The sequence below is a fragment of the Leptidea sinapis genome, chromosome 30 (assembly GCF_905404315.1).
Source record: "Leptidea sinapis chromosome 30, ilLepSina1.1, whole genome shotgun sequence".
NCBI lineage: Eukaryota > Metazoa > Arthropoda > Insecta > Lepidoptera > Pieridae > Leptidea > Leptidea sinapis.
The window spans coordinates 11,901,418-12,045,596 of NC_066294.1; positions in this window are offsets into that span (position 1 = coordinate 11,901,418).

The window sequence follows — 144,179 nt, forward strand, 5'->3', positions numbered from 1 at the left end:
CAATATGGATATCGTGTCTGAGGTTCTCGAGGGTGCAGAAAATAATTTTGGGATCATTTTTAAATCCGAGATGGCCGCCGTGCAATATTATGATCACAAAAATATGGGTATCCTATCCGAGGTTCTCGAGGGTGCAGAGAACGATTTTGTGATCATTTTTCAAATCGAAGATAGCCGCCGCTTAAAAGTATGATAACTACATTATGGGTATCGTATCCGAGGTTCTCGAGGGTGCAGAGAACGATTTTGTGATCAGTTTTCAAATCCAAGATGGCCGCCGCTCAAAAGTATGATAAGTACATTATGGATATCGTATCCTAGTTTCTCGAGGGTGCTGAGAACGATTTTGTGATCATTTTTGAAATCCAAGAGGGCTGCCGCAAACAATTATGTTTTCAGCAATATGGATATCGTTTCCGAGGTTCTCGAGTGTGCAGAAAACAATTTTGGGATCATTTTTAAATCTGAGATGGCTCCGCTCAAAATTATGAAAACGACATTATGGGTATCGCATCAGTGGTTCTCGAGGGTGCAGAGAACGATTTTGTGATCATTTTTCAAATCCAAGATGGCCGCCGCACAAAAGTATGATAACTACATTATGGGTATCTTATCCGAGGTTCTCGAGGGTGCTGAGAACGATTTTGTGATCATTTTTCCAATACAAGATGGCCGCCGTGCAAGATTATGATCATAAAAATATGGGTATCGTATCTGAGGTTCTCGAGAGTGCACAGAACGATTTTGTGAACATTTTTGAAATCCAAGAATGCCGCCGCTCAAAATTATGATAAGTAAATTATGGGTATCGTATCCGAGGTTCTCGAGGGTGCTGAGAACGATTTTGTGATCATTTTTCTAATCCAAGATGATCGCCGCACAAAATTATGTTGATGGCCGCCGCTCAAAATTATGATAACTAGATTATGGGTATCGTATCCGAGGTTCTCGAGGGTGCAGAGAACGATTTTGTGATCAGTTTTCAAATCCAAGATGGCCACCGTGCAAGATTATGATCACAAAAATATGGGTATCGTACCCGAGGTTCTCGAGGGTGCAGAGAACGATTTGGTGATCATTTTTCAAATCCAAGATGGCCGCCGCACAAAATTATGATTTCAGCAATATGGATATCGTACCCGAGGTTCTCGAGGGTGCAGAGAACGATTTGGTGATCATTTTTCAAATCCAAGAGGGCTGGCGCAAACAATTATGTTTTCAGCAATATGGATATCGTGTCCGAGGTTCTCGAGGGTGCAGAAAACAATTTTGGGATCATTTTTAAATCTGAGATGGCCGCCGCTCAAAATTATGATAACTACATAATGGGTATCGTATCCGAGGTTCTCGAAGGTGCTGAGAACGATTTTGTGATCATTTTCCTAATCCAAGATGATCGCTGCACGAAATTATGTTGAAGGCCGCCACTCAAAATTATGATAACTAGATTGTGGGTATCGTATCCGAGGTTCTCGAAGGTGCAGAGAACGATTTTGTGATCAGTTTTCAAATCCAAGATGGCCGTCGCTCAAAAGTATGATAACTACATTAAGGGTATCGTATCTGAGAATCTCGAGGTTGCTGAGAACGATTTTGTGATCATTTTTCAAATCCAAGAGGGCCGCCGTGCAAGATTATGATCACAAAAATATGAATATCTTATTCGAGGTTCTCGAGGGTGCTGAGAACGATTTTGTGATCATTTTTCTAATCCAAGATGGCCGCCGCACAAAATTATGATTTCAGCAATATGGATATCGTGTCCCAGGTTCTCGAGGGTGCAGAAAACAATTTTGGGATCATTTTTAAATCCGAGATGGCCGCCGCTCAAAAGTATGATAACTAGATTATGGGTATCGTATCTTAGGTTCTCAAGGGTGCAGAGAGCGATTTTGTGATAAGTTTTCAAATCCGAGAAGGCCGCCGCTCAAAAGAATGATAACTAGATTATGGGTATCGTATCCGAGGTTCTCGAGGGTGCAGAGAACGATTTTGTGATCAGTTTTCAAATCCAAGATGGCCGCCGCTCAAAAGTATGATAAGTACATTATGGATATCGTATCCTAGTTTCTCGAGGGTGCTGAGAACGATTTTGTGATCATTTTTGAAATCCAAGAGGGCTGCCGCAAACAATTATGTTTTCAGCAATATGGATATCGTTTCCGAGGTTCTCGAGTGTGCAGAAAACAATTTTGGGGTCATTTTTAAATCTGAGATGGCTCCGCTCAAAATTATGAAAACGACATTATGGGTATCGTATCAGTGGTTCTCGAGGGTGCAGAGAACGATTTTGTGATCATTTTTCAAATCCAAGAAGGCCGCCGCACAAAATTATGATAACTACATTATGGGTATCTTATCCGAGGTTCTCGAGGGTGCTGAGAACGATTTTTTGATCATTTTTCCAATACAAGATGGCCGCCGTGCAAGATTATGATCATAAAAATATGGGTATCGTATCTGAGGTTCTCGAGAGTGCACAGAACGATTTTGTGAACATTTTTGAAATCCAAGGTGGCCGCCGCTCAAAATTATGATAACTACATTATGGGTATCGTATCCGAGGTTCTCGAGGGTGCAGAGAACGATTTTGTGATCATTTTTCAAATCGAAGATAGCCGCCGCTTAAAAGAACATTATGGGTATCGTATCCGAGGTTCTCGAGGGTGTTGAGAACGATTTTATGATAATTTTTCAAATCGAAGGCCGCCGCACAAAATTTTGATTTCAACAATATGGATATCGTATCCGAGGTTCTCGAGGGTGCAGAGAACGATTTTGTGATCATTTTTCAAATCCAAGAGGGCTGCCGCAAACAACTATGTTTTCAGCAATATGGATATCGTGTCCGAGGTTCTCGAGGGTGCAGTAAACAATTTTGGGATCATTTTTAAATCTGAGATGGCCGCCGCTCAAAATTATGATAACGACATTATGGGTATCGTATCAGTAGTTCTCGAGGGTGCAGAGAACGATTTTGTGATCATTTTTCAAATCCAAGATGGCTGCCGCTCAAAAGTATGATAACTACATTATGGATATCGTATCCTTGTTTCTCGAGGGTGCTGAGAACGATTTTGTGATCATTTTTCAAATCCAAAATGATCGCCGCACGAAATTATGTTGATGGCCGCCGCTCAAAATTATGATAACTAGATTGTGGGTATCGTTTCCGAGGTTCTCGAAGGTGCAGAGAACGATTTTGTGATCAGTTTTCAAATCCAAGATGGCCGTCGCTCAAAAGTATGATAACTACATTATGGGTATCGTATCTGAGAATCTCGAGGTTGCTGAGAACGATTTTGTGATCATTTTTCAAATCCAAGAGGGCCGCCGTGCAAGATTATGATCACAAAAATATGGGTATCGTACCCGAGGTTCTCGAGGGTGCAGAGAACAATTTGGTGATCATTTTTCAAATCCAAGATGGCCGCCGCACAAAATTATGATTTTAGCATTATGGATATAGTGTCCCAGGTTCTCGAGGTTGCAGAGAACAATTCTGTGATCATTTTTGAAATCCAAGATGGCCGCTGCTCAAAATTATGATAACTACATTATGGGTATCGTATCCGTGGTTCTCGAAGGTGCTGAGAACGATTTTGTGATCATTTTCCTAATCCAAGATGATCGCCGCACGAAATTATGTTGATGGCCGCCGCTCAAAATTATGATAACTAGATTGTGGGTATCGTATCCGAGGTTCTCGAAGGTGCAGAGAACGATTTTGTGATCAGTTTTCAAATCCAAGATGGCCGTCGCTCAAAAGTATGATAACTACATTATGGGTATCGTATCTGAGAATCTCGAGGTTGCTGAGAACGATTTTGTGATCATTTTTCAAATCCAAGAGGGCCGCCGTGCAAGATTATGATCACAAAAATATGAATATCTTATTCGAGGTTCTCGAGGGTGCTGAGAACGATTTTGTGATCATTTTTCTAATCCAAGATGGCCGCCGCACAAAATTATGATTTCAGCAATATGGATATCGTGTCCCAGGTTCTCGAGGGTGCAGAAAACAATTTTGGGATCATTTTTAAATCTGAGATGGCCGCCGCTCAAAATTATGAAAACGACATTATGGGTATCGCATCAGTGGTTCTCGAGGGTGCAGAGAACGATTTTGTGATCATTTTTCAAATCCAAGATGGCCGCCGCACAAAAGTATGATAACTACATTATGGGTATCTTATCCGAGGTTCTCGAGGGTGCTGAGAACGATTTTGTGATCATTTTTCCAATACAAGATGGCCGCCGTGCAAGATTATGATCATAAAAATATGGGTATCGTATCTGAGGTTCTCGAGAGTGCACAGAACGATTTTGTGAACATTTTTGAAATCCAAGAATGCCGCCGCTCAAAATTATGATAAGTAAATTATGGGTATCGTATCCGAGGTTCTCGAGGGTGCTGAGAACGATTTTGTGATCATTTTTCTAATCCAAGATGATCGCCGCACAAAATTATGTTGATGGCCGCCGCTCAAAATTATGATAACTAGATTATGGGTATCGTATCCGAGGTTCTCGAGGGTGCAGAGAACGATTTTGTGATCAGTTTTCAAATCCAAGATGGCCACCGTGCAAGATTATGATCACAAAAATATGGGTATCGTACCCGAGGTTCTCGAGGGTGCAGAGAACGATTTGGTGATCATTTTTCAAATCCAAGATGGCCGCCGCACAAAATTATGATTTCAGCAATATGGATATCGAACCCGAGGTTCTCGAGGGTGCAGAGAACGATTTGGTGATCATTTTTCAAATCCAAGAGGGCTGGCGCAAACAATTATGTTTTCAGCAATATGGATATCGTGTCCGAGGTTCTCGAGGGTGCAGAAAACAATTTTGGGATCATTTTTAAATCTGAGATGGCCGCCGCTCAAAATTATGATAACTACATAATGGGTATCGTATCCGAGGTTCTCGAAGGTGCTGAGAACGATTTTGTGATCATTTTCCTAATCCAAGATGATCGCTGCACGAAATTATGTTGAAGGCCGCCACTCAAAATTATGATAACTAGATTGTGGGTATCGTATCCGAGGTTCTCGAAGGTGCAGAGAACGATTTTGTGATCAGTTTTCAAATCCAAGATGGCCGTCGCTCAAAAGTATGATAACTACATTAAGGGTATCGTATCTGAGAATCTCGAGGTTGCTGAGAACGATTTTGTGATCATTTTTCAAATCCAAGAGGGCCGCCGTGCAAGATTATGATCACAAAAATATGAATATCTTATTCGAGGTTCTCGAGGGTGCTGAGAACGATTTTGTGATCATTTTTCTAATCCAAGATGGCCGCCGCACAAAATTATGATTTCAGCAATATGGATATCGTGTCCCAGGTTCTCGAGGGTGCAGAAAACAATTTTGGGATCATTTTTAAATCCGAGATGGCCGCCGCTCAAAAGTATGATAACTAGATTATGGGTATCGTATCTTAGGTTCTCAAGGGTGCAGAGAGCGATTTTGTGATAAGTTTTCAAATCCGAGAAGGCCGCCGCTCAAAAGAATGATAACTAGATTATGGGTATCGTATCCGAGGTTCTCGAGGGTGCAGAGAACGATTTTGTGATCAGTTTTCAAATCCAAGATGGCCGCCGCTCAAAAGTATGATAAGTACATTATGGATATCGTATCCTAGTTTCTCGAGGGTGCTGAGAACGATTTTGTGATCATTTTTGAAATCCAAGAGGGCTGCCGCAAACAATTATGTTTTCAGCAATATGGATATCGTTTCCGAGGTTCTCGAGTGTGCAGAAAACAATTTTGGGGTCATTTTTAAATCTGAGATGGCTCCGCTCAAAATTATGAAAACGACATTATGGGTATCGTATCAGTGGTTCTCGAGGGTGCAGAGAACGATTTTGTGATCATTTTTCAAATCCAAGAAGGCCGCCGCACAAAATTATGATAACTACATTATGGGTATCTTATCCGAGGTTCTCGAGGGTGCTGAGAACGATTTTTTGATCATTTTTCCAATACAAGATGGCCGCCGTGCAAGATTATGATCATAAAAATATGGGTATCGTATCTGAGGTTCTCGAGAGTGCACAGAACGATTTTGTGAACATTTTTGAAATCCAAGGTGGCCGCCGCTCAAAATTATGATAACTACATTATGGGTATCGTATCCGAGGTTCTCGAGGGTGCAGAGAACGATTTTGTGATCATTTTTCAAATCGAAGATAGCCGCCGCTTAAAAGAACATTATGGGTATCGTATCCGAGGTTCTCGAGGGTGTTGAGAACGATTTTATGATAATTTTTCAAATCGAAGGCCGCCGCACAAAATTTTGATTTCAACAATATGGATATCGTACCCGAGGTTCTCGAGGGTGCAGAGAACGATTTGGTGATCATTTTTCAAATCCAAGAGGGCTGCCGCAAACAACTATGTTTTCAGCAATATGGATATCGTGTCCGAGGTTCTCGAGGGTGCAGTAAACAATTTTGGGATCATTTTTAAATCTGAGATGGCCGCCGCTCAAAATTATGATAACGACATTATGGGTATCGTATCAGTAGTTCTCGAGGGTGCAGAGAACGATTTTGTGATCATTTTTCAAATCCAAGATGGCTGCCGCTCAAAAGTATGATAACTACATTATGGATATCGTATCCTTGTTTCTCGAGGGTGCTGAGAACGATTTTGTGATCATTTTTCAAATCCAAAATGATCGCCGCACGAAATTATGTTGATGGCCGCCGCTCAAAATTATGATAACTAGATTGTGGGTATCGTATCCGAGGTTCTCGAAGGTGCAGAGAACGATTTTGTGATCAGTTTTCAAATCCAAGATGGCCGTCGCTCAAAAGTATGATAACTACATTATGGGTATCGTATCTGAGAATCTCGAGGTTGCTGAGAACGATTTTGTGATCATTTTTCAAATCCAAGAGGGCCGCCGTGCAAGATTATGATCACAAAAATATGGGTATCGTACCCGAGGTTCTCGAGGGTGCAGAGAACAATTTGGTGATCATTTTTCAAATCCAAGATGGCCGCCGCACAAAATTATGATTTTAGCATTATGGATATAGTGTCCCAGGTTCTCGAGGTTGCAGAGAACAATTCTGTGATCATTTTTGAAATCCAAGATGGCCGCTGCTCAAAATTATGATAACTACATTATGGGTATCGTATCCGTGGTTCTCGAAGGTGCTGAGAACGATTTTGTGATCATTTTCCTAATCCAAGATGATCGCCGCACGAAATTATGTTGATGGCCGCCGCTCAAAATTATGATAACTAGATTGTGGGTATCGTATCCGAGGTTCTCGAAGGTGCAGAGAACGATTTTGTGATCAGTTTTCAAATCCAAGATGGCCGTCGCTCAAAAGTATGATAACTACATTATGGGTATCGTATCTGAGAATCTCGAGGTTGCTGAGAACGATTTTGTGATCATTTTTCAAATCCAAGAGGGCCGCCGTGCAAGATTATGATCACAAAAATATGAATATCTTATTCGAGGTTCTCGAGGGTGCTGAGAACGATTTTGTGATCATTTTTCTAATCCAAGATGGCCGCCGCACAAAATTATGATTTCAGCAATATGGATATCGTGTCCCAGGTTCTCGAGGGTGCAGAAAACAATTTTGGGATCATTTTTAAATCTGAGATGGCCGCCGCTCAAAAGTATGATAACTAGATTATGGGTATCGTATCCTAGGTTCTCAAGGGTGCAGAGAGCGATTTTGTGATAAGTTTTCAAATCCGAGAAGGCCGCCGCTCAAAAGAATGATAACTACATTATGGGTATCGTATCCGAGGTTTTCGAGGGTGCAGAGAACGATTTGGTGATCCTTTTTTTAAATCCAAGGGGGCTGCCGCAAACAATTATGTTTTCAGCAATATGGATATCGTGTCCGATGTTCTCAAGGGTGCAGAAAACAATTTTGGGATCATTTTTAAATCCGAGATGGCCGCCGCTCAAAAGTATGATAACTAGAATATCAAAATCAAATAAATCAAATATTTCAAATATTTATTTATTATTACAACAAAATACAAAATACAATCAGTGTTGGGGTCTCCTTTTAAGCAAAGAGTTGCCTGTAGTAGGAGGCCCCGCTCTTCCATAGCAAAAACATAATAATGAGGTGTAATAATAGATAAGTTGACCTTAACATATACATAATTAATTAACTAAGGGAAAAAAAAATCTACTAACAATAATATACTAAAAATCTATTTATTTGTAATCAAAACTTAATGTGCTGTGTGTGTGTGGGTGTGTGTATGTATGTATGTGATTGTATGTATTGGTGAGTGTGTGTGTGTGTGGGTGTGTGTGTTACTTTGAAAGAAAACTTAAAGATTTAGTACGTAACTATAAGTAGGTTTTCTGTGTCTTCATAATTAAATGACCTTATCCACTCAATTATTATTTTCTTGCATTCATAGTATGATTTTTCATATATATTGTTTAGTTTATTTATTTTATTATACAGTAAGGCCGCACGTTTTTCATACTGTATACTTGCAAACGATGTTTTGGTGTGAGGTACATGAGCAACAGTGTGTTTAATTCTCTTATTTAGTAATGTACTATTATAAGGAATAGTTTTATGTATTTTTAGTACCGTATGTACTATATACAACTTTCTAACTGTTAATAAGTTACTGTCAGAATAGATGCTGTGCGTGGGATGACGCCGTTTTTTAAAATACATAATTTTAATTAAAGCACGTTGCGCCCTTTCAAGTTCTAAAAATTTGGATTTTGCTGCGCCTCCCCAGATAGGTATACAATATATGAGGATAGACTGGACTAACGCTACATATATTTTATTCAGAAGATGCTTAGGCGTGTTTGCAGAATTTGAAGAATTTTCAGGAACAACGTGTCTTAAACTTCTGAAAATCCAGGTAAGTTTCCGAATTCTCTTAGTAAGTTGCTCAAGATGTGGGTACCAAGATAATCGCTGATCAATCACGATTCCTAAATATTTGGTGCTGGCAACTTTCCTTATAGTGGGGCATTCACAAGTTTTACCATATATTATGTTATCACACTTATGAACTCTAATATCAAAGTTATTTGGCTGAGAGGGATTACATATGCTGAAACAGATATAATTAGTCTTAACTGTATTCAGTGTTAATAAATTCATTTGTAACCAATTAGCTACATGTATTATTCCTGATTCAGCTTTTTCTCGAACCTCATTCCAAGAACTTCCGCTAAAGACAATAGCAGTATCATCAGCGTAAGATAGTATACGAGCACCTTCTATATTCATGTTGCAGAGGTCATTTATATAAATTAAAAAAAGGGTAGGACCTAGAACACTGCCTTGAGGAACCCCAAAGGATATTATCGCATCATCGCTTAGATTCTCACCAACCCTTACTCTTTGTGTTCTGTGAGTGAGATAACTTCTAAATAATTTAAGCTGTGGTCCTCTTATTCCGATCTTCTCTAGTTTGTCTATAAGGTTTGGTATTGAGACGGTATCAAAGGCTTTTTTAAGGTCTAAGAATACAGAAATACATTTGTTACCTTTGTCTAATTGATCTGTCACTAAAGTTGATAAAGAAGCTACTGCATCCTCTGTCGATTTACCTCGTCTAAACCCAAACTGGAATGGAGATAATATATTAAATTTATTTAAAAATTGTACCAACCTATTATTCAGTAGCTTTTCTATTATCTTTGAGATACACGGTAAAACAGATATAGGTCTATAGTTATTAATATCATCCTTATCCCCCCCTTTATGAATCGGTGTAATTATAGATCGCTTGAGGAGGTCAGGAAAAACACCTTTTTCAAAACATAAGTTAGCTAGATGAGTGATAACATGTACAACTTCATGACGTATGTGTTTCAAATAGCTCGTAGGTATGTTATCCCAACCCGCTGCACTAGACGACTTAAGACCAATTATAATTCTGTTTATCTCCTCTACGTCTGCCTCCAGTAAGATCATAGAATGTGGTATTGATTGATTATTGTCATTCTTTAAGGATTGCACAGAAGGTGGAATTTGTTGAGCCAGTTGTGTACCAATGTTAACAAAATAATCGTTTATGAAATTCACCGACTCTGATGCAGTATTTTTTATGTTGAATAATTCTGAGTTTGAATTATTAGTTTTATTAGAATATGTAATTAATTTAATATTTTTCCACAATAGTTTATTATTGCTTATGGAGTTAGCTAAAAGATCCCTTTCGTATTTCCTTTTAAGTTTTTTTATTAAATTATTACAATAATTTCGGTATCTAGTATAAGTTATTTTAAGTATTACGTTGTGCGGTTCCTGACGACATTTTTTTTGTAATTTATTTCTATTTTTTATGCAGCGTAATATACCCGAAGTTATCCATGGTTTTAAAGTACGTTTATTGTTTGGGATTCTTGTATTGGTGGTGTTAGTTAAAATTGATTCTGTTAACATATTAATCAGTTTATCAGTCAGTAGGTTTGGATCATGACAGAATAGTAATTGAGGTAAATTTTGATCTATTAGATATTTAAGGGCCTTATCATAATCTATGATTGTTTTGATTTTATGAGCATTATATTTTAATTTAAGTTTAGATAAACGTAAGAAGGTCGTAAAGTGGTCAGTAATAGAAGTATGGAGAATCGCTATATCTGCCGAAACATTCTTTTTATTAATTTTTAACATAAAATGATCTAAGCATGTTTTATCTCTGGTGGGTATTGTGTGTCCTGGGATAAGCCCATGCGTTGCCAGCATATTAAGGTAGTTCAATCTATTCCTATGCTGTTGGGAAGATTCTGTGTCTTTATAAATAATATTAATATTTATATCGCCAGCTAGTACAATGTTTTTATGAGTTGTTAATGTACCAAGATGGGTACTTAGTGATTCTATAAAGGTATCAGTGTTAGTGTACGATGGGGAGCGATATATACATAAGATTGTATTATTCAATATGTCTACTTGCATACATGATGCTTGAGATAGCATGACTTCCTTGACTTTATGTCTGAGTTCTTCTTTAACATATATCGCTACTCCATCGTTTTGGTTATTCTGCCATGTGGTATGATATGCACAGTAATTAGATATTTGCGGTATTGGTTTATTACTTTTAAGCCTGCATTCTGTCAAAATGATAACGTCAGTTTGAAATTTAAAATCTGCCAAAGTTAGTAGAAAGTCGTCAAAGTTGCAATATATACTACGGATATTCTGTGATATAATAGTCAAATCATTTTTATTAACATTTAAAATTTTATTTAAATTTGAACTATCACATTCAAAAGTACGCGCGATTTTAATTTTGTCTATTTCCTGTAAAGCTTCAATTATATCAGCCATTTGTAATAAGAAGAAAATAATAAATTTTGTAAATAAAATAAAATGGGTTGTATGTTAATGAATGATGAGGATGTACTAGTATACCAAAGTGATATTTGTACAATCTAAGTGTGCAATATTTATAAGTTTGAGTGCAAGATGTGTGTATGCAATAAATATGATTATAAATAAGAGTGAAAGGTGTATTTATTGTTGTGTTGGGTGTAAGTTTTTTGCGAGTGTTTCCGATACTAAGGTTGGACTCTTGTATATCCTTGAGAGCCGCTGTAACCCGCTTAAGCTCCTGTTCATTTGTATGCGAGCTGCGTGAGATCATTTGACGCATATCATCTCTGAGTTCGTCCAATTGCTTAGTGATTGCGTCATTAAATTCATCTCTAGATCGCTTTAAGCGTGGAAACATATATCTTTGCGGAGTATTAGTAACAATTCCCGTCAGCTGAATATCAGGATCTGACGCGGATTTAGTCATATCCGAATCAATAGTGTTGCTTGTAAGTACGCTTCTCGCGACGACGACGTCTTCTTGTCTTATGCGCTCCTGGTAACTCGCGTAATTGATTTAAGAATTTTGAACGATATATTCGTTTATTTTAAACACAAATATAATAAATTTTAACACGTCTGCACCGTGCAACTGGCGTAATTGATTTAATGATTTTGTACGAAATATAATTTAAACAGAAATGTAATAAATGATCTTGTTACACGTCTGCACCGCGCAGTGGTCCGGGGGGAAGAGATATAAGAGAATATGGGTATCGTATCCGAGGTTCTCGAGGGTGCAGAGAACGATTATGTGATCATTTTTGAAATCCAAGAGGGCTCCCGCATACAATAATGTTGTCAGCAATATGGATATCGTGTCTGAGGTTCTCGAGGGTGCAGAAAATAATTTTGGGATCATTTTTAAATCCGAGATGGCCGCCGTGCAATATTATGATCACAAAAATATGGGTATCGTATCCGAGGTTCTCGAGAGTGCACAGAATGATTTTGTGATCATTTTTGAAATCCAAGGTGGGCAGCCACCTTTATGCTCAGCAGCTCAAAATTATGATAACTACATTATGGGTATCCTATCCGAGGTTCTCGAGGGTGCAGAGAACGATTTTGTGATCATTTTTCAAATCGAAGATAGCCGCCGCTTAAAAGTATGATAACTACATTATGGGTATCGTATCCGAGGTTCTCGAGGGTGCAGAGAACGATTTTGTGATCAGTTTTCAAATCCAAGATGGCCGCCGCTCAAAAGTATGATAAGTACATTATGGATATCGTATCCGAGGTTTTCGAGGGTGCAGAGAACGATTTGGTGATCATTTTTGAAATCCAAGAGGGCTGCCGCAAACAATTATGTTTTCAGCAATATGGATATCGTTTCCGAGGTTCTCGAGTGTGCAGAAAACAATTTTGGGATCATTTTTAAATCTGAGATGGCTCCGCTCAAAATTATGAAAACGACATTATGGGTATCGTATCAGTGGTTCTCGAGGGTGCAGAGAACGATTTTGTGATCATTTTTCAAATCCAAGATGGCCGCCGCACAAAAGTATGATAACTACATTATGGGTATCTTATCCGAGGTTCTCGAGGGTGCTGAGAACGATTTTGTGATCATTTTTCCAATACAAGATGGCCGCCGTGCAAGATTATGATCATAAAAATATGGGTATCGTATCTGAGGTTCTCGAGAGTGCACAGAACGATTTTGTGAACATTTTTGAAATCCAAGAATGCCGCCGCTCAAAATTATGATAAGTAAATTATGGGTATCGTATCCGAGGTTCTCGAGGGTGCAGAGAACGATTTTGTGATCATTTTTGAAATCCAAGATGGCCGCCGCTCAAAATTATGATAACTACATTATGGGTATCGTATCCGAGGTTCTCGAGGGTGCTGAGAACGATTTTGTGATCATTTTTTTAATCCAAGATGATCGCCGCATAAAATTATGTTGATGGCCGCCGCTCAAAATTATGATTACTAGATTATGGGTATCGTATCCGAGGTTCTCGAGGGTGCAGAGAACGATTTTGTGATCAGTTTTCAAATCCAAGATGGCCGCCGCTCAAAAGTATGATAACTACATTATGGAAATCGTATCCTTGTTTCTCGAGGGTGCTGAGAACGATTTTGTGATCATTTTTCAAATCCAAGATCGCCGCCGTGCAAGATTATGATCACAAAAATATGGGTATCGTACCCGAGGTTCTCGGGGGTGCAGAGAACGATTTGGTGATCATTTTTCAAATCCAAGATGGCCGCCGCACAAAATTATGGTTTTAGCAATATGGATATCGTACCCGAGGTTCTCGAGGGTGCAGAGAACAATTCTGGTATCATTTTTGAAATCCAAGAGGGCTGCCGCAAACAATTATGTTTTCAGCAATATGGATATCGTGTCCGAAGTTCTCGAGGGTGCAGAAAACAATTTTGGGATCATTTTTAAATCTGAGATGGCCGCCGCTCAAAATTATGATAACGACATTATGGGTATCGTATCAGTGGTTCTCGAGGGTGCAGAGAACGATTCTGTGATCATTTTTCAAATCCAAGATGGCCACCGCTCAAAAGTATGATAACTAGATTATGGCTATCGTATCCGAGGTTCTCGAAGGTGCAGAGAACGATTCTGTGATCATTTTTGAAATCCAAGAGGGCTGCCGCAAACAATAATGTTGTCAGCAATATGGATATCGTGTCTGAGGTTCTCGAGGGTGCAGAAAATAATTTTGGGATCATTTTTAAATCCGAGATGGCTGCCGTGTAAGATTATGATCACAAAAATATGGGTATCGTATCCGAGGTTCTCGAGAGTGCACAGAACGATTTTGTGATCATTTTTGAAATCCAAGGTGGCCGCCGCTCAAAATTATGATAACTACATTATGGGTATCGTATCCGAGGTTCTCGAGGGTGTTGAGAACGATTTTATGATAATTTTTCAAATCGAAGGCCGCCGAACAAAATTATGTTTTCAGCAATATGGATATCGTGTCCGAGGTTCTCGAAGGTGCAGAAAACAATTTTGGAATCATTTTTAAATCTGAGATGGCCGCCGCTCAAAATTACGATAACGACATTATGGGTATCGTATCAGTGGTTCTCCAGGGTGCAGAGAACGATTTTGTGATAATTTTTCAAATCCAAGATGGCTGCCGCTCAAAATTATGATAACTACATTATGGGTATCGTATCCGAGGTTCTCAAGGGTGTAGAGAACGATTTTGTGATCATTTTTCAAATCGAAGATAGCCGCCGCTTAAAAGTATGATAACTACATTATGGGTATCGTATCCGAGGTTCTCGAGGGTGTTGAGAACGGTTTTATGATAATTTTTCAAATCGAAGGCCGCCGATCAAAATTATGATTTCAGCAATATGGATATCGTACCCGAGGTTCTCGAGGCTGCAGAGAACGATTTGGTGATCATTTTTCAAATCCAAGAGGGCTGCCGCAAACAATAATGTTGTCAGCAATATGGATATCGTGTCCGAGGTTCTCGAAGGTGCAGAAAACAATTTTGGAATCATTTTTAAATCTGAGATGGCCGCCGCTCAAAATTATGATAACGACATTATGGGTATCGTATCAGTGGTTCTCCAGGGTGCAGAGAACGATTTTGTGATAATTTTTCAAATCCAAGATGGCTGCCGCTCAAAATTATGATAACTACATTATGGGTATCTTATCCGAGGTTCTCGAGGGTGCTGAGAACGATTTTGTGATCATTTTTCAAATACAAGATGGCCGCCGTGCAAGATTATGATCATAAAAATATGGGTATCGTATCTGAGGTTCTCGAAAGTGCACAGAACGATTTTGTGATCATTTTTGAAATCCAAGGTGGCCGCCGCTCAAAATTATGATAACTACATTATGGGTATCCTATCGGAGGTTCTCGAGGGTGCAGAGAACGATTTTGTGATCATTTTTCAAATCGAAGATAGCCGCCGCTTAAAAGTATGATAACTACATTATGGGTATCGTATCCGAGGTTCTCGAGGGTGTTGAGAACGATTTTATGATAATTTTTCAAATCGAAGGCCGCCGAACAAAATTATGTTTTCAGCAATATGGATATCGTGTCCGAGGTTCTCGAGGGTGCAGAAAACAATTTTGGGATCATTTTTAAATCTGAGATGGCCGCCGCTCAAAATTATGATAACGACATTATGGGTATCGTATCAGTGGTTCTCCAGGGTGCAGAGAACGATTTTATGAACATTTTTGAAATCCAAGATGGCCGCCGCTCAAAATTATGATAAGTAAATTATGGGTATCGTAACCGAGGTTCTCGAGGGTGCAGAGAACGAATTTGTGATCATTTTTGAAATCCAAGATGGCCGCCGCTCAAAATTATGATAACTACATTATTGGTATCGTATCTGAGGTTCAGGAGGGTGCTGAGAACGATTTTGTGATCATTTTTCTAATCCAAGATGATCGCCGCACGAAATTATGTTGATGGCCGCCGCTCAAAATTATGATAACTAGATTGTGGGTATCGTATCCGAGGTTCTCGAAGGTGCAGAGAACGATTTTGTGATCAGTTTTCAAATCCAAGATTGGCGCCGCTCAAAAGTATAATAACTACATTATGGATATCGTATCCTAGTTTCTCGAGGGTGCTGAGAACGATTTTGTGATCATTTTTCAAATCCAAGATGGCCGCCGTGCAAGATTATGATCACAAAAATATGGGTATCGTATCCGATGTTCTCGAGAGTGCACAGAACGATTTTGTGATCATTTTTGAAATCCAAGATGGCCGCCGCACAATATTTTGATTTAAGCAATATGGATATCGTGTCCGAGGTTCTCGAGGGTGCAGAGAACAATTCTGTGATCATTTTTGAAATCCATGAGGGCTGCCGCAAAAATTATGTTTTCAGCAATATGGATATCGTGTCTGAGGTTCTAGAGGGTGCAGTAAACAATTTTGGGATCATTTTTAAATCCGAGATGGCCGCCGCTCAAAAGCATGATTACTACATTATGGGTATCGTATCCAAAACTCGAGGGTGCTGAGAACGATTTTGTGATCAGTTTTCTAATCCAAGATGGATGCCGCACAAAATTATTATTTCAGCAATATAGATATCGTACTCGAGGTTCTCGAGGATGCAGAGAACGATTTGGTGATCATTTTTCAAATCCAAGATGGCCGCCGCACAAAATTATGATTTTAGCAATATGGATATCGTGTCCGAGGTTCTCGAGAGTGCACAGAACGATTTTGTGATCATTTTTGAAATCCAAGGTGGCCGCCGCTCAAAATTATGATAATTACATTATGGATATCGTATCCTAGTTTCTCGAGGGTGCTGAGAACGATTTTGTGATCATTTTTGAAATCCAAGAGGGCTGCCGCAAACAATTATGTTTTTAGCAATATGGATATCGTGTCCGAGGTTCTCCAGGGTGCAGAAAACAATTTTGGGATCATTTTTAAATCTGAGATGGCCGCTGCTCAAAATTATGATAACGACATTATGGGTATCGTATCAGTGGTTCTCGAGGGTGCAGAGAACGATTCTGTGATCATTTTTCAAATCCAAGATGGCCGCCGCTCAAAAGTATGATAACTAGATTATGGGTATCGTACCCGAGGTTCTCGAGGTTGCAGAGAACGATTCTGTGATCATTTTTGAAATCCAAGAGAGCTGCCGCAAACAATAATGTTGTCAGCAATATGAATATCGTGTCTGAGGTTCTCGAGGGTGCAGAAAATAATTTTGGAATCATTTTTAAATTCAAGATGGCCAACGTGCAAGATTATGATCACAAAAATATGGGTATCGTATCCGAGGTTCTCGAGAGTGCACAGAACGATTTTGTGATCATTTTTGAAATCCAAGGTGGCCGCCGCTCAAAATTATGTTAACTACATTATGGGTATCCTATCCGAGGTTCTCGAGGGTGCAGAAAACAATTTTGGGATCATTTTTAAATCCGAGATGGCCGCCGCTCAAAAGTATGATAACTAGATTATGGCTTATCGTATCCTAGGTTCTCGAGGGTGCATAGAGCGATTTTTTTGATCAGTTTTCAAATCCAAGAAGGCCGCCGCTCAAAAGATTGATAACTACATTATGGGTATCATATTCGAGGTTCTCGAGGGTGCAGAGAACGATTTTGTGATCATTTTTCAAATACAAGATGGCCGCCGTGCAAGATTATGATCATAAAAATATGGGTATCGTATCTGAGGTTCTCGAGAGTGCACAGAACGATTTTGTGAACATTTTTGAAATCCAAGATGGCCGCCGCACAAAATTATGTTTTAAGTAATATGGATATCGTGTCCGAGGTTCTCGAGGGTGCAGAGAACAATTCTGTGGTCATTTTTGAAATCCAAGAGGGCTGCCACAAACAATTATGTTTTCAGCAATATGGATATCGTGTCCGAGGTTCTCGAGGGTGCAGAGAACAATTCTGTGGTCATTTTTGAAATCCAAAAGGGCTGCCACAAACAATTATGTTTTCAGCAATATGGATATCGTGTCCGAGGTTCTCGAGGGTGCAGAAAACAATTTTGGGATCATTTTTAAATCTGAGATTGCAGCGGCTCCAAATTATGATAACGACATTATGGGTATCGTATCAGTAGTTCTCGAGGGTGCAGAGAACGATTTTGTGATCGTTTTTCAAATCCAAGATGGCCGCCGCTCAAAAGTATGATAACTACATTATGGATATCGTATCCTAGTTTCTCGAGGGTGCTGAGAACGATTTTGTGATCATTTTTCAAATCGAAAATGGCCGCCGTGCAAGATTATGATCACAAAAATATGGGTATCGTACCCAAGGTTCTCGAGGGTGCAGAGAACAATTTGGTGATCATTTTTCAAATCCAAGATGGCCGCGGCTCAAAATTATGATAACGACATTATGGGTATCGTATCTGAGGTTCTCGAGGGTGTTGAGAACGATTTTATGATAATTTTTCAAATCGAAGGCCGCCGCACAAAATTATGATTTCAGCAATATGGATATCGTACCCGAGGTTCTCAAGGGTGCAGAGAACGATTTGGTGATCATTTTTCAAATCCAAGAGGGCTGCCGCAAACAATTATGTTTTCAGCAATATGGATATCGCGTTCGAGGTTCTCGAGGATGCAGAAAACAATTTTGGGATCATTTTTAAAGCTGAGATGGCCGCCGCTCAAATTATGATAACGACATTATGGGTATCGTAGCAGTGGTTCTCCAGGGTGCAGAAAACGATTTTGTGATCATTTTTCAAATCCAAGATGGCCGCCGCTCAAAATTATGATAACTACATTATGGGTATCTTATCCGAGGTTCTCGAGGGTGATGAGAACGATTTTGTGATCATTTTTCAAATACAAGATGGCCGCCGTGCAAGATTATGATCATAAAAATATGGGTATCGTATCTGAGGTTCTCGAGAGTGCACAGAACGATTTTGTGAACATTTTTGAAATCCAAGATGGCCGCCGCACAAAATTATGTTTTAAGTAATATGGATATCGTGTCCGAGGTTCTCGAGGGTGCAGAGAACAATTCTGTGGTCATTTTTGAAATCCAAGAGGGCTGCCACAAACAATTATGTTTTCAGCAATATGGATATCGTGTCCGAGGTTCTCGAGGGTGCAGAGGACAATTCTGTGGTCATTTTTGAAATCCAAGAGGGCTGCCACAAACAATTATGTTTTCAGCAATATGGATATCGTGTCCGAGGTTCTCGAGGGTGCAGAAAACAATTTTGGGATCATTTTTAAATCTGAGATGGCCGCGGCTCAAAATTATGATAACGACATTATGGGTATCGTATCAGTAGTTCTCGAGGGTGCAGAGAACGATTTTGTAATCATTTTTCAAATCCAAGATGGCCGCCGCTCAAAAGTATGATAACTACATTATGGATATCGTATCCTAGTTTCTCGAGGGTGCAGAGAACAATTTGGTGATCATTTTTCAAATCCAAGATGGCCGCCGCACAAAATTATGATTTTAGCATTATGGATATAGTGTCATAGGTTCTCGAGGTTGCAGAGAACAATTCTGTGACCATTTTTGAAATCCAAGAGGGCTGCCGCAAACAATTATGTTTTCAGCAATATGGATATCGCGTTCGAGGTTCTCGAGGATGCAGAAAACAATTTTGGGATCATTTTTAAAGCTGAGATGGCCGCCGCTCAAAATTATGATAACGACATTATGGGTATCGTAGCAGTGGTTCTCCAGGGTGCAGAAAACAATTTTGGGATCATTTTCAAATCCAAGATGGCCGCCGCTCAAAATTATGATAACTACATTATGGGTCTCTTATCCGAGGTTCTCGAGGGTGCTGAGAACGATTTTGTGATCATTTTTCAAATAGAAGATGGCCGCCCTGCGATATTATGATCATAAAAATATGGGTATCATATCTGAGGTTCTCGAGAGTGCACAGAACGATTGTGATCATTTTTGAAATCCAAGGTGGCCGCCGCTCAAAATTATGATAAGTAAATTATGGGTATCGTATCCAAAGTTCTCGAGGGTGCAAAGAACGATTTTGTGATCATTTTTGAAATCCAAGATAGCCGCTGCTCAAAATTATGATAACTATATTATGGGTATCGTATCCGAGGTTCTCGAGGGTGCATAGAGCGATTTTTTGATAAGTTTTCAATTTCAAGAAGGCCGCCGCTCAAAAGAATGATAACTACATTATGGGTATCGTATTCGAGGTTCTCGATACCATATTGCTGAAAACATAAAAGCTCGAGGGTGCAGAAAACAATTTTGGGATCATTTTTAAATCTGAGATGGCCGCCGCTCAAAATTATGATAACGACATTATGGGTATCGTATCAGTGGTTCTCGAGTGTGCAGAGAATGATTCTGTGATCATTTTTCAAATCCAAGATGGCCGCCGCTCAAAAGTATGATAACTAGATTATGGCTATCGTATCCGAGAATCTCGAGGGTGCAGAGAACGATTCTGTGATCATTTTTGAAATCCAAGACGGCTGCCGCAAACAATAATGTTGTCAGCAATATGGATATCGTGTCTGAGGTTCTCGAGGGTGCAGAAAATAATTTTGGGATCATTTTTAAATTCGAGATGGCCGCCGTGCAAGATTATGATCACAAAAATATGGGTATCGTATCCGAGGTTCTCGAGAGTGCACAGAACGATTGTGATCATTTTTGAAATCCAAGGTGGCCGCCGCTTAAAATTATGATAACTACATTATGGTTATCCTATCCGAGGTTCTCGAGGGTGCAGAGAACGATTTTGTGATCATTTTTCAAATCGAAGATAGCCGCCGCTTAAAAGTATGATAACTACATTATGGGTATCGTATCCGAGGTTCTCGAGGGTGTTGAGAACGATTTTATGATCATTTTTCAAATCGAAGGCCGCCGCACAAAATTATGATTTCAGCAATATGGATATCGTACCTGAGGTTCTCGAGGGTGCAGAGAACGATTCTGTGATCAGTTTTGAAATCCAAGAGGGCTGCCGCAAACAATAACGTTGCCAGCAATATGGATATCGTGTCTGAGGTTCTCGAGGGTGCAGAAAATAATTTTGGGATCATTTTTAAATCCGAGATGGCCGCCGTGCAAGATTATGATCACAAAAATATGGGTATCGTATCCGAGGTTCTCGAGAGTGCACAGAACGATTGTGATCATTTTTCAAATCGAAGATAGCCGCCGCTTAAAAGTATGATAACTACATTATGGGTATCTTATCCGAGGTTCTCGAGGGTGCAGAGAACGATTTTGTGATCATTTTTCAAATCGAAGATAGCCGCCGCTTAAAAGTATGATAACTACATTATGGGTATCGTATCCGAGGTTCTCGAGGGTGTTGAGAACGATTTTATGATCATTTTTCAAATCGAAGGCCGCCGCACAAAATTATGATTTCAGCAATATGGATATCGTACCTGAGGTTCTCGAGGGTGCAGAGAACGATTTGGTGATCATTTTTCAAATCCAAGAGGGCTGCCGCATACAATCATGTTTTCAGCAATATGGATATCGCGTCCGAGGTTCTCGAGTGATCGATCTCGTATGATAACTACATTATGGGTATCGTATCCGAAGTTCTCGAGGGTGCTGAGAACCATTTTGTGATCATTTTTCTAATCCAAGATAAACGCCGCACAAAATTATGATTTCAGCAATATAGATATCGTACTCGAGGTTCTCGAGGGTGCAGAGAACAATTCTGTGATCATTTTTGAAATTCAAGAGTGCTGCCGCAAACAATTATGTTTTCAGCAATATGGATATCGTGTCCGAGGTTCTCGAGGGTGCAGAAAACAATTTTGGGATCTTTTTTAAATCTGAGATGGCCGCCGCTCAAAATTATGATAACGACATTATGGGTATCGTATCAGTGGTTCTCGAGTGTGCAGAGAATGATTCTGTGATCATTTTTCAAATCCAAGATGGCCGCCGCTCAAAAGTATGATAACTAGATTATGCCTATCGTATCCGAGGTTCTCGAGAGTGCACAGAACGATTCTGTGATTATTTTTCAAATCCAAGATGGCCGCCGCTCAAAAGTATGATAACTAGATTATGGCTATCGTATCCGAGGTTCTCGAGGGTGCAGAGAACGATTCTGTGATCATTTTTAAATACAAGATGGCCGCCGTGCAAGATTATGATCATAAAAATATAGGTATCGTATCTGAGGTTCTCGAGAGTGCACAGAACGATTCTGTGATTATTTTTCAAATCCAAGATGGCCGCCGCTCAAAAGTATGATAACTAGATTATGGCTATCGTATCCGAGGTTCTCGAGGGTGCAGAGAACGTTTCTGTGATCATTTTTCAAATCCAAGATGGCCGCCGCTCAAAATTATGATTTTAGCAATATGGATATCGTGTCCGAGTTTCTCGAGGGTGCAGAGAACATTTCTGTGATCATTTTTGAAATCCAAGAGGGCTGCCGCAAACAATTATGTTTTCAGCAATATGGATATCGTGTCCGAGGTTCTCGAGGGTGCAGAAAACAATTTTGGGATCATTTTTAAATCTGAGATGGCCGCCGCTCAAAATTATGATAACGACATTATGGGTATCGTATCAGTGGTTCTCGAGGGTGCAGAGAACGATTCTGTGATCATTTTTCAAATCCAAGATGGCCGCCGCTCAAAAGTATGATAACAAGATTATGGCTATCGTATCCGAGGTTCTCGAGGGTGCAGAGAACGATTCTGTGATCATTTTTGAAATCCAAGAGGGCTGCCGCAAACAATAATGTTGTCAGCAATATGGTTATCGTGTCTGAGGTTCTCGAGGGTGCAGAAAATAATTTTGGGATCATTTTTAAATCCGAGATGGCCGCCGTGCAAGATTATGATCACAAAAATATGGGTATCGTATCCAAGGTTCTCGAGAGTGCACAGAACGATTTTTTGATCATTTTTGAAATCGAAGGTGGCTGCCGCTCAAAATTATGATAACTACATTATGGGTATCCTATCCGAGGTTCTCGAGGGTGCAGAGAACGATTTTGTGATCATTTTTCAAATCGAAGATAGCCGCAGCTTAAAAGTATGATAACTACATTATGGGTATCGTATCCGAGGTTCTCGAGGGTGTTGAGAACGATTTTATGATCATTTTTCAAATCGAAGGCCGCCGCACAAAATTATGATTTCAGCAATATGGATATCGTACCCGAGGTGCTCGAGGGTGCAGAGAACGATTTTGTGATCATTTTCAAATCCATGATGGCCGCCGCACAAAATTATGATTTTAGCAATATGGATATCGTGTCCGAGGTTCTCGAGGGTGCAGAAAATAATTTTGGGATCATTTTTAAATCCGAGATGGCCGCCGTGCAAGATTATGATCATAAAAATATGGGTATCGTATCTGAGGTTCTCGAGAGTGCACTGAACGATTTTGTGAACATTTTTGAAATCCAAGATGGCCGCCGCTCAAAATTATGATAACGACATTATGGGTATCGTATCAGTAGTTCTCGAGGGTGCAGAGAACGATTTTGTGATCATTTTTCAAATCCAAGATGGCCGCTGCTCAAAAGTATGATAACTACATTATGGGTATCTTATCCGAGGTTCTCGAGGGTGATGAGAACGATTTTGTGATCATTTTTCAAATACAAGATGGCCGCCATGCAAGATTATGATCATAAAAATATAGGTATCGTATCTGAGGTTCTCGAGAGTGCACATAACGATTTTGTGAACATTTTTGAAATCCAAGATGGCCGCCGCTCAAAATTATGATAAGTAAATTATGGTTATCGTATCCGAGGTTCTCGAGGGTGCAGAGAACGATTTTGTGATCATTTTTGAAATCCAAGATGGCGGCCGCTCAACATTATGATAACTACATTATGGGTATCGTATCCGAGGTTCTCAAGGGTGCTGAGGGTGCTGAGAACGATTTTGTGATCATTTTTCTAATCCAAGATGATCGCCGCACAAAATTATGTTGATGGCCGCCGCTCAAAATTATGATAACTAGATTATGGGTATCGTATCCGAGGTTCTCGAGGGTTGCAGAGAACGAATTTGTGATCAGTTTTCAAATCCAAGATGGCCGCCGCTCAAAAGTGTGATAACTACATTATGGATATCGTATCCTAGTCTCTCGAGGGTGCAGAGAATGATTTGGTGGTCATTATTCAAATCCAAGATGGCCGCCACACAAAATTATGATTTTAGCAATATGGATATCGTGTCCGAGGTTCTCGAGGCTGCAGAGAACAATTCTGTGATCATTTTTGAAATCCAAGAGGGCTGCCGCAAACAATAATGTTTTCAGCAATATGGATATCGTGTCCGAGGTTCTCGAGGGTGCAGAAAATAATTTTGGGATCATTTTTAAATCTGAGATGGCCGCCGCTCAAAATTATGATAACGACATTATGGGTATCGTATCAGTAGTTCTCGAGGGTGCAGAGAACGATTTTGTGATCATTTTTCAAATACAAGATGGCCGCCGTGCAAGATTATGATCATAAAAATATAGGTATCGTATCTGAGGTTCTCGAGAGTGCACAGAACGATTCTGTGATTATTTTTCAAATCCAAGATGGCCGCCGCTCAAAAGTATGATAACTAGATTATGGCTATCGTATCCGAGGTTCTCGAGGGTGCAGAGAACGATTCTGTGATCATTTTTAAATACAAGATGGCCGCCGTGCAAGATTATGATCATAAAAATATAGGTATCGTATCTGAGGTTCTCGAGAGTGCACAGAACGATTCTGTGATTATTTTTCAAATCCAAGATGGCCGCCGCTCAAAAGTATGATAACTAGATTATGGCTATCGTATCCGAGGTTCTCGAGGGTGCAGAGAACGATTCTGTGATCATTTTTAAATATGAGAAGGCCGCCGCTCAAAATTATGATAACGACATTATGGGTATCGTATCAGTGGTTCTCCAGGGGACAGAGACCGATTTTGTGATCATTTTTCAAATCCAAGATGGCCGCCGCTCAAAAGTATGATAACTACATTATGGATATCGTATCCTAGTTTCTCGAGGGTGCTGAGAACGATTTTGTGATCATTTTTCAAATCCAAGATGGCCGCCGTGCAAGATTATGATCACAAAAATATGGGTATCGTGTCCGAGGTTCTCGAGGGTGCAGAAAACAATTTTTGGATCATTTTTCAAATTCAAGATGGCCGCCGCTCAAAATTATGATAACGACATTATGGGTATCGTATCAGTAGTTCTCGAGGGTGCGGAGAACGATTTTGTAGTCATTTTTCAAATACAAGATGGCCGCCATGCAAGATTATGATCACAAAAATATAGGTATCGTATCTGAGGTTCTCGAGAGTGCACAGAACGATTCTGTGATTATTTTTCAAATCCAAGATTGCCGCCGCTCAAAAGTATGATTACTAGACTATGGCTATCGTATCCGAGGTTCTCGAGGGTGTTGAGAACGATTTTATGATCATTTTTCAAATCGAAGGCCGCCGCACAAAATTATGATTTCAGCAATATGGATATCGTACCCGAGGTTCTCGAGGGTGCAGAGAACTATTTTGTGATCATTTTCAAATCCATGATGGCCGCCGCACAAAATTATGATTTCAGCAATATGGATATCGTACCTGAGGTTCTCGAGGGTGCAGAGAACGATTTGGTGATCATTTTTCAAATTCAAGATGGCCACCGCATAAAATTATGATTTTAGCAATATGGATATCATGTCCGTGGTTCTCGAGGGTGCACAGAACGATTCTGTGATCAGTTTTGAAATACAAGAGAGCTGCCGCAAACAATTATGTTTTCAGTAATATGGATATCGTGTCCGAGGTTGTCGAGGGTGCAGAAAACAATTTTGGGATCATTTTTAAATCTGAGATGGCCGCCGCTCAAAAGTATGATCCGCAATATGGATATCGTATCCGAAGTTCTCGAGGGTGCAGAGAACGATTTTGTGATCATTTTTCAAATACAAGATGGCCGCCGTGCAAGATTATGATCATAAAAATATGGGTATCATATCTGAGGTTCTCGAGAGTGCACAGAACGATGCTGTGATCATTTTTCAAATCCAAGATGGCCGCCGCTCAAAAGTATGATAACTAGATTATGGCTATCGTATCCGAGGTTCTCGAGGGTGCAGAGAACGATTCTGTGATCATTTTTGAAATCCAAGAGGGCTGCCGCAAACAATAATGTTATCAGCGATATGGATATCGTGTCTGAGGTTCTCGAGGGCGCAGAAAATAATTTTGGGATCATTTTTAAATCCGAGATGGCCGCTGTGCAAGATTATGATCACGAAAATATGGGTATCGTATCCGAGGTTCTCGGGAGTGCACAGAACGATTTTGTGATAATTTTTGAAATCCAAGGTGGCCGCCGCTCAAAATTATGATAACTACATTATGGGTATCCTATCCGAGGTTCTCGAGGGTGCAGAGAACGATTTTGTGATCATTTTTCAAATCGATGATAGCCGCCGCTTAAAAGTATGATAAATACATTATGGGTATCGTATCCGAGGTTCTCGAGGGTGTTGAGAACGATTTTATGATAATTTTTCAAATTGAAGGCCGCCGCTTAAAATTATGATTTCAGCAATATGGATATCGTACCCGAGGTTCTCGAGGGTGCAGAGAACGATTTTGTGATCATTTTTCAAATCCAAGAGGGCTGCCGCAATTAATTATGTTTTCAGCAATATGATTATCGTGTCTGAGGTTCTCGAGGGTGCAGTAAATAATTTTGGGATCATTTTTAAATCCGAGATGGCCGCCGTGCAAGATTATGATCATTAAAATATGGGTATCGTATCTGAGGTTCTCGAGAGTGCACAGAACGATTTTGTGAACATTTTTGAAATCCAAGATGGCCGCCGCTCAAAATTATGATAAGTAAATTATGGTTATCGTATCCGAGGTTCTCGAGGGTGCAGAGAACGATTTTGTGATCATTTTTGAAATCCAAGATGGCCGCCGCTCAACATTATGATAACTACATTATGGGTATCGTATCCGAGGTTCTCGAGGGTGCAGAGAACGATTCTGTGATCATTTTTGAAATCCAAGAGGGCTGCCGCAAACAATAATGTTGTCAGCAATATGGATATCGTGTCTGAGGTTCTCGAGGGTGCAGAAAATAATTTTGGGAACATTTTTAATTCCGAGATGGCCGCCGTGCAAGATTATGATCACAAAAATATGGGTATCGTATCCGAGGTTCTCGGGAGTGCACAGAACGATTTTGTGATAATTTTTGAAATCCAAGGTGGCCGCCGCTCAAAATTATGATAACTACATTATGGGTATCCTATCCGAGGTTCTCGAGGGTGCAGAGAACGATTTTGTGATCATTTTTCAAATCGATGATAGCCGCCGCTTAAAAGTATGATAACTAGATTATGGCTATCGTATCCGAGGTTCTCGAGGGTGCAGAGAACGATTCTGTGATCATTTTTAAATATGAGAAGGCCGCCGCTCAAAATTATGATAACGACATTATGGGTATCGTATCAGTGGTTCTCCAGGGGACAGAGACCGATTTTGTGATCATTTTTCAAATCCAAGATGGCCGCCGCTCAAAAGTATGATAACTACATTATGGATATCGTATCCTAGTTTCTCGAGGGTGCTGAGAACGATTTTGTGATCATTTTTCAAATCCAAGATGGCCGCCGTGCAAGATTATGATCACAAAAATATGGGTATCGTGTCCGAGGTTCTCGAGGGTGCAGAAAACAATTTTTGGATCATTTTTCAAATTCAAGATGGCCGCCGCTCAAAATTATGATAACGACATTATGGGTATCGTATCAGTAGTTCTCGAGGGTGCGGAGAACGATTTTGTAGTCATTTTTCAAATACAAGATGGCCGCCATGCAAGATTATGATCACAAAAATATAGGTATCGTATCTGAGGTTCTCGAGAGTGCACAGAACGATTCTGTGATTATTTTTCAAATCCAAGATTGCCGCCGCTCAAAAGTATGATTACTAGACTATGGCTATCGTATCCGAGGTTCTCGAGGGTGTTGAGAACGATTTTATGATCATTTTTCAAATCGAAGGCCGCCGCACAAAATTATGATTTCAGCAATATGGATATCGTACCCGAGGTTCTCGAGGGTGCAGAGAACTATTTTGTGATCATTTTCAAATCCATGATGGCCGCCGCACAAAATTATGATTTCAGCAATATGGATATCGTACCTGAGGTTCTCGAGGGTGCAGAGAACGATTTGGTGATCATTTTTCAAATTCAAGATGGCCACCGCATAAAATTATGATTTTAGCAATATGGATATCATGTCCGTGGTTCTCGAGGGTGCACAGAACGATTCTGTGATCAGTTTTGAAATACAAGAGAGCTGCCGCAAACAATTATGTTTTCAGTAATATGGATATCGTGTCCGAGGTTGTCGAGGGTGCAGAAAACAATTTTGGGATCATTTTTAAATCTGAGATGGCCGCCGCTCAAAAGTATGATCCGCAATATGGATATCGTATCCGAAGTTCTCGAGGGTGCAGAGAACGATTTTGTGATCATTTTTCAAATACAAGATGGCCGCCGTGCAAGATTATGATCATAAAAATATGGGTATCATATCTGAGGTTCTCGAGAGTGCACAGAACGATGCTGTGATCATTTTTCAAATCCAAGATGGCCGCCGCTCAAAAGTATGATAACTAGATTATGGCTATCGTATCCGAGGTTCTCGAGGGTGCAGAGAACGATTCTGTGATCATTTTTGAAATCCAAGAGGGCTGCCGCAAACAATAATGTTATCAGCGATATGGATATCGTGTCTGAGGTTCTCGAGGGCGCAGAAAATAATTTTGGGATCATTTTTAAATCCGAGATGGCCGCTGTGCAAGATTATGATCACGAAAATATGGGTATCGTATCCGAGGTTCTCGGGAGTGCACAGAACGATTTTGTGATAATTTTTGAAATCCAAGGTGGCCGCCGCTCAAAATTATGATAACTACATTATGGGTATCCTATCCGAGGTTCTCGAGGGTGCAGAGAACGATTTTGTGATCATTTTTCAAATCGATGATAGCCGCCGCTTAAAAGTATGATAAATACATTATGGGTATCGTATCCGAGGTTCTCGAGGGTGTTGAGAACGATTTTATGATAATTTTTCAAATTGAAGGCCGCCGCTTAAAATTATGATTTCAGCAATATGGATATCGTACCCGAGGTTCTCGAGGGTGCAGAGAACGATTTTGTGATCATTTTTCAAATCCAAGAGGGCTGCTGCAATTAATTATGTTTTTAGCAATATGATTATCGTGTCTGAGGTTCTCGAGGGTGCAGTAAATAATTTTGGGATCATTTTTAAATCCGAGATGGCCGCCGTGCAAGATTATGATCATTAAAATATGGGTATCGTATCTGAGGTTCTCGAGAGTGCACAGAACGATTTTGTGAACATTTTTGAAATCCAAGATGGCCGCCGCTCAAAATTATGATAAGTAAATTATGGTTATCGTATCCGAGGTTCTCGAGGGTGCAGAGAACGATTTTGTGATCATTTTTGAAATCCAAGATGGCCGCCGCTCAACATTATGATAACTACATTATGGGTATCGTATCCGAGGTTCTCGAGGGTGCAGAGAACGATTCTGTGATCATTTTTGAAATCCAAGAGGGCTGCCGCAAACAATAATGTTGTCAGCAATATGGATATCGTGTCTGAGGTTCTCGAGGGCGCAGAAAATAATTTTGGGATCATTTTTAAATCCGAGATGGCCGCTGTGCAAGATTATGATCACGAAAATATGGGTATCGTATCCGAGGTTCTCGGGAGTGCACAGAACGATTTTGTGATAATTTTTGAAATCCAAGGTGGCCGCCGCTCAAAATTATGATAACTACATTATGGGTATCCTATCCGAGGTTCTCGAGGGTGCAGAGAACGATTTTGTGATCATTTTTCAAATCGATGATAGCCGCCGCTTAAAAGTATGATAAATACATTATGGGTATCGTATCCGAGGTTCTCGAGGGTGTTGAGAACGATTTTATGATAATTTTTCAAATTGAAGGCCGCCGCTTAAAATTATGATTTCAGCAATATGGATATCGTACCCGAGGTTCTCGAGGGTGCAGAGAACGATTTTGTGATCATTTTTCAAATCCAAGAGGGCTGCCGCAATTAATTATGTTTTCAGCAATATGATTATCGTGTCTGAGGTTCTCGAGGGTGCAGTAAATAATTTTGGGATCATTTTTAAATCCGAGATGGCCGCCGTGCAAGATTATGATCATTAAAATATGGGTATCGTATCTGAGGTTCTCGAGAGTGCACAGAACGATTTTGTGAACATTTTTGAAATCCAAGATGGCCGCCGCTCAAAATTATGATAAGTAAATTATGGTTATCGTATCCGAGGTTCTCGAGGGTGCAGAGAACGATTTTGTGATCATTTTTGAAATCCAAGATGGCCGCCGCTCAACATTATGATAACTACATTATGGGTATCGTATCCGAGGTTCTCGAGGGTGCAGAGAACGATTCTGTGATCATTTTTGAAATCCAAGAGGGCTGCCGCAAACAATAATGTTGTCAGCAATATGGATATCGTGTCTGAGGTTCTCGAGGGTGCAGAAAATAATTTTGGGAACATTTTTAATTCCGAGATGGCCGCCGTGCAAGATTATGATCACAAAAATATGGGTATCGTATCCGAGGTTCTCGAGGGTGCACAGAACGATTTTGTGATCATTTTTGAAATCCAAGGTGGCCGCCGCTCATAATTATGATAACTACATTATGGGTATCCTATCCGAGGTTCTCGAGGGTGCAGAGAACGATTTTGTGATCATTTTTCAAATCGAAGTTAGCCGCCGCTTTTAAGTATGATAACTACATTATGGGTATCGTATCCGAGGTTCTCGAGGGTGTTGAGAACGATTTTATGATAATTTTTCAAATCGAAGGCCGCCGCACAAAATTATGATTTCAGCAATATGGATATCGAACCCGAGGTTCTCGAGGGTGCAGAGAACGATTTGGTGATCATTTTTCAAATCCAAGAGAGCTGCCGCAAACAATTATGTTATCAGCAATATGGATATCGCGTCCGAGGTTCTCGAGGGTGCAGAAAACAATTTTGGGATCATTTTTAAAACTGAGATGGCCGCCGCTCAAAATTATGATAACGACATTATGGGTATCGTATCAGTGGTTCTCCAGGGTGCAGAGAACGATTTTGTGATCATTTTTCAAATACAAGATGGCCGCCGTGCAAGATTATGATCATAAAAATATGGGTATCATATCTGAGGTTCTCGAGAGTGCACAGAACGATTTTGTGAATATTTTTGAAATCCAAGATGGCCGCCGGTCAAAATTATGATAAGTAAATTATGGGTATCGTATCCAAAGTTCTCGAGGGTGCAGAGAACGATTATGTGATCATTTTTGAAATCCAAGATGATCGCCGCACAAAATTATGTTGATGGCCGCCGCTCAAAATTATGATAACTAGATTATGGGTATCGTATCCGAGGTTCTCGAAGGTGCAGAGAACGATTTTGTGATCAGTTTTCAATTCCAAAATGGCCGCTGCACAAAAGTATGATAACCACATTATGGATAATGTATCCTAGTTTCTCGAGAGTGCACAGAACGATTTTGTGATCATTTTTGAAATCCAAGATGGCCGCCGCACAAAATTATGATTTTAGCAATATGGATATCGTGTCCGAGGTTCTCGAGGGTGCAGAGAACAATTCTGTGATCATTTTTGAAATCCATGAGGGCTGCCGCAAACAATTATGTTTTCAGCAATATGGATATCGTGTCTGAGGTTCTCGAGGGTGCAGAAAACAATTTTGGGATCATTTTTAAATCCGAGATGGCCGCCACTCAAAAGTATGATAACTACATTATGGGTATCGTATCCGAGGTTCTCGAGGGTGCTGAGAACGATTTTGTGATCATTTTTCTAATCCAAGATGGACGCCACACAAAATTATGATTTCAGCAATATGGATATCGTGTCCGAGGTTCTCGAGGGTGTAGAGAACAATTCTGTGATCATTTTTGCAATCCAAGAGGGCTGCCGCAAACAATTATGTTTTCAGCAATATGGATATCGTGTCCGAGGTTCTCGAGGGTGCAGAAAACCATTTTGGGATCATTTTTAAATCTGAGATGGCCGCCGCTCAAAATTATGATAACTACATTATGGGTATCGTATCCGAGGTTCTCGAGGGTGCTGAGAACGATTTTGTGATCATTTTTCTAATCCAAGATGATCGCTGCACAAAATAATGTTGATGGCCGCCGCTCAAAATTATGATAACTAGATTATGGGTATCGTATCCGAGGTTCTCGAAGGTGCAGAGAACGATTTTGTGATCAGTTTTCAAATCCAAGATGGCCGCCGCTCTAAAGTATGATAACCACATTATGGATATCGTATCCTAGTTTCTCGAGGGTGCTGAGAACGATTTTGTGATCATTTTTCAAATCCAAGATGGCCGCCGTGCAAGATTATGATCACAGAAATATGGGTATCGTATCCGATGTTCTCGAGAGTGCACAGAATGATTTTGTGATCATTTTTGAAATCCAAGATGGCCGCCGCACAAAATTATGATTTTAGCAATATGGATATCGTGTCTGAGGTTCTCGAAGGTGCAGAAAACAATTTTGGGATCATTTTTAAATCCGAGATGGCCGCCGCTCAAAAGTATGATAACAACGTTATGGGTGTCGTATCCGAAGTTCTCCAGGGTGCTGAGAACGATTTTGTGATCATTTTTCTAATCCAAGATGGACGCCCCACAAAATTATGATTTCAGCAATATAGATATCGTACTCGAGGTTTTTGAGGGTGCAGAGAACGATTTGGTGATGATTTTTCAAATCCAAGATGGCCGCCGCACAAAATTATGATTTTAGCAATATGGATATCGTGTCCGAGGTTCTCGAGGGTGCAGAGAACAATTCTGTGATAATTTTTGAAATCCAAGAGGGCTGTCGCAAACAATTATGTTTTCAGCAATATGGATATCATGTCCGAGGTTCTCGAGGGTGCAGAAAACAATTTTGGGATCATTTTTAAATCTGAGATGGCCGCCGCTCAAAATTATGATAACGACATTATGGGTATCGTATCAGTGGTTCTCGAGGGTGCAGAGAACGATTCTGTGATCATTTTTCAAATCCAAGATGGCCGCCGCTCAAAAGTATGATAACTAGATTATGGCTATCGTATCTTAGGTTCTCGAGGGTGCAGAGAACGATTCTGTGATCATTTTTGAAATTCAAGAGGGCTGCCGCAAACAATAATGTTGTCAGCAATATGGATATCGAGTCTGAGGTTCACGAGGGTGCAGAAAATAATTTTGGGATCATTTTTAAGTCCGAGATGGCCGCCTCGCAAGATTATGATCACAAAAATATGGGTATCGTATCCGAGGTTCTCGAGAGTGCACAGAACGATTTTTTTATCATATTTGAAATCCAAGGTGGCCGCCGCTCAAAATTATGATAACTAGATTATCGGTATCGTATCCTAGGTTCTCGAGGGTGCAGAGAGCGATTTTGTGATAAGTTTTCAAATCCAAGAAGGCCGCCGCTCAAAAGAATGATAACTACATTATGGCTATCGTATCCGAGGTTCTCGAGGGTGCAGAGAACGATTTTGTGATCAATTTTGAAATCCAAGATGGCCGCCGCACAAAATTATGATTTTAGCAATATGGATATCGTGTCCGAGGTTCTCGAGGGTGCAGAGAACAATTCTGTGATCATTTTTGAAATCCATGAGGGCTGCCGCAAACAATTATATATTCAGCAATATGGATATCGTATCTGAGGTTCTCGAGGGTGCAGAGAACGATTCTGTGATCATTTTTCAAATCCAAGATGGCCGCCGCTCAAAAGTATGATAACTAGATTATGGCTATCGTATCTTAGGTTCTCGAGGGAGCAGAGAACGATTCTGTGATCATTTTTGAAATTCAAGAGGGCTGCCGCAAACAATAATGTTGTCAGCAATATGGATATCGTGTCTGAGGTTCACGAGGGTGCAGAAAATAATTTTGGGATCATTTTTAAGTCCTAGATGGCCGCCGTGCAAGATTATGATCACAAAAATATGGGTATCGTATCCGAGAATCTCGAGAGTGCACAGAACGATTTTTTTATCATTTTTGAAATCCAAGGTGGCCGCCGCTCAAAATTATGATAACTAGATTATCGGTATCGTATCCTAGGTTCTCGAGGGTGCAGAGAGCGATTTTGTGATAAGTTTTCAAATCCAAGAAGGCCGCCGCTCAAAAGAATGATAACTACATTATGGGTATCGTATCCGAGGTTCTCGAGGGTGCAGAGAACGATTTTGTGATCATTTTTCAAATCGAAGATAGCCGCCGCTTAAAAGTATGATAACTACATTATGGTTATCGTATCCGAGGTTCTCGAGGGTGCTGAGAACGATTTTGTGATCATTTTTCTAATCCAAGATGATCGCTGCACAAAATTATGTTGATGGCCGCCGCTCAAAATTATGATAACTAGATTATGGGTATCGTATCCGAGGTTCTCGAAGGTGCAGAGAATGATTTTGTGATCAGTTTTCAAATCCAAGATGGCCGCCGCTCTAAAGTATGATAACCACATTATGGATATCGTATCCTAGTTTCTCGAGGGTGCTGAGAACGATTTTGTGATCATTTTTCAAATCCAAGATGGCCGCCGTGCAAGATTATGATCACAGAAATATGGGTATCGTATCCGATGTTCTCGAGAGTGCACAGAACGATTTTGTGATCATTTTTGAAATCCAAGATGGCCGCCGCACAAAATTATGATTTTAGCAATATGGATATCGTATCTTAGGTTCTCGAGGGTGCAGAGAACGATTCTGTGATCATTTTTGAAATCCAAGAGGGCTGCCGCAAACAATAATGTTGTCAGCAATATGGATATCGTGTCTGAGGTTCACGAGGGTGCAGAAAATAATTTTGGGATCATTTTTAAGTCCGAGATGGCCGCCTCGCAAGATTATGATCACAAAAATATGGGTATCGTATCCGAGGTTCTCGAGAGTGCACAGAACGATTTTTTTATCATATTTGAAATCCAAGGTGGCCGCCGCTCAAAATTATGATAACTAGATTATCGGTATCGTATCCTAGGTTCTCGAGGGTGCAGAGAGCGATTTTGTGATAAGTTTTCAAATCCAAGAAGGCCGCCGCTCAAAAGAATGATAACTACATTATGGCTATCGTATCCGAGGTTCTCGAGGGTGCAGAGAACGATTTTGTGATCAATTTTGAAATCCAAGATGGCCGCCGCACAAAATTATGATTTTAGCAATATGGATATCGTGTCCGAGGTTCTCGAGGGTGCAGAGAACAATTCTGTGATCATTTTTGAAATCCATGAGGGCTGCCGCAATCAAATATATATTCAGCAATATGGATATCGTGTCTGAGGTTCTCGAGGGTGCAGAAAACAATTTTGGGATCATTTTTAAATCCGAGATGGCCGCCGCTCAAAAGTATGATAACTACATTATGGGTATCGTATCCGAAGTTCTCGAGGGTGCTGAGAACGATTTTGTGATCATTTTTCTAATCCAAGATGGACGCCGCAAACAATCATGTTTTCAGCAATATGGATATCGTGTCCGAGGTTCTCGAGGGTGCAGAAAACAATTTTGGGATCATTTTTAAATCTGAGATGGCCGCTGCTCAAAATTATGATAACGACATTATGGGTATCGTATCAGTGGTTCTCGAGGGTGCAGAGAACGATTCTGTGATCATTTATCAAATCCAAGATGGCCGCCACTCAAAAGTATGATAACTAGATTATGGCTATCGTATCTTAGGTTCTCGAGGGAGCAGAGAACGATTCTGTGATCATTTTTGAAATTCAAGAGGGCTGCCGCAAACAATAATGTTGTCAGCAATATGGATATCGTGTCTGAGGTTCACGAGGGTGCAGAAAATAATTTTGGGATCATTTTTAAGTCCTAGATGGCTGCCGTGCAAGATTATGATCACAAAAATATGAGTATCGTATCCGAGGTTCTCGAGAGTGCACAGAACGATTTTTTGATCATTTTTGAAATCCAAGGTGGCCGCCGCTCAAAATTATGATAACTAGATTATCGGTATCGTATCCTAGGTTCTCGAGGGTGCAGAGAGCGATTTTGTGATAAGTTTTCAAATCCAAGAAGGCCGCCGCTCAAAAGTATGATAACTAGATTATGCCTATCGTGTCCGAGGTTCTCGAGGGTGCAGAGAACGATTCTGTGATCATTTTTGAAATCCAAGAGGGCTGCCGCAAACAATAATGTTGTCAGCAATATGGATATCGTGTCTGAGGTTCTCGAGGGTGCAGAAAATAATTTTGGGATCATTTTTAAATCCGAGATGGCCGCCGTGCAAGATTATGATCACAAAAATATGGGTATCGTATCCGAGGTTCTCGAGAGTGCACAGAACGATTGTGATCATTTTTGAAATCCAAGGTGGGCGCCGCTTAAAATTATGATAACTACATTATGGGTATCCTATCCGAGGTTCTCGAGGGTGCAGAGAACGATTTTGTGATCATTTTTCAAATCGAAGATAGCCGCCGCTTAAAAGTATGATAACTACATTATGGGTATCGTATCCGAGGTTCTCGAGGGTGTTGAGAACGATTTTATGATCATTTTTCAAATCGAAGGCCGCCGCACAAAATTATGATTTCAGCAATATGGATATCGTACCTGAGGTTCTCAAGGGTGCAGAGAACGATTTGGTGATCATTTTTAAATCCAAGAGGGCTGCCGCAAACAATTATGTTTTCAGCAATATGGATATCGCGTCCGAGGTTCTCGAGGGTGCAGAAAACAATTTTGAGATCATTTTTAAATCTGAGATGGCCGCCGCTCAAAAGTATGATAACTACATTATGGGTCTCTTATCCGAGATTCTCGAGGGTGCTGAGAACGATTTTGTGATCATTTTTCAAACACAAGATGGCCGCCGTGCAAGATTATGATCATAAAAATATGGGTATCATATCTGAGGTTTTCGAGAGTGCACAGAACGATTTTGTGAATATTTTTGAAATCCAAGATAGCCGCCGCTCAAAATGATGATAAGTGAATTATGGGTATCGTATCCAAAGTTCTCGAGGGTGCAGAGAACAATTTTGTGATCATTTTTGAAATCCAAGATGGCCGCCGCTCAAAATTATGATAACTACATTATGGGTATCGTATCCGAGTTTCTTGAGGGTGCTGAGAACGATTTTGTGATCATTTTTCTGATCCAAGATGGCCGCCGTGCAAGATTATGATCACAAAAATATGGGTATCGTATTCGATGTTCTCGAGAGTGCACAGAACGATTGTATGATCATTTTTGAAATCCAATATGGCCATCGCACAAAATTATGATTTTAGCAATATGGATATCGTGTTCGAGGTTCTCGAGGGTGCAGAGAACAATTCTGTGATCATTTTTGAAATCCATGAGGGCTGCCGCAAACAATTATGTTTTCAGCAATATGGATATCGTGTCTGAGGTTCTCGAGGGTGCAGAAAACAATTTTGGGATCATTTTTAAATCCGAGATGGCCGCCGCTCAAAAGTATGATAACTACATTATGGGTATCGTATCCGATGTTCTCGAGGGTGCTGAGAACGATTTTGTGATCATTTTTCTAATCCAAGATAAACGCCGCACAAAATTATGATTTCAGCAATATAGATATCGTACTCGAGGTTTTTGAGGGTGCAGAGAACGATTTGGTGATCATTTTTCAAATCCAAGATGGCCGCCTCACAAAACTATGATTTTAGCAATATGGATATCGTGTCCGAGGTTCTCGAGGGTGCAGAGAACAATTCTGTGATCATTTTTGAAATCCAAGAGGGCTGTCGCAAACAATTATGTTTTCAGCAATATGGATATCATGTCCGAGGTTCTCGAGGGTGCAGAAAACAATTTTGGGATCATTTTTAAATCTGAGATTGCCGCCGCTCAAAATTATGATAACGACATTATGGGTATCGTATCAGTGGTTCTCGAGGGTGCAGAGAACGATTCTGTGATCATTTTTCAAATCCAAGATGGCCGCCGCTCAAAAGTATGATAACTAGATTATGGCTATCGTATCTTAGGTTCTCGAGGGTGCAGAGAACGATTCTGTGATCATTTTTGAAATCCAAGAGGGCTGCCGCAAACAATAATGTTGTCAGCAATATGGATATCGTGTCTGAGGTTCACGAGGGTGCAGAAAATAATTTTGGGATCATTTTTAAGTCCGAGATGGCCGCCTCGCAAGATTATGATCACAAAAATATGGGTATCGTATCCGAGGTTCTCGAGAGTGCACATAACGATTTTTTTATCATATTTGAAATCCAAGGTGGCCGCCGCTCAAAATTATGATAACTAGATTATCGGTATCGTATCCTAGGTTCTCGAGGGTGCAGAGAGCGATTTTGTGATAAGTTTTCAAATCCAAGAAGGCCGCAGCTCAAAAGAATGATAACTACATTATGGCTATCGTATCCGAGGTTCTCGAGGGTGCAGAGAACGATTTTGTGATCAATTTTGAAATCCAAGATGGCCGCCGCACAAAATTATGATTTTAGCAATATGGATATCGTGTCCGAGGTTCTCGAGGGTGCAGAGAACAATTCTGTGATCATTTTTGAAATCCATGAGGGCTGCCGCAATCAATTATATATTCAGCAATATGGATATCGTGTCTGAGGTTCTCGAGGGTGCAGAAAACAATTTTGGGATCATTTTTAAATCCGAGATGGCCGCCGCTCAAAAGTATGATAACTACATTATGGGTATCGTATCCGAAGTTCTCGAGGGTGCTGAGAACGATTTTGTGATCATTTTTCTAATCCAAGATGGACGCCGCAAACAATTATGTTTTCAGCAATATGGATATCGTGTCCGAGGTTCTCGAGGGTGCAGAAAACAATTTTGGGATCATTTTTAAATCTGAGATGGCCGCTGCTCAAAATTATGATAACGACATTATGGGTATCGTATCAGTGGTTCTCGAGGGTGCAGAGAACGATTCTGTGATCATTTATCAAATCCAAGATGGCCGCCACTCAAAAGTATGATAACTAGATTATGGCTATCGTATCTTAGGTTCTCGAGGGAGCAGAGAACGATTCTGTGATCATTTTTGAAATTCAAGAGGGCTGCCGCAAACAATAATGTTGTCAGCAATATGGATATCGTGTCTGAGGTTCACGAGGGTGCAGAAAATAATTTTGGGATCATTTTTAAGTCCTAGATGGCCGCCGTGCAAGATTATGATCACAAAAATATGAGTATCGTATCCGAGGTTCTCGAGAGTGCACAGAACGATTTTTTGATCATTTTTGAAATCCAAGGTGGCCGCCGCTCAAAATTATGATAACTAGATTATCGGTATCGTATCCTAGGTTCTCGAGGGTGCAGAGAGCGATTTTGTGATAAGTTTTCAAATCCAAGAAGGCCGCCGCTCAAAAGTATGATAACTAGATTATGCCTATCGTGTCCGAGGTTCTCGAGGGTGCAGAGAACGATTCTGTGATCATTTTTGAAATCCAAGAGGGCTGCCGCAAACAATAATGTTGTCAGCAATATGGATATCGTGTCTGAGGTTCTCGAGGGTGCAGAAAATAATTTTGGGATCATTTTTAAATCCGAGATGGCCGCCGTGCAAGATTATGATCACAAAAATATGGGTATCGTATCCGAGGTTCTCGAGAGTGCACAGAACGATTGTGATCATTTTTGAAATCCAAGGTGGGCGCCGCTTAAAATTATGATAACTACATTTTGGGTATCCTATCCGAGGTTCTCGAGGGTGCAGAGAACGATTTTGTGATCATTTTTCAAATCGAAGATAGCCGCCGCTTAAAAGTATGATAACTACATTATGGGTATCGTATCCGAGGTTCTCGAGGGTGTTGAGAACGATTTTATGATCATTTTTCAAATCGAAGGCCGCCGCACAAAATTATGATTTCAGCAATATGGATATCGTACCTGAGGTTCTCAAGGGTGCAGAGAACGATTTGGTGATCATTTTTCAAATCCAAGATGGCTGCCGCAAACAATTATGTTTTCAGCAATATGGATATCGCGTCCGAGGTTCTCGAGGGTGCAGAAAACAATTTTGAGATCATTTTTAAATCTGAGATTGCCGCCGCTCAAAAGTATGATAACTACATTATGGGTCTCTTTTCCGAGATTCTCGAGGGTGCTGAGAACGATTTTGTGATCATTTTTCAAACACAAGATGGCCGCCGTGCAAGATTATGATCATAAAAATATGGGTATCATATCTGAGGTTTTCGAGAGTGCACAGAACGATTTTGTGAATATTTTTGAAATCCAAGATAGCCGCCGCTCAAAATGATGATAAGTGAATTATGGGTATCGTATCCAAAGTTCTCGAGGGTGCAGAGAACAATTTTGTGATCATTTTTGAAATCCAAGATGGCCGCCGCTCAAAATTATGATAACTACATTATGGGTATCGTATCCGAGGTTCTTGAGGGTGCTGAGAACGATTTTGTGATCATTTTTCTGATCCAAGATGGCCGCCGTGCAAGATTATGATCACAAAAATATGGGTATCGTATCCGAGGTTTTCGAGAGTGCACAGAACGATTTTATGATCATTTTTGAAATCCAATATGGCCATCGCACAAAATTATGATTTTAGCAATATGGATATCGTGTCCGAGGTTCTCGAGGGTGCAGAGAACAATTCTGTGATCATTTTTGAAATCCATGAGGGCTGCCGCAAACAATTATGTTTTCAGCAATATGGATATCGTGTCTGAGGTTCTCGAGGGTGCAGAAAACAATTTTGGGATCATTTTTAAATCCGAGATGGCCGCCGCTCAAAAGTATGATAACTACATTATGGGTATCGTATCCGATGTTCTCGAGGGTGCTGAGAACGATTTTGTGATCATTTTTCTAATCCAAGATAAACGCCGCACAAAATTATGATTTCAGCAATATAGATATCGTACTCGAGGTTGTCGAGGGTGCAGAGAACGACTTGGTGATCATTTTTCAAATTCAAGATGGCCGCCGCACAAAATTATGATTTTAGCAATATGGATATCGTGTCCGAGGTTCTCGAGGGTGCAGAGAACAATTCTGTGATCATTTTTGAAATCCAAGAGGGCTGCCGCAAACAATTATGTTTTCAGCAATATGGATATCGTGTCCGAGGTTCTCGAGGGTGCAGAAAACAATTTTGGGATCATTTTTAAATCTGAGATGGCCGCCGCTCAAAATTATGATAACGACATTATGGGTTTCGTATCAGTGGTTCTCGAGGGTGCAGAGAACCATTCTGTGATCATTTTTCAAATCCAAGATGGCCGCCGCTCAAAAGTATGATAACTAGATTATGGCTATCGTATCCGAGGTTCTCGTGGGTGCAGAGAACGATTCTGTAATCATTTTTGAAATCCAAGAGGGCTGCCGCAAACAATAATGTTGTCAGCCATATGGATATCGTGTCTGAGGTTCTCGAGGGTGCAGAAAATAATTTTGGGATCATTTTTAAATCCGAGATGGCCGCCGTGCAAGATTATGATCACAAAAATATGGGTATCGTATCCGAGGTTCTCGAGAGTGCACAGAACGATTTTTTGATCATTTTTGAAATCGAAGGTGGCTGCCGCTCAAAATTATGATAACTACATTATGGGTATCCTATCCGAGGTTCTCGAGGGTGCAGAGAACGATTTTGTGATCATTTTTCAAATCGAAGATGGCCGCCGCTTAAAAGTATGATAACTACATTATGGGTATCGTATCCGAGGTTCTCGAGGGTGCAGAGAACGATTCTGTGATCATTTTTCAAATCCAAGATGGCCGCCGCACAAAATTATGATTTTAGCAATATGGATATCGTGTCCGAGGTTCTCGAGGGTGCAGAGAACATTTCTGTGATCATTTTTGAAATCCAAGAGGGCTGCCGCAAACAATTATGTTTTCAGCAATATGGATATCGTGTCCGAGGTTCTCGAGGGTGCAGAAAACAATTTTGGGATCATTTTTAAATCTGAGATGGCTGCCGCTCAAAATTATGATAACGACATTATGGGTATCGTATCAGTGGTTCTCGAGGGTGCAGAGAACGATTCTGTGATCATTTTTCAAATCCAAGATGGCTGCCGCTCAAAAGTATGATAACAAGATTATGGCTATCGTATCCGAGGTTCTCGAGGGTGCAGAGAACGATTCTGTGATCATTTTTGAAATCCAAGAGGGCTGCCGCAAACAATAATGTTGTCAGCAATATGGATATCGTGTCTGAGGTTTTCGAGAGTGCAGAAAATAATTTTGGGAGCATTTTTAAATCCGAGATGGCCGCCGTGCAAGATTATGATCACAAAAATATGGGTATCGTATCCGAGGTTCTCGAGAGTGCACAGAACGATTTTTTGATCATTTTTGAAATCGAAGGTGGCTGCCGCTCAAAATTATGATAACTACATTATGGGTATCCTATCCGAGGTTCTCGAGGGTGCAGAGAACGATTTTGTGATCATTTTTCAAATCGAAGATAGCCGCAGCTTAAAAGTATGATAACTACATTATGGGTATCGTATCCGAGGTTCTCGAGGGTGCAGAGAACGATTCTGTGATCATTTTTCAAATCCAAGATGGCCGCCGCACAAAATTATGATTTTAGCAATATGGATATCGTGTCCGAGTTTCTCGAGGGTGCAGAGAACAATTCTGTGATCATTTTTGAAATCCAAGAGGGCTGCCGCAAACAATTATGTTTTCAGCAATATGGATATCGTGTCCGAGGTTCTCGAGGGTGCAGAAAACTATTTTGGGATCATTTTTAAATCTGAGATGGCCGCCGCTCAAAATTATGATAACGACATTATGGGTTTCGTATCAGTGGTTCTCGAGGGTGCAGAGAACGATTCTGTGATCATTTTTCAAATCCAAGATGGCCGCCGCTCAAAAGTATGATAACTAGATTATGGCTATCGTATCCGAGGTTCTCGTGGGTGCAGAGAACGATTCTGTAATCATTTTTGAAATCCAAGAGGGCTGCCGCAAACAATAATGTTGTCAGCCATATGGATATCGTGTCTGAGGTTCTCGAGGGTGCAGAAAATAATTTTGGGATCATTTTTAAATCCGAGATGGCCGCCGTGCAAGATTATGATCACAAAAATATGGGTATCGTATCCGAGGTTCTCGAGAGTGCACAGAACGATTTTTTGATCATTTTTGAAATCGAAGGTGGCTGCCGCTCAAAATTATGATAACTACATTATGGGTATCCTATCCGAGGTTCTCGAGGGTGCAGAGAACGATTTTGTGATCATTTTTCAAATCGAAGATAGCCGCAGCTTAAAAGTATGATAACTACATTATGGGTATCGTATCCGAGGTTCTCGAGGGTGCAGAGAACGATTCTGTGATCATTTTTCAAATCCAAGATGGCCGCCGCTCAAAATTATGATTTTAGCAATATGGATATCGTGTCCGAGTTTCTCGAGGGTGCAGAGAACATTTCTGTGATCATTTTTGAAATCCAAGAGGGCTGCCGCAAACAATTATGTTTTCAGCAATATGGATATCGTGTCCGAGGTTCTCGAGGGTGCAGAAAACAATTTTGGGATCATTTTTAAATCTGAGATGGCTGCCGCTCAAAATTATGATAACGACATTATGGGTATCGTATCAGTGGTTCTCGAGGGTGCAGAGAACGATTCTGTGATCATTTTTCAAATCCAAGATGGCTGCCGCTCAAAAGTATGATAACAAGATTATGGCTATCGTATCCGAGGTTCTCGAGGGTGCAGAGAACGATTCTGTGATCATTTTTGAAATCCAAGAGGGCTGCCGCAAACAATAATGTTGTCAGCAATATGGATATCGTGTCTGAGGTTCTCGAGGGTGCAGGAAATAATTTTGGGATCATTTTTAAATCCGAGATGGCCGCCGTGCAAGATTATGATCACAAAAATATGGGTATCGTATCCGAGGTTCTCGAGAGTGCACAGAACGATTGTGATCATTTTTGAAATCCAAGGTGGGCGCCGCTTAAAATTATGATAACTACATTATGGGTATCCTATCCGAGGTTCTCGAGGGTGCAGAGAACGATTTTGTGATCATTTTTCAAATCGAAGATAACCGCCGCTTAAAAGTATGATAACTACATTATGGGTATCGTATCCGAGGTTCTCGAGGGTGTTGAGAACGATTTTATGATCATTTTTCAAATCGAAGGCCGCCGCACAAAATTATGATTTCAGCAATATGGATATCGTACCTGAGGTTCTCAAGGGTGCAGAGAACGATTTGGTGATCATTTTTCAAATCCAAGAGGGCTGCCGCAAACAATTATGTTTTCAGCAATATGGATATCGCGTCCGAGGTTCTCGAGGGTGCAGAAAACAATTTTGAGATCATTTTTAAATCTGAGATGGCCGCCGCTCAAAAGTATGATAACTACATTATGGGTCTCTTATCCGAGATTCTCGAGGGTGCTGAGAACGATTTTGTGATCATTTTTCAAACACAAGATGGCCGCCGTGCAAGATTATGATCATAAAAATATGGGTATCATATCTGAGGTTTTCGAGAGTGCACAGAACGATTTTGTGAATATTTTTGAAATCCAAGATAGCCGCCGCTCAAAATGATGATAAGTGAATTATGGGTATCGTATCCAAAGTTCTCGAGGGTGCAGAGAACAATTTTGTGATCATTTTTGAAATCCAAGATGGCCGCCGCTCAAAATTATGATAACTACATTATGGGTATCGTATCCGAGGTTCTTGAGGGTGCTGAGAACGATTTTGTGATCATTTTTCTGATCCAAGATGGCCGCCGTGCAAGATTATGATCACAAAAATATGGGTATCGTATTCGATGTTCTCGAGAGTGCACAGAACGATTTTGTGATCATTTTTGAAATCCAAGATGGCCGTCGCACAAAATTATGATTTTAGCAATATGGATATCGTGTCCGAGGTTCTCGAGGGTGCAGAGAACAATTCTGTGATCATTTTTGAAATCCATGAGGGCTGCCGCAAACAATTATGTTTTCAGCAATATGGATATCGTCTCTGAGGTTCTCGAGGGTGCAGAAAACAATTTTGGGATCATTTTTAAATCCGAGATGGCCGCCGCTCAAAAGTATGATAACTACATTATGGGTATCGTATCCGATGTTCTCGAGGGTGCTGAGAACGATTTTGTGATCATTTTTCTAATCCAAGATAAACGCCGCACAAAATTATGATTTCAGCAATATAGATATCGTACTCGAGGTTATCGAGGGTGCAGAGAACGACTTGGTGATCATTTTTCAAATTCTCGATGGCCGCCGCACAAAATTATGATTTTAGCAATATGGATATCGTGTCCGAGGTTCTCGAGGGTGCAGAGAACAATTCTGTGATCATTTTTGAAATCCAAGAGGGCTGCCGCAAACAATTATGTTTTCAGCAATATGGATATCGTGTCCGAGGTTCTCGAGGGTGCAGAAAACAATTTTGGGATCATTTTTAAATCTGAGATGGCCGCCGCTCAAAATTATGATAACGACATTATGGGTTTCGTATCAGTGGTTCTCGAGGGTGCAGAGAACGATTCTGTGATCATTTTTCAAATCCAAGATGGCCGCCGCTCAAAAGTATGATAACTAGATTATGGCTATCGTATCCGAGGTTCTCGTGGGTGCAGAGAACGATTCTGTAATCATTTTTGAAATCCAAGAGGGCTGCCGCAAACAATAATGTTGTCAGCCATATGGATATCGTGTCTGAGGTTCTCGAGGGTGCAGAAAATAATTTTGGGATCATTTTTAAATCCGAGATGGCCGCCGTGCAAGATTATGACCACAAAAATATGGGTATCGTATCCGAGGTTCTCGAGAGTGCACAGAACGATTTTTTGATCATTTTTGAAATCGAAGGTGGCTGCCGCTCAAAATTATGATAACTACATTATGGGTATCCTATCCGAGGTTCTCGAGGGTGCAGAGAACGATTTTGTGATCATTTTTCAAATCGAAGATAGCCGCAGCTTAAAAGTATGATAACTACATTATGGGTATCGTATCCGAGGTTCTCGAGGGTGCAGAGAACGATTCTGTGATCATTTTTCAAATCCAAGATGGCCGCCGCACAAAATTATGATTTCAGCAATATGGATATCGTGTCCGAGTTTCTCGAGGGTGCAGAGAACATTTCTGTGATCATTTTTGAAATCCAAGAGGGCTGCCGCAAACAATTATGTTTTCAGCAATATGGATATCGTGTCCGAGGTTCTCGAGGGTGCAGAAAACAATTTTGGGATCATTTTTAAATCTGAGATGGCTGCCGCTCAAAATTATGATAACGACATTATGGGTATCGTATCAGTGGTTCTCGAGGGTGCAGAGAACGATTCTGTGATCATTTTTTCAAATCCAAGATGGCTGCCGCTCAAAAGTATGATAACAAGATTATGGCTATCGTATCCGAGGTTCTCGAGGGTGCAGAGAACGATTCTGTGATCATTTTTGAAATCCAAGAGGGCTGCCGCAAACAATAATGTTGTCAGCAATATGGATATCGTGTCTGAGGTTTTCGAGGGTGCAGAAAATAATTTTGGGAGCATTTTTAAATCCGAGATGGCCGCCGTGCAAGATTATGATCACAAAAATATGGGTATCGTATCCGAGGTTCTCGAGAGTGCACAGAACGATTTTTTGATCATTTTTGAAATCGAAGGTGGCTGCCGCTCAAAATTATGATAACTACATTATGGGTATCCTATCCGAGGTTCTCGAGGGTGCAGAGAACGATTTTGTGATCATTTTTCAAATCGAAGATAGCCGCAGCTTAAAAGTATGATAACTACATTATGGGTATCGTATCCGAGGTTCTCGAGGGTGCAGAGAACGATTCTGTGATCATTTTTCAAATCCAAGATGGCCGCCGCACAAAATTATGATTTTAGCAATATGGATATCGTGTCCGAGTTTCTCGAGGGTGCAGAGAACATTTCAGTGATCATTTTTGAAATCCAAGAGGGCTGCCGCAAACAATTATGTTTTCAGCAATATGGATATCGTGTCCGAGGTTCTCGAGGGTGCAGAAAACAATTTTGGGATCATTTTTAAATCTGAGATGGCCGCCGCTCAAAATTATGATAACGACATTATGGGTATCGTATCAGTGGTTCTCGAGGGTGCAGAGAACGATTCTGTGATCATTTTTCAAATCCAAGATGGCCGCCGCTCAAAAGTATGATAACAAGATTATGGCTATCGTATCCGAGGTTCTCGAGGGTGCAGAGAACGATTCTGTGATCATTTTTGAAATCCAAGAGGGCTGCCGCAAACAATAATGTTGTCAGCAATATGGATATCGTGTCTGAGGTTTTCGAGGGTGCAGAATATAATTTTGGGATCATTTTTAAATCCGAGATGGCCGCCGTGCAAGATTATGATCACAAAAATATGGGTATCGTATCCGAGGTTCTCGAGAGTGCACAGAACGATTTTTTGATCATTTTTGAAATCGAAGGTGGCTGCCGCTCAAAATTATGATAACTACATTATGGGTATCCTATCCGAGGTTCTCGAGGGTGCAGAGAACGATTTTGTGATCATTTTTCAAATCGAAGATAGCCGCAGGTTAAAAGTATGATAACTACATTATGGGTATCGTATCCGAGGTTCTCGAGGGTGTTGAGAACGATTTTATGATCATTTTTCAAATCGAAGGCCGCCGCACAAAATTATGATTTCAGCAATATGGATATCGTACCCGAGGTTCTCGAGGGTGCAGAGAACGATTTTGTGATCGTTTTCAAATCCATGATGGCCGCCGCACAAAATTATGATTTTAGCAATATGGATATCGTGTCCGAGGTTCTCGAGGGTGCAGAAAATAATTTTGGGATCATTTTTAAATCCGAGATGGCCGCCGTGTAAGATTATGATCATAAAAATATGGGTATCGTATCTGAGGTTCTCGAGAGTGCACTGAACGATTTTGTGAACATTTTTGAAATCCAAGATGGCCGCCGCTCAAAATTATGATAACGACATTATGGGTATCGTATCAGTAGTTCTCGAGGGTGCAGAGAACGATTTTGTGATCATTTTTCAAATCCAAGATGGCCGCTGCTCAAAAGTATGATAACTACATTATGGGTATCTTATCCGAGGTTCTCGAGGGTGATGAGAACGATTTTGTGATCATTTTTCAAATACAAGATGGCCGCCATGCAAGATTATGATCATAAAAATATAGGTATCGTATCTGAGGTTCTCGAGAGTGCACATAACGATTTTGTGAACATTTTTGAAATCCAAGATGGCCGCCGCTCAAAATTATGATAAGTAAATTATGGTTATCGTATCCGATGTTCTCGAGAGTGCACAGAACGATTTTGTGATCATTTTTGAAATCCAAGATGGCCGCCGCACAAAATTATGATTTTAGCAATATGGATATCGTGTCCGAGGTTCTCGAGGGTACAGAGAACAATTCTGTGATCATTTTTGAAATCCATGAGGGCTACCGCAAACAATTATATATTCTGCAATATGGATATCGTGTCTGAGGTTCTCGAAGGTGCAGAAAACAATTTTGGGATCATTTTTAAATCCGAGATGGCCGCCGCTCAAAAGTATGATAACGACGTTATGGGTATCGTATCCGAAGTTCTCCAGGGTGATGAGAACGATTTTGTGATCATTTTTCTAATCCAAGATGGACGCCGCACAAAATTATGATTTCAGCAATATAGATATCGTACTCGAGGTTTTTGAGGGTGCAGAGAACGATTTGGTGATGATTTTTCAAATCCAAGATGGCCGCCGCACAAAATTATGATTTTAGCAATATGGATATCGTGTCCGAGGTTCTCGAGGGTGCAGAGAACAATTCTGTGATCATTTTTGAAATCCAAGAGGGCTGTCGCAAACAATTATGTTTTCAGCAATATGGATATCATGTCCGAGGTTCTCGAGGGTGCAGAAAACAATTTTGGGATCATTTTTAAATCTGAGATGGCCGCCGCTCAAAATTATGATAACGACATTATGGGTATCGTATCAGTGGTTCTCGAGGGTGCAGAGAACGATTCTGTGATCATTTTTCAAATCCAAGATGGCCGCCGCTCAAAAGTATGATAACTAGATTATGGCTATCGTATCTTAGGTTCTCGAGGGTGCAGAGAACGATTCTGTGATCATTTTTGAAATCCAAGAGGGCTGCCGCAAACAATAATGTTGTCAGCAATATGGATATCGTGTCCGAGGTTCACGAGGGTGCAGAAAATAATTTTGGGATCATTTTTAAGTCCGAGATGGCCGCCTCGCAAGATTATGATCACAAAAATATGGGTATCGTATCCGAGGTTCTCGAGAGTGCACAGAACGATTTTTTTATCATATTTGAAATCCAAGGTGGCCGCCGCTCAAAATTATGATAACTAGATTATCGGTATCGTATCCTAGGTTCTCGAGGGTGCAGAGAGCGATTTTGTGATAAGTTTTCAAATCCAAGAAGGCCGCCGCTCAAAAGAATGATAACTACATTATGGCTATCGTATCCGAGGTTCTCGAGGGTGCAGAGAACGATAATGTGATCAATTTTGAAATCCAAGATGGCCGCCGCACAAAATTATGATTTTAGCAATATGGATATCGTGTCCGAGGTTCTCGAGGGTGCAGAGAACAATTCTGTGATCATTTTTGAAATCCATGAGGGCTGCCGCAAACAATTATGTTTTCAGCAATATGGATATCGTATCTGAGGTTCTCGAGGGTGCAGAAAACAATTTTGGGATCATTTTTAAATCCGAGATGGCCGCCGCTCAAAAGTATGATAACTACATTATGGGTATCGTATCCGAAGTTCTCGAGGGTGCTGAGAACGATTTTGTGATCATTTTTCTAATCCAAGATGGACGCCGCAAACAATTATGTTTTCAGCAATATGGATATCGTGTCCGAGGTTCTCGAGGGTGCAGAAAACAATTTTGGGATCATTTTTAAATCTGAGATGGCCGCTGCTCAAAATTATGATAACGACATTATGGCTATCGTATCAGTGGTTCTCGAGGGTGCAGAGAACGATTCTGTGATCATTTTTCAAATCCAAAATGGCCGCCGCTCAAAAGTATGATAACTAGATTATGGCTATCGTATCTAAGGTTCTCGAGGGAGCAGAGAACGATTCTGTGATCATTTTTGAAATTCAAGAGGGCTGCTGCAAACAATAATGTTGTCAGCAATATGGATATCGTGTCTGAGGTTCACGAGGGTGCAGAAAATAATTTTGTGATCATTTTTAAGTCCTAGATGGCCGCCGTGCAAGATTATGATCACACAAATATGGGTATCGTATCCGAGGTTCTCGAGAGTGCACAGAACGATTTTTTGATCATTTTTGAAATCCAAGGTGGCCGCCGCTCAAAATTATGATAACTAGATTATCGGTATCGTATCCTAGGTTCTCGAGGGTGCAGAGAGCGATTTTGTGATAAGTTTTCAAATCCAAGAAGGCCGCCGCTCAAAAGAATGATAACTACATTATGGATATCGTATCCTAGTTTCTCGAAGGTGCTGAGAACGATTTTGTGATCATTTTTCAAATCCAAGATGGCCGCCGTGCAAGATTATTATCACAAAAATATGGGTATCGTGTCCGAGGTTCTCGAGGGTGCAGAAAACAATTTTAGGATCATTTTTCAAATCCAAGATGGCCGCCGCTCAAAAGTATGATAACATGATTATGGCTATCGTATCCGAGGTTCTCGAGGGTGCAGAGAACGATTCTGTGATCATTTTTGAAATCCAAGAGGGCTGCCGCAAACAATAATGTTGTCAGCAATATGGATATCGTGTCTGAGGTTCTCGAGGGTGCAGAAAATAATTTTGGGAACATTTTTAATTCCGAGATGGCCGCCGTGCAAGATTACGATCACAAAAATATGGGTATCGTATCCGAGGTTCTCGAGGGTGCACAGAACGATTTTGTGATCATTTTTGAAATCCAAGGTGGCCGCCGCTCATAATTATGATAACTACATTATGGGTATCCTATCCGAGGTTCTCGAGGGTGCAGAGAACGATTTTGTGATCATTTTTCAAATCGAAGATAGCCGCCGCTTTTAAGTATGATAACTACATTATGGGTATCGTATCCGAGGTTCTCGAGGGTGTTGAGAACGATTTTATGATAATTTTTCAAATCGAAGGCCGCCGCACAAAATTATGATTTCAGCAATATGGATATCGAACCCGAGGTTCTCGAGGGTGCAGAGAACGATTTGGTGATCATTTTTCAAATCCAAGAGAGCTGCCGCAAACAATTATGTTTTCAGCAATATGGATATCGCGTCCGAGGTTCTCGAGGGTGCAGAAAACAATTTTGGGATCATTTTTAAAACTGAGATGGCCGCCGCTCAAAATTATGATAACGACATTATGGGTATCGTATCAGTGGTTCTCCAGGGTGCAGAGAACGATTTTGTGATCATATTTCAAATACAAGATGGCCGCCGTGCAAGATTATGATCATAAAAATATGGATATCATATCTGAGGTTCTCAAGAGTGCACAGAACGATTTTGTGAATATTTTTGAAATCCAAGATGGCCGCCGGTCAAAATTATGATAAGTAAATTATGGGTATCGTATCCAAAGTTCTCGAGGGTGCAGAGAACGATTATGTGATCATTTTTGAAATCCAAGATGATCGCCGCACAAAATTATGTTGATGGCCGCCGCTCAAAATTATGATAACTAGATTATATGTATCGTATCCGAGGTTCTCGAAGGTGCAGAGAACGATTTTGTGATCAGTTTTCAATTCCAAAATGGCCGCTGCTCAAAAGTATGATAGTCACATTATGGATAACGTATCCTAGTTTCTCGAGAGTGCACAGAACGATTTTGTGATCATTTTTGAAATCAAAGATGGCCGCCGCACAAAATTATGATTTTAGCAATATGGATATCGTGTCCGAGGTTCTCGAGGGTGCAGAGAACAATTCTGTGATCATTTTTGAAATCCATGAGGGCTGCCGCAAACAATTATGTTTTCAGCAATATGGATATCGTGTCTGAGGTTCTCGAGGGTGCAGAAAACAATTTTGGGATCATTTTTAAATCCGAGATGGCCGCCGCTCAAAAGTATGATAACTACATTATGGGTATCGTATCCGAGGTTCTCGAGGGTGCTGAGAACGATTTTGTGATCATTTTTCTAATCCAAGATGGACGCCACACAAAATTATGATTTCAGCAATATGGATATCGTGTCCGAGGTTCTCGAGGGTGCAGAAAACCATTTTGGGACCATTTTTAAATCTGAGATGGCCGCCGCTCAAAATTATGATAACTACATTATGGGTATCGTATCCGAGGTTCTCGAGGGTGCTGAGAACGATTTTGTGATCATTTTTCTAATCCAAGATGATCGCTGCACAAAATAATGTTGAAGGCCGCCGCTCAAAATTATGATAATTAGATTATGGGTATCGTATCCGAGGTTCTCGAAGGTGCAGAGAACGATTTTGTGATCAGTTTTCAAATCCAAGATGGCCGCCGCTCTAAAGTATGATAACCACATTATGGATATCGTATCCTAGTTTCTCGAGGGTGCTGAGAACGATTTTGTGATCATTTTTCAAATCCAAGATGGCCGCCGCTCAAAAGTATGATAACTAGATTATGGCTATCGTATCTTAGGTTCTCGAGGGTGCAGAGAACGATTCTGTGATCATTTTTGAAATCCAAGAGGGCTGCCGCAAACAATAATGTTGTCAGCAATATGGATATCGTGTCTGAGGTTCACGAGGGTGCAGAAAATAATTTTGGGATCATTTTTAAGTCCGAGATGGCCGCCTCGCAAGATTATGATCACAAAAATATGGGTATCGTATCCGAGGTTCTCGAGAGTGCACAGAACGATTTTTTTATCATATTTGAAATCTAAGGTGGCCGCCGCTCAAAATTATGATAACTAGATTATCGGTATCGTATCCTAGGTTCTCGAGGGTGCAGAGAGCGATTTTGTGATAAGTTTTCAAATCCAAGAAGGCCGCCGCTCAAAAGAATGATAACTACATTATGGCTATCGTATCCGAGGTTCTCGAGGGTGCAGAGAACGATAATGTGATCAATTTTGAAATCCAAGATGGCCGCCGCACAAAATTATGATTTTAGCAATATGGATATCGTGTCCGAGGTTCTCGAGGGTGCAGAGAACAATTCTGTGATCATTTTTGAAATCCATGAGGGCTGCCGCAAACAATTATGTTTTCAGCAATATGGATATCGTATCTGAGGTTCTCGAGGGTGCAGAAAACAATTTTGGGATCATTTTTAAATCCGAGATGGCCGCCGCTCAAAAGTATGATAACTACATTATGGGTATCGTATCCGAAGTTCTCGAGGGTGCTGAGAACGATTTTGTGATCATTTTTCTAATCCAAGATGGACGCCGCAAACAATTATGTTTTCAGCAATATGGATATCGTGTCCGAGGTTCTCGAGGGTGCAGAAAACAATTTTGGGATCATTTTTAAATCTGAGATGGCCGCTGCTCAAAATTATGATAACGACATTATGGCTATCGTATCAGTGGTTCTCGAGGGTGCAGAGAACGATTCTGTGATCATTTTTCAAATCCAAGATGGCCGCCGCTCAAAAGTATGATAACTAGATTATGGCTATCGTATCTTAGGTTCTCGAGGGAGCAGAGAACGATTCTGTGATCATTTTTGAAATTCAAGAGGGCTGCTGCAAACAATAATGTTGTCAGCAATATGGATATCGTGTCTGAGGTTCACGAGGGTGCAGAAAATAATTTTGGGATCATTTTTAAGTCCTAGATGGCCGCCGTGCAAGATTATGATCACAAAAATATGGGTATCGTATCCGAGGTTCTCGAGAGTGCACAGAACGATTTTTTGATCATTTTTGAAATCCAAGGTGGCCGCCGCTCAAAATTATGATAACTAGATTATCGGTATCGTATCCTAGGTTCTCGAGGGTGCAGAGAGCGATTTTGTGATAAGTTTTCAAATCCAAGAAGGCCGCCGCTCAAAAGAATGATAACTACATTATGGGTATCGTATCCGAGGTTCTCGAGGGTGCAGAGAACGATTTTGTGATCATTTTTCAAATCGAAGATAGCCGCCGCTTAAAAGTATGATAACTACATTATGGGTATCGTATCCGAGGTTCTCGAGGGTGCTGAGAACGATTTTGTGATCATTTTTCTAATCCAAGATGATCGCTGCACAAAATTATGTTGATGGCCGCCGCTCAAAATTATGATAACTAGATTATGGGTATCGTATCCGAGGTTCTCGAAGGTGCAGAGAATGATTTTGTGATCAGTTTTCAAATCCAAGATGGCCGCCGCTCTAAAGTATGATAACCACATTATGGATATCGTATCCTAGTTTCTCGAGGGTGCTGAGAACGATTTTGTGATCATTTTTCAAATCCAAGATGGCCGCCGTGCAAGATTATGATCACAGAAATATGGGTATCGTATCCGATGTTCTCGAGAGTGCACAGAACGATTTTGTGATCATTTTTAAATCCAAGATGGCCGCCGCACAAAATTATGATTTTACCAATATGGATATCGTGTCCGAGGTTCTCGAGGGTGCAGAGAACAATTCTGTGATCATTTTTGAAATCCATGAGGGCTGCCGCAAACAATTATATATTCAGCAATATGGATATCGTGTCTGAGGTTCTCGAAGGTGCAGAAAACAATTTTGGGATCATTTTTAAATCCGAGATGGCCGCCGCTCAAAAGTATGATAACTACGTTATGGGTATCGTATCCGAAGTTCTCCAGGGTGCTGAGAACGATTTTGTGATCATTTTTCTAATCCAAGATGGACGCCGCACAAAATTATGATTTCAGCAATATAGATATCGTACTCGAGGTTTTTGAGGGTGCAGAGAACGATTTGGTGATCATTTTTCAAATCCAAGATGGCCGCCGCACAAAATTATGATTTTAGCAAAATGGATATCGTGTACGAGGTTCTCGAGGGTGCAGAGAACAATTTTGTGATCATTTTTGAAATCCAAGAGGGCTGTCGCAAACAATTATGTTTTCAGCAATATGGATATCATGTCCGAGGTTCTCGAGGGTGCAGAAAACAATTTTGGGATCATTTTTAAATCTGAGATGGCCGCCGCTCAAAATTATGATAACGACATTATGGGTATCGTATCAGTGGTTCTCGAGGGTGCAGAGAACGATTCTGTGATCATTTTTCAAATCCAAGATGGCCGCCGCTCAAAAGTATGATAACTAGATTATGGCTATCGTATCTTAGGTTCTCGAGGGTGCAGAGAACGATTCTGTGATCATTTTTGAAATCCAAGAGGGCTGCCGCAAACAATAATGTTGTCAGCAATATGGATATCGTGTCTGAGGTTCACAAGGGTGCAGAAAATAATTTTGGGATCATTTTTAAGTCCGAGATGGCCGCCTCGCAAGATTATGAACACAAAAATATGGGTATCGTATCCGAGGTTCTCGAGAGTGCACAGAACGATTTTTTTATCATATTTGAAATCCAAGGTGGCCGCCGCTCAAAATTATGATAACTAGATTATCGGTATCGTATCCTAGGTTCTCGAGGGTGCAGAGAGCGATTTTGTGATAAGTTTTCAAATCCAAGAAGGCCGCCGCTCAAAAGAATGATAACTACATTATGGGTATCGTATCCGAGGTTCTCGAGGGTGCAGAGAACGATTTTGTGATCATTTTTCAAATCGAAGATAGCCGCCGCTTAAAAGTATGATAACTACATTATGGGTATCGTATCCGAGGTTCTCGAGGGTGCTGAGAACGATTTTGTAATCATTTTTCTAATCCAAGATGATCGCTGCACAAAATTATGTTGATGGCCGCCGCTCAAAATTATGATAACTAGATTATGGGTATCGTATCCGAGGTTCTCGAAGGTGCAGAGAATGATTTTGTGATCAGTTTTCAAATCCAAGATGGCCACCGCTCTAAAGTATGATAACCACATTATGGATATCGTATCCTAGTTTCTCGAGGGTGCTGAGAACGATTTTGTGATCATTTTTCAAATCCAAGATGGCCGCCGTGCAAGATTATGATCACAGAAATATGGGTATCGTATCCGAGGTTCTCGAGGGTGCAGAGAACAATTCTGTGATCATTTTTGAAATCCAAGAGGGCTGTCGCAAACAATTATGTTTTCAGCAATATGGATATCATGTCCGAGGTTCTCGAGGGTGCAGAAAACAATTTTGGGATCATTTTTAAATCCGAGATGGCCGCCGCTCAAAATTATGATAACGACATTATGGGTATCGTATCAGTGGTTCTCGAGGGTGCAGAGAACGATTCTGTGATCATTTTTCAAATCCAAGATGGCCGCCGCTCAAAAGTATGATAACTAGATTATGGCTATCGTATCTTAGGTTCTCGAGGGTGCAGAGAACGATTCTGTGATCATTTTTGAAATCCAAGAGGGCTGCCGCAAACAATAATGTTGTCAGCAATATGGATATCGTGTCTGAGGTTCACGAGGGTGCAGAAAATAATTTTGGGATCATTTTTAAGTCCGAGATGGCCGCCTCGCAAGATTATGATCACAAAAATATGGGTATCGTATCCGAGGTTCTCGAGAGTGCACAGAACGATTTTTTTATCATATTTGAAATCCAAGGTGGCCACCGCTCAAAATTATGATAACTAGATTATCGGTATCGTATCCTAGGTTCTCGAGGGTGCAGAGAGCGATTTTGTGATAAGTTTTCAAATCCAAGAAGGCCGCCGCTCAAAAGAATGATAACTACATTATGGCTATCGTATCCGAGGTTCTCGAGGGTGCAGAGAACGATTTTTTGATCAATTTTGAAATCCAAGATGGCCGCCGCACAAAATTATGATTTTAGCAATATGGATATCGTGTCCGAGGTTCTCGAGGGTGCAGAGAACAATTCTGTGATCATTTTTGAAATCCATGAGGGCTGCCGCAATCAATTATATATTCAGCAATATGGATATCGTGTCTGAGGTTCTCGAGGGTGCAGAAAACAATTTTGGGATCATTTTTAAATCCGAGATGGCCGCCGCTCAAAAGTATGATAACTACATTATGGGTATCGTATCCGAAGTTCTCGAGGGTGCTGAGAATGATTTTGTGATCAGTTTTCAAATCCAAGATGGCCGCCGCTCTAAAGTATGATAACCACATTATGGATATCGTATCCTAGTTTCTCGAGGGTGCTGAGAACGATTTTGTGATCATTTTTCAAATCCAAGATGGCCGCCGTGCAAGATTATGATCACAGAAATATGGGTATCGTATCCGATGTTCTCGAGAGTGCACAGAACGATTTTGTGATCATTTTTAAATCCAAGATGGCCGCCGCACAAAATTATGATTTTAGCAATATGGATATCGTGTCCGAGGTTCTCGAGGGTGCAGAGAACAATTCTGTGATCATTTTTGAAATCCATGAGGGCTGCCGCAAACAATTATATATTCAGCAATATGGATATCGTGTCTGAGGTTCTCGAAGGTGCAGAAAACAATTTTGGGATCATTTTTAAATCCGAGATGGCCGCCGCTCAAAAGTATGATAACTACGTTATGGGTATCGTATCCGAAGTTCTCCAGGGTGCTGAGAACGATTTTGTGATCATTTTTCTAATCCAAGATGGACTCCGCACAAAATTATGATTTCAGCAATATAGATATCGTACTCGAGGTTTTTGAGGGTGCAGAGAACGATTTGGTGATGATTTTTCAAATCCAAGATGGCCGCCGCACAAAATTATGATTTTAGCAATATGGATATCGTGTCCGAGGTTCTCGAGGGTGCAGAGAACAATTTTGTGATCATTTTTGAAATCCAAGAGGGCTGTCGCAAACAATTATGTTTTCAGCAATATGGATATCATGTCCGAGGTTCTCGAGGGTGCAGAAAACAATTTTGGGATCATTTTTAAATCTGAGATGGCCGCCGCTCAAAATTATGATAACGACATTATGGGTATCGTATCAGTGGTTCTCGAGGGTGCAGAGAACGATTCTGTGATCATTTTTCAAATCCAAGATGGCCGCCGCTCAAAAGTATGATAACTAGATTATGGCTATCGTATCTTAGGTTCTCGAGGGTGCAGAGAACGATTCTGTGATCATTTTTGAAATCCAAGAGGGCTGCCGCAAACAATAATGTTGTCAGCAATATGGATATCGTGTCTGAGGTTCACGAGGGTGCAGAAAATAATTTTGGGATCATTTTTAAGTCCGAGATGGCCGCCTCGCAAGATTATGATCACAAAAATATGGGTATCGTATCCGAGGTTCTCGAGAGTGCACAGAACGATTTTTTTATCATATTTGAAATCTAAGGTGGCCGCCGCTCAAAATTATGATAACTAGATTATCGGTATCGTATCCTAGGTTCTCGAGGGTGCAGAGAGCGATTTTGTGATAAGTTTTCAAATCCAAGAAGGCCGCCGCTCAAAAGAATGATAACTACATTATGGCTATCGTATCCGAGGTTCTCGAGGGTGCAGAGAACGATAATGTGATCAATTTTGAAATCCAAGATGGCCGCCGCACAAAATTATGATTTTAGCAATATGGATATCGTGTCCGAGGTTCTCGAGGGTGCAGAGAACAATTCTGTGATCATTTTTGAAATCCATGAGGGCTGCCGCAAACAATTATGTTTTCAGCAATATGGATATCGTATCTGAGGTTCTCGAGGGTGCAGAAAACAATTTTGGGATCATTTTTAAATCCGAGATGGCCGCCGCTCAAAAGTATGATAACTACATTATGGGTATCGTATCCGAAGTTCTCGAGGGTGCTGAGAACGATTTTGTGATCATTTTTCTAATCCAAGATGGACGCCGCAAACAATTATGTTTTCAGCAATATGGATATCGTGTCCGAGGTTCTCGAGGGTGCAGAAAACAATTTTGGGATCATTTTTAAATCCGAGATGGCCGCCGCTCAAAAGTATGATAACTACATTATGGGTATCGTATCCGAAGTTCTCGAGGGTGCTGAGAATGATTTTGTGATCAGTTTTCAAATCCAAGATGGCCGCCGCTCTAAAGTATGATAACCACATTATGGATATCGTATCCTAGTTTCTCGAGGGTGCTGAGAACGATTTTGTGATCATTTTTCAAATCCAAGATGGCCGCCGTGCAAGATTATGATCACAGAAATATGGGTATCGTATCCGATGTTCTCGAGAGTGCACAGAACGATTTTGTGATCATTTTTAAATCCAAGATGGCCGCCGCACAAAATTATGATTTTAGCAATATGGATATCGTGTCCGAGGTTCTCGAGGGTGCAGAGAACAATTCTGTGATCATTTTTGAAATCCATGAGGGCTGCCGCAAACAATTATATATTCAGCAATATGGATATCGTGTCTGAGGTTCTCGAAGGTGCAGAAAACAATTTTGGGATCATTTTTAAATCCGAGATGGCCGCCGCTCAAAAGTATGATAACTACGTTATGGGTATCGTATCCGAAGTTCTCCAGGGTGCTGAGAACGATTTTGTGATCATTTTTCTAATCCAAGATGGACTCCGCACAAAATTATGATTTCAGCAATATAGATATCGTACTCGAGGTTTTTGAGGGTGCAGAGAACGATTTGGTGATCATTTTTCAAATCCAAGATGGCCGCCGCACAAAATTATGATTTTAGCAATATGGATATCGTGTCCGAGGTTCTCGAGGGTGCAGAGAACAATTTTGTGATCATTTTTGAAATCCAAGAGGGCTGTCGCAAACAATTATGTTTTCAGCAATATGGATATCATGTCCGAGGTTCTCGAGGGTGCAGAAAACAATTTTGGGATCATTTTTAAATCTGAGATGGCCGCCGCTCAAAATTATGATAACGACATTATGGGTATCGTATCAGTGGTTCTCGAGGGTGCAGAGAACGATTCTGTGATCATTTTTCAAATCCAAGATGGCCGCCGCTCAAAAGTATGATAACTAGATTATGGCTATCGTATCTTAGGTTCTCGAGGGTGCAGAGAACGATTCTGTGATCATTTTTGAAATCCAAGAGGGCTGCCGCAAACAATAATGTTGTCAGCAATATGGATATCGTGTCTGAGGTTCACGAGGGTGCAGAAAATAATTTTGGGATCATTTTTAAGTCCGAGATGGCCGCCTCGCAAGATTATGATCACAAAAATATGGGTATCGTATCCGAGGTTCTCGAGAGTGCACAGAACGATTTTTTTATCATATTTGAAATCTAAGGTGGCCGCCGCTCAAAATTATGATAACTAGATTATCGGTATCGTATCCTAGGTTCTCGAGGGTGCAGAGAGCGATTTTGTGATAAGTTTTCAAATCCAAGAAGGCCGCCGCTCAAAAGAATGATAACTACATTATGGCTATCGTATCCGAGGTTCTCGAGGGTGCAGAGAACGATAATGTGATCAATTTTGAAATCCAAGATGGCCGCCGCACAAAATTATGATTTTAGCAATATGGATATCGTGTCCGAGGTTCTCGAGGGTGCAGAGAACAATTCTGTGATCATTTTTGAAATCCATGAGGGCTGCCGCAAACAATTATGTTTTCAGCAATATGGATATCGTATCTGAGGTTCTCGAGGGTGCAGAAAACAATTTTGGGATCATTTTTAAATCCGAGATGGCCGCCGCTCAAAAGTATGATAACTACATTATGGGTATCGTATCCGAAGTTCTCGAGGGTGCTGAGAACGATTTTGTGATCATTTTTCTAATCCAAGATGGACGCCGCAAACAATTATGTTTTCAGCAATATGGATATCGTGTCCGAGGTTCTCGAGGGTGCAGAAAACAATTTTGGGATCATTTTTAAATCTGAGATGGCCGCCGCTCAAAATTATGATAACGACATTATGGGTATCGTATCAGTGGTTCTCGAGGGTGCAGAGAACGATTCTGTGATCATTTATCAAATCCAAGATGGCCGCCACTCAAAAGTATGATAACTAGATTATGGCAATCGTATCTTAGGTTCTCGAGGGAGCAGAGAACGATTCTGTGATCATTTTTGAAATTCAAGAGGGCTGCTGCAAACAATAATGTTGTCAGCAATATGGATATCGTGTCTGAGGTTCACGAGGGTGCAGAAAATAATTTTGGGATCATTTTTAAGTCCTAGATGGCCGCCGTGCAAGATTATGATCACAAAAATATGAGTATCGTATCCGAGGTTCTCGAGAGTGCACAGAACGATTTTTTGATCAATTTTGAAATCCAAGATGGCCGCCGCTCAAAATTATGATAACTAGATTATCGGTATCGTATCCTAGGTTCTCGAGGGTGCAGAGAGCGATTTTGTGATAAGTTTTCAAATCCAAGAAGGCCGCCGCTCAAAAGTATGATAACTAGATTATGCCTATCGTATCCGAGGTTCTCGAGGGTGCAGAGAACGATTCTGTGATCATTTTTGAAATCCAACAGGGCTGCCGCAAACAATAATGTTGTCAGCAATATGGATATCGTGTCTGAGGTTCTCGAGGGTGCAGAAAATAATTTTGGGATCATTTTGAAATCCGAGATGGCCGCCGTGCAAGATTATGATCACAAAAATATGGGTATCGTATCCGAGGTTCTCGAGAGTGCACAGAACGATTGTGATCATTTTTGAAATCCAAGGTGGGCGCCGCTTAAAATTATGATAACTACATTATGGGTATCCTATCCGAGGTTCTCGAGGGTGCAGAGAACGATTTTGTGATCATTTTTCAAATCGAAGATAGCCGCCGCTTAAAAGTATGATAACTGCATTATGGGTATCGTATCCGAGGTTCTCGAGGGTGTTGAGAACGATTTTATGATCAGTTTTAAACCGAAGGCCGCCGCACAAAATTATGATTTCAGCAATATGGATATCGTACCTGAGGTTCTCAAGGGTGCAGAGAACGATTTGGTGATCATTTTTCAAATCCAAGAGGGCTGCCGCAAACAATTATGTTTTCAGCAATATGGATATCGCGTCCGAGGTTCTCGAGGGTGCAGAAAACAATTTTGAGATCATTTTTAAATCTGAGATGGCCGCCGCTCAAAATTATGATAACGAAATTATGGGTATCGTATCAGTGGTTCTCCAGGGTGCAGATTACGATTTTGTGATCATGTTTCAAATCCAAGATGGCCGCCGCTCAAAAGTATGATAACTACATTATGGGTCTCTTATCCGAGATTCTCGGGGGTGCTGAGAACGATTTTGTGAATATTTTTGAAATCCAAGATAGCCGCCGCTCAAAATGATGATAAGTGAATTATGGGTATCGTATCCAAAGTTCTCGAGGGTGCAGAGAACAATTTTGTGATCATTTTTGAAATCCAAGATGGCCGCCGCTCAAAATTATGATAACTACATTATGGGTATCGTATCCGAGGTTCTCGAAGGTGCAGAGAATGATTTTGTGATCAGTTTTCAAATCCAAGATGGCCGCCGCTCTAAAGTATGATAACCACATTATGGATATCGTATCCTAGTTTCTCGAGGGTGCTGAGAACGATTTTGTGATCATTTTTCAAATCCAAGATGGCCGCCGTGCAAGATTATGATCACAGAAATATGGGTATCGTATCCGATGTTCTCGAGAGTGCACAGAACGATTTTGTGATCATTTTTGAAATCCAAGATGGCCGCCGCACAAAATTATGATTTTAGCAATATGGATATCGTGTCCGAGGTTCTCGAGGGTGCAGAGAACAATTCTGTGATCATTTTTGAAATCCATGAGGGCTGCCGCAAACAATTATATATTCAGCAATATGGATATCGTGTCTGAGGTTCTCGAAGGTGCAGAAAACAATTTTGGGATCATTTTTAAATCCGAGATGGCCGCCGCTCAAAAGTATGATAACTACGTTATGGGTATCGTATCCGAAGTTCTCCAGGGTGCTGAGAACGATTTTGTGATCATTTTTCTAATCCAAGATGGACGCCGCACAAAATTATGATTTCAGCAATATAGATATCGTACTCGAGGTTTTTGAGGGTGCAGAGAACGATTTGGTGATCATTTTTCAAATCCAAGATGGCCGCCGCACAAAATTATGATTTTAGCAATATGGATATCGTGTCCGAGGTTCTCGAGGGTGCAGAGAACAATTTTGTGATCATTTTTGAAATCCAAGAGGGCTGTCGCAAACAATTATGTTTTCAGCAATATGGATATCATGTCCGAGGTTCTCGAGGGTGCAGAAAACAATTTTGGGATCATTTTTAAATCTGAGATGGCCGCCGCTCAAAATTATGATAACGACATTATGGGTATCGTATCAGTGGTTCTCGAGGGTGCAGAGAACGATTCTGTGATCATTTTTCAAATCCAAGATGGCCGCCGCTCAAAAGTATGATAACTAGATTATGGCTATCGTATCTTAGGTTCTCGAGGGTGCAGAGAACGATTCTGTGATCATTTTTGAAATCCAAGAGGGCTGCCGCAAACAATAATGTTGTCAGCAATATGGATATCGTGTCTGAGGTTCACGAGGGTGCAGAAAATAATTTTGGGATCATTTTTAAGTCCGAGATGGCCGCCTCGCAAGATTATGATCACAAAAATATGGGTATCGTATCCGAGGTTCTCGAGAGTGCACAGAACGATTTTTTTATCATATTTGAAATCCAAGGTGGCCGCCGCTCAAAATTATGATAACTAGATTATCGGTATCGTATCCTAGGTTCTCGAGGGTGCAGAGAGCGATTTTGTGATAAGTTTTCAAATCCAAGAAGGCCGCCGCTCAAAAGAATGATAACTACATTATGGGTATCGTATCCGAGGTTCTCGAGGGTGCAGAGAACGATTTTGTGATCATTTTTCAAATCGAAGATAGCCGCCGCTTAAAAGTATGATAACTACATTATGGGTATCGTATCCGAGGTTCTCGAGGGTGCTGAGAACGATTTTGTGATCATTTTTCTAATCCAAGATGATCGCTGCACAAAATTATGTTGATGGCCGCCGCTCAAAATTATGATAACTAGATTATGGGTATCGTATCCGAGGTTCTCGAAGGTGCAGAGAATGATTTTGTGATCAGTTTTCAAATCCAAGATGGCCGCCGCTCTAAAGTATGATAACGACATTATGGGTATCGTATCAGTAGTTCTCGAGGGTGCAGAGAACGATTTTGTGATCATTTTTCAAATACAAGATGGCCGCCGTGCAAGTTTATGATCATAAAAATATAGGTATCGTATCTGAGGTTCTCGAGAGTGCACAGAACGATTCTGTGATTATTTTTCAAATCCAAGATGGCCGCCGCTCAAAAGTATGATAACTAGATTATGGCTATCGTATCCGAGGTTCTCGAGGGTGCAGAGAACGATTCTGTGATCATTTTTAAATACAAGATGGCCGCCGTGCAAGATTATGATCATAAAAATATAGGTATCGTATCTGAGGTTCTCGAGAGTGCACAGAACGATTCTGTGATTATTTTTCAAATCCAAGATGGCCGCCGCTCAAAAGTATGATAACTAGATTATGGCTATCGTATCCGAGGTTCTCGAGGGTGCAGAGAACGATTCTGTGATCATTTTTAAATATGAGATGGCCGCCGCTCAAAATTATGATAACGACATTATGGGTATCGTATCAGTGGTTCTCCAGGGGACAGAGACCGATTTTGTGATCATTTTTCAAATCCAAGATGGCCGCCGCTCAAAAGTATGATAACTACATTATGGATATCGTATCCTAGTTTCTCGAGGGTGCTGAGAACGATTTTGTGATCATTTTTCAAATCCAAGATGGCCGCCGTGCAAGATTATGATCACAAAAATATGGGTATCGTGTCCGAGGTTCTCGAGGGTGCAGAATACAATTTTTGGATCATTTTTCAAATTCGAGTTGGCCGCCGCTCAAAATTATGATAACGACATTATGGGTATCGTATCAGTAGTTCTCGAGGGTGCGGAGAACGATTTTGTGATCATTTTTCAAATACAAGAGGGCCGCCGTGCAAGATTATGATCATAAAAATATGGGTATCATATCTGAGGTTCTCGAGAGTGCACAGAACGATGCTGTGATCATTTTTCAAATCCAAGATGGCCGCCGCTCAAAAGTATGATAACTAGATTATGGCTATCGTATCCGAGGTTCTCGAGGGTGCAGAGAACGATTCTGTGATCATTTTTGAAATCCAAGAGGGCTGCCGCAAACAATAATGTTATCAGCGATATGGATTTCGTGTCTGAGGTTCTCGAGGGCGCAGAAAATAATTTTGGGATCATTTTTAAATCCGAGATGGCCGCTGTGCAAGATTATGATCACAAAAATATGGGTATCGTATCCGAGGTTCTCGGGAGTGCACAGAACGATTTTGTGATCATTTTAGAAATCCAAGGTGGCCGCCGCTCAAAATTATGATAACTACATTATGGGTATCCTATCCGAGGTTCTCGAGGGTGCAGGGAACGATTTTGTGATCATTTTTCAAATCGATGATAGCCGCCGCTTAAAAGTATGATAAATACATTATGGGTATCGTATCCGAGGTTCTCGAGGGTGTTGAGAACGATTTTATGATAATTTTTCAAATCGAAGGCCGCCGCTTAAAATTATGATTTCAGCAATATGGATATCGTACCCGAGGTTCTCGAGGGTGCAGAGAACGATTTTGTGATCATTTTTCAAATCCAAGAGGGCTGCCGCAATTAATTATGTTTTCAGCAATATGATTATCGTGTCTGAGGTTCTCGAGGGTGCAGTAAATAATTTTGTGATCATTTTTCAAATACAAGATGGCCGCCGTGCAAGAATATTATCATAAAAATATGGGTATCGTATCTGAGGTTCTCGAGAGTGCACAGAACGATTTTGTGAACATTTTTGAAATCCAAGATGGCCGCCGCTCAAAATTATGATAAGTAAATTATGGTTATCGTATCCGAGGTTCTCGAGGGTGCAGAGAACGATTTTGTGATCATTTTTGAAATCCAAGATGGCCGCCGCTCAACATTATGATAACTACATTATGGGTATCGTATCCGAGGTTCTCGAGGGTGCTGAGAACGATTTTGTGATCATTTTTCTTATCCAAGATGATCGCCGCACAAAATTATGTTGATGGCCGCCGCTAAAAATTATGATAACTAGATTATGGGTATCGTATCCGAGGTTCTCGAGGGTGCAGAGAACGATTTTGTGATCAGTTTTCAAATCCAAGATGGCCGCCGCTCAAAAGTATGTTAACTACATTATGGATATCGTATCCTAGTTTCTCGAGGGTGCTGAGAACGATTTTGTGATCATTTTTCAAATCCAAGATGGCCGCCGTGCAAGATTATGATCACAAAAATATGGGTATCGTGTCCGAGGTTCTCGAGGGTGCAGAAAACAATTTTGGGATCATTTTTAAATCTGAGATGGCCACCGCTCAAAATTATGATAACGACATTATGGGTATCGTATCAGTAGTTCTCGAGGGTGCAGAGAACGATTTTGTGATCATTTTTCAAATCCAAGATGGCCACCGCTCAAAAGTATGATAACTACATTATGGATATCGTATCCTAGTTTCTCGAAGGTGCTGAGAACGATTTTGTGATCATTTTTCAAATCCAAGATGGCCGCCGTGCAAGATTATTATCACAAAAATATGGGTATCGTGTCCGAGGTTCTCGAGGGTGCAGAAAACAATTTTAGGATCATTTTTCAAATCCAAGATGGCCGCCGCTCAAAAGTATGATAACTAGATTATGGCTATCGTATCCGAGGTTCTCGAGGGTGCAGAGAACGATTCTGTGATCATTTTTGAAATCCAAGAGGGCTGCCGCAAACAATAATGTTGTCAGCAATATGGATATCGTGTCTGAGGTTCTCGAGGGTGCAGAAAATAATTTTGGGAACATTTTTAATTCCGAGATGGCCGCCGTGCAAGATTACGATCACAAAAATATGGGTATCGTATCCGAGGTTCTCGAGGGTGCACAGAACGATTTTGTGATCATTTTTGAAATCCAAGGTGGCCGCCGCTCATAAATATGATAACTACATTATGGGTATCCTATCCGAGGTTCTCGAGGGTGCAGAGAACGATTTTGTGATCATTTTTCAAATCGAAGATAGCCGCCGCTTTTAAGTATGATAACTACATTATGGGTATCGTATCCGAGGTTCTCGAGGGTGTTGAGAACGATTTTATGATAATTTTTCAAATCGAAGGCCGCCGCACAAAATTATGATTTCAGCAATATGGATATCGAACCCGAGGTTCTCGAGGGTGCAGAGAACGATTTGGTGATCATTTTTCAAATCCAAGAGAGCTGCCGCAAACAATTATGTTTTCAGCAATATGGATATCGCGTCCGAGGTTCTCGAGGGTGCAGAAAACAATTTTGGGATCATTTTTAAAACTGAGATGGCCGCCGCTCAAAATTATGATAACGACATTATGGGTATCGTATCAGTGGTTCTCCAGGGTGCAGAGAACGATTTTGTGATCATTTTTCAAATACAAGATGGCCGCCGTGCAAGATTATGATCATAAAAATATGGGTATCATATCTGAGGTTCTCAAGAGTGCACAGAACGATTTTGTGAATATTTTTGAAATCCAAGATGGCCGCCGGTCAAAATTATGATAAGTAAATTATGGGTATCGTATCCAAAGTTCTCGAGGGTGAAGAGAACGATTATGTGATCATTTTTGAAATCCAAGATGATCGCCGCACAAAATTATGTTGATGGCCGCCGCTCAAAATTATGATAACTAGATTATGGGTATCGTATCCGAGGTTCTCGAAGGTGCAGAGAACGATTTTGTGATCAGTTTTCAATTCCAAAATGGCCGCTGCTCAAAAGTATGATAACCACATTATGGATAACGTATCCTAGTTTCTCGAGAGTGCACAGAACGATTTTGTGATCATTTTTGAAATCCAAGATGGCCGCCGCACAAAATTATGATTTTAGCAATATGGATATCGTGTCCGAGGTTCTCGAGGGTGCAGAGAACAATTCTGTGATCATTTTTGAAATCCATGAGGGCTGCCGCAAACAATTATGTTTTCAGCAATATGGATATCGTGTCTGAGGTTCTCGAGGGTGCAGAAAACAATTTTGGGATCATTTTTAAATCCGAGATGGCCGCCGCTCAAAAGTATGATAACTTCATTATGGGTATCGTATCCGAGGTTCTCGAGGGTGCTGAGAACGATTTTGTGATCATTTTTCTAATCCAAGATGGACGCCACACAAAATTATGATTTCAGCAATATGGATATCGTGTCCGAGGTTCTCGAGGGTGTAGAGAACAATTCTGTGATCATTTTTGCAATCCAAGAGGGCTGCCGCAAACAATTATGTTTTCAGCAATATGGATATCGTGTCCGAGGTTCTCGAGGGTGCAGAAAACCATTTTGGGACCATTTTTAAATCTGAGATGGCCGCCGCTCAAAATTATGATAACTACATTATGGGTATCGTATCCGAGGTTCTCGAGGGTGCTGAGAACGATTTTGTGATCATTTTTCTAATCCAAGATGATCGCTGCACAAAATAATGTTGATGGCCGCCGCTCAAAATTATGATAACTAGATTATGGGTATCGTATCCGATGTTCTCGAGAGTGCACAGAACGATTTTGTGATCATTTTTGAAAACCAAGATGGCCGCCGCACAAAATTATGATTTTAGCAATATGGATATCGTGTCCGAGGTTCTCGAGGGTGCAGAGAACAATTCTGTGATCATTTTTGAAATCCATGAGGGCTACCGCAAACAATTATATATTCAGCAATATGGATATCGTGTCGGAGGTTGTCGAAGGTGCAGAAAACAATTTTGGGATCATTTTTAAATCCGAGATGGCCGCCGCTCAAAAGTATGATAACTACGTTATGGGTATCGTATCCGAAGTTCTCCAGGGTGCTGAGAACGATTTTGTGATCATTTTTCTAATCCAAGATGGACGCCGCACAAAATTATGATTTCAGCAATATAGATATCGTACTCGAGGTTTTTGAGGGTGCAGAGAACGATTTGGTGATGATTTTTCAAATCCAAGATGGCCGCCGCACAAAATTATGATTTTAGCAATATGGATATCGTGTCCGAGGTTCTCGAGGGTGCAGAGAACAATTCTGTGATCATTTTTGAAATCCAAGAGGGCTGTCGCAAACAATTATGTTTTCAGCAATATGGATATCATGTCCGAGGTTCTCGAGGGTGCAGAAAACAATTTTGGGATCATTTTTAAATCTGAGATGGCCGCCGCTCAAAATTATGATAACGACATTATGGGTATCGTATCAGTGGTTCTCGAGGGTGCAGAGAACGATTCTGTGATCATTTTTCAAATCCAAGATGGCCGCCGCTCAAAAGTATGATAACTAGATTATGGCTATCGTATCTTAGGTTCTCGAGGGTGCAGAGAACGATTCTGTGATCATTTTTGAAATCCAAGAGGGCTGCCGCAAACAATAATGTTGTCAGCAATATGGATATCGTGTCTGAGGTTCACGAGGGTGCAGAAAATAATTTTGGGATCATTTTTAAGTCCGAGATGGCCGCCTCGCAAGATTATGATCACAAAAATATGGGTATCGTATCCGAGGTTCTCGAGAGTGCACAGAACGATTTTTTTATCATATTTGAAATCCAAGGTGGCCGCCGCTCAAAATTATGATAACTAGATTATCGGTATCGTATCCTAGGTTCTCGAGGGTGCAGAGAGCGATTTTGTGATAAGTTTTCAAATCCAAGAAGGCCGCCGCTCAAAAGAATGATAACTACATTATGGCTATCGTATCCGAGGTTCTCGAGGGTGCAGAGAACGATTTTGTGATCAATTTTGAAATCCAAGATGGCCGCCGCACAAAATTATGATTTTAGCAATATGGATATCGTGTCCGAGGTTCTCGAGGGTGCAGAGAACAATTCTGTGATCATTTTTGAAATCCATGAGGGCTGCCGCAAACAATTATATATTCAGCAATATGGATATCGTATCTGAGGTTCTCGAGGGTGCAGAAAACAATTTTGGGATCATTTTTAAATCTGAGATGGCCGCCGCTCAAAATTATGATAACGACATTATGGGTATCGTATCAGTGGTTCTCGAGGGTGCAGAGAACGATTCTGTGATCATTTTTCAAATCCAAGATGGCCGCCGCTCAAAAGTATGATAACTAGATTATGGCTATCGTATCTTAGGTTCTCGAGGGTGCAGAGAACGATTCTGTGATCATTTTTGAAATCCAAGAGGGCTGCCGCAAACAATAATGTTGTCAGCAATATGGATATCGTGTCTGAGGTTCACGAGGGTGCAGAAAATAATTTTGGGATCATTTTTAAGTCCGAGATGGCCGCCTCGCAAGATTATGATCACAAAAATATGGGTATCGTATCCGAGGTTCTCGAGAGTGCACAGAACGATTTTTTGATCATTTTTGAAATCCAAGGTGGCCGCCGCTCAAAATTATGATAACTAGATTATCGGTATCGTATCCTAGGTTCTCGAGGGTGCAGAGAGCGATTTTGTGATAAGTTTTCAAATCCAAGAAGGCCGCCGCTCAAAAGAATGATAACTACATTATGGGTATCGTATCCGAGGTTCTCGAGGGTGCAGAGAACGATTTTGTGATCATTTTTCAAATCGAAGATAGCCGCCGCTTAAAAGTATGATAACTACATTATGGGTATCGTATCCGAAGTTCTCGAGGGTGCCGAGAACGATTTTGTGATCATTTTTCTAATCCAAGATGGACGCCGCAAACAATTATGTTTTCAGCAATATGGATATCGTGTCCGAGGTTCTCGAGGGTGCAGAAAACAATTTTGGGATCATTTTTAAATCTGAGATGGCCGCTGCTCAAAATTATGATAACGACATTATGGGTATCGTATCAGTGGTTCTCGAGGGTGCAGAGAACGATTCTGTGATCATTTTTCAAATCCAAGATGGCCGCCGCTCAAAAGTATGATAACTAGATTATGGCTATCGTATCTTAGGTTCTCGAGGGAGCAGAGAACGATTCTGTGATCATTTTTGAAATTCAAGAGGGCTGCCGCAAACAATAATGTTGTCAGCAATATGGATATCGTGTCTGAGGTTCACGAGGGTGCAGAAAATAATTTTGGGATCATTTTTAAGTCCTAGATGGCCGCCGTGCAAGATTATGATCACAAAAATATGGGTATCGTATCCGAGGTTCTCGAGAGTGCACAGAACGATTTTTTGATCATTTTTGAAATCCAAGGTGGCCGCCGCTCAAAATTATGATAACTAGATTATCGGTATCGTATCCTAGGTTCTCGAGGGTGCAGAGAGCGATTTTGTGATAAGTTTTCAAATCCAAGAAGGCCGCCGCTCAAAAGAATAATAACTACATTATGGGTATCGTATCCGAGGTTCTCGAGGGTGCAGAGAACGATTTTGTGATCATTTTTCAAATCGAAGATAGCCGCCGCTTAAAAGTATGATAACTACATTATGGGTATCGTATCCGAGGTTCTCGAGGGTGCTGAGAACGATTTTGTGATCATTTTTCTAATCCAAGATGATCGCTGCACAAAATTATGTTGATGGCCGCCGCTCAAAATTATGATAACTAGATTATGGGTATCGTATCCGAGGTTCTCGAAGGTGCAGAGAATGATTTTGTGATCAGTTTTCAAATCCAAGATGGCCGCCGCTCTAAAGTATGATAACCACATTATGGATATCGTATCCTAGTTTCTCGAGGGTGCTGAGAACGATTTTGTGATCATTTTTCAAATCCAAGATGGCCGCCGTGCAAGATTATGATCACAGAAATATGGGTATCGTATCCGATGTTCTCGAGAGTGCACAGAACGATTTTGTGATCATTTTTGAAATCCAAGATGGCCGCCGCACAAAATTATGATTTTAGCAATATGGATATCCTGTCCGAGGTTCTCGAGGGTGCAGAGAACAATTCTGTGATCATTTTTGAAATCCATGAAGGCTGCCGCAAACAATTATATATTCAGCAATATGGATATCGTGTCTGAGGTTCTCGAAGGTGCAGAAAACAATTTTGGGATCATTTTTAAATCCGAGATGGCCGCCGCTCAAAAGTATGATAACTACGTTATGGGTATCGTATCCGAAGTTCTCCAGGGTGCTGAGAACGATTTTGTGATCATTTTTCTAATCCAAGATGGACGCCGCACAAAATTATGATTTCAGCAATATAGATATCGTACTCGAGGTTTTTGAGGGTGCAGAGAACGATTTGGTGATCATTTTTCAAATCCAAGATGGCCGCCGCACAAAATTATGATTTTAGCAATATGGATATCGTGTCCGAGGTTCTCGAGGGTGCAGAGAACAATTTTGTGATCATTTTTGAAATCCAAGAGGGCTGTCGCAAACAATTATGTTTTCAGCAATATGGATATCATGTCCGAGGTTCTCGAGGGTGCAGAAAACAATTTTGGGATCATTTTTAAATCTGAGATGGCCGCCGCTCAAAATTATGATAACGACATTATGGGTATCGTATCAGTGGTTCTCGAGGGTGCAGAGAACGATTCTGTGATCATTTTTCAAATCCAAGATGGCCGCCGCTCAAAAGTATGATAACTAGATTATGGCTATCGTATCTTAGGTTCTCGAGGGTGCAGAGAACGATTCTGTGATCATTTTTGAAATCCAAGAGGGCTGCCGCAAACAATAATGTTGTCAGCAATATGGATATCGTGTCTGAGGTTCACGAGGGTGCAGAAAATAATTTTGGGATCATTTTTAAGTCCGAGATGGCCGCCTCGCAAGATTATGATCACAAAAATATGGGTATCGTATCCGAGGTTCTCGAGAGTGCACAGAACGATTTTTTTATCATATTTGAAATCCAAGGTGGCCGCCGCTCAAAATTATGATAACTAGATTATCGGTATCGTATCCTAGGTTCTCGAGGGTGCAGAGAGCGATTTTGTGATAAGTTTTCAAATCCAAGAAGGCCGCCGCTCAAAAGAATGATAACTACATTATGGGTATCGTATCCGAGGTTCTCGAGCGTGCAGAGAACGATTTTGTGATCATTTTTCAAATCGAAGATAGCCGCCGTGCAAGATTATGATCACAAAAATATGGGTATCGTATCCGAGGTTCTCGAGAGTGCACAGAACGATTTTTTGATCATTTTTGAAATCCAAGGTGGCCGCCGCTCAAAATTATGATAACTAGATTATCGGTATCGTATCCTAGGTTCTCGAGGGTGCAGAGAGCGATTTTGTGATAAGTTTTCAAATCCAAGAAGGCCGCCGCTCAAAAGAATGATAACTACATTATGGGTATCGTATCCGAGGTTCTCGAGGGTGCAGAGAACGATTTTGTGATCATTTTTCAAATCGAAGATAGCCGCCGCTTAAAAGTATGATAACTACATTATGGGTATCGTATCCGAGGTTCTCGAGGGTGCTGAGAACGATTTTGTGATCATTTTTCTAATCCAAGATGATCGCTGCACAAAATTATGTTGATGGCCGCCGCTCAAAATTATGATAACTAGATTATGGGTATCGTATCCGAGGTTCTCGAAGGTGCAGAGAATGATTTTGTGATCAGTTTTCAAATCCAAGATGGCCGCCGCTCTAAAGTATGATAACCACATTATGGATATCGTATCCTAGTTTCTCGAGGGTGCTGAGAACGATTTTTTGATCAATTTTGAAATCCAAGATGGCCGCCGCACAAAATTATGATTTTAGCAATATGGATATCGTGTCCGAGGTTCTCGAGGGTGCAGAGAACAATTCTGTGATCATTTTTGAAATCCATGAGGGCTGCCGCAATCAATTATATATTCAGCAATATGGATATCGTGTCTGAGGTTCTCGAGGGTGCAGAAAACAATTTTGGGATCATTTTTAAATCCGAGATGGCCGCCGCTCAAAAGTATGATAACTACATTATGGGTATCGTATCCGAAGTTCTCGAGGGTGCTGAGAACGATTTTGTGATCATTTTTCTAATCCAAGATGGACGCCGCAAACAATTATGTTTTCAGCAATATGGATATCGTGTCCGAGTTTCTCGAGGGTGCAGAAAACAATTTTGGGATCATTTTTAAATCTGAGATGGCCGCTGCTCAAAATTATGATAACGACATTATGGGTATCGTATCAGTGGTTCTCGAGGGTGCAGAGAACGATTCTGTGATCATTTATCAAATCCAAGATGGCCGCCACTCAAAAGTATGATAACTAGATTATGGCAATCGTATTTTAGGTTCTCGAGGGAGCAGAGAACGATTCTGTGATCATTTTTGAAATTCAAGAGGGCTGCCGCAAACAATAATGTTGTCAGCAATATGGATATCGTGTCTGAGGTTCACGAGGGTGCAGAAAATAATTTTGGGATCATTTTTAAGTCCTAGATGGCCGCCGTGCAAGATTATGATCACAAAAATATGAGTATCGTATCCGAGTTCTCGAGAGTGCACAGAACGATTTTTTGATCAATTTTGAAATCCAAGATGGCCGCCGCTCAAAATTATGATAACTAGATTATCGGTATCGTATCCTAGGTTCTCGAGGGTGCAGAGAGCGATTTTGTGATAAGTTTTCAAATCCAAGAAGGCCGCCGCTCAAAAGTATGATAACTAGATTATGCCTATCGTATCCGAGGTTCTCGAGGGTGCAGAGAACGATTCTGTGATCATTTTTGAAATCCAAGAGGGCTGCCGCAAACAATAATGTTGTCAGCAATATGGATATCGTGTCTGAGGTTCTCGAGGGTGCAGAAAATAATTTTGGGATCATTTTTAAATCCGAGATGGCCGCCGTGCAAGATTATGATCACAAAAATATGGGTATCGTATCCGAGGTTCTCGAGAGTGCACAGAACGATTGTGATCATTTTTGAAATCCAAGGTGGGCGCCGCTTAAAATTATGATAACTACATTATGGGTATCCTATCCGAGGTTCTCGAGGGTGCAGAGAACGATTTTGTGATCATTTTTCAAATCGAAGATAGCCGCCGCTTAAAAGTATGATAACTGCATTATGGGTATCGTATCCGAGGTTCTCGAGGGTGCTGAGAACGATTTTGTGATCATTTTTCTAATCCAAGATGATCGCTGCACAAAATTATGTTGATGGCCGCCGCTCAAAATTATGATAACTAGATTATGGGTATCGTATCCGAGGTTCTCGAAGGTGCAGAGAATGATTTTGTGATCAGTTTTCAAATCCAAGATGGCCGCCGCTCTAAAGTATGATAACCACATTATGGATATCGTATCCTAGTTTCTCGAGGGTGCTGAGAACGATTTTTTGATCAATTTTGAAATCCAAGATGGCCGCCGCACAAAATTATGATTTTAGCAATATGGATATCGTGTCCGAGGTTCTCGAGGGTGCAGAGAACAATTCTGTGATCATTTTTGAAATCCATGAGGGCTGCCGCAATCAATTATATATTCAGCAATATGGATATCGTGTCTGAGGTTCTCGAGGGTGCAGAAAACAATTTTGGGATCATTTTTAAATCCGAGATGGCCGCCGCTCAAAAGTATGATAACTACATTATGGGTATCGTATCCGAAGTTCTCGAGGGTGCTGAGAACGATTTTGTGATCATTTTTCTAATCCAAGATGGACGCCGCAAACAATTATGTTTTCAGCAATATGGATATCGTGTCCGAGGTTCTCGAGGGTGCAGAAAACAATTTTGGGATCATTTTTAAATCTGAGATGGCCGCTGCTCAAAATTATGATAACGACATTATGGGTATCGTATCAGTGGTTCTCGAGGGTGCAGAGAACGATTCTGTGATCATTTATCAAATCCAAGATGGCCGCCACTCAAAAGTATGATAACTAGATTATGGCAATCGTATCTTAGGTTCTCGAGGGAGCAGAGAACGATTCTGTGATCATTTTTGAAATTCAAGAGGGCTGCCGCAAACAATAATGTTGTCAGCAATATGGATATCGTGTCTGAGGTTCACGAGGGTGCAGAAAATAATTTTGGGATCATTTTTAAGTCCTAGATGGCCGCCGTGCAAGATTATGATCACAAAAATATGAGTATCGTATCCGAGTTCTCGAGAGTGCACAGAACGATTTTTTGATCAATTTTGAAATCCAAGATGGCCGCCGCTCAAAATTATGATAACTAGATTATCGGTATCGTATCCTAGGTTCTCGAGGGTGCAGAGAGCGATTTTGTGATAAGTTTTCAAATCCAAGAAGGCCGCCGCTCAAAAGTATGATAACTAGATTATGCCTATCGTATCCGAGGTTCTCGAGGGTGCAGAGAACGATTCTGTGATCATTTTTGAAATCCAAGAGGGCTGCCGCAAACAATAATGTTGTCAGCAATATGGATATCGTGTCTGAGGTTCTCGAGGGTGCAGAAAATAATTTTGGGATCATTTTTAAATCCGAGATGGCCGCCGTGCAAGATTATGATCACAAAAATATGGGTATCGTATCCGAGGTTCTCGAGAGTGCACAGAACGATTGTGATCATTTTTGAAATCCAAGGTGGGCGCCGCTTAAAATTATGATAACTACATTATGGGTATCCTATCCGAGGTTCTCGAGGGTGCAGAGAACGATTTTGTGATCATTTTTCAAATCGAAGATAGCCGCCGCTTAAAAGTATGATAACTGCATTATGGGTATCGTATCCGAGGTTCTCGAGGGTGTTGAGAACGATTTTATGATCAGCCGCCGCACAAAATTATGATTTCAGCAATATGGATATCGTACCTGAGGTTCTCAAGGGTGCAGAGAACGATTTGGTGATCATTTTTCAAATCCAAGAGGGCTGCCGCAAACAATTATGTTTTCAGCAATATGGATATCGCGTCCGAGGTTCTCGAGGGTGCAGAAAACAATTTTGAGATCATTTTTAAATCTGAGATGGCCGCCGCTCAAAATTATGATAACGAAATTATGGGTATCGTATCAGTGGTTCTCCAGGGTGCAGATTACGATTTTGTGATCATGTTTCAAATCCAAGATGGCCGCCGCTCAAAAGTATGATAACTACATTATGGGTCTCTTATCCGAGATTCTCGGGGGTGCTGAGAACGATTTTGTGAATATTTTTGAAATCCAAGATAGCCGCCGCTCAAAATGATGATAAGTGAATTATGGGTATCGTATCCAAAGTTCTCGAGGGTGCAGAGAACAATTTTGTGATCATTTTTGAAATCCAAGATGGCCGTCGCTCAAAATTATGATAACTACATTATGGGTATCGTATCCGAGGTTCTCGAAGGTGCAGAGAATGATTTTGTGATCAGTTTTCAAATCCAAGATGGCCGCCGCTCTAAAGTATGATAACCACATTATGGATATCGTATCCTAGTTTCTCGAGGGTGCTGAGAACGATTTTGTGATCATTTTTCAAATCCAAGATGGCCGCCGTGCAAGATTATGATCACAGAAATATGGGTATCGTATCCGATGTTCTCGAGAGTGCACAAAACGATTTTGTGATCATTTTTGAAATCCAAGATGGCCGCCGCACAAAATTATGATTTTAGCAATATGGATATCGTGTCCGAGGTTCTCGAGGGTGCAGAGAACAATTCTGTGATCATTTTTGAAATCCATGAGGGCTGCCGCAAACAATTATATATTCAGCAATATGGATATCGTGTCTGAGGTTCTCGAAGGTGCAGAAAACAATTTTGGGATCATTTTTAAATCCGAGATGGCCGCCGCTCAAAAGTATGATAACTATGTTATTGGTATCGTATCCGAAGTTCTCCAGGGTGCTGAGAACGATTTTGTGATCATTTTTCTAATCCAAGATGGACGCCGCACAAAATTATGATTTCAGCAATATAGATATCGTACTCGAGGTTTTTGAGGGTGCAGAGAACGATTTGGTGATCATTTTTCAAATCCAAGATGGCCGCCGCACAAAATTATGATTTTAGCAATATGGATATCGTGTCCGAGGTTCTCGAGGGTGCAGAGAACAATTTTGTGATCATTTTTGAAATCCAAGAGGGCTGTCGCAAACAATTATGTTTTCAGCAATATGGATATCATGTCCGAGATTCTCGAGGGTGCAGAAAACAATTTTGGGATCATTTTTAAATCTGAGATGGCCGCCGCTCAAAATTATGATAACGACATTATGGGTATCGTATCAGTGGTTCTCGAGGGTGCAGAGAACGATTCTGTGATCATTTTTCAAATCCAAGATGGCCGCCGCTCAAAAGTATGATAACTAGATTATGGCTATCGTATCTTAGGTTCTCGAGGGTGCAGAGAACGATTCTGTGATCATTTTTGAAATCCAAGAGGGCTGCCGCAAACAATAATGTTGTCAGCAATATGGATATCGTGTCTGAGGTTCACGAGGGTGCAGAAAATAATTTTGGGATCATTTTTAAGTCCGAGATGGCCGCCTCGCAAGATTATGATCACAAAAATATGGGTATCGTATCCGAGGTTCTCGAGAGTGCACAGAACGATTTTTTTATCATATTTGAAATCCAAGGTGGCCGCCGCTCAAAATTATGATAACTAGATTATCGGTATCGTATCCTAGGTTCTCGAGGGTGCAGAGAGCGATTTTGTGATCAGTTTTCAAATCCAAGAAGGCCGCCGCTCAAAAGAATGATAACTACATTATGGGTATCGTATCCGAGGTTCTCGAGGGTGCAGAGAACGATTTTGTGATCATTTTTCAAATCGAAGATAGCCGCCGCTTAAAAGTATGATAACTACATTATGGGTATCGTATCCGAGGTTCTCGAGGGTGCTGAGAACGATTTTGTGATCATTTTTCTAATCCAAGATGATCGCTGCACAAAATTATGTTGATGGCCGCCGCTCAAAATTATGATAACTAGATTATGGGTATCGTATCCGAGGTTCTCGAAGGTGCAGAGAATGATTTTGTGATCAGTTTTCAAATCCAAGATGGCCGCCGCTCTAAAGTATGATAACGACATTATGGGTATTGTATCAGTAGTTCTCGAGGGTGCAGAGAACGATTTTGTGATCATTTTTCAAATACAAGATGGCCGCCGTGCAAGATTATGATCATAAAAATATAGGTATCGTATCTGAGGTTCTCGAGAGTGCACAGAACGATTCTGTGATTATTTTTCAAATCCAAGATGGCCGCCGCTCAAAAGTATGATAACTAGATTATGGCTATCGTATCCGAGGTTCTCGAGGGTGCAGAGAACGATTCTGTGATCATTTTTGAAATCCAAGATGGCCGCCGCACAAAATTATGATTTTAGCAATATGGATATCGTGTCCGAGGTTCTCGAGGGTGCAGAGAACAATTCTGTGATCATTTTTGAAATCCATGAGGGCTGCCGCAAACAATTATGTTTTCAGCAATATGGATATCGTGTCTGAGGTTCTCGAGGGTGCAGAAAACAATTTTGGGATCATTTTTAAATCCGAGATGGCCGCCGCTCAAAAGTATGATAACTTCATTATGGGTATCGTATCTGAGGTTCTCGAGGGTGCTGAGAACGATTTTGTGATCATTTTTCTAATCCAAGATGGACGCCACACAAAATTATGATTTCAGCAATATGGATATCGTGTCCGAGGTTCTCGAGGGTGTAGAGAACAATTCTGTGATCATTTTTACAATCCAAGAGGGCTGCCGCAAACAATTATGTTTTCAGCAATATGGATATCGTGTCCGAGGTTCTCGAGGGTGCAGAAAACCATTTTGGGACCATTTTTAAATCTGAGATGGCCGCCGCTCAAAATTATGATAACTACATTATGGGTATCGTATCCGAGGTTCTCGAGGGTGCTGAGAACGATTTTGTGATCATTTTTCTAATCCAAGATGATCGCTGCACAAAATAATGTTGATGGCCGCCGCTCAAAATTATGATAACTAGATTATGGGTATCGTATCCGATGTTCTCGAGAGTGCACAGAACGATTTTGTGATCATTTTAGAAAACCAAGATGGCCGCCGCACAAAATTATGATTTTAGCAATATGGATATCGTGTCCGAGGTTCTCGAGGGTGCAGAGAACAATTCTGTGATCATTTTTGAAATCCATGAGGGCTACCGCAAACAATTATATATTCAGCAATATGGATATCGTGTCTGAGGTTGTCGAAGGTGCAGAAAACAATTTTGGGATCATTTTTAAATCCGAGATGGCCGCCGCTCAAAAGTATGATAACTACGTTATGGGTATCGTATCCGAAGTTCTCCAGGGTGCTGAGAACGATTTTGTGATCATTTTTCTAATCCAAGATGGACGCCGCACAAAATTATGATTTCAGCAATATAGATATCGTATTCGAGGTTTTTGAGGGTGCAGAGAACGATTTGGTGATGATTTTTCAAATCCAAGATGGCCGCCGCACAAAATTATGATTTTAGCAATATGGATATCGTGTCCGAGGTTCTCGAGGGTGCAGAGAACAATTCTGTGATCATTTTTGAAATCCAAGAGGGCTGTCGCAAACAATTATGTTTTCAGCAATATGGATATCATGTCCGAGGTTCTCGAGGGTGCAGAAAACAATTTTGGGATCATTTTTAAATCTGAGATGGCCGCCGCTCAAAATTATGATAACGACATTATGGGTATCGTATCAGTGGTTCTCGAGGGTGCAGAGAACGATTCTGTGATCATTTTTCAAATCCAAGATGGCCGCCGCTCAAAAGTATGATAACTAGATTATGGCTATCGTATCTTAGGTTCTCGAGGGTGCAGAGAACGATTCTGTGATCATTTTTGAAATCCAAGAGGGCTGCCGCAAACAATAATGTTGTCAGCAATATGGATATCGTGTCTGAGGTTCACGAGGGTGCAGAAAATAATTTTGGGATCATTTTTAAGTCCGAGATGGCCGCCTCGCAAGATTATGATCACAAAAATATGGGTATCGTATCCGAGGTTCTCGAGAGTGCACAGAACGATTTTTTTATCATATTTGAAATCCAAGGTGGCCGCCGCTCAAAATTATGATAACTAGATTATCGGTATCGTATCCTAGGTTCTCGAGGGTGCAGAGAGCGATTTTGTGATAAGTTTTCAAATCCAAGAAGGCCGCCGCTCAAAAGAATGATAACTACATTATGGCTATCGTATCCGAGGTTCTCGAGGGTGCAGAGAACGATTTTGTGATCAATTTTGAAATCCAAGATGGCCGCCGCACAAAATTATGATTTTAGCAATATGGATATCGTGTCCGAGGTTCTCGAGGGTGCAGAGAACAATTCTGTGATCATTTTTGAAATCCATGAGGGCTGCCGCAAACAATTATATATTCAGCAATATGGATATCGTATCTGAGGTTCTCGAGGGTGCAGAAAACAATTTTGGGATCATTTTTAAATCCGAGATGGCCGCCGCTCAAAAGTATGATAACTACATTATAGGTATCGTATCCGAAGTTCTCGAGGGTGCCGAGAACGATTTTGTGATCATTTTTCAAATCCAAGATGGACGCCGCAAACAATTATGTTTTCAGCAATATGGATATCGTGTCCGAGGTTCTCGAGGGTGCAGAAAACAATTTTGGGATCATTTTTAAATCTGAGATGGCCGCTGCTCAAAATTATGATAACGACATTATGGGTATCGTATCAGTGGTTCTCGAGGGTGCAGAGAACGATTCTGTGATCATTTTTCAAATCCAAGATGGCCGCCGCTCAAAAGTATGATAACTAGATTATGGCTATCGTATCTTAGGTTCTCGAGGGAGCAGAGAACGATTCTGTGATCATTTTTGAAATTCAAGAGGGCTGCCGCAAACAATAATGTTGTCAGCAATATGGATATCGTGTCTGAGGTTCACGAGGGTGCAGAAAATAATTTTGGGATCATTTTTAAGTCCTAGATGGCCGCCGTGCAAGATTATGATCACAAAAATATGGGTATCGTATCCAAGGTTCTCGAGAGTGCACAGAACGATTTTTTGATCATTTTTGAAATCCAAGGTGGCCGCCGCTCAAAATTATGATAACTAGATTATCGGTATCGTATCCTAGGTTCTCGAGGGTGCAGAGAGCGATTTTGTGATAAGTTTTCAAATCCAAGAAGGCCGCCGCTCAAAAGAATGATAACTACATTATGGGTATCGTATCCGAGGTTCTCGAGGGTGCAGAGAACGATTTTGTGATCATTTTTCAAATCGAAGATAGCCGCCGCTTAAAAGTATGATAACTACATTATGGGTATCGTATCCGAGGTTCTCGAGGGTGCTGAGAACGATTTTGTGATCATTTTTCTAATCCAAGATGATCGCTGCACAAAATTATGTTGATGGCCGCCGCTCAAAATTATGATAACTAGATTATGGGTATCGTATCCGAGGTTCTCGAAGGTGCAGAGAATGATTTTGTGATCAGTTTTCAAATCCAAGATGGCCGCCGCTCTAAAGTATGATAACCACATTATGGATATCGTATCCTAGTTTCTCGAGTGTGCTGAGAACGATTTTGTGATCATTTTTCAAATCCAAGATGGCCGCCGTGCAAGATTATGATCACAGAAATATGGGTATCGTATCCGATGTTCTCGAGAGTGCACAGAACGATTTTGTGATCATTTTTGAAATCCAAGATGGCCGCCGCACAAAATTATGATTTTAGCAATATGGATATCCTGTCCGAGGTTCTCGAGGGTGCAGAGAACAATTCTGTGATCATTTTTTAAATCCATGAGGGCTGCCGCAAACAATTATATATTCAGCAATATGGATATCGTGTCTGAGGTTCTCGAAGGTGCAGAAAACAATTTTGGGATCATTTTTAAATCCGAGATGGCCGCCGCTCAAAAGTATGATAACTACGTTATGGGTATCGTATCCGAAGTTCTCCAGGGTGCTGAGAACGATTTTGTGATCATTTTTCTAATCCAAGATGGACGCCGCACAAAATTATGATTTCAGCAATATAGATATCGTACTCGAGGTTTTTGAGGGTGCAGAGAACGATTTGGTGATCATTTTTCAAATCCAAGATGGCCGCCGCACAAAATTATGATTTTAGCAATATGGATATCGTGTCCGAGGTTCTCGAGGGTGCAGAGAACAATTTTGTGATCATTTTTGAAATCCAAGAGGGCTGTCGCAAACAATTATGTTTTCAGCAATATGGATATCATGTCCGAGGTTCTCGAGGGTGCAGAAAACAATTTTGGGATCATTTTTAAATCTGAGATGGCCGCCGCTCAAAATTATGATAACGACATTATGGGTATCGTATCAGTGGTTCTCGAGGGTGCAGAGAACGATTCTGTGATCATTTTTCAAATCCAAGATGGCCGCCGCTCAAAAGTATGATAACTAGATTATGGCTATCGTATCTTAGGTTCTCGAGGGTGCAGAGAACGATTCTGTGATCATTTTTGAAATCCAAGAGGGCTGCCGCAAACAATAATGTTGTCAGCAATATGGATATCGTGTCTGAGGTTCACGAGGGTGCAGAAAATAATTTTGGGATCATTTTTAAGTCCGAGATGGCCGCCTCGCAAGATTATGATCACAAAAATATGGGTATCGTATCCGAGGTTCTCGAGAGTGCACAGAACGATTTTTTTATCATATTTGAAATCCAAGGTGGCCGCCGCTCAAAATTATGATAACTAGATTATCGGTATCGTATCCTAGGTTCTCGAGGGTGCAGAGAGCGATTTTGTGATAAGTTTTCAAATCCAAGAAGGCCGCCGCTCAAAAGAATGATAACTACATTATGGCTATCGTATCCGAGGTTCTCGAGGGTGCAGAGAACGATTTTGTGATCATTTTTCAAATCGAAGATAGCCGCCGTGCAAGATTATGATCACAAAAATATGGGTATCGTATCCGAGGTTCTCGAGAGTGCACAGAACGATTTTTTGATCATTTTTGAAATCCAACGTGGCCGCCGCTCAAAATTATGATAACTAGATTATCGGTATCGTATCCTAGGTTCTCGAGGGTGCAGAGAGCGATTTTGTGATAAGTTTTCAAATCCAAGAAGGCCGCCGCTCAAAAGAATGATAACTACATTATGGGTATCGTATCCGAGGTTCTCGAGGGTGCAGAGAACGATTTTGTGATCATTTTTCAAATCGAAGATAGCCGCCGCTTAAAAGTATGATAACTACATTATGGGTATCGTATCCGAGGTTCTCGAGGGTGCTGAGAACGATTTTGTGATCATTTTTCTAATCCAAGATGATCGCTGCACAAAATTATGTTGATGGCCGCCGCTCAAAATTATGATAACTAGATTATGGGTATCGTATCCGAGGTTCTCGAAGGTGCAGAGAATGATTTTGTGATCAGTTTTCAAATCCAAGATGGCCGCCGCTCTAAAGTATGATAACCACATTATGGATATCGTATCCTAGTTTCTCGAGGGTGCTGAGAACGATTTTGTGATCATTTTTCAAATCCAAGATGGCCGCCGTGCAAGATTATGATCACAGAAATATGGGTATCGTATCCGATGTTCTCGAGAGTGCACAGAACGATTTTGTGATCATTTTTGAAATCCAAGATGGCCGCCGCACAAAATTATGATTTTAGCAATATGGATATCGTGTCCGAGGTTCTCGAGGGTGCAGAGAACAATTCTGTGATCATTTTTGAAATCCATGAGGGCTGCCGCAAACAATTATATATTCAGCAATATGGATATCGTGTCTGAGGTTCTCGAAGGTGCAGAAAACAATTTTGGGATCATTTTTAAATCCGAGATGGCCGCCGCTCAAAAGTATGATAACTACGTTATGGGTATCGTATCCGAAGTTCTCCAGGGTGCTGAGAACGATTTTGTGATCATTTTTCTAATCCAAGATGGACGCCGCACAAAATTATGATTTCAGCAATATAGATATCGTACTCGAGGTTTTTGAGGGTGCAGAGAACGATTTGGTGATCATTTTTCAAATCCAAGATGGCCGCCGCACAAAATTATGATTTTAGCAATATGGATATCGTGTCCGAGGTTCTCGAGGGTGCAGAGAACAATTTTGTGATCATTTTTGAAATCCAAGAGGGCTGTCGCAAACAATTATGTTTTCAGCAATATGGATATCATGTCCGAGGTTCTCGAGGGTGCAGAAAACAATTTTGGGATCATTTTTAAATCTGAGATGGCCGCCGCTCAAAATTATGATAACGACATTATGGGTATCGTATCAGTGGTTCTCGAGGGTGCAGAGAACGATTCTGTGATCATTTTTCAAATCCAAGATGGCCGCCGCTCAAAAGTATGATAACTAGATTATGGCTATCGTATCTTAGGTTCTCGAGGGTGCAGAGAACGATTTTGTGATCATTTTTGAAATCCAAGAGGGCTGCCGCAAACAATAATGTTGTCAGCAATATGGATATCGTGTCTGAGGTTCACGAGGGTGCAGAAAATAATTTTGGGATCATTTTTAAGTCCGAGATGGCCGCCTCGCAAGATTATGATCACAAAAATATGGGTATCGTATCCGAGGTTCTCGAGAGTGCACAGAACGATTTTTTTATCATATTTGAAATCCAAGGTGGCCGCCGCTCAAAATTATGATAACTAGATTATCGGTATCGTATCCTAGGTTCTCGAGGGTGCAGAGAGCGATTTTGTGATAAGTTTTCAAATCCAAGAAGGCCGCCGCTCAAAAGTATGATAACTACATTATGGGTATCGTATCCGAGGTTCTAGAGGGTGCAGAGAACGATTTTGTGATCATTTTTCAAATCGAAGATAGCCGCCGCTCAAAATTATGATAACTACATTATGGGTATCGTATCCGAGGTTCTCGAGGGTGCTGAGAACGATTTTGTGATCATTTTTCTAATCCAAGATGATCGCTGCACAAAATTATGTTGATGGCCGCCGCTCAAAATTATGATAACTAGATTATGGGTATCGTATCCGAGGTTCTCGAAGGTGCAGAGAATGATTTTGTGATCAGTTTTCAAATCCAAGATGGCCGCCGCTCTAAAGTATGATAACCACATTATGGATATCGTATCCTAGTTTCTCGAGGGTGCTGAGAACGATTTTGTGATAATTTTTCAAATCCAAGATGGCCGCCGTGCAAGATTATGATCACAGAAATATGGGTATCGTATCCGAGGTTCTCGAGGGTGCAGAGAACAATTCTGTGATCATTTTTGAAATCCAAGAGGGCTGTCGCAAACAATTATGTTTTCAGCAATATGGATATCATGTCCGAGGTTCTCGAGGGTGCAGAAAACAATTTTGGGATCATTTTTAAATCCGAGATGGCCGCCGCTCAAAATAATGATAACGACATTATGGGTATCGTATCAGTGGTTCTCGAGGGTGCAGAGAACAATTCTGTGATCATTTTTCAAATCCAAGATGGCCGCCGCTCAAAAGTATGATAACTAGATTATGGCTATCGTATCTTAGGTTCTCGAGGGTGCAGAGAACGATTCTGTGATCATTTTTGAAATCCAAGAGGGCTGCCGCAAACAATAATGTTGTCAGCAATATGGATATCGTGTCTGAGGTTCACGAGGGTGCAGAAAATAATTTTGGGATCATTTTTAAATCCGAGATGGCCGCCTCGCAAGATTATGATCACAAAAATATGGGTATCGTATCCGAGGTTCTCGAGAGTGCACAGAACGATTTTTTTATCATATTTGAAATCCAAGGTGGCCGCCGCTCAAAATTATGATAACTAGATTATCGGTATCGTATCCTAGGTTCTCGAGGGTGCAGAGAGCGATTTTGTGATAAGTTTTCAAATCCAAGAAGGCCGCCGCTCAAAAGAATGATAACTACATTATGGCTATAGTATCCGAGGTTCTCGAGGGTGCAGAGAACGATTTTTTGATCAATTTTGAAATCCAAGATGGCCGCTGCACAAAATTATGATTTTAGCAATATGGATATCGTGTCCGAGGTTCTCGAGGGTGCAGAGAACAATTCTGTGATCATTTTTGAAATCCATGAGGGCTGCCGCAATCAATTATATATTCAGCAATATGGATATCGTGTCTGAGGTTCTCGAGGGTGCAGAAAACAATTTTGGGATCATTTTTAAATCCGAGATGGCCGCTGCTCAAAATTATGATAACGACATTATGGGTATCGTATCAGTGGTTCTCGAGGGTGCAGAGAACGATTCTGTGATCATTTATCAAATCCAAGATGGCCGCCACTCAAAAGACTGATAACTAGATTATGGCAATCGTATCTTAGGTTCTCGAGGGAGCAGAGAACGATTCTGTGATCATTTTTGAAATTCAAGAGGGCTGCCGCAAACAATAATGTTGTCAGCAATATGGATATCGTGTCTGAGGTTCACGAGGGTGCAGAAAATAATTTTGGGATCATTTTTAAGTCCTAGATGGCCGCCGTGCAAGATTATGATCACAAAAATATGAGTATCGTATCCGAGGTTCTCGAGAGTGCACAGAACGATTTTTTGATCATTTTTGAAATCCAAGATGGCCGCCGCTCAAAATTATGATAACTAGATTATCGGTATCGTATCCTAGGTTCTCGAGGGTGCAGAGAGCGATTTTGTGATAAGTTTTCAAATCCAAGAAGGCCGCCGCTCAAAAGTATGATAACTAGATTATGCCTATCGTATCCGAGTTTCTCGAGGGTGCAGAGAACGATTCTGTGATCATTTTTGAAATCCAAGAGGGCTGCCGCAAACAATAATGTTGTCAGCAATATGGATATCGTGTCTGAGGTTCTCGAGGGTGCAGAAAATAATTTTGGGATCATTTTTAAATCCGAGATGGCCGCCGTGCAAGATTATGATCACAAAAATTAGGGTATCGTATCCGAGGTTCTCGAGAGTGCACAGAACGATTGTGATCATTTTTGAAATCCAAGGTGGGCGCCGCTTAAAATTATGATATCTACATTATGGGTATCCTATCCGAGGTTCTCGAGGGTGCAGAGAACGATATTGTGATCATTTTTCAAATCGAAGATAGCCGCCGCTTAAAAGTATGATAACTGCATTATGGGTATCGTATCCGAGGTTCTCGAGGGTGTTGAGAACGATTTTATGATCAGTTTTCAAATCGAAGGCCGCCGCACAAAATTATGATTTCAGCAATATGGATATCGTACCTGAGGTTCTCAAGGGTGCAGAGAACGATTTGGTGATCATTTTTCAAATCCAAGAGGGCTGCCGCAAAAAATTATGTTTTCAGCAATATGGATATCGCGTCCGAGGTTCTCGAGGGTGCAGAAAACAATTTTGAGATCATTTTTAAATCTGAGATGGCCGCCGCTCAAAATTATGATAACGAAATTATGGGTATCGTATCAGTGGTTCTCCAGGGTGCAGATAACGATTTTGTGATCATGTTTCAAATCCAAGATGGCCGCCGCTCAAACGTATGATAACTACATTATGGGTCTCTTATCCGAGATTCTCGAGGGTGCTGAGAACGATTTTGTGAATATTTTTGAAATCCAAGATAGCCGCCGCTCAAAATGATGATAAGTGAATTATGGGTATCGTATCCAAAGTTCTCGAGGGTGTAGAGAACAATTTTGTGATCATTTTTGAAATCCAAGATGGCCGCCGCTCAAAATTATGATAACTACATTATGGGTATCGTATCCGAGGTTCTTGAGGGTGCTGAGAACGATTTTGTGATCATTTTTCTAATCCAAGATGATCGCCGCACAAAATTATGTTGATGGCCGCCGCTCAAAATTATGATAACTAGATTATGGGTGTCGTATCCGAGGTTCTCGAAGGTGCAGAGAACGATTTTGTGATCAGTTTTCAAATCCAAGATGGCCGCCGTGCAAGATTATGATCACAATAATATGGGTATCGTATTCGATGTTCTCGAGAGTGCACAGAACGATTTTGTGATCATTTTTGAAATCCAAGATGGCCGTCGCACAAAATTATGATTTTAGCAATATGGATATCGTGTCCCAGGTTCTCGAGGGTGCAGAGAACAATTCTGTGATCATTTTTGAAATCCAAGAGGGCTGCCGCAAACAATTATGTTTTCAGCAATATGGATATCGTGTCCGAGGTTCTCGAGGGTGCAGAAAACAATTTTGGGATCATTTTTAAATCCGAGATGGCCGCCGCTCAAAAGTATGATAACTACATTATGGGTATCGTATCCGAAGTTCTCGAGGGTGCTGAGAACGATTTTGTGATCATTTTTCTAATCCAAGATAAACGCCGCACAAAATTATGATTTCAGCAATATAAATATCGTACTCGAGGTTGTCGAGGGTGCAGAGAACGACTTGGTGATCATTTTTCAAATTCAAGATGGCCGCCGCACAAAATTATGATTTTAGCAATATGGATATCGTCTCCCAGGTTCTCGAGGGTGCAGAGAACAATTCTGTGATCATTTTTGAAATCCAAGAGGGCTGCCGCAAACAATTATGTTTTCAGCAATATGGATATCGTGTCCGAGGTTCTCGAGGGTGCAGAAAACAATTTTGGGATCATTTTTAAATCTGAGATGGCCGCCGCTCAAAATTATGATAACGACATTATGGGTATCGTATCAGTGGTTCTCGCGGGTGCAGAGAATGATTCTGTGATCATTTTTCAAATCCAAGATGGCCGCCGCTCAAAAGTATGATAACTAGATTATGGCTATCGTATCCGAGGTTCTCGTGGGTGCAGAGAACGATTCTGTAATCATTTTTGAAATCCAAGAGGGCTGCCGCAAACAATAATGTTGTCAGCCATATGGATATCGTTTCTGAGGTTCTCCAGGGTGCAGAAAATAATTTTGGGATCATTTTTAAATCCGAGATGGCCGCCGTGCAAGATTATGATCACAAAAATATGGGTATCGTATCCGAGGTTCTCGAGAGTGCACAGAACGATTTTTTGATCATTTTTGAAATCGAAGGTGGCTGCCGCTCAAAATTATGATAACTACATTATGGGTATCCTATCCGAGGTTCTCGAGGGTGCAGAGAACGATTTTGTGATCATTTTTCAAATCGAAGATAGCCGCAGCTTAAAAGTATGATAACTACATTATGGGTATCGTATCCGAGGTTCTCGAGGGTGCAGAGAACGATTCTGTGATCATTTTTCAAATCCAAGATGGCCGCCGCACAAAATTATGATTTTAGCAATATGGATATGGTGTCCGAGTTTCTCGAGGGTGCAGAGAACATTTCTGTGATCATTTTTGAAATCCAAGAGGGCTGCCGCAAACAATTATGTTTTCAGCAATATGGATATCGTGTCCGAGGTTCTCGAGGGTGCAGAAAACAATTTTGGGATCATTTTTAAATCTGAGATGGCCGCCGCTCAAAATTATGATAACGACATTATGGGTATCGTATCAGTGGTTCTCGAGGGTGCAGAGAACGATTCTTTGATCATTTTTCAAATCCAAGATTGCCGCCGCTCAAAAGTATGATAACAAGATTATGGCTATCGTATCTTAGGTTCTCGAGGGTGCAGAGAACGATTCTGTGATCATTTTTGAAATCCAAGAGGGCTGCCGCAAACAATAATGTTGTCAGCAATATGGATATCGTGTCTGAGGTTCTCGAGGGTGCAGAAAATAATTTTGGGATCATTTTTAAATCCGAGATGGCCGCCGTGCAAGATTATGATCACAAAAATATGGGTATCGTATCCGAGGTTCTCGAGAGTGCACAGAACGATTTTTTGATCATTTTTGAAATCGAAGGTGGCTGCCGCTCAAAATTATGATAACTACATTATGGGTATCCTATCCGAGGTTCTCGAGGGTGCAGAGAACGATTTTGTGATCATTTTTCAAATCGAAGATAGCCGCAGCTTAAAAGTATGATAACTACATTATGGGTATCGTATCCGAGGTTCTCGAGGGTGTTGAGAACGATTTTATGATCATTTTTCAAATCGAAGGCCGCCGCACAAAATTATGATTTCAGCAATATGGATATCGTACCCGAGGTTCTCGAGGGTGCAGAGAACGATTTTGTGATCATTTTCAAATCCATGATGGCCGCCGCACAAAATTATGATTTTAGCAATATGGATATCGTGTCCGAGGTTCTCGAGGGTGCAGAAAATAATTTTGGGATCATTTTTAAATCCGAGATGGCTGCCGTGCAAGATTATGATCATAAAAATATGGGTATCGTATCTGAGGTTCTCGAGAGTGCACTGAACGATTTTTTGATCATTTTTGAAATCGAAGGTGGCTGCCGCTCAAAATTATGATAACTACATTATGGGTATCCTATCCGAGGTTCTCGAGGGTGCAGAGAACGATTTTGTGATCATTTTTCAAATCGAAGATAGCCGCAGCTTAAAAGTATGATATCTACATTATGGGTATCGTATCCGAGGTTCTCGAGGGTGTTGAGAACGATTTTATGATCATTTTTCAAATCGAAGGCCGCCGCACAAAATTATGATTTCAGCAATATGGATATCGTACCCGAGGTTCTCGAGGGTGCACTGAACGATTTTGTGAACATTTTTGAAATCCAAGATGGCCGCCGCTCAAAATTATGATAACGACATTATGGGTATCGTATCAGTAGTTCTCGAGGGTGCAGAGAACGATTTTGTGATCATTTTTCAAATCCAAGATGGCCGCTGCTCAAAAGTATGATAACTACATTATGGGTATCTTATCCGAGGTTCTCGAGGGTGATGAGAACGATTTTGTGATCATTTTTCAAATACAAGATGGCCGCCATGCAAGATTATGATCATAAAAATATAGGTATCGTATCTGAGGTTCTCGAGAGTGCACATAACGATTTTGTGAACATTTTTGAAATCCAAGATGGCCGCCGCTCAAAATTATGATATGTAAATTATGGTTATCGTATCCGAGGTTCTCGAGGGTGCAGAGAACGATTTTGTGATCATTTTTGAAATCCAAGATGGCGGCCGCTCAACATTATGATAACTACATTATGGGTATCGTATCCGAGGTTCTCAAGGGTGCTGAGGGTGCTAAGAACGATTTTGTGATCATTTTTAAATACAAGATGGCCGCCGTGCAAGATTATGATCACAAAAATATGGGTATCGTGTCCGAGGTTCTCGAGGGTGCAGAAAACAATTTTTGGATCATTTTTCAAATTCAAGATGGCCGCCGCTCAAAATTATGATAACGACATTATGGGTATCGTATCAGTAGTTCTCGAGGGTGCGGAGAACGATTTTGTGGTCATTTTTCAAATACAAGATGGCCGCCGTGCAAGATTATGATCACAAAAATATAGGTATCGTATCTGAGGTTCTCGAGAGTGCACAGAACGATTCTGTGATTATTTTTCAAATCCAAGATTGCCGCCGCTCAAAAGTATGATAACTAGATTATGGCTATCGTATCCGAGGTTCTCGAGGGTGTTGAGAACGATTTTATGATCATTTTTCAAATCGAAGGCCGCCGCACAAAATTATGATTTCAGCAATATGGATATCGTACCCGAGGTTCTCGAGGGTGCAGAGAACGATTTTATGATCATTTTTCAAATCGAAGGCCGCCGCACAAAATTATGATTTCAGCAATATGGATATCGTACCCGAGGTTCTCGAGGGTGCAGAGAACGATTTTGTGATCATTTTACAAGTCCAAGATGGCCGCCGCACAAAATTATGATTTCAGCAATATGGATATCGTACCTGAGGTTCTCGAGGGTGCAGAGAACGATTTGGTGATCATTTTTCAAATTCAAGATGGCCACCGCATAAAATTATGATTTTAGCAATATGGATATCATGTCCGTGGTTCTCGAGGGTGCACAGAACGATTCTGTGATCAGTTTTGAAATACAAGAGAGCTGCCGCAAACAATTATGTTTTCAGTAATATGGATATCGTGTCCGAGGTTGTCGAGGGTGCAGAAAACAATTTTGGGATCATTTTTAAATCTGAGATGGCCGCCGCTCAAAAGTATGATCCGCAATATGGATATCGTATCCGAGGTTCTCGAGGGTGCAGAGAACGATTTTGTGATCATTTTTCAAATACAAGATGGCCGCCGTGCAAGATTATGATCATAAAAATATGGGTATCATATCTGAGCTTCTCGAGAGTGCACAGAACGATGCTGTGATCATTTTTCAAATCCAAGATGGACGCCGCTCAAAAGTATGATAACTAGATTATGGCTATCGTATCCGAGGTTCTCGAGGGTGCAGAGAACGATTCTGTGATCATTTTTGAAATCCAAGAGGGCTGCCGCAAACAATAATGTTATCAGCGATATGGATATCGTGTCTGAGGTTCTCGAGGGCGCAGAAAATAATTTTGGGATCATTTTTAAATCCGAGATGGCCGCCGTGCAAGATTATGATCATTAAAATATGGGTATCGTATCTGAGGTTCTCGAGAGTGCACAGAACGATTTTGTGAACATTTTTGAAATCCAAGATGGCCGCCGCTCAAAATTATGATAAGTAAATTATGGTTATCGTATCCGAGGTTCTCGAGGTTGCAGTGAACGATTTTGTGATCATTTTTAAAATCCAAGATGGCCGCCGCTCAACATTATGATAACTACATTATGGGTATCGTATCCGAGGTTCTCGAGGGTGCTGAGAACGATTTTGTGATCATTTTTCTTATCCAAGATGATCGCCGCACAAAATTATGTTGATGGCCGCCGCTAAAAATTATGATAACTAGATTATGGGTATCGTATCCGAGGTTCTCGAGGGTGCAGAGAACGATTTTGTGATCATTTTTCAAATCGAAGGCCGCCGCACAAAATTATGATTTCAGCAATATGGATATCGTACCCGAGGTTCTCGAGGGTGCAGAGAACGATTTTGTGATCATTTTCAAATCCATGATGGCCGCCGCACAAAATTATGATTTCAGCAATATGGATATCGTACCTGAGGTTCTCGAGGCTGCAGAGAACGATTTGGTGATCATTTTTCAAATTCAAGATGGCCACCGCATAAAATTATGATTTTAGCAATATGGATATCATGTCCGTGGTTCTCGAGGGTGCACAGAAAGATTCTGTGATCAGTTTTGAAATACAAGAGGGCTGCCGCAAACAATTATGTTTTCAGTAATATGGATATCGTGTCCGAGGTTGTCGAGGGTGCAGAAAACAATTTTGGGATCATTTTTAAATCTGAGATGGCCGCCGCTCAAAAGTATGATCCGCAATATGGATATCGTATCCGAGGTTCTCGAGGGTGCAGAGAACGATTTTGTGATCATTTTTCAAATACAAGATGGCCGCCGTGCAAGATTATGATCATAAAAATATGGGTATCATATCTGAGCTTCTCGAGAGTGCACAGAACGATGCTGTGATCATTTTTCAAATCCAAGATGGCCGCCGCTCAAAAGTATGATAACTAAATTATGGCTATCGTATCCGAGGTTCTCGAGGGTGCAGAGAACGATTCTGTGATCATTTTTGAAATCCAAGAGGGCTGCCGCAAACAATAATGTTATCAGCGATATGGATATCGTGTCTGAGGTTCTCGAGGGTGCAGAAAATAATTTTGGGATCATTTTTAAATCCGAGATGGCCGCTGTGCAAGATTATGATCACAAAAATATGGGTATCGTATCCGAGGTTCTCGAGAGTGCACAGAACGATTTTGTGATCATTTTTGAAATCCAAGATGGCCGCCGCTCAAAATTATGATAACTACATTATGGGTATCCTATCCGAGGTTCTCGAGGGTGCAGAGAACGATTTTGTGATCATTTTTCAAATCCAAGAGGGCTGCCGCAATTAATTATGTTTTCAGCAATATGATTATCGTGTCTGAGGTTCTCGAGGGTGCAGTAAATAATTTTGGGATCATTTTTAAATCCGAGATGGCCGCCGTGCAAGATTATGATCATTAAAATATGGGTATCGTATCTGAGGTTCTCGAGAGTGCACAGAACGATTTTGTGAACATTTTTGAAATCCAAGATGGCCGCCGCTCAAAATTATGATAAGTAAATTATGGTTATCGTATCCGAGGTTCTCGAGGGTGCAGAGAACGATTTTGTGATCATTTTTGAAATCCAAGATGGCCGCCGCTCAACATTATGATAACTACATTATGGGTATCGTATCCGAGGTTCTCGAGGGTGCTGAGAACGATTTTGTGATCATTTTTCTTATCCAAGATGATCGCCGCACAAAATTATGTTGATGGCCGCCGCTAAAAATTATGATAACTAGATTATGGGTATCGTATCCGAGGTTCTCGAGGGTGCAGAGAACGATTTTGTGATCAGTTTTCAAATCCAAGATGGCCGCCGCTCAAAAGTATGATAACTACATTATGGATATCGTATCCTAGTTTCTCGAGGGTGCTGAGAACGATTTTGTGATCATTTTTCAAATCCAAGATGGCCGCCGTGCAAGATTATGATCACAAAAATATGGGTATCGTGTCCGAGGTTCTCGAGGGTGCAGAAAACAATTTTGGGATCATTTTTAAATCTGAGATGGCCACCGCTTAAAATTATGATAACGACATTATGGGTATCGTATCAGTAGTTCTCGAGGGTGCAGAGAACGATTTTGTGATCATTTTTCAAATCCAAGATGGCCACCGCTCAAAAGTATGATAACTACATTATGGATATCGTATCCTAGTTTCTCGAAGGTGCTGAGAACGATTTTGTGATCATTTTTCAAATCCAAGATGGCCGCCGTGCAAGATTATTATCACAAAAATATGGGTATCGTGTCCGAGGTTCTCGAGGGTGCAGAAAACAATTTTAGGATCATTTTTCAAATCCAAGATGGCCGCCGCTCAAAAATATGATGACTAGATTATGGCTATCGTATCCGAGGTTCTCGAGGGTGCAGAGAACGATTCTGTGATCATTTTTGAAATCCAAGAGGGCTGCCGCAAACAATAATGTTGTCAGCAATATGGATATCGTGTCTCAGGTTCTCGAGGGTGCAGAAAATAATTTTGGGAACATTTTTAATTCCGAGATGGCCGCCGTGCAAGATTATGATCACAAAAATATGGGTATCGTATCCGAGGTTCTCGAGGGTGCACAGAACGATTTTGTGATCATTTTTGAAATCCAAGATAGCCGCCGCTTTTAATTATGATAACTACATTATGGGTATCGTATCCGAGGTTCTCGAGGGTGTTGAGAACGATTTTATGATAATTTTTCAAATCGAAGGCCGCCGCACAAAATTATGATTTCAGCAATATGGATATCGAACCCGAGGTTCTCGAGGGTGCAGAGAACGATTTGGTGATCATTTTTCAAATCCAAGAGAGCTGCCGCAAACAATTATGTTTTCAGCAATATGGATATCGCGTCCGAGGTTCTCGAGGGTGCAGAAAACAATTTTGGGATCATTTTTAAAACTGAGATGGCCGCCGCTCAAAATTATGATAACGACATTATGGGTATCGTATCAGTGGTTCTCCAGGGTGCAGAGAACGATTTTGTGATCATTTTTCAAATACAAGATGGCCGCCGTGCAAGATTATGATCATAAAAATATGGGTATCATATCTGAGGTTCTCGAGAGTGCACAGAACGATTTTGTGAATATTTTTGAAATCCAAGATGGCCGCCGGTCAAAATTATGATAAGTAAATTATGGGTATCGTATACAAAGTTCTCGAGGGTGCAGAGAACGATTATGTGATCATTTTTGAAATTCAAGATGATCGCCGCACAAAATTATGTTGATGGCCGCCGCTCAAAAGTATGATAACTAGATTATGGCTATCGTATCCGAGGTTCTCGAGGGTGCAGAGAACGATTCTGTGATCATTTTTAAATATGAGATGGCCGCCGCTCAAAATTATGATAACGACATTATGGGTATCGTATCAGTGGTTCTCCAGGGGACAGAGACCGATTTTGTGATCATTTTTCAAATCCAAGATGGCCGCCGCTCAAAAGTATGTTAACTACATTATGGATATCGTATCCTAGTTTCTCGAGGGTGCTGAGAACGATTTTGTGATCATTTTTCAAATCCAAGATGGCCGCCGTGCAAGATTATGATCACAAAAATATGGGTATCGTGTCCGAGGTTCTCGAGGGTGCAGAAAACAATTTTTGGATCATTTTTCAAATTCAAGATGGCCGCCGCTCAAAATTATGATAACGACATTATGGGTATCGTATCAGTAGTTCTCGAGGGTGCGGAGAACGATTTTGTGGTCATTTTTCAAATACAAGATGGCCGCCGTGCAAGATTATGATCACAAAAATATAGGTATCGTATCTGAGGTTCTCGAGAGTGCACAGAACGATTCTGTGATTATTTTTCAAATCCAAGATTGCCGCCGCTCAAAAGTATGATAACTAGATTATGGCTATCGTATCCGAGGTTCTCGAGGGTGTTGAGAACGATTTTATGATCATTTTTCAAATCGAAGGCCGCCGCACAAAATTATGATTTCAGCAATATGGATATCGTACCCGAGGTTCTCGAGGGTGCAGAGAACGATTTTGTGATCATTTTCAAATCCATGATGGCCGCCGCACAAAATTATGATTTCAGCAATATGGATATCGTACCTGAGGTTCTCGAGGGTGCAGAGAACGATTTGGTGATCATTTTTCAAATTCAAGATGGCCACCGCATAAAATTATGATTTTAGCAATATGGATATCATGTCCGTGGTTCTCGAGGGTGCACAGAACGATTCTGTGATCAGTTTTGAAATACAAGAGAGCTGCCGCAAACAATTATGTTTTCAGTAATATGGATATCGTGTCCGAGGTTGTCGAGGGTGCAGAAAACAATTTTGGGATCATTTTTAAATCTGAGATGGCCGCCGCTCAAAAGTATGATCCGCAATATGGATATCGTATCCGAGGTTCTCGAGGGTGCAGAGAACGATTTTGTGATCATTTTTCAAATACAAGATGGCCGCCGTGCAAGATTATGATCATAAAAATATGGGTATCATATCTGAGGTTCTCGAGAGTGCACAGAACGATGCTGTGATCATTTTTCAAATCCAAGATGGACGCCGCTCAAAAGTATGATAACTAGATTATGGCTATCGTATCCGAGGTTCTCGAGGGTGCAGAGAACGATTCTGTGATCATTTTTGAAATCCAAGAGGGCTGCCGCAAACAATAATGTTATCAGCGATATGGATATCGTGTCTGAGGTTCTCGAGGGCGCAGAAAATAATTTTGGGATCATTTTTAAATCCGAGATGGCCGCTGTGCAAGATTATGATCACAAAAATATGGGTATCGTATCCGAGGTTCTCGGGAGTGCACAGAACGATTTTGTGATCATTTGTGAAATCCAAGGTGGCCGCCGCTCAAAATTATGATAACTACATTATGGGTATCCTATCCGAGGTTCTCGAGGGTGCAGAGAACGATTTTGTGATCATTTTTCAAATCGATGATAGCCGCCGCTTAAAAGTATGATAAATACATTATGGGTATCGTATCCGAGGTTCTCGAGGGTGTTGAGAACGATTTTATGATAATTTTTCAAATCGAAGGCCGCCGCTTAAAATTATGATTTCAGCAATATGGATATCGTACCCGAGGTTCTCGAGGGTGCAGAGAACGATTTTGTGATCATTTTTCAAATCCAAGAGGGCTGCCGCAATTAATTATGTTTTCAGCAATATGATTATCGTGTCTGAGGTTCTCGAGGGTGCAGTAAATAATTTTGGGATCATTTTTAAATCCGAGATGGCCGCCGTGCAAGATTATGATCATTAAAATATGGGTATCGTATCTGAGGTTCTCGAGAGTGCACAGAACGATTTTGTGAACATTTTTGAAATCCAAGATGGCCGCCGCTCAAAATTATGATAAGTAAATTATGGTTATCGTATCCGAGGTTCTCGAGGTTGCAGAGAACGATTTTGTGATCATTTTTAAAATCCAAGATGGCCGCCGCTCAACATTATGATAACTACATTATGGGTATCGTATCCGAGGTTCTCGAGGGTGCTGAGAACGATTTTGTGATCATTTTTCTTATCCAAGATGATCGCCGCACAAAATTATGTTGATGGCCGCCGCTAAAAATTATGATAACTAGATTATGGGTATCGTATCCGAGGTTCTCGAGGGTGCAGAGAACGATTTTGTGATCATTTTTCAAATCGAAGGCCGCCGCACAAAATTATGATTTCAGCAATATGGATATCGTACCCGAGGTTCTCGAGGGTGCAGAGAACGATTTTGTGATCATTTTCAAATCCATGATGGCCGCCGCACAAAATTATGATTTCAGCAATATGGATATCGTACCTGAGGTTCTCGAGGCTGCAGAGAACGATTTGGTGATCATTTTTCAAATTCAAGATGGCCAACGCATAAAATTATGATTTTAGCAATATGGATATCATGTCCGTGGTTCTCGAGGGTGCACAGAAAGATTCTGTGATCAGTTTTGAAATACAAGAGGGCTGCCGCAAACAATTATGTTTTCAGTAATATGGATATCGTGTCCGAGGTTGTCGAGGGTGCAGAAAACAATTTTGGGATCATTTTTAAATCTGAGATGGCCGCCGCTCAAAAGTATGATCCGCAATATGGATATCGTATCCGAGGTTCTCGAGGGTGCAGAGAACGATTTTGTGATCATTTTTCAAATACAAGATGGCCGCCGTGCAAGATTATGATCATAAAAATATGGGTATCATATCTGAGCTTCTCGAGAGTGCACAGAACGATGCTGTGATCATTTTTCAAATCCAAGATGGCCGCCGCTCAAAAGTATGATAACTAAATTATGGCTATCGTATCCGAGGTTCTCGAGGGTGCAGAGAACGATTCTGTGATCATTTTTGAAATCCAAGAGGGCTGCCGCAAACAATAATGTTATCAGCGATATGGATATCGTGTCTGAGGTTCTCGAGGGCGCAGAAAATAATTTTGGGATCATTTTTAAATCCGAGATGGCCGCTGTGCAAGATTATGATCACAAAAATATGGGTATCGTATCCGAGGTTCTCGAGAGTGCACAGAACGATTTTGTGATCATTTTTGAAATCCAAGGTGGCCGCCGCTCAAAATTATGATAACTACATTATGGGTATCCTATCCGAGGTTCTCGAGGGTGCAGAGAACGATTTTGTGATCATTTTTCAAATCCAAGAGGGCTGCCGCAATTAATTATGTTTTCAGCAATATGATTATCGTGTCTGAGGTTCTCGAGGGTGCAGTAAATAATTTTGGGATCATTTTTAAATCCGAGATGGCCGCCGTGCAAGATTATGATCATTAAAATATGGGTATCGTATCTGAGGTTCTCGAGAGTGCACAGAACGATTTTGTGAACATTTTTGAAATCCAAGATGGCCGCCGCTCAAAATTATGATAAGTAAATTATGGTTATCGTATCCGAGGTTCTCGAGGGTGCAGAGAACGATTTTGTGATCATTTTTGAAATCCAAGATGGCCGCCGCTCAACATTATGATAACTACATTATGGGTATCGTATCCGAGGTTCTCGAGGGTGCTGAGAACGATTTTGTGATCATTTTTCTTATCCAAGATGATCGCCGCACAAAATTATGTTGATGGCCGCCGCTAAAAATTATGATAACTAGATTATGGGTATCGTATCCGAGGTTCTCGAGGGTGCAGAGAACGATTTTGTGATCAGTTTTCAAATCCAAGATGGCCGCCGCTCAAAAGTATGATAACTACATTATGGATATCGTATCCTAGTTTCTCGAGGGTGCTGAGAACGATTTTGTGATCATTTTTCAAATCCAAGATGGCCGCCGTGCAAGATTATGATCACAAAAATATGGGTATCGTGTCCGAGGTTCTCGAGGGTGCAGAAAACAATTTTGGGATCATTTTTAAATCCGAGATGGCCACCGCTCAAAATTATGATAACGACATTATGGGTATCGTATCAGTAGTTCTCGAGGGTGCAGAGAACGATTTTGTGATCATTTTTCAAATCCAAGATGGCCACCGCTCAAAAGTATGATAACTACATTATGGATATCGTATCCTAGTTTCTCGAAGGTGCTGAGAACGATTTTGTGATCATTTTTCAAATCCAAGATGGCCGCCGTGCAAGATTATTATCACAAAAATATGGGTATCGTGTCCGAGGTTCTCGAGGGTGCAGAAAACAATTTTAGGATCATTTTTCAAATCCAAGATGGCCGCCGCTCAAAAATATGATGACTAGATTATGGCTATCGTATCCGAGGTTCTCGAGGGTGCAGAGAACGATTCTGTGATCATTTTTGAAATCCAAGAGGGCTGCCGCAAACAATAATGTTGTCAGCAATATGGATATCGTGTCTCAGGTTCTCGAGGGTGCAGAAAATAATTTTGGGAACATTTTTAATTCCGAGATGGCCGCCGTGCAAGATTATGATCACAAAAATATGGGTATCGTATCCGAGGTTCTCGAGGGTGCACAGAACGATTTTGTGATCATTTTTGAAATCCAAGATAGCCGCCGCTTTTAATTATGATAACTACATTATGGGTATCGTATCCGAGGTTCTCGAGGGTGTTGAGAACGATTTTATGATAATTTTTCAAATCGAAGGCCGCCGCACAAAATTATGATTTCAGCAATATGGATATCGAACCCGAGGTTCTCGAGGGTGCAGAGAACGATTTGGTGATCATTTTTCAAATCCAAGAGAGCTGCCGCAAACAATTATGTTTTCAGCAATATGGATATCGCGTCCGAGGTTCTCGAGGGTGCAGAAAACAATTTTGGGATCATTTTTAAAACTGAGATGGCCGCCGCTCAAAATTATGATAACGACATTATGGGTTTCGTATCAGTGGTTCTCCAGGGTGCAGAGAACGATTTTGTGATCATTTTTCAAATACAAGATGGCCGCCGTGCAAGATTATGATCATAAAAATATGGGTATCATATCTGAGGTTCTCGAGAGTGCACAGAACGATTTTGTGAATATTTTTGAAATCCAAGATGGCCGCCGGTCAAAATTATGATAAGTAAATTATGGGTATCGTATCCAAAGTTCTCGAGGGTGCAGAGAACGATTATGTGATCATTTTTGAAATTCAAGATGATCGCCGCACAAAATTATGTTGATGGCCGCCGCTCAAAATTATGATAACTAGATTATGTGTATCGTATCCGAGGTTTTCGAAGGTGCAGAGAACGATTTTGTGATCAGTTTTCAATTCCAAAATGGCCGCTGCTCAAAAGTATGATAACCACATTATGGATAACGTATCCTAGTTTCTCGAGAGTGCACAGAACGATTTTGTGATCATTTTTGAAATCCAAGATGGCCGCCGCACAAAATTATGATTTTAGTAATATGGATATCGTGTCCGAGGTTCTCGAGGGTGCAGAGAACAATTCTGTGATCATTTTTGAAATCCATGAGGGCTGCCGCAAACAATTATGTTTTCAGCAATATGGATATCGTGTCTGAGGTTCTCGAGGGTGCAGAAAACAATTTTGGGATCATTTTTAAATCCGAGATGGCCGCCGCTCAAAAGTATGATAACTACATTATGGGTTTCGTATCCGAGGTTCTCGAGGGTGCTGAGAACGATTTTGTGATCATTTTTCTAATCCAAGATGATCGCTGCACAAAATAATGTTGATGGCCGCCGCTCAAAATTATGATAACTAGATTATGGGTATCGTATCCGAGGTTCTCGAAGGTGCAGAGAACGATTTTGTGATCAGTTTTCAAATCCAAGATGGCCGCCGCTCTAAAGTATGATAACCACATTATGGATATCGTATCCTAGTGTCTCGAGGGTGCTGAGAACGATTTTGTGATCATTTTTCAAATCCAAGATGGCCGCCGTGCAAGATTATGATCACAGAAATATAAGAATCGTATCCGATGTTCTCGAGAGTGCACAGAACGATTTTGTGATCATTTTTGAAATCCAAGATGGCCGCCGCACAAAATTATGATTTTAGCAATATGGATATCGTGTCCGAGGTTCTCGAGGGTGCAAAGAACAATTCTGTGATCATTTTTGAAATCCATGAGGGCTACCGCAAACAATTATATATTCAGCAATATGGATATCGTGTCTGAGGTTCTCGAAGGTGCAGAAAACAATTTTGGGATCATTTTTAAATCCGAGATGGCCGCCGCTCAAAAGTATGATAACTACGTTATGGGTATCGTATCCGAAGTTCTCCAGGGTGCTGAGAACGATTTTGTGATCATTTTTCTAATCCAAGATGGACGCCGCACAAAATTATGATTTCAGCAATATAGATATCGTACTCGAGGTTTTTGAGGGTGCAGAGAACGATTTGGTGATGATTTTTCAGATCCAAGATGGCCGCCGCACAAAATTATGATTTTAGCAATATGGATATCGTGTCCGAGGTTCTCGAGGGTGCAGAGAACAATTCTGTGATCATTTTTGAAATCCAAGAGGGCTGTCGCAAACAATTATGTTTTCAGCAATATGGATATCATGTCCGAGGTTCTCGAGGGTGCAGAAAACAATTTTGGGATCATTTTTAAATCTGAGATGGCCGCCGCTCAAAATTATGATAACGACATTATGGGTATCGTATCAGTGGTTCTCGAGGGTGCAGAGAACGATTCTGTGATCATTTTTCAAATCCAAGATGGCCGCCGCTCAAAAGTATGATAACTAGATTATGGCTATCGTATCTTAGGTTCTCGAGGGTGCAGAGAACGATTCTGTGATCATTTTTGAAATCCAAGAGGGCTGCCGCAAACAATAATGTTGTCAGCAATATGGATATCGTGTCTGAGGTTCACGAGGGTGCAGAAAATAATTTTGGGATCATTTTTAAGTCCGAGATGGCCGCCTCGCAAGATTATGATCACAAAAATATGGGTATCGTATCCGAGGTTCTCGAGAGTGCACAGAACGATTTTTTTATCATATTTGAAATCCAAGGTGGCCGCCGCTCAAAATTATGATAACTAGATTATTGGTATCGTATCCTAGGTTCTCGAGGGTGCAGAGAGCGATTTTGTGATAAGTTTTCAAATCCAAGAAGGCCGCCGCTCAAAAGAATGATAACTACATTATGGCTATCGTATCCGAGGTTCTCGAGGGTGCAGAGAACGATTTTGTGATCAATTTTGAAATCCAAGATGGCCGCCGCACAAAATTATGATTTTAGCAATATGGATATCGTGTCCGAGGTTCTCGAGGGTGCAGAGAACAATTCTGTGATCATTTTTGAAATCCATGAGGGCTGCCGCAAACAATTATATATTCAGCAATATGGATATCGTATCTGAGGTTCTCGAGGGTGCAGAAAACAATTTTGGGATCATTTTTAAATCCGAGATGGCCGCCGCTCAAAAGTATGATAACTACATTATGGGTATCGTATCCGAAGTTCTCGAGGGTGCTGAGAACGATTTTGTGATCATTTTTCTAATCCAAGATGGACGCCGCAAACAATTATGTTTTCAGCAATATGGATATCGTGTCCGAGGTTCTCGAGGGTGCAGAAAACAATTTTGGGATCATTTTTAAATCTGAGATGGCCGCTGCTCAAAATTATGATAACGACATTATGGGTATCGTATCAGTGGTTCTCGAGGGTGCAGAGAACGATTCTGTGATCATTTTTCAAATCCAAGATGGCCGCCGCACAAAATTATGATTTCAGCAATATAGATATCGTACTCGAGGTTTTTGAGGGTGCAGAGAACGATTTGGTGATCATTTTTCAAATCCAAGATGGCCGCCGCACAAAATTATGATTTTAGCAATATGGATATCGTGTCCGAGGTTCTCGAGGGTGCAGAGAACAATTTTGTGATCATTTTTGAAATCCAAGAGGGCTGTCGCAAACAATTATGTTTTCAGCAATATGGATATCATGTCCGAGGTTCTCTAGGGTGCAGAAAACAATTTTGGGATCATTTTTATATCTGAGATGGCCGCCGCTCAAAATTATGATAACGACATTATGGGTATCGTATCAGTGGTTCTCGAGGGTGCAGAGAACGATTCTGTGATCATTTTTCAAATCCAAGAAGGCCGCCGCTCAAAAGTATGATAACTAGATTATGGCTATCGTATCTTAGGTTCTCGAGGGTGCAGAGAACGATTCTGTGATCATTTTTGAAATCCAAGAGGGCTGCCGCAAACAATAATGTTGTCAGCAATATGGATATCGTGTCTGAGGTTCACGAGGGTGCAGAAAATAATTTTGGGATCATTTTTAAGTCCGAGATGGCCGCCTCGCAAGATTATGATCACAAAAATATGGGTATCGTATCCGAGGTTCTCGAGAGTGCACAGAACGATTTTTTTATCATATTTGAAATCCAAGGTGGCCGCCGCTCAAAATTATGATAACTAGATTATCGGTATCGTATCCTAGGTTCTCGAGGGTGCAGAGAGCGATTTTGTGATAAGTTTTCAAATCCAAGAAGGCCGCCGCTCAAAAGAATGATAACTACATTATGGGTATCGTATCCGAGGTTCTCGAGCGTGCAGAGAACGATTTTGTGATCATTTTTCAAATCGAAGATAGCCGCCGCTCAAAATTATGATAACTACATTATGGGTATCGTATCCGAGGTTCTCGAGGGTGCTGAGAACGATTTTGTGATCATTTTTCTAATCCAAGATGATCGCTGCACAAAATTATGTTGATGGCCGCCGCTCAAAATTATGATAACTAGATTATGGGTATCGTATCCGAGGTTCTCGAAGGTGCAGAGAATGATTTTGTGATCAGTTTTCAAATCCAAGATGGCCGCCGCTCTAAAGTATGATAACCACATTATGGATATCGTATCCTAGTTTCTCGAGGGTGCTGAGAACGATTTTGTGATCATTTTTCAAATCCAAGATGGCCGCCGTGCAAGATTATGATCACAGAAATATGGGTATCGTATCCGAGGTTCTCGAGGGTGCAGAGAACAATTCTGTGATCATTTTTGAAATCCAAGAGGGCTGTCGCAAACAATTATGTTTTAAGCAATATGGATATCATGTCCGAGGTTCTCGAGGGTGCAGAAAACAATTTTGGGATCATTTTTAAATCCGAGATGGCCGCCGCTCAAAATTATGATAACGACATTATGGGTATCGTATCAGTGGTTCTCGAGGGTGCAGAGAACGATTCTGTGATCATTTTTCAAATCCAAGATGGCCGCCGCTCAAAAGTATGATAACTAGATTATGGCTATCGTATCTTAGGTTCTCGAGGGTGCAGAGAACGATTCTGTGATCATTTTTGAAATCCAAGAGGGCTGCCGCAAACAATAATGTTGTCAGCAATATGGATATCGTGTCTGAGGTTCACGAGGGTGCAGAAAATAATTTTGGGATCATTTTTAAGTCCGAGATGGCCGCCTCGCAAGATTATGATCACAAAAATATGGGTATCGTATCCGAGGTTCTCGAGAGTGCACAGAACGATTTTTTTATCATATTTGAAATCCAAGGTGGCCGCCGCTCAAAATTATGATAACTAGATTATCGGTATCGTATCCTAGGTTCTCGAGGGTGCAGAGAGCGATTTTGTGATAAGTTTTCAAATCCAAGAAGGCCGCCGCTCAAAAGAATGATAACTACATTATGGCTATCGTATCCGAGGTTCTCGAGGGTGCAGAGAACGATTTTTTGATCAATTTTGAAATCCAAGATGGCCGCTGCACAAAATTATGATTTTAGCAATATGGATATCGTGTCCGAGGTTCTCGAGGGTGCAGAGAACAATTCTGTGATCATTTTTGAAATCCATGAGGGCTGCCGCAATCAATTATATATTCAGCAATATGGATATCGTGTCTGAGGTTCTCGAGGGTGCAGAAAACAATTTTGGGATCATTTTTAAATCCGAGATGGCCGCCGCTCAAAAGTATGATAACTACATTATGGGTATCGTATCCGAAGTTCTCGAGGGTGCTGAGAACGATTTTGTGATCATTTTTCTAATCCAAGATGGACGCCGCAAACAATTATGTTTTCAGAAATATGGATATCGTGTCCGAGGTTCTCGAGGGTGCAGAAAACAATTTTGGGATCATTTTTAAATCTGAGATGGCCGCTGCTCAAAATTATGATAACGACATTATGGGTATCGTATCAGTGGTTCTCGAGGGTGCAGAGAACGATTCTGTGATCATTTATCAAATCCAAGATGGCCGCCACTCAAAAGTATGATAACTAGATTATGGCAATCGTATCTTAGGTTCTCGAGGGAGCAGAGAACGATTCTGTGATCATTTTTGAAATTCAAGAGGGCTGCCGCAAACAATAATGTTGTCAGCAATATGGATATCGTGTCCGAGGTTCACGAGGGTGCAGAAAATAATTTTGGGATCATTTTTAAGTCCTAGATGGCCGCCGTGCAAGATTATGATCACAAAAATATGAGTATCGTATCCGAGGTTCTCGAGAGTGCACAGAACGATTTTTTGATCATTTTTGAAATCCAAGATGGCCGCCGCTCAAAATTATGATAACTAGATTATCGGTATCGTATCCTAGGTTCTCGAGGGTGCAGAGAGCGATTTTGTGATAAGTTTTCAAATCCAAGAAGGCCGCCGCTCAAAAGTATGATAACTAGATTATGCCTATCGTATCCGAGTTTCTCGAGGGTGCAGAGAACGATTTTGTGATCATTTTTGAAATCCAAGAGGGCTGCCGCAAACAATAATGTTGTCAGCAATATGGATATCGTGTCTGAGGTTCTCGAGGGTGCAGAAAATAATTTTGGGATCATTTTTAAATCCGAGATGGCCGCCGTGCAAGATTATGATCACAAAAATATGGGTATCGTATCCGAGGTTCTCGAGAGTGCACAGAACGATTGTGATCATTTTTGAAATCCAAGGTGGGCGCCGCTTAAAATTATGATAACTACATTATGGGTATCCTATCCGAGGTTCTCGAGGGTGCAGAGAACGATTTTGTGATCATTTTTCAAATCGAAGATAGCCGCCGCTTAAAAGTATGATAACTGCATTATGGGTATCGTATCCGAGGTTCTCGAGGGTGTTGAGAACGATTTTATGATCAGTTTTCAAATCGAAGGCCGCCGCACAAAATTATGATTTCAGCAATATGGATATCGTACCTGAGGTTCTCAAGGGTGCAGAGAACGATTTGGTGATCATTTTTCAAATCCAAGAGGGCTGCCGCAAACAATTATGTTTTCAGCAATATGGATATCGCGTCTTAGGTTCTCGAGGGTGCAGAAAACAATTTTGAGATCATTTTTAAATCTGAGATGGCCGCCGCTCAAAATTATGATAACGAAATTATGGGTATCGTATCAGTGGTTCTCCAGGGTGCAGATAACGATTTTGTGATCATGTTTCAAATCCAAGATGGCCGCCGCTCAAAAGTATGATAACTACATTATGGGTCTCTTATCCGAGATTCTCGAGGGTGCTGAGAACGATTTTGTGAATATTTTTGAAATCCAAGATAGCCGCCGCTCAAAATGATGATAAGTGAATTATGGGTATCGTATCCAAAGTTCTCGAGGGTGCAGAGAACAATTTTGTGATCATTTTTGAAATCCAAGATGGCCGCCGCTCAAAATTATGATAACTACATTATGGGTATCGTATCCGAGGTTCTTGAGGGTGCTGAGAACGATTTTGTGATCATTTTTCTAATCCAAGATGATCGCCGCACAAAATTATGTTGATGGCCGCCGCTCAAAATTATGATAACTAGATTATGGGTGTCGTATCCGAGGTTCTCGAAGGTGCAGAGAACGATTTTGTGATCAGTTTTCAAATCCAAGATGGCCGCCGTGCAAGATTATGATCACAAAAATATGGGTATCGTATTCGATGTTCTCGAGAGTGCACAGAACGATTTTGTGATCATTTTTGAAATCCAAGATGGCCGTCGCACAAAATTATGATTTTAGCAATATGGATATCGTGTCCGAGGTTCTCGAGGGTGCAGAGAACAATTCTGTGATCATTTTTGAAATCCATGAGGACTGCCGCAAACAATTATGTTTTCAGCAATATCGATATCGTGTCTGAGGTTCTCGAGGGTGCAGAAAACAATTTTTGGGATCATTTTTAAATCCGAGATGGCCGCCGCTCAAAAGTATGATAACTACATTATGGGTATCGTATCCGAAGTTCTCGAGGGTGCTGAGAACGATTTTGTGATCATTTTTCTAATCCAAGATAAACGCCGCACAAAATTATGATTTCAGCAATATAAATATCGTACTCGAGGTTGTCGAGGGTGCAGAGAACGACTTGGTGATCATTTTTCAAATTCAAGATGGCCGCCGCACAAAATTATGATTTTAGCAATATGGATATCGTGTCCCAGGTTCTCGAGGGTGCAGAGAACAATTCTGTGATCATTTTTGAAATCCAAGAGGGCTGCCGCAAACAATTATGTTTTCAGCAATATGGATATCGTGTCCGAGGTTCTCGAGGGTGCAGAAATCAATTTTGGGATCATTTTTAAATCTGAGATGGCCGCCGCTCAAAATTATGATAACGACATTATGGGTATCGTATCAGTGGTTCTCGCGGGTGCAGAGAACGATTCTGTGATCATTTTTCAAATCCAAGATGGCCGCCGCTCAAAAGTATGATAACTAGATTATGGCTATCGTATCCGAGGTTCTCGTGGGTGCAGAGAACGATTCTGTAATCATTTTTGAAATCCAAGAGGGCTGCCGCAAACAATAATGTTGTCAGCCATATGGATATCGTGTCTGAGGTTCTCGAGGGTGCAGAAAATAATTTTGGGATCATTTTTAAATCCGAGATGGCCGCCGTGCAAGATTATGATCACAAAAATATGGGTATCGTATCCGAGGTTCTCGAGAGTGCACAGAACGATTTTTTGATCATTTTTGAAATCGAAGGTGGCTGCCGCTCAAAATTATGATAACTACATTATGGGTATCCTATCCGAGGTTCTCGAGGGTGCAGAGAACGATTTTGTGATCATTTTTCAAATCGAAGATAGCCGCAGCTTAAAAGTATGATAACTACATTATGGGTATCGTATCCGAGGTTCTCGAGGGTGTTGAGAACGATTTTATGATCATTTTTCAAATCGAAGGCCGCCGCACAAAATTATGATTTCAGCAATATGGATATCGTACCCGAGGTTCTCGAGGGTGCAGAGAACGATTTTGTGATCATTTTCAAATCCATGATGGCCGCCGCACAAAATTATGATTTTAGCAATATGGATATCGTGTCCGAGGTTCTCGAGGGTGCAGAAAATAATTTTGGGATCATTTTTAAATCCGAGATGGCTGCCGTGCAAGATTATGATCATAAAAATATGGGTATCGTATCTGAGGTTCTCGAGAGTGCACTGAACGATTTTGTGAACATTTTTGAAATCCAAGATGGCCGCCGCTCAAAATTATGATAACGACATTATGGGTATCGTATCAGTAGTTCTCGAGGGTGCAGAGAACGATTTTGTGATCATTTTTCAAATCCAAGATGGCCGCTGCTCAAAAGTATGATAACTACATTATGGGTATCTTATCCGAGGTTCTCGAGGGTGATGAGAACGATTTTGTGATCATTTTTCAAATACAAGATGGCCGCCATGCAAGATTATGATCATAAAAATATAGGTATCGTATCTGAGGTTCTCGAGAGTGCACATAACGATTTTGTGAACATTTTTGAAATCCAAGATGGCCGCCGCTCAAAATTATGATAAGTAAATTATGGTTATCGTATCCGAGGTTCTCGAGGGTGCAGAGAACGATTTTGTGATCATTTTTGAAATCCAAGATGGCGGCCGCTCAACATTATGATAACTACATTATGGGTATCGTATCCGAGGTTCTCAAGGGTGCTGAGGGTGCTAAGAACGATTTTGTGATCATTTTTCTAATCCAAGATGATCGCCGCACAAAATTATGTTGATGGCCGCCGCTCAAAATTATGATAACTAGATTATGGGTATCGTATCCGAGGTTCTCGAGGGTTGCAGAGAACGAATTTGTGATCAGTTTTCAAATCCAAGATGGCCGCCGCTCAAAAGTGTGATAACTACATTATGGATATCGTATCCTAGTCTCTCGAGGGAGCTGAGAACGATTTTGTGATCATTTTTCAAATCCAAGATGGCCGCCGTGCAAGATTATGATCACAAATATATGGGTATCGTACTCGAGGTTCTCGAGGGTGCAGAGAACGATTTGGTGATCATTTTTCAAATCCAAGAGGGCTGCCGCAAACAATAATGTTTTCAGCAATATGGATATCGTGTCCGAGGTTCTCGAGGCTGCAGAGAACAATTCTGTGATCATTTTTGAAATCCAAGAGGGCTGCCGCAAACAATAATGTTTTCAGCAATATGGATATCGTGTCCGAGGTTCTCGAGGGTGCAGAAAAAAATTTTGGGATCATTTTTAAATCTGAGATGGCCGCCGCTCAAAATTATGATAACGACATTATGGGTATCGTATCAGTAGTTCTCGAGGGTGCAGAGAACGATTTTGTGATCATTTTTAAATACAAGATGGCCGCCGTGCAAGATTATGATCATAAAAATATAGGTATCGTATCTGAGGTTCTCGAGAGTGCACAGAACGATTCTGTGATTATTTTTCAAATCCAAGATGGCCGCCGCTCAAAAGTATGATAACTAGATTATGGCTATCGTATCCGAGATTCTCGAGGGTGCAGAGAACGATTCTGTGATCATTTTTAAATACAAGATGGCCGCCGTCCAAGATTATGATCATAAAAATATAGGTATCGTATCTGAGGTTCTCGAGAGTGCACAGAACGATTCTGTGATTATTTTTCAAATCCAAGATGGCCGCCGCTCAAAAGTATGATAACTAGATTATGGCTATCGTATCCGAGGTTCTCGAGGGTGCAGAGAACGATTCTGTGATCATTTTTAAATATGAGATGGCCGCCGCTCAAAATTATGATAACGACATTATGGGTATCGTATCAGTGGTTCTCCAGGGGACAGAGACCGATTTTGTGATCATTTTTCAAATCCAAGATGGCCGCCGCTCAAAAGTATGTTAACTACATTATGGATATCGTATCCTAGTTTCTCGAGGGTGCTGAGAACGATTTTGTGATCATTTTTCAAATCCAAGATGGCCGCCGTGCAAGATTATGATCACAAAAATATGGGTATCGTGTCCGAGGTTCTCGAGGGTGCAGAAAACGATTCTGTGATTATTTTTCAAATCCAAGATTGCCGCCGCTCAAAAGTATGATAACTAGATTATGGCTATCGTATCCGAGGTTCTCGAGGGTGTTGAGAACGATTTTATGATCATTTTTCAAATCGAAGGCCGCCGCACAAAATTATGATTTCAGCAATATGGATATCGTACCCGAGGTTCTCGAGGGTGCAGAGAACGATTTTGTGATCATTTTCAAATCCATGATGGCCGCCGCACAAAATTATGATTTCAGCAATATGGATATCGTACCTGAGGTTCTCGAGGCTGCAGAGAACGATTTGGTGATCATTTTTCAAATTCAAGATGGCCACCGCATAAAATTATGATTTTAGCAATATGGATATCATGTCCGTGGTTCTCGAGGGTGCACAGAAAGATTCTGTGATCAGTTTTGAAATACAAGAGAGCTGCCGCAAACAATTATGTTTTCAGTAATATGGATATCGTGTCCGAGGTTGTCGAGGGTGCAGAAAACAATTTTGGGATCATTTTTAAATCTGAGATGGCCGCCGCTCAAAAGTATGATCCGCAATATGGATATCGTATCCGAGGTTCTCGAGGGTGCAGAGAACGATTTTGTGATCATTTTTCAAATACAAGATGGCCGCCGTGCAAGATTATGATCATAAAAATATGGGTATCATATCTGAGCTTCTCGAGAGTGCACAGAACGATGCTGTGATCATTTTTCAAATCCAAGATGGCCGCCGCTCAAAAGTATGATAACTAAATTATGGCTATCGTATCCGAGGTTCTCGAGGGTGCAGAGAACGATTCTGTAATCATTTTTGAAATCCAAGAGGGCTGCCGCAAACAATAATGTTATCAGCGATATGGATATCGTGTCTGAGGTTCTCGAGGGCGCAGAAAATAATTTTGGGATCATTTTTAAATCCGAGATGGCCGCTGTGCAAGATTATGATCACAAAAATATGGGTATCGTATCCGAGGTTCTCGGGAGTGCACAGAACGATTTTGTGATCATTTTTGAAATCCAAGGTGGCCGCCGCTCAAAATTATGATAACTACATTATGGGTATCCTATCCGAGGTTCTCGAGGGTGCAGAGAACGATTTTGTGATCATTTTTCAAATCCAAGAGGGCTGCCGCAATTAATTATGTTTTCAGCAATATGATTATCGTGTCTGAGGTTCTCGAGGGTGCACAGAACGATTCTGTGATTATTTTTCAAATCCAAGATTGCCGCCGCTCAAAAGTATGATAACTAGATTATGGCTATCGTATCCGAGGTTCTCGAGGGTGTTGAGAAAGATTTTATGATCATTTTTCAAATCGAAGGCCGCCGCACAAAATTATGATTTCAGCAATATGGATATCGTACCCGAGGTTCTCGAGGGTGCAGAGAACGATTTTGTGATTATTTTTCAAATCCAAGATGGCCGCCGCTCAAAAGTATGATAACTAGATTATGGCTATCGTATCCGAGGTTCTCGAGGGTGCAGAGAACGATTCTGTGATCATTTTTAAATATGAGATGGCCGCCGCTCAAAATTATGATAACGACATTATGGGTATCGTATCAGTGGTTCTCCAGGGGACAGAGACCGATTTTGTGATCATTTTTCAAATTCAAGATGGCCGCCGCTCAAAATTATGATAACGACATTATGGGTATCGTATCAGTAGTTCTCGAGGGTGCGGAGAACGATTTTGTGGTCATTTTTCAAATACAAGATGGCCGCCGTGCAAGATTATGATCACAAAAATATAGGTATCGTATCTGAGGTTCTCGAGAGTGCACAGAACGATTCTGTGATTATTTTTCAAATCCAAGATTGCCGCCGCTCAAAAGTATGATAACTAGATTATGGCTATCGTATCCGAGGTTCTCGAGGGTGTTGAGAACGATTTTATGATCATTTTTCAAATCGAAGGCCGCCGCACAAAATTATGATTTCAGCAATATGGATATCGTACCCGAGGTTCTCGAGGGTGCAGAGAACGATTTTGTGATCATTTTCAAATCCATGATGGCCGCCGCACAAAATTATGATTTCAGCAATATGGATATCGTACCTGAGGTTCTCGAGGCTGCAGAGAACGATTTGGTGATCATTTTTCAAATTCAAGATGGCCACCGCATAAAATTATGATTTTAGCAATATGGATATCATGTCCGTGGTTCTCGAGGGTGCACAGAAAGATTCTGTGATCAGTTTTGAAATACAAGAGAGCTGCCGCAAACAATTATGTTTTCAGTAATATGGATATCGTGTCCGAGGTTGTCGAGGGTGCAGAAAACAATTTTGGGATCATTTTTAAATCTGAGATGGCCGCCGCTCAAAAGTATGATCCGCAATATGGATATCGTATCCGAGGTTCTCGAGGGTGCAGAGAACGATTTTGTGATCATTTTTCAAATACAAGATGGCCGCCGTGCAAGATTATGATCATAAAAATATGGGTATCATATCTGAGCTTCTCGAGAGTGCACAGAACGATGCTGTGATCATTTTTCAAATCCAAGATGGCCGCCGCTCAAAAGTATGATAACTAAATTATGGCTATCGTATCCGAGGTTCTCGAGGGTGCAGAGAACGATTCTGTAATCATTTTTGAAATCCAAGAGGGCTGCCGCAAACAATAATGTTATCAGCGATATGGATATCGTGTCTGAGGTTCTCGAGGGCGCAGAAAATAATTTTGGGATCATTTTTAAATCCGAGATGGCCGCTGTGCAAGATTATGATCACAAAAATATGGGTATCGTATCCGAGGTTCTCGGGAGTGCACAGAACGATTTTGTGATCATTTTTGAAATCCAAGGTGGCCGCCGCTCAAAATTATGATAACTACATTATGGGTATCCTATCCGAGGTTCTCGAGGGTGCAGAGAACGATTTTGTGATCATTTTTCAAATCCAAGAGGGCTGCCGCAATTAATTATGTTTTCAGCAATATGATTATCGTGTCTGAGGTTCTCGAGGGTGCACAGAACGATTCTGTGATTATTTTTCAAATCCAAGATTGCCGCCGCTCAAAAGTATGATAACTAGATTATGGCTATCGTATCCGAGGTTCTCGAGGGTGTTGAGAAAGATTTTATGATCATTTTTCAAATCGAAGGCCGCCGCACAAAATTATGATTTCAGCAATATGGATATCGTACCCGAGGTTCTCGAGGGTGCAGAGAACGATTTTGTGATCATTTTCAAATCCATGATGGCCGCCGCACAAAATTATGATTTCAGCAATATGGATATCGTACCTGAGGTTCTCGAGGGTGCAGAGAACGATTTGGTGATCATTTTTCAAATTCAAGATGGCCACCGCATAAAATTATGATTTTAGCAATATGGATATCATGTCCGTGGTTCTCGAGGGTGCACAGAACGATTCTGTGATCAGTTTTGAAATACAAGAGAGCTGCCGCAAACAATTATGTTTTCAGTAATATGGATATCGTGTCCGAGGTTGTCGAGGGTGCAGAAAACAATTTTGGGATAATTTTTAAATCTGAGATGGCCGCCGCTCAAAAGTATGATCCGCAATATGGATATCGTATCCGAGGTTCTCGAGGGTGCAGAGAATGATTTTGTGATCATTTTTCAAATACAAGATGGCCGCCGTGCAAGATTATGATCATAAAAATATGGGTATCATATCTGAGCTTCTCGAGAGTGCACAGAACGATGCTGTGATCATTTTTCAAATCCAAGATGGCCGCCGCTCAAAAGTATGATAACTAAATTATGGCTATCGTATCCGAGGTTCTCGAGGGTGCAGAGAACGATTCTGTGATCATTTTTGAAATCCAAGAGGGCTGCCGCAAACAATAATGTTATCAGCGATATGGATATCGTGTCTGAGGTTCTCGAGGGCGCAGAAAATAATTTTGGGATCATTTTTAAATCCGAGATGGCCGCTGTGCAAGATTATGATCACAAAAATATGGGTATCGTATCCGAGGTTCTCGGGAGTGCACAGAACGATTTTGTGATCATTTTTGAAATCCAAGGTGGCCGCCGCTCAAAATTATGATAACTACATTATGGGTATCCTATCCGAGGTTCTCGAGGGTGCAGAGAACGATTTTGTGATCATTTTTCAAATCCAAGAGGGCTGCCGCAATTAATTATGTTTTCAGCAATATGATTATCGTGTCTGAGGTTCTCGAGGGTGCAGTAAATAATTTTGGGACCATATTTAAATCCGAGATGGCCGCCGTGCAAGATTATGATCATTAAAATATGGGTATCGTATCTGAGGTTCTCGAGAGTGCACAGAACGATTTTGTGAACATTTTTGAAATCCAAGATGGCCGCCGCTCAAAATTATGATAAGTAAATTATGGTTATCGTATCCGAGGTTCTCGAGGGTGCAGAGAACGATTTTGTGATCATTTTTGAAATCCAAGATGGCCGCCGCTCAACATTATGATAACTACATTATGGGTATCGTATCCGAGGTTCTCGAGGGTGCTGAGAACGATTTTGTGATCATTTTTCTTATCCAAGATGATCGCCGCACAAAATTATGTTGATGGCCGCCGCTAAAAATTATGATAACTAGATTATGGGTATCGTATCCGAGGTTCTCGAGGGTGCAGAGAACGATTTTGTGATCAGTTTTCAAATCCAAGATGGCCGCCGCTCAAAAGTATGATAACTACATTATGGATATCGTATCCTAGTTTCTCGAGGGTGCTGAGAACGATTTTGTGATCATTTTTCAAATCCAAGATGGCCGCCGTGCAAGATTATGATCACAAAAATATGGGTATCGTGTCCGAGGTTCTCGAGGGTGCAGAAAACAATTTTGGGATCATTTTTAAATCCGAGATGGCCGCCGCTCAAAATTATGATAACTACATTATGGGTATCGTATCAGTAGTTCTCGAGGGTGCAGAGAACGATTTTGTGATCATTTTTCAAATCCAAGATGGCCACCGCTCAAAAGTATGATAACTACATTATGGATATCGTATCCTAGTTTCTCGAAGGTGCTGAGAACGATTTTGTGATCATTTTTCAAATCCAAGATGGCCGCCGTGCAAGATTATTATCACAAAAATATGGGTATCGTGTCCGAGGTTCTCGAGGGTGCAGAAAACAATTTTAGGATCATTTTTCAAATCCAAGATGGCCGCCGCTCAAAAATATGATATCTAGATTATGGCTATCGTATCCGAGGTTCTCGAGGGTGCAGAGAACGATTCTGTGATCATTTTTGAAATCCAAGAGGGCTGCCGCAAACAATAATGTTGTCAGCAATATGGATATCGTGTCTCAGGTTCTCGAGGGTGCAGAAAATAATTTTGGGAACATTTTTAATTCCGAGATGGCCGCCGTGCAAGATTATGATCACAAAAATATGGGTATCGTATCCGAGGTGCTCGAGGGTGCACAGAACGATTTTGTGATCATTTTTGAAATCCAAGATAGCCGCCGCTTTTAAGTATGATAACTACATTATGGGTATCGTATCCGAGGTTCTCGAGGGTGTTGAGAACGATTTGGTGATCATTTTTCAAATCCAAGAGAGCTGCCGCAAACAATTATGTTTTCAGCAATATGGATATCGCGTCCGAGGTTCTCGAGGGTGCAGAAAACAATTTTGGGATCATTTTTAAAACTGAGATGGCCGCCGCTCAAAATTATGATAACGACATTATGGGTATCGTATCAGTGGTTCTCCAGGGTGCAGAGAACGATTTTGTGATCATTTTTCAAATACAAGATGGCCGCCGTGCAAGATTATGATCATAAATATATGGGTATCATATCTGAGGTTCTCGAGAGTGCACAGAACGATTTTGTGAATATTTTTGAAATCCAAGATGGCCGCCGGTCAAAATTATGATAAGTAAATTATGGGTATCGTATCCAAAGTTCTCGAGGGTGCAGAGAACGATTATGTGATCATTTTTGAAATCCAAGATGATCGCCGCACAAAATTATGTTGATGGACGCCGCTCAAAATTATGATAACTAGATTATGTGTATCGTATCCGAGGTTTTCGAAGGTGCAGAGAACGATTTTGTGATCAGTTTTCAATTCCAAAATGGCCGCTGCTCAAAAGTATGATAACCACATTATGGATAACGTATCCTAGTTTCTCGAGAGTGCACAGAACGATTTTGTGATCATTTTTGAAATCCAAGATGGCCGCCGCACAAAATTATGATTTTAGCAATATGGATATCGTGTCCGAGGTTCTCGAGGGTGCAGAGAACAATTCTGTTATCATTTTTGAAATCCATGAGGGCTGCCGCAAACAATTATGTTTTCAGCAATATGGATATCGTGTCTGAGGTTCTCGAGGGTGCAGAAAACAATTTTGGGATCATTTTTAAATCCGAGATGGCCGCCGCTCAAAAGTATGATAACTACATTATGGGTATCGTATCCGAGGTTCTCGAGGGTGCTGAGAACGATTTTGTGATCATTTTTCTAATCCAAGATGATCGCTGCACAAAATAATGTTGATGGCCGCCGCTCAAAATTATGATAACTAGATTATGGGTATCGTATCCGAGGTTCTCGAAGGTGCAGAGAACGATTTTGTGATCAGTTTTCAAATCCAAGATGGCCGCCGCTCTAAAGTATGATAACCACATTATGGATATCGTATCCTAGTGTCTCGAGGGTGCTGAGAACGATTTTGTGATCATTTTTCAAATCCAAGATGGCCGCCGTGCAAGATTATGATCACAGAAATATAAGAATCGTATCCGATGTTCTCGAGAGTGCACAGAACGATTTTGTGATCATTTTTGAAATCCAAGATGGCCGCCGCACAAAATTATGATTTTAGCAATATGGATATCGTGTCCGAGGTTCTCGAGGGTGCAGAGAACAATTCTGTGATCATTTTTGAAATCCATGAGGGCTGCCGCAAACAATTATGTTTTCAGCAATATGGATATCGTGTCTGAGGTTCTCGAGGGTGCAGAAAACAATTTTGGGATCATTTTTAAATCCGAGATGGCCGCCGCTCAAAAGTATGATAACTACGTTATGGGTATCGTATCCGAAGTTCTCCAGGGTGCTGAGAACGATTTTGTGATCATTTTTCTAATCCAAGATGGACGCCGCACAAAATTATGATTTCAGCAATATAGATATCGTACTCGAGGTTTTTGAGGGTGCAGAGAACGATTTGGTGATGATTTTTCAAATCCAAGATGGCCGCCGCACAAAATTATGATTTTAGCAATATGGATATCGTGTCCGAGGTTCTCGAGGGTGCAGAGAACAATTCTGTGATCATTTTTAAATCTGAGATGGCCGCCGCTCAAAATTATGATAACGACATTATGGGTATCGTATCAGTGGTTCTCGAGGGTGCAGAGAACGATTCTGTGATCATTTTTCAAATCCAAGATGGCCGCCGCTCAAAAGTATGATAACTAGATTATGGCTATCGTATCTTAGGTTCTCGAGGGTGCAGAGAACGATTCTGTGATCATTTTTGAAATCCAAGAGGGCTGCCGCAAACAATAATGTTGTCAGCAATATGGATATCGTGTCTGAGGTTCACGAGGGTGCAGAAAATAATTTTGGGATCATTTTTAAGTCCGAGATGGCCGCCTCGCAAGATTATGATCACAAAAATATGGGTATCGTATCCGAGGTTCTCGAGAGTGCACAGAACGATTTTTTTATCATATTTGAAATCCAAGGTGGCCGCCGCTCAAAATTATGATAAATAGATTATCGGTATCGTATCCTAGGTTCTCGAGGGTGCAGAGAGCGATTTTGTGATAAGTTTTCAAATCCAAGAAGGCCGCCGCTCAAAAGAATGATAACTACATTATGGCTATCGTATCCGAGGTTCTCGAGGGTGCAGAGAACGATTTTGTGATCAATTTTGAAATCCAAGATGGCCGCCGCACAAAATTATGATTTTAGCAATATGGATATCGTGTCCGAGGTTCTCGAGGGTGCAGAGAACAATTCTGTGATCATTTTTGAAATCCATGAGGGCTGCCGCAAACAATTATATATTCAGCAATATGGATATCGTATCTGAGGTTCTCGAGGGTGCAGAAAACAATTTTGGGATCATTTTTAAATCCGAGATGGCCGCCGCTCAAAAGTATGATAACTACATTATGGGTATCGTATCCGAAGTTCTCGAGGGTGCTGAGAACGATTTTGTGATCATTTTTCTAATCCAAGATGGACGCCGCAAACAAGTATGTTTTCAGCAATATGGATATCGTGTCCGAGGTTCTCGAGGGTGCAGAAAACAATTTTGGGATCATTTTTAAATCTGAGATGGCCGCTGCTCAAAATTATGATAACGACATTATGGGTATCGTATCAGTGGTTCTCGAGGGTGCAGAGAACGATTCTGTGATCATTTTTCAAATCCAAGATGGCCGCCGCTCAAAAGTATGATAACTAGATTATGGCTATCGTATCTTAGGTTCTCGAGGGAGCAGAGAACGATTCTGTGATCATTTTTGAAATTCAAGAGGGCTGCCGCAAACAATAATAATGTCAGCAATATGGATATCGTGTCTGAGGTTCACGAGGGTGCAGAAAATAATTTTGGGATCATTTTTAAGTCCTAGATGGCCGCCGTGCAAGATTATGATCACAAAAATGTGGGTATCGTATCCGAGGTTCTCGAGAGTGCACAGAACGATTTTTTGATCATTTTTGAAATCCAAGGTGGCCGCCGCTCAAAATTATGATAACTAGATTATCGGTATCGTATCCTAGGTTCTCGAGGGTGCAGAGAGCGATTTTGTGATAAGTTTTCAAATCCAAGAAGGCCGCCGCTCAAAAGAATGATAACTACATTATGGGTATCGTATCCGAGGTTCTCGAGGGTGCAGAGAACGATTTTGTGATCATTTTTCAAATCGAAGATAGCCGCCGCTTAAAAGTATGATAACTACATTATGGGTATCGTATCCGAGGTTCTCGAGGGTGCTGAGAACGATTTTGTGATCATTTTTCTAATCCAAGATGATCGCTGCACAAAATTATGTTGATGGCCGCCTCTCAAAATTATGATAACTAGATTATGGGTATCGTATCCGAGGTTCTCGAAGGTGCAGAGAATGATTTTGTGATCAGTTTTCAAATCCAAGATGGCCGCCGCTCTAAAGTATGATAACCACATTATGGATATCGTATCCTAGTTTCTCGAGGGTGCTGAGAACGATTTTGTGATCATTTTTCAAATCCAAGATGGCCGCCGTGCAAGATTATGATCACAGAAATATGGGTATCGTATCCGATGTTCTCGAGAGTGCACAGAACGATTTTGTGATCATTTTTGAAATCCAAGATGGCCGCCGCACAAAATTATGATTTAAGCAATATGGATATCGTGTCCGAGGTTCTCGAGGGTGCAGAGAACAATTCTGTGATCATTTTGGAAATCCATGAGGGCTGCCGCAAACAATTATATATTCAGCAATATGGATATCGTGTCTGAGGTTCTCGAAGGTGCAGAAAACAATTTTGGGATCATTTTTAAATCCGAGATGGCCGCCGCTCAAAAGTATGATAACTACGTTATGGGTATCGTATCCGAAGTTCTCCAGGGTGCTGAGAACGATTTTGTGATCATTTTTCTAATCCAAGATGGACGCCGCACAAAATTATGATTTCAGCAATATAGATATCGTACTCGAGGTTTTTGAGGGTGCAGAGAACGATTTGGTGATCATTTTTCAAATCCAAGATGGCCGCCGCACAAAATTATGATTTTAGCAATATGGATATCGTGTCCGAGGTTCTCGAGGGTGCAGAGAACAATTCTGTGATCATTTTTGAAATCCAAGAGGGCTGTCGCAAACAATTATGTTTTCAGCAATATGGATATCATGTCCGAGGTTCTCGAGGGTGCAGAAAACAATTTTGGGATCATTTTTAAATCTGAGATGGCCGCCGCTCAAAATTATGATAACGACATTATGGGTATCGTATCAGTGGTTCTCGAGGGTGCAGAGAACGATTCTGTGATCATTTTTCAAATCCAAGATGGCCGCCGCTCAAAAGTATGATAACTAGATTATGGCTATCGTATCTTAGGTTCTCGAGGGTGCAGAGAACGATTCTGTGATCATTTTTGAAATCCAAGAGGGCTGCCGCAAACAATAATGTTGTCAGCAATATGGATATCGTGTCTGAGGTTCACGAGGGTGCAGAAAATAATTTTGGGATCATTTTTAAGCCCGAGATGGCCGCCTCGCAAGATTATGATCACAAAAATATGGGTATCGTATCCGAGGTTCTCGAGAGTGCACAGAACGATTTTTTTATCATATTTGAAATCCAAGGTGGCCGCCGCTCAAAATTATGATAACTAGATTATCGGTATCGTATCCTAGGTTCTCGAGGGTGCAGAGAGCGATTTTGTGATAAGTTTTCAAATCCAAGAAGGCCGCCGCTCAAAAGAATGATAACTACATTATGGCTATCGTATCCGAGGTTCTCGAGGGTGCAGAGAACGATTTTGTGATCAATTTTGAAATCCAAGATGGCCGCCGCACAAAATTATGATTTTAGCAATATGGATATCGTGTCCGAGGTTCTCGAGGGTGCAGAGAACAATTCTGTGATCATTTTTGAAATCCATGAGGGCTGCCGCAATCAATTATATATTCAGCAATATGGATATCGTGTCTGAGGTTCTCGAGGGTGCAGAAAACAATTTTGGGATCATTTTTAAATCCGAGATGGCCGCCGCTCAAAAGTATGATAACTACATTATGGGTATCGTATCCGAAGTTCTCGAGGGTGCTGAGAACGATTTTGTGATCATTTTTCTAATCCAAGATGGACGCCGCAAACAATTATGTTTTCAGCAATATGGATTTCGTGTCCGAGGTTCTCGAGGGTGCAGAAAACAATTTTGGGATCATTTTTAAATCTGAGATGGCCGCTGCTCAAAATTATGATAACGACATTATGGGTATCGTATCAGTGGTTCTCGAGGGTGCAGAGAACGATTCTGTGATCATTTTTCAAATCCAAGATGGCCGCCACTCAAAAGTATGATAACTAGATTATGGCTATCGTATCTTAGGTTCTCGAGGGAGCAGAGAACGATTCTGTAATCATTTTTGAAATTCAAGAGGGCTGCCGCAAACAATAATGTTGTCAGCAATATGGATATCGTGTCTGAGGTTCACGAGGGTGCAGAAAATAATTTTGGGATCATTTTTAAGTCCTAGATGGCCGCCGTGCAAGATTATGATCACAAAAATATGAGTATCGTATCCGAGGTTCTCGAGAGTGCACAGAACGATTTTTTGATCATTTTTGAAATCCAAGGTGGCCGCCGCTCAAAATTATGATAACTAGATTATCGGTATCGTATCCTAGGTTCTCGAGGGTGCAGAGAGCGATTTTGTGATAAGTTTTCAAATCCAAGAAGGCCGCCGCTCAAAAGAATGATAACTACATTATGGGTATCGTATCCGAGGTTCTCGAGGGTGCTGAGAACGATTTTGTGATCATTTTTCTAATCCAAGATGGACGCCACACAAAATTATGATTTCAGCAATATGGATATCGTGTCCGAGGTTCTCGAGGGTGTAGAGAACAATTTTGTGATCATTTTTGCAATCCAAGAGGGCTGCCGCAAACAATTATGTTTTCAGCAATATGGATATCGTGTCCGAGGTTCTCGAGGGTGCAGAAAACCATTTTGGGATCATTTTTAAATCTGAGATGGCCGCCGCTCAAAATTATGATAACTACATTATGGGTATCGTATCCGAGGTTCTCGAGGGTGCTGAGAACGATTTTGTGATCATTTTTCTAATCCAAGATGATCGCTGCACAAAATAATGTTGATGGCCGCCGCTCAAAATTATGATAACTAGATTATGGGTATCGTATCCGAGGTTCTCGAAGGTGCAGAGAACGATTTTGTGATCAGTTTTCAAATCCAAGATGGCCGCCGCTCTAAAGTATGATAACCACATTATGGATATCGTATCCTAGTTTCTCGAGGGTGCTGAGAACGATTTTGTGATAATTTTTCAAATCCAAGATGGCCGCCGTGCAAGATTATGATCACAGAAATATGGGTATCGTAGCCGATGTTCTCGAGAGTGCACAGAACGATTTTGTGATCATTTTTGAAATCCAAGATGGCCGCCGCACAAAATTATGATTTTAGCAATATGGATATCGTGTCCGAGGTTCTCGAGGGTGCAGAGAACAATTCTGTGATCATTTATGAAATCCATGAGGGCTGCCGCAAACAATTATATATTCAGCAATATGGATATCGTGTCTGAGGTTCTCGAAGGTGCAGAAAACAATTTTGGGATCATTTTTAAATCCGAGATGGCCGCCGCTCAAAAGTATGATAACTACGTTATGGGTATCGTATCCGAAGTTCTCCAGGGTGCTGAGAACGATTTTGTGATCATTTTTCGTATCCAAGATGGACGCCGCACAAAATTATGATTTCAGCAATATAGATATCGTACTCGAGGTTTTTGAGGGTGCAGAGAACTATTTGGTGATGATTTTTCAAATCCAAGATGGCCGCCGCACAAAATTATGATTTTAGCAATATGGATATCGTGTCCGAGGTTCTCGAGGGTGCAGAGAACAATTCTGTGATCATTTTTGAAATCCATGACGGCTGCCGCAAACAATTATATATTCAGCAATATGGATATCGTGTCTGAGGTTCTCGAAGGTGCAGAAAACAATTTTGGGATCATTTTTAAATCCGAGATGGCCGCCGCTCAAAAGTATGATAACTACGTTATGGGTATCGTATCCGAAGTTCTCCAGGGTGCTGAGAACGATTTTGTGATCATTTTTCTAATCCAAGATGGACGCCGCACAAAATTATGATTTCAGCAATATAGATATCGTACTCGAGGTTTTTGAGGGTGCAGAGAACGATTTAATGATCATTTTTCAAATCCAAGATGGCCGCCGCACAAAATTATGATTTTAGCAATATGGATATCGTGTCCGAGGTTCTCGAGGGTGCAGAGAACAATTCTGTGATCATTTTTGAAATCCAAGAGGGCTGTCGCAAACAATTATGTTTTCAGCAATATGGGTATCGTATCCGAGGTTCTCGAGAGTGCACAGAACGATTTTTTTATCATATTTGAAATCCAAGGTGGCCGCCACTCAAAATTATGATAACTAGATTATCGGTATCGTATCCTAGGTTCTCGAGGGTGCAGAGAGCGATTTTGTGATAAGTTTTCAAATCCAAGAAGGCCGCCGCTCAAAAGAATGATAACTACATTATGGCTATCGTATCCGAGGTTCTCGAGGGTGCAGAGAACGATTTTGTGATCAATTTTGAAATCCAAGATGGCCGCCGCACAAAATTATGATTTTAGCAATATGGATATCGTGTCCGAGGTTCTCGAGGGTGCAGAGAACAATTCTGTGATCATTTTTGAAATCCATGAGGGCTGCCGCAATCAATTATATATTCAGCAATATGGATATCGTGTCTGAGGTTCTCGAGGGTGCAGAAAACAATTTTGGGATCATTTTTAAATCCGAGATGGCCGCCGCTCAAAAGTATGATAACTACATTATGGGTATCGTATCCGAAGTTCTCGAGGGTGCTGAGAACGATTTTGTGATCATTTTTCTAATCCAAGATGGACGCCGCAAACAATTATGTTTTCAGCAATATGGATTTCGTGTCCGTGGTTCTCGAGGGTGCAGAAAACAATTTTGGGATCATTTTTAAATCTGAGATGGCCGCTGCTCAAAATTATGATAACGACATTATGGGTATCGTATCAGTGGTTCTCGAGGGTGCAGAGAACGATTCTGTGATCATTTTTCAAATCCAAGATGGCCGCCACTCAAAAGTATGATAACTAGATTATGGCTATCGTATCTTAGGTTCTCGAGGGAGCAGAGAACGATTCTGTGATCATTTTTGAAATTCAAGAGGGCTGCCGCAAACAATAATGTTGTCAGCAATATGGATATCGTGTCTGAGGTTCACGAGGGTGCAGAAAATAATTTTGGGATCATTTTTAAGTCCTAGATGGCCGCCGTGCAAGATTATGATCACAAAAATATGAGTATCGTATCCGAGGTTCTCGAGAGTGCACAGAACGATTTTTTGATCATTTTTGAAATCCAAGGTGGCCGCCGCTCAAAATTATGATAACTAGATTATCGGTATCGTATCCTAGGTTCTCGAGGGTGCAGAGAGCGATTTTGTGATAAGTTTTCAAATCCAAGAAGGCCGCCGCTCAAAAGAATGATAACTACATTATGGGTATCGTATCCGAGGTTCTCGAGGGTGCTGAGAACGATTTTGTGATCATTTTTCTAATCCAAGATGGACGCCACACAAAATTATGATTTCAGCAATATGGATATCGTGTCCGAGGTTCTCGAGGGTGTAGAGAACAATTTTGTGATCATTTTTGCAATCCAAGAGGGCTGCCGCAAACAATTATGTTTTCAGCAATATGGATATCGTGTCCGAGGTTCTCGAGGGTGCAGAAAACCATTTTGGGATCATTTTTAAATCCGAGATGGCCGCCGCTCAAAATTATGATAACTACATTATGGGTATCGTATCCGAGGTTCTCGAGGGTGCAGAGAACGATTTTGTGATCATTTTTCTAATCCAAGATGATCGCTGCACAAAATAATGTTGATGGCCGCCGCTCAAAATTATGATAACTAGATTATGGGTATCGTATCCGAGGTTCTCGAAGGTGCAGAGAACGATTTTGTGATCAGTTTTCAAATCCAAGATGGCCGCCGCTCTAAAGTATGATAACCACATTATGGATATCGTATCCTAGTTTCTCGAGGGTGCTGAGAACGATTTTGTGATAATTTTTCAAATCCAAGATGGCCGCCGTGCAAGATTATGATCACAGAAATATGGGTATCGTAGCCGATGTTCTCGAGAGTGCATAGAACGATTTTGTGATCATTTTTGAAATCCAAGATGGCCGCCGCACAAAATTATGATTTTAGCAATATGGATATCGTGTCCGAGGTTCTCGAGGGTGCAGAGAACAATTCTGTGATCATTTTTGAAATCCATGAGGGCTGCCGCAAACAATTATATATTCAGCAATATGGATATCGTGTCTGAGGTTCTCGAAGGTGCAGAAAACAATTTTGGGATCATTTTTAAATCCGAGATGGCCGCCGCTCAAAAGTATGATAACTACGTTATGGGTATCGTATCCGAAGTTCTCCAGGGTGCTGAGAACGATTTTGTGATCATTTTTCTAATCCAAGATGGACGCCGCACAAAATTATGATTTCAGCAATATAGATATCGTACTCGAGGTTTTTGAGGGTGCAGAGAACTATTTGGTGATGATTTTTCAAATCCAAGATGGCCGCCGCACAAAATTATGATTTTAGCAATATGGATATCGTGTCCGAGGTTCTCGAGGGTGCAGAGAACAATTCTGTGATCATTTTTGAAATCCAAGTGGGCTGCCGCAAACAATTATGTTTTCAGCAATATGGATATCATGTCCGAGGTTCTCGAGGGTGCAGAAAACAGTTTTGGGATCATTTTTAAATCTGAGATGGCCGCCGCTCAAAATTATGATAACGATATTATGGGTATCGTATCAGTGGTTCTCGAGGGTGCAGAGAACGATTCTGTGATCATTTTTCAAATCCAAGATGGCCGCCGCTCAAAAGTATGATAACTAGATTATGGCTATCGTATCTTAGGTTCTCGAGGGTGCAGAGAACGATTCTGTGATCATTTTTGAAATCCAAGAGGGCTGCCGCAAACAATAATGTTGTCAGCAATATGGGTATCGTGTCTGAGGTTCACGAGGGTGCAGAAAATAATTTTGGGATCATTTTTAAGTCCGAGATGGCCGCCTCGCAAGATTATGATCACAAAAATATGGGTATCGTATCCGAGGTTCTCGAGAGTGCACAGAACGATTTTTTTATCATATTTGAAATCCAAGGTGGCCGCCGCTCAAAATTATGATAACTAGATTATCGGTATCGTATCCTAGGTTCTCGAGGGTGCAGAGAGCGATTTTGTGATAAGTTTTCAAATCCAAGAAGGCCGCCGCTCAAAAGAATGATAACTACATTATGGCTATCGTATCCGAGGTTCTCGAGGGTGCAGAGAACGATTTTGTGATCAATTTTGAAATCCAAGATGGCCGCCGCACAAAATTATGATTTTAGCAATATGGATATCGTGTCCGAGGTTCTCGAGGGTGCAGAGAACAATTCTGTGATCATTTTTGAAATCCATGAGGGCTGCCGCAAACAATTATATATTCAGCAATATGGATATCGTATCTGAGGTTCTCGAGGGTGCAGAAAACAATTTTGGGATCATTTTTAAATCCGAGATGGCCACCTTTCAAAAGTATGATAACTACATTATGGGTATCGTATCCGAGGTTCTCGAGGGTGCTGAGAACGATTTTGTGATCATTTTTATAATCCAAGATGATCGCTGCACAAAATAATGATTTCAGCAATATAGATATCGTACTCGAGGTTTTTGAGGGTGCAGAGAACGATTTGGTGATCATTTTTCAAATCCAAGATGGCCGCCGCACAAAATTATGATTTTAGCAATATGGATATCGTGTCCGAGGTTCTCGAGGGTGCAGAGAACAATTCTGTGATCATTTTTGAAATCCAAGAGGGCTGTCGCAAACAATAATGTTTTCAGCAATATGGATATCATGTCCGAGGTTCTCGAGGGTGCAGAAAACAATTTTGGGATCATTTTTAAATCTGAGATGGCCGCCGGTCAAAATTATGATAACGACATTATGGGTATCGTATCAGTGGTTCTCGAGGGTGCAGAGAACGATTCTGTGATCATTTTTCAAATCCAAGATGGCCGCCGCTCAAAAGTATGATAACTAGATTATGGCTATCGTATCTTAGGTTCTCGAGGGTGCAGAGAACGATTCTGTGATCATTTTTGAAATCCAAGAGGGCTGCCGCAAACAATAATGTTGTCAGCAATATGGATATCGTGTCTGAGGTTCACGAGGGTGCAGAAAATAATTTTGGGATCATTTTTAAGCCCGAGATGGCCGCCTCGCAAGATTATGATCACAAAAATATGGGTATCGTATCCGAGGTTCTCGAGAGTGCACAGAACGATTTTTTTATCATATTTGAAATCCAAGGTGGCCGCCGCTCAAAATTATGATAACTAGATTATCGGTATCGTATCCTAGGTTCTCGAGGGTGCAGAGAGCGATTTTGTGATAAGTTTTCAAATCCAAGAAGGCCGCCGCTCAAAAGAATGATAACTACATTATGGCTATCGTATCCGAGGTTCTCGAGGGTGCAGAGAACGATTTTGTGATCAATTTTGAAATCCAAGATGGCCGCCGCACAAAATTATGATTTTAGCAATATGGATATCGTGTCCGAGGTTCTCGAGGGTGCAGAGAACAATTCTGTGATCATTTTTGAAATCCATGAGGGCTGCCGCAATCAATTATATATTCAGCAATATGGATATCGTGTCTGAGGTTCTCGAGGGTGCAGAAAACAATTTTGGGATCATTTTTAAATCCGAGATGGCCGCCGCTCAAAAGTATGATAACTACATTATGGGTATCGTATCCGAAGTTCTCGAGGGTGCTGAGAACGATTTTGTGATCATTTTTCTAATCCAAGATGGACGCCGCAAACAATTATGTTTTCAGCAATATGGATTTCGTGTCCGAGGTTCTCGAGGGTGCAGAAAACAATTTTGGGATCATTTTTAAATCTGAGATGGCCGCTGCTCAAAATTATGATAACGACATTATGGGTATCGTATCAGTGGTTCTCGAGGGTGCAGAGAACGATTCTGTGATCATTTTTCAAATCCAAGATGGCCGCCACTCAAAAGTATGATAACTAGATTATGGCTATCGTATCTTAGGTTCTCGAGGGAGCAGAGAACGATTCTGTGATCATTTTTGAAATTCAAGAGGGCTGCCGCAAACAATAATGTTGTCAGCAATATGGATATCGTGTCTGAGGTTCACGAGGGTGCAGAAAATAATTTTGGGATCATTTTTATGTCCTAGATGGCCGCCGTGCAAGATTATGATCACAAAAATATGAGTATCGTATCCGAGGTTCTCGAGAGTGCACAGAACGATTTTTTGATCATTTTTGAAATCCAAGGTGGCCGCCGCTCAAAATTATGATAACTAGATTATCGGTATCGTATCCTAGGTTCTCGAGGGTGCAGAGAGCGATTTTGTGATAAGTTTTCAAATCCAAGAAGGCCGCCGCTCAAAAGAATGATAACTACATTATGGGTATCGTATCCGAGGTTCTCGAGGGTGCTGAGAACGATTTTGTGATCATTTTTCTAATCCAAGATGGACGCCACACAAAATTATGATTTCAGCAATATGGATATCGTGTCCGAGGTTCTCGAGGGTGTAGAGAACAATTTTGTGATCATTTTTGCAATCCAAGAGGGCTGCCGCAAACAATTATGTTTTCAGCAATATGGATATCGTGTCCGAGGTTCTCGAGGGTGCAGAAAACCATTTTGGGATCATTTTTAAATCTGAGATGGCCGCCGCTCAAAATTATGATAACTACATTATGGGTATCGTATCCGAGGTTCTCGAGGGTGCTGAGAACGATTTTGTGATCATTTTTCTAATCCAAGATGATCGCTGCACAAAATAATGTTGATGGCCGCCGCTCAAAATTATGATAACTAGATTATGGGTATCGTATCCGAGGTTCTCGAAGGTGCAGAGAACGATTTTGTGATCAGTTTTCAAATCCAAGATGGCCGCCGCTCTAAAGTATGATAACCACATTATGGATATCGTATCCTAGTTTCTCGAGGGTGCTGAGAACGATTTTGTGATAATTTTTCAAATCCAAGATGGCCGCCGTGCAAGATTATGATCACAGAAATATGGGTATCGTAGCCGATGTTCTCGAGAGTGCACAGAACGATTTTGTGATCATTTTTGAAATCCAAGATGGCCGCCGCACAAAATTATGATTTTAGCAATATGGATATCGTGTCCGAGGTTCTCGAGGGTGCAGAGAACAATTCTGTGATCATTTTTGAAATCCATGAGGGCTGCCGCAAACAATTATATATTCAGCAATATGGATATCGTGTCTGAGGTTCTCGAAGGTGCAGAAAACAATTTTGGGATCATTTTTAAATCCGAGATGGCCGCCGCTCAAAAGTATGATAACTACGTTATGGGTATCGTATCCGAAATTCTCCAGGGTGCTGAGAACGATTTTGTGATCATTTTTCTAATCCAAGATGGACGCCGCACAAAATTATGATTTCAGCAATATAGATATCGTACTCGAGGTTTTTGAGGGTGCAGAGAACTATTTGGTGATGATTTTTCAAATCCAAGATGGCCGCCGCACAAAATTATGATTTTAGCAATATGGATATCGTGTCCGAGGTTCTCGAGGGTGCAGAGAACAATTCTGTGATCATTTTTGAAATCCAAGAGGGCTGCCGCAAACAATTATGTTTTCAGCAATATGGATATCATGTCCGAGGTTCTCGAGGGTGCAGAAAACAATTTTGGGATCATTTTTAAATCTGAGATGGCCGCCGCTCAAAATTATGATAACTACATTATGGGTATCGTATCCGAGGTTCTCGAGGGTGCTGAGAACGATTTTGTGATCATTTTTCTAATCCAAGATGATCGCTGCACAAAATAATGTTGATGGCCGCCGCTCAAAATTATGATAACTAGATTATGGGTATCGTATCCGAAGTTCTCGAGGGTGCTGAGAACGATTTTGTGATCATTTTTCTAATCCAAGATGGACGCCGCAAACAATTATGTTTTAAGCAATATGGATATCGTGTCCGAGGTTCTCGAGGGTGCAGAAAACAATTTTGGGATCATTTTTAAATCTGAGATGGCCGCTGCTCAAAATTTTGATAACGACATTATGGGTATCGTATCAGTGGTTCTCGAGGGTGCAGAGAACGATTCTGTGATCATTTTTCAAATCCAAGATGGCCGCCGCTCAAAAGTATGATAACTAGATTATGGCTATCGTATCTTAGGTTCTCGAGGGAGCAGAGAACGATTCTGTGATCATTTTTGAAATTCAAGAGGGCTGCCGCAAACAATAATGTTGTCAGCAATATGGATATCGTGTCTGAGGTTCACGAGGGTGCAGAAAATAATTTTGGGATCATTTTTAAGTCCTAGATGGCCGCCGTGCAAGATTATGATCACAAAAATATGGGTATCGTATCCGAGGTTCTCGAGAGTGCACAGAACGATTTTTTGATCATTTTTGAAATCCAAGTTGGCCGCCGCTCAAAATTATGATAACTAGATTATCGGTATCGTATCCTAGGTTCTCGAGGGTGCAGAGAGCGATTTTGTGATAAGTTTTCAAATCCAAGAAGGCCGCCGCTCAAAAGAATGATAACTACATTATGGGTATCGTATCCGAGGTTCTCGAGGGTGCAGAGAACGATTTTGTGATCATTTTTCAAATCGAAGATAGCCGCCGCTTAAAAGTATGATAACTACATTATCGGTATCGTATCCTAGGTTCTCGAGGGTGCAGAGAGCGATTTTGTGATAAGTTTTCAAATCCAAGAAGTCCGCCGCTCAAAAGTATGATAACTAGATTATGGCTATCGTATCTTAGGTTCTCGAGGGAGCAGAGAACGATTCTGTGATCATTTTTGAAATTCAAGAGGGCTGCCGCAAACAATAATGTTGTCAGCAATATGGATATCGTGTCTGAGGTTCACGAGGGTGCAGAAAATAATTTTGGGATCATTTTTAAGTCCTAGATGGCCGCCGTGCAAGATTATGATCACAAAAATATGAGTGTCGTATCCGAGGTTCTCGAGAGTGCACAGAACGATTTTTTGATCATTTTTGAAATCCAAGGTGGCCGCCGCTCAAAATTATGATAACTAGATTATCGGTATCGTATCCTAGGTTCTTGAGGGTGCAGAGAGCGATTTTGTGATAAGTTTTCAAATCCAAGAAGGCCGCCGCTCAAAAGAATGATAACTACATTATGGGTATCGTATCCGAGGTTCTCGAGGGTGCTGAGAACGATTTTGTGATCATTTTTCTAATCCAAGATGGACGCCACAGAAAATTATGATTTCAGCAATATGGATATCGTGTCCGAGGTTCTCGAGGGTGTAGAGAACAATTCTGTGATCATTTTTGCAATCCAAGGGGGCTGCCGCAAACAATTATGTTTTCAGCAATATGGATATCGTGTCCGAGGTTCTCGAGGGTGCAGAAAACCATTTTGGGATCATTTTTAAATCTGAGATGGCCACCGCTCAAATTTATGATAACTACATTATGGGTATCGTATCCGAGGTTCTCGAGGGTGCTGAGAACGATTTTGTGATCATTTTTCTAATCCAAGATGATCGCTGCACAAAATAATGTTGATGGCCGCCGCTCAAAATTATGATAACTAGATTATGGGTATCGTATCCTAGGTTCTCGAAGGTGCAGAGAACGATTTTGTGATCAGTTTTCAAATCCAAGATGGCCGCCGCTCTAAAGTATGATAACCACATTATGGATATCGTATCCTAGTTTCTCGAGGGTGCTGAGAACGATTTTGTGATCATTTTTCAAATCCAAGATGGCCGCCGTGCAAGATTATGATCACAGAAATATGGGTATCGGATCCGATGTTCTCGAGAGTGCACAGAACGATTTTGTGATCATTTTTGAAATCCAAGATGGCCGCCGCACAAAATTATGATTTTAGCAATATGGATATCGTGTCCGAGGTTCTCGAGGGTGCAGAGAACAATTCTGTGATCATTTTTGAAATCCATGAGGGCTGCCGCAAACAATTATATATTCAGCAATATGGATATCGTGTCTGAGGTTCTCGAAGGTGCAGAAAACAATTTTGGGATCATTTTTAAATCCGAGATGGCCGCCGCTCAAAAGTATGATAACTACGTTATGGGTATCGTATCCGAAGTTCTCCAGGGTGCTGAGAACGATTTTGTGATCATTTTTCTAATCCAAGATGGACGCCGCACAAAATTATGATTTCAGCAATATAGATATCGTACTCGAGGTTTTTGAGGGTGCAGAGAACTATTTGGTGATGATTTTTCAAATCCAAGATGGCCGCCGCAAAAAATTATGATTTTAGCAATATGGATATCGTGTCCGAGGTTCTCGAGGGTGCAGAGAACAATTCTGTGATCATTTTTGAAATCCAAGAGGGCTGCCGCAAACAATTATGTTTTCAGCAATATGGATATCATGTCCGAGGTTCTCGAGGGTGCAGAAAACAATTTTGGGATCATTTTTAAATCTGAGATGGCTGCCGCTCAAAATTATGATAACGATATTATGGGTATCGTATCAGTGGTTCTCGAGGGTGCAGAGAACGATTCTGTGATCATTTTTCAAATCCAAGATGGCCGCCGCTCAAAAGTATGATAACTAGATTATGGCTATCGTATCTTAGGTTCTCGAGGGTGCAGAGAACGATTCTGTGATCATTTTTGAAATCCAAGAGGGCTGCCGCAAACAATAATGTTGTCAGCAATATGGATATCGTGTCTGAGGTTCACGAGGGTGCAGAAAATAATTTTGGGATCATTTTTAAGCCCGAGATGGCCGCCTCGCAAGATTATGATCACAAAAATATGGGTATCGTATCCGAGGTTCTCGAGAGTGCACAGAACGATTTTTTTATCATATTTGAAATCCAAGGTGGCCGCCGCTCAAAATTATGATAACTAGATTATCGGTATCGTATCCTAGGTTCTCGAGGGTGCAGAGAGCGATTTTGTGATAAGTTTTCAAATCCAAGAAGGCCGCCGCTCAAAAGAATGATAACTACATTATGGCTATCGTATCCGAGGTTCTCGAGGGTGCAGAGAACGATTTTGTGATCAATTTTGAAATCCAAGATGGCCGCCGCACAAAATTATGATTTTAGCAATATGGATATCGTGTCCGAGGTTCTCGAGGGTGCAGAGAACAATTCTGTGATCATTTTTGAAATCCATGAGGGCTGCCGCAATTAATTATATATTCAGCAATATGGATATCGTGTCTGAGGTTCTCGAGGGTGCAGAAAACAATTTTGGGATCATTTTTAAATCCGAGATGGCCGCCGCTCAAAAGTATGATAACTACATTATGGGTATCGTATCCGAAGTTCTCGAGGGTGCTGAGAACGATTTTGTGATCATTTTTCTAATCCAAGATGGACGCCGCAAACAATTATGTTTTCAGCAATATGGATTTCGTGTCCGAGGTTCTCGAGGGTGCAGAAAACAATTTTGGGATCATTTTTAAATCTGAGATGGCCGCTGCTCAAAATTATGATAACGACATTATGGGTATCGTATCAGTGGTTCTCGAGGGTGCAGAGAACGATTCTGTGATCATTTTTCAAATCCAAGATGGCCGCCACTCAAAAGTATGATAACTAGATTATGGCTATCGTATCTTAGGTTCTCGAGGGAGCAGAGAACAATTCTGTGATCATTTTTGAAATCCATGAGGGCTGCCGCAATCAATTATATATTCAGCAATATGGATATCGTGTCTGAGGTTCTCGAGGGTGCAGAAAACAATTTTGGGATCATTTTTAAATCCGAGATGGCCGCCGCTCAAAAGTATGATAACTACATTATGGGTATCGTATCCGAAGTTCTCGAGGGTGCTGAGAACGATTTTGTGATCATTTTTCTAATCCAAGATGGACGCCGCAAACAATAATGTTGTCAGCAATATGGATATCGTGTCTGAGGTTCACGAGGGTGCAGAAAATAATTTTGGGATCATTTTTATGTCCTAGATGGCCGCCGTGCAAGATTATGATCACAAAAATATGAGTATCGTATCCGAGGTTCTCGAGAGTGCACAGAACGATTTTTTGATCATTTTTGAAATCCAAGGTGGCCGCCGCTCAAAATTATGATAACTAGATTATCGGTATCGTATCCTAGGTTCTCGAGGGTGCAGAGAGCGATTTTGTGATAAGTTTTCAAATCCAAGAAGGCCGCCGCTCAAAAGAATGATAACTACATTATGGGTATCGTATCCGAGGTTCTCGAGGGTGCTGAGAACGATTTTGTGATCATTTTTCTAATCCAAGATGGACGCCACACAAAATTATGATTTCAGCAATATGGATATCGTGTCCGAGGTTCTCGAGGGTGTAGAGAACAATTTTGTGATCATTTTTGCAATCCAAGAGGGCTGCCGCAAACAATTATGTTTTCAGCAATATGGATATCGTGTCCGAGGTTCTCGAGGGTGCAGAAAACCATTTTGGGATCATTTTTAAATCTGAGATGGCCGCCGCTCAAAATTATGATAACTACATTATGGGTATCGTATCCGAGGTTCTCGAGGGTGCTGAGAACGATTTTGTGATCATTTTTCTAATCCAAGATGATCGCTGCACAAAATAATGTTGATGGCCGCCGCTCAAAATTATGATAACTAGATTATGGGTATCGTATCCGAGGTTCTCGAAGGTGCAGAGAACGATTTTGTGATCAGTTTTCAAATCCAAGATGGCCGCCGCTCTAAAGTATGATAACCACATTATGGATATCGTATCCTAGTTTCTCGAGGGTGCTGAGAACGATTTTGTGATAATTTTTCAAATCCAAGATGGCCGCCGTGCAAGATTATGATCACAGAAATATGGGTATCGTAGCCGATGTTCTCGAGAGTGCACAGAACGATTTTGTGATCATTTTTGAAATCCAAGATGGCCGCCGCACAAAATTATGATTTTAGCAATATGGATATCGTGTCCGAGGTTCTCGAGGGTGCAGAGAACAATTCTGTGATCATTTTTGAAATCCATGAGGGCTGCCGCAAACAATTATATATTCAGCAATATGGATATCGTGTCTGAGGTTCTCGAAGGTGCAGAAAACAATTTTGGGATCATTTTTAAATCCGAGATGGCCGCCGCTCAAAAGTATGATAACTACGTTATGGGTATCGTATCCGAAATTCTCCAGGGTGCTGAGAACGATTTTGTGATCATTTTTCTAATCCAAGATGGACGCCGCACAAAATTATGATTTCAGCAATATAGATATCGTACTCGAGGTTTTTGAGGGTGCAGAGAACTATTTGGTGATGATTTTTCAAATCCAAGATGGCCGCCGCACAAAATTATGATTTTAGCAATATGGATATCGTGTCCGAGGTTCTCGAGGGTGCAGAGAACAATTCTGTGATCATTTTTGAAATCCAAGAGGGCTGCCGCAAACAATTATGTTTTCAGCAATATGGATATCATGTCCGAGGTTCTCGAGGGTGCAGAAAACAATTTTGGGATCATTTTTAAATCTGAGATGGCCGCCGCTCAAAATTATGATAAAGATATTATGGGTATCGTATCAGTGGTTCTCGAGGGTGCAGAGAACGATTCTGTGATCATTTTTCAAATCCAAGATGGCCGCCGCTCAAAAGTATGATAACTAGATTATGGCTATCGTATCTTAGGTTCTCGAGGGTGCAGAGAACGATTCTGTGATCATTTTTGAAATCCAAGAGGGCTGCCGCAAACAATAATGTTGTCAGCAATATGGATATCGTGTCCGAGGTTCACGAGGGTGCAGAAAATAATTTTGGGATCATTTTTAAGTCCGAGATGGCCGCCTCGCAAGATTATGATCACAAAAATATGGGTATCGTATCCGAGGTTCTCGAGAGTGCACAGAACGATTTTTTTATCATATTTGAAATCCAAGGTGGCCGCCGCTCAAAATTATGATAACTAGATTATCGGTATCGTATCCTAGGTCCTCGAGGGTGCAGAGAGCGATTTTGTGATAAGTTTTCAAATCCAAGAAGGCCGCCGCTCAAAAGAATGATAACTACATTATGGCTATCGTATCCGAGGTTCTCGAGGGTGCAGAGAACGATTTTGTGATCAATTTTGAAATCCAAGATGGCCAAAGCACAAAATTATGATTTTAGCAATATGGATATCGTGTCCGAGGTTCTCGAGGGTGCAGAGAACAATTCTGTGATCATTTTTGAAATCCATGAGGGCTGCCGCAAACAATTATATATTCAGCAATATGGATATCGTATCTGAGGTTCTCGAGGGTGCAGAAAACAATTTTGGGATCATTTTTAAATCCGAGATGGCCACCTTTCAAAAGTATGATAACTACATTATGGGTATCGTATCCGAAGTTCTCGAGGGTGCTGAGAACGATTTTGTGATCATTTTTCTAATCCAAGATGGACGCCGCAAACAATTATGTTTTAAGCAATATGGATATCGTGTCCGAGGTTCTCGAGGGTGCAGAAAACAATTTTGGGATCATTTTTAAATCTGAGATGGCCGCTGCTCAAAATTTTGATAACGACATTATGGGTATCGTATCAGTGGTTCTCGAGGGTGCAGAGAACGATTCTGTGATCATTTTTCAAATCCAAGATGGCCGCCGCTCAAAAGTATGATAACTAGATTATGGCTATCGTATCTTAGGTTCTCGAGGGAGCAGAGAACGATTCTGTGATCATTTTTGAAATTCAAGAGGGCTGCCGCAAACAATAATGTTGTCAGCAATATGGATATCGTGTCTGAGGTTCACGAGGGTGCAGAAAATAATTTTGGGATCATTTTTAAGTCCTAGATGGCCGCCGTGCAAGATTATGATCACAAAAATATGGGTATCGTATCCGAGGTTCTCGAGAGTGCACAGAACGATTTTTTGATCATTTTTGAAATCCAAGTTGGCCGCCGCTCAAAATTATGATAACTAGATTATCGGTATCGTATCCTAGGTTCTCGAGGGTGCAGAGAGCGATTTTGTGATAAGTTTTCAAATCCAAGAAGGCCGCCGCTCAAAAGAATGATAACTACATTATGGGTATCGTATCCGAGGTTCTCGAGGGTGCAGAGAACGATTTTGTGATCATTTTTCAAATCGAAGATAGCCGCCGCTTAAAAGTATGATAACTACATTATCGGTATCGTATCCTAGGTTCTCGAGGGTGCAGAGAGCGATTTTGTGATAAGTTTTCAAATCCAAGAAGTCCGCCGCTCAAAAGTATGATAACTAGATTATGGCTATCGTATCTTAGGTTCTCGAGGGAGCAGAGAACGATTCTGTGATCATTTTTGAAATTCAAGAGGGCTGCCGCAAACAATAATGTTGTCAGCAATATGGATATCGTGTCTGAGGTTCACGAGGGTGCAGAAAATAATTTTGGGATCATTTTTAAGTCCTAGATGGCCGCCGTGCAAGATTATGATCACAAAAATATGAGTGTCGTATCCGAGGTTCTCGAGAGTGCACAGAACGATTTTTTGATCATTTTTGAAATCCAAGGTGGCCGCCGCTCAAAATTATGATAACTAGATTATCGGTATCGTATCCTAGGTTCTTGAGGGTGCAGAGAGCGATTTTGTGATAAGTTTTCAAATCCAAGAAGGCCGCCGCTCAAAAGAATGATAACTACATTATGGGTATCGTATCCGAGGTTCTCGAGGGTGCTGAGAACGATTTTGTGATCATTTTTCTAATCCAAGATGGACGCCACAGAAAATTATGATTTCAGCAATATGGATATCGTGTCCGAGGTTCTCGAGGGTGTAGAGAACAATTCTGTGATCATTTTTGCAATCCAAGGGGGCTGCCGCAAACAATTATGTTTTCAGCAATATGGATATCGTGTCCGAGGTTCTCGAGGGTGCAGAAAACCATTTTGGGATCATTTTTAAATCTGAGATGGCCGCCGCTCAAATTTATGATAACTACATTATGGGTATCGTATCCGAGGTTCTCGAGGGTGCTGAGAACGATTTTGTGATCATTTTTCTAATCCAAGATGATCGCTGCACAAAATAATGTTGATGGCCGCCGCTCAAAATTATGATAACTAGATTATGGGTATCGTATCCTAGGTTCTCGAAGGTGCAGAGAACGATTTTGTGATCAGTTTTCAAATCCAAGATGGCCGCCGCTCTAAAGTATGATAACCACATTATGGATATCGTATCCTAGTTTCTCGAGGGTGCTGAGAACGATTTTGTGATCATTTTTCAAATCCAAGATGGCCGCCGTGCAAGATTATGATCACAGAAATATGGGTATCGTATCCGATGTTCTCGAGAGTGCACAGAACGATTTTGTGATCATTTTTGAAATCCAAGATGGCCGCCGCACAAAATTATGATTTTAGCAATATGGATATCGTGTCCGAGGTTCTCGAGGGTGCAGAGAACAATTCTGTGATCATTTTTGAAATCCATGAGGGCTGCCGCAAACAATTATATATTCAGCAATATGGATATCGTGTCTGAGGTTCTCGAAGGTGCAGAAAACAATTTTGGGATCATTTTTAAATCCGAGATGGCCGCCGCTCAAAAGTATGATAACTACGTTATGGGTATCGTATCCGAAGTTCTCCAGGGTGCTGAGAACGATTTTGTGATCATTTTTCTAATCCAAGATGGACGCCGCACAAAATTATGATTTCAGCAATATAGATATCGTACTCGAGGTTTTTGAGGGTGCAGAGAACTATTTGGTGATGATTTTTCAAATCCAAGATGGCCGCCGCAAAAAATTATGATTTTAGCAATATGGATATCGTGTCCGAGGTTCTCGAGGGTGCAGAGAACAATTCTGTGATCATTTTTGAAATCCAAGAGGGCTGTCGCAAACAATTATGTTTTCAGCAATATGGATATCATGTCCGAGGTTCTCGAGGGTGCAGAAAACAATTTTGGGATCATTTTTAAATCTGAGATGGCTGCCGCTCAAAATTATGATAACGATATTATGGGTATCGTATCAGTGGTTCTCGAGGGTGCAGAGAACGATTCTGTGATCATTTTTCAAATCCAAGATGGCCGCCGCTCAAAAGTATGATAACTAGATTATGGCTATCGTATCTTAGGTTCTCGAGGGTGCAGAGAACGATTCTGTGATCATTTTTGAAATCCAAGAGGGCTGCCGCAAACAATAATGTTGTCAGCAATATGGATATCGTGTCTGAGGTTCACGAGGGTGCAGAAAATAATTTTGGGATCATTTTTAAGTCCGAGATGGCCGCCTCGCAAGATTATGATCACAAAAATATGGGTATCGTATCCGAGGTTCTCGAGAGTGCACAAAACGATTTTTTTATCATATTTGAAATCCAAGGTGGCCGCCGCTCAAAATTATGATAACTAGATTATCGGTATCGTATCCTAGGTTCTCGAGGGTGCAGAGAGCGATTTTGTGATAAGTTTTCAAATCCAAGAAGGCCGCCGCTCAAAAGAATGATAACTACATTATGGCTATCGTATCCGAGGTTCTCGAGGGTGCAGAGAACGATTTTGTGATCAATTTTGAAATCCAAGATGGCCGCCGCACAAAATTATGATTTTAGCAATATGGATATCGTGTCCGAGGTTCTCGAGGGTGCAGAGAAAAATTCTGTGATCATTTTTGAAATCCATGAGGGCTGCCGCAAACAATTATATATTCAGCAATATGGATATCGTGTCTGAGGTTCTCGAAGTTGCAGAAAACAATTTTGGGATCATTTTTAAATCCGAGATGGCCGCCGCTCAAAAGTTTGATAACTACGTTATGGGTATCGTATCCGAAGTTCTCCAGGGTGCTGAGAACGATTTTGTGATCATTTTTCTAATCCAAGATGGACGCCGCACAAAATTATGATTTCAGCAATATAGATATCGTACTCGAGGTTTTTGAGGGTGCAGAGAACGATTTGGTGATCATTTTTCAAATCCAAGATGGCCGCCGCACAAAATTATGATTTTAGCAATATGGATATCGTGTCCGAGGTTCTCGAGGGTGCAGAGAACAATTCTGTGATCATTTTTGAAATCCAAGAGGGCTGTCGCAAACATTTATGTTTTCAGCAATATGGATATCATGTCCGAGGTTCTCGAGGGTGCAGAAAACAATTTTGGGATCATTTTTAAATCTGAGATGGCCGCCGCTCAAAATTATGATAACGATATTATGGGTATCGTATCAGTGGTACTCGAGGGTGCAGAGAACGATTCTGTGATCATTTTTCAAATCCAAGATGGCCGCCGCTCAAAAGTATGATAACTAGATTATGGCTATCGTATCTTAGGTTCTCGAGGGTGCAGAGAACGATTCTGTGATCATTTTTGAAATCCAAGAGGGCTGCCGCAAACAATAATTTTGTCAGCAATATGGATATCGTGTCTGAGGTTCACGAGGGTGCAGAAAATAATTTTGGTATCATTTTTAAGTCCGAGATGGCCGCCTCGCAAGATTATGATCACAAAAATATGGGTATCGTATCCGAGGTTCTCGAGAGTGCACAGAACGATTTTTTTATCATATTTGAAATCCAAGGTGGCCGCCGCTCAAAATTATGATAACTAGATTATCGATATCGTATCCTAGGTTCTCGAGGGTGCAGAGAGCGATTTTGTGATAAGTTTTCAAATCCAAGAAGGCCGCCGCTCAAAAGAATGATAACTACATTATGGCTATCGTATCCGAGGTTCTCGAGGGTGCAGAGAACGATTTTGTGATCAATTTTGAAATCCAAGATGGCCGCCGCACAAAATTATGATTTTAGCAATATGGATATCGTGTCCAAGGTTCTCGAGGGTGCAGAGAACAATTCTGTGATCATTTTTGAAATCCATGAGGGCTGCCGCAATCAATTATATATTCAGCAATATGGATATCGTGTCTGAGGTTCTCGAGGGTGCAGAAAACAATTTTGGGATCATTTTTAAATCCGAGATGGCCGCCGCTCAAAAGTATGATAACTACATTATGGGTATCGTATCCGAAGTTCTCGAGGGTGCTGAGAACGATTTTGTGATCATTTTTCTAATCCAAGATGGACGCCGCAAACAATTATGTTTTCAGCAATATGGATATCGTGTCCGAGGTTCTCGAGGGTGCAGAAAACAATTTTGGGATCATTTTTAAATCTGAGATGGCCGCTGCTCAAAATTATGATAACGACATTATGGGTATCGTATCAGTGGTTCTCGAGGGTGCAGAGAACGATTCTGTGATCATTTTTCAAATCCAAGATGGCCGCCACTCAAAAGTATGATAACTAGATTATGGCTATCGTATCTTAGGTTCTCGAGGGAGCAGAGAACGATTCTGTGATCATTTTTGAAATTCAAGAGGGCTGCCGCAAACAATAATGTTGTCAGCAATATGGATATCGTGTCTGAGGTTCACGAGGGTGCAGAAAATAATTTTGGGATCATTTTTAAGTCCTAGATGGCCGCCGTGCAAGATTATGATCATAAAAATATGAGTATCGTATCCGAGGTTCTCGAGAGTGCACAGAACGATTTTTTGATCATTTTTGAAATCCAAGGTGGCCGCCGCTCAAAATTATGATAACTAGATTATCGGTATCGTATCCTAGGTTCTCGAGGGTGCAGAGAGCGATTTTGTTATAAGTTTTCAAATCCAAGAAGGCCGCCGCTCAAAAGTATGATAACTACATTATGGGTATCGTATCCGAGGTTCTCGAGGGTGTTGAGAACGATTTTATGATCATTTTTCAAATCGAAGGCCGCCGCACAAAATTATGATTTCAGCAATATGGATATCGTACCTGAGGTTCTCGAGGGTGCAGAGAACGATTTTGTGATCATTTTCAAATCCAAGATGGCCGCCGCACAAAATTATGATTTTAGCAATATGGATATCGTGTCCGAGGTTCTCGAGGGTGCAGAGAACGATTTTGTGATCATTTTTGAAATCCAAGATGGCCGCCGCTCAACATTATGATAACTACATTATGGGTATCGTATCCGAGGTTCGCGAGTGTGCTGAGAACGATTTTGTGATCATTTTTCTAATCCAAGATGATCGCCGCACAAAATTATGATTTTAGCAATATGGATATCGTGTCCGAGTTTCTCGAGGGTGCAGAGAACAATTCTGTGATCATTTTTGAAATCCATGAGGGCTGCCGCAAACAATTATATATTCAGCAATATGGATATCGTGTCTGAGGTTCTCGAAGGTGCGGAAAACAATTTTGGGATCATTTTTAAATCCGAGATGGCCGCCGCTCAAAAGTATGGTAAGTACATTATGGGTATCGTATCCGAAGTTCTCCAGGGTGCTGAGAACGATTTTGTGATCATTTTTCTAATCCAAGATGGACGCCGCACAAAATTATGATTTCAGCAATATAGATATCGTACTCGAGGTTTTTGAGGGTGCAGAGAACGATTTGGTAATCATTTTTCAAATACAAGATGGCCGCCGCACAAAATTATGATTTTAGCAATATGGATATCGTGTCCGAGGTTCTCGAGGGTGCAGAGAACAATTCTGTGATCATTTTTGAAATGCAAGAGCGCTGTCGCAAACAATTATGTTTTCAGCAATATGGATATCATGTCCGAGGTTCTCGAGGGTGGAGAAAACAATTTTGGGATCATTTTTAAGTCCG